We start from the raw sequence: 142809 nt of genomic DNA, 5'->3' as shown, positions 1-142809 counted from the left end.
ACAAATATGTTTTTGAGACCCTGCTTCTAATTCTTTTAGGTGTATACCCAGAAGTGGAGTTGCTGTAGTTTTAACTTTAATTCTTTGAGGAACACACCATACCATTTTCCATAGTGGCTGAACTATTTTACATTCTCACCTAAGGTGTATGAGACTTCCAATTTCTCACATCCTTGCCAATAGTTGTTATTTTCTGGGTTTATTTTTATTTTTTATTTTTTTTTAAGATTTTATTTATTCAGAGAGACACACAGAGAGAGAGGCAGAGACACAGGCAGAGGGAGAAGCAGACTCCATGCAGGAGCCTGACGTGGGACTCGATCCAGGGTCTCCAGGATCACACCCTGGGCTGCAGGCGGCGCTAAACCGCTGCACCACCAGGGCTGCCCCTGGGTTTATTTTTAAATAGTAGTCATCCTGATAGGTGTGAGGTAGCATTGTATCTCACGGTAGTTTTGATTTGCATTTTCCTAATGAGTGGTGACATTGAGCATCTTTTCATGTGTTTATTGACCATTTATACATCTTTGGAGAAATGCCTGTTCAAGTCCTTTGCATATGTTTGAATTGGGTTGCTTGCTGAGTTTGCTGAGCATTGTTGAGTTTTAGGAATTGTATATATTCTGAGTGTCAATCTCTTATCAAATATATGATGTGCAAAAACTCTGTCTCATTTTGTGGGTTGTCTTTTTATTCTGTGGACAGGGCCTCTCAAGGCACACAATTTAAAATTTTCACAAAGTCCAACTTATCATTTTTGCTTTTATTGCCTGTACCTTTGGTATTCTATCCAAGAAATCATTGCCAAATCCAAGGTCATGAGGCTTTGTCCTATGTTTTCTTCCAAGAATTTTAGGTCTTACAGTTAGATCTGTGATCATTTGTGAGTTAATTTTTATATATGGTGTTAGGTAAGCCTCCACTTTCATTCTTTGGCATGTAGATCTCCAGTTCTCCCAGCACCATTTGTTGAAAAGACTGTCTTTTCCTCATTGAATGGTCTTTTATTTTTTTTTAAGATTTTATTTATTTATTCATGAGAGACACACAGAGAGAGAGGCAGGGACATAGACAGAGGGAGAAGCAGGCTCCATGTAGGAAACCCACTCATTGAATAGTCTTGGGACCCTTGTCAAAAATCATTGGACTGCAAAGCAGGGGTTTAATTCTGGGCTCTCTGTTCTATTCCATTGGCTGATCTTTGCCAATATCACATGACTTTGATTAGTGTAGCTTTGTAATAAGATTTGAGATCAAGGAGTGTAAGTCTCCAGTTTTGTTCTTCTTTTCAAGAGTATCTTGGCTACTTGGGGATCCTTGAGATTCTGTATGAATTTTAGGATAAGTGTTTCTATATCTGCAAAAAACATTGTTGGGATTTTTATAGGAATTGCATAGAATCTATGGATCACTCTGGGTAGTACTGATATTTTAACAACATCAAATCTTCCAATTTATACATATGATGCATTTCCACTTATTTATGTCTTCTTTCATTTCTTTCAGCAATGTTTTATAGTTTTCATTGTACAAGTCTTTCACCTCCATGGTTAAATTAATTCCTAAACATTTTATTCTTCTTGGTGCTATAGTAAATGGAAATCCTTTTGCAATTTCCTTTCAGAGTGTTCAAATGTTAGTGTTTAGAAATGCAACTGATTTTTGTGTGTTGACTTGGGGTCCCCCTACTTTTCTGAATTCATTTATTAGTTCTAACAGCTTTTATTGGTGGTGAAATCTTCGGAGTTTTCTACATATAAGATCATGTGGTCTACAAATAGAGATAGTTTTACTTCTTTTTTTCCAATTTGAGTACCATGTGAGTGGTTACTATTTTTACAATTTTTGGAAAGGTCACCATAGTGCAAGTGTTGTCCTGAGTTTCTCATGCGTTTTAACTGCTACTACATTCGCATTAATTGCTATAGCCTTAGAGCAATTTTACTGCTTTCTTTTGTTGATTGCTTTGTTTCTGTGTCAGGGTATATTTGTTATGGTCTTTGTGGTCACCAAGTTCTTCTTGCACTGGAAAGCAGGAACAAGCTAGGTGACTGGTAACCAAAAACCTTGCAACCGTTGGCTCAAAAGCCCACAAGTTGGGACCAGAAGAGAAGCTGTATTCTTGCCTCCTGGTCTTGAGTTCTGTCTACCAAGGCATCCAGTAGAGGAAAAGAATGACTTGGGTTTGTTTTCATCAGCCATGGCCTGATAGACAGAGTTGATAGCATGGAGAAGAAAGTCAGGTTCTTGAACAGCAGGATTGGGACATGTGGTTCTGTGCAGGGCAGGATGGGCGAGACGTTAAGGAAAAGAATGATGCGAAAGGAGGGCGGAGGGAGTCCTAGAAAGCAGAGGTGACAGTGAAGCCAGAAGATACCTCTCCTGCCTGAGCCTGGGAACCATGGACACCCAACAGACAGCTTGATTTCCCTCTCATCAGCTTCACACCAAAGCCCGTGGACTCCTCAGAAGGTTTCACACATCTGCCATTCCTCCCCCTCTCCCCCACCACTTTGGTCCAAGCTGGAGGCCTCTCTTGCCAGGACCACTCTGCAGCCTCTTTGCTGGTCTGGGGGAACTTTCTTGAGCTACGCTCAGGGCCCATCAAGACTTTGCTAACAGCCATCTCTTGCGAAGCACTGCCCTGCAGGCCCTTGCCCACCCCAACCTCATGTCACTTGTTTGAGCAGTTCAGAGTCTCACCACCCCTTCTCTCTACTCCTCAAACAGAGGAAGCATGGTGTTCCCTATGTCAGGGCCTTTATGTTCTCTCCACCTAGAGGGCTCAGTCACATGATGTCCTCTTACAGAGACCTTCTCTGACAAGATCCCCTCACCCCAGAAGCCCCTTCCTCCCCACATAATTTATTATGTCTCCCTGATCATTTCTTCTTTCTTTTTTTTCAAGGATTTTTGATTTATTTATTTGACAAAGACAGAGCACGAGCACACAAGCAGGAGGGCAGAAGGAGAGGGAGAAGCAGATTCCCCACCGAGCAGGGAGCCTCATCTAGGACTTGATTCCAGGACCCTGAGATTACAACCTGAGCTGAAGGCAGACACTTAACCAACTGAGTGACCCAGGCATCCTCCCTAATCATTTCTCATGGCACTTTCTTTAATAGAAAATTGTCCAACAAGTACTTTTTAAATGAATATTTGCCCTCTGGAGTGCCTGCCTCATTCTCTGAGCCTGGAATAATGTTGACCCAGAGAAAGTCCCCCCAGATAGTTGTCAGACAAGTAAATGAATCTCGTAAGGTAATATAGGGAGATCCTTTGAGAAGCAGGATGTCAGTCTAACTTATCAAGCATTGCTGGTCTTCGTTTCCATGGATGAGAATTAATCTGCAGTTAGCACCTGATACAGAGCACTTGGGGCCAGCGCTGCCTGCGTCCTGGGATGGGGACTGGCAGGTCTGTGGGCTGGGTCAGGAAGCACTGTGTTATGAACTATCTAAGCTCTGGTTCGTGATCTGCACTACTTATGTAATGCTGCCCAACATTCTTAATTCTCCAATCAACAACTTCATTCTCTTTATCGATGCACAGTTCACATTTCCTCTCCCTGGAGGACCAATCAGATTCCCTCAATATGCACTCATTTTGCCCTAGATGTCTGATGTGATGCCTACAGGTTCTTTGCACAGTGACCTCCTCTGTTTCGGTGCATTTGCCTTCTACCCTCTCTTCCACATAATGCATCTTGACCCCAGGTACTGGCTGTGTGGCACCCACTACCTCTCCCTCCTGCGTTCCCTAGGGCAGTTGCTTTCCAGACCTCTCATACACTTTATTTCCCCACCATCCCTCATACCGTAAGTATTTATTATCCCATGGAAAGGGCGTGGGAACTTTTCAAGGAAAGAACAATCTTAGTCATTTTCCTATCCTTAGAGTGTAAAGCAGAACTGTTTGATGAACAAGTGAGTGACTGAGTCTGTGAATGAATGAGTGAGTGATCTGTCCTTCCTGGCTGTCATGGCAAGTGCATGGTGCTTCTGACACAGGGCTTGTAGGGGATGGCTATGGACTGGGGGCAAAGTTTGTCCTTTATGGTTGACCCTGGCAGCAGCCTACTCACACCCATCCTCACCTTGCCTTTTCCTTGTTCAAGACACTGAGTTGGGGCAGGTCCTTGGCCCCCATCAGCTCCATGGTACCCTCTCAGGCCCAGTGCTTCCCAACCTTTCCTGAATCAGAAAGTGTTTGGTGTACTGGTCTCTTAGAAAATTTAAAGATTGTTTTGTGGTGAACACAATACACTCACTCTTGGAGAGATGACAAGCAGAATTATTTGTTACTTACACCTCCAACTAGAGAAGCACCTACTAATAGCAACTGATGGTACAGAGCATGGAGCTAATAGCAGTTTTTTTGCATCAGAAGCCCATGGACAACTTCTGGACAGCATATGCCACGCAGAGAGCTCAGGAGACGTAAGAGGAGGTTGCTAAACATCTATAGTGAAGGAATTTCTGAGGGCACTCACAGGAGTGTCTGTTGATTTTCATCTGGACAGTTTTTGGAGGCTTTGTTGGTGAAAGCCCCATATAAGGAGATCTGGTTGCAAGTAGCTACATCAGTGAGATTCAGTTAGAACCTGTAAATGAGGAATATGTTAGCTGAAAAACCAAAAAGAGCTAAAAGAAATTAGACTTACATGTCCTCAATGAGTATGTGAAAACAGAATTCCCGGGTGGACATCCAGGAGGATGTCGTCCATGTAATGTCACAGCCAGACCAAGGTGGACTCAGTTAAGATCTTGTTTGTGAACTGTGCTCGGCGGCAGAGCTGCTGTGATGCCCCATGAGTTGTCCAGGAAAGGTGCTCTTTGTCCTTTTGCAGTGTTTTATTTATTTATTTAAAAAAGATTTTATTTATTTATTCATGAGAGAGAGAGACAGAGACAGAGAGGCAGAGACACAGGCAGAGGGAGAAGCAGGCTCCACGCAGGTAGCCCAACGTGGGACTCGATCCTGGGTCTCCAGGATCACGTCCTGGGCCGAAGGCAGGTGCTAAGCTGCTGAGCCACTCAGGGATCCCCTCGCAGTGTTTTAAAATATAGATTTTATTATTATTCAGGTACAGCAAGGCCAACAGGTCGGTTTTCAGGTTTTCAGACTGCCATTGAAAAGACAGTTTGCTGCTCACAGTTCCCAAGAGGAGTTGCATAATTTTTAAAGTAAATTTTGGATTTACAATAGAGTCAGGTTACAGATCTTTGTTTCGACTTAGTCATATATAAATGTATAAATTAATCATATAAATATTAATATATAATATATATTATATAATACATTATATATATACTCCTCCCTTGGATCCAGGCTAGACTCAGGTTTCTTTTCATTTCCTTTTTCTTTTTTTTGGCAGAGGGCTGCAGGAAGGCTTTTAATAGTCTAATGTATGGTTTTTGGTTTTAGCCTCTGATAACTGCTCTTTTGACCTAGGAGTTTACAGGACAAGGAGGGGAGACTAGAGATCATCAAGATTTGCACTTAGGAGAGCCAGTGGCAGTCTCTCCTTGGGACAGTGCAGTTAGCCCCCATGCCCAAAATAGGAGTCCCTCTGCACACTAATAGGCAGGGGCACCTCGGGCCCAGCACACTGGCTAGCAGACTTGCATGACTTAAGCAGTCGGTAACTTCAGCAGGTGTTGGGGGTAGGGAGAGGGTGTGACCACAGTACCCCTGAAGGTCTGGGTCAGGAAGTGCGCAGGTGACAGTGAGGTGTGCAGCCTCAACAAAGACAAGTAGCCCCCAACCCTCTACCCCAAAACAAATTGTCAGTGAGACCCGGTACTCGATTTTCATTTTTCTTTCATTTTGTTAGGAGTCCAGCCAGTATCTTTCTCCATAGTGGTCGCCAGAAGCACACAGACAAACCAGGGTTCTATCCTAAATATATTTTTTAAGACTTTATTTGTATATTTGAGAGAGAGAGAGAGCATGAGAGAGCACATGAGCAAGCAGGCCAGGGTAGAGGAGAAGCAGAGGAAGAGGAAGAAGCAGACTCCCCACCGAGCAGGGAGCCCCATACAGGGCTCGATCCCAGGACCCCGAGATCATGACCTGAGCCAAAGGCAGACACTTAACTGACTGAGCCACCCAGATGCCCCTCTACCCTAAATATTAGTAAAGAAAAATGACACTGAAGAAGTGATGAGCTCCTAAAAGGGTCTCCACAACACTCTGGCTGTTCCAGAAATCACTGCAACACCCAATCCGAAAGAGCAAGCTGTGGCCCAAGTGATCTATTGCCTGAGCTGGGAGGCAGTGCCCAGAGTTGGGTCCCTCAGCGCCGTTCACTGCTATATTCCCGTGCGGAGGAAGTCCGGGTAAGGAGACAGGGGCAGCCACTGGCAGGCGCAGTGCCGCACACCAAGGCTCACACCTGAGCTGGAGTTCTGTCTCAACCCCTCGCCGTGGTCTGGATCCAGAGAATCAACTGGGAGTAGTGTCCTGACAAACCATCCGAGGGCCCGCAGTCTCGGCCACGGCCAGGCCATCCTGCTCACAGCACCAATTGTTTCCTAAGATTTAAAGGTTCTTTTGATGGTGGACACAGCACAAAGGCACTCAGAGAGATGAAAGGCCAACTCTGTTACTTACAGTTTCAAACAAGAGCCGGCTGCCAGGCAGGGCCACACTGGGGGCTTGCAGTCTGGCCCAAGGTAGCTGGCAGCTGGAGCGGTGGGGGGCAGCTTTATGTGGCCCATGCAGTGCAAGTACCTGGGTTTCTCAGGTTCCCTATGGATCGGGTAATTTGAATAATTTTTCAGGGATCTGAGAAGGACAGCCTGACAGACAGATGAGGGGCTGTGTCCAGTTGTCTGGGATGCAGCCCCAGGGATTAGGGCTGGTCTATAGGGTTCAGAGTGGGAAAGCCCCAGAAAGGAAGTGGAGGGGACTTAGCTGCTTAGGAAGGCAGCTAACCAGCCTCTAGCCAGAGCCTTAAAACTGGCTCAAGACAGCATTAAAAAAAATTAAAAACTCAAAAAACTGTATCACAACTGGTGTGAGTGGTTGGGGCCTCTTCCAGGGCTGAGGGAGGAATATCTCAGCACCCCTGGAACCTGCTCACTGAAATGTACTAGATGGGAAACTCTGGTTTGGGTCAATTATGGTAAAGCTATTCCTAGTTATTAGTTCAGGCCTGGGCATGTGCCACAATCAATTATAAAATTCATTTGTTCAGATCAATTCGTACATTTATTTTTCTAAGATCTACTGAGCCCCTACTCTTTCCCAGACACTATTTTGGGGCCAGGGAAGTCTGTACTGGACAGAACAAAACCCCCTCTTCATGGAGCTTATGCCCTAGTGGGAGAGGTCTTCTGCGGTGGAGAGAGTGTTTGAGTCCCTCTGTTCATCGTGTTGGAACTGACACCTGATCCTTGGTGGTGAGCTGGAGCTGGGTCTTCCTTGGGAGGATTGTTTGGCTAGGAGGCCTTATCTAGGGGTCAGATTGGGCAGTGAGCAGTTAAGGCCATTGATGTACCTCCTAGTTTCACTAGATGCCAGGGAGGCACATGATGTTAGGCCTCAGTTTTACCCCTTTCACCACAGCAGGATGTTTCTCTGATGTGACTTTTTTATGTTTTTGTAACTTATTATTGAAGATATGATGCTTGGAACTAAGGCAGCCTCCCTGAGATAATGAGGGAAAAGCCATGGAAACAACAGGGAGGCTGACCTAGGAACCAGCTGTGGTTGAGCTACAAAATTAAACAACCCTGAGGTGCATGGCTCCAGTCTTTTTATTATGTGAGCTATGGCGCTAAATTCCTTATGATTTAAGCCATTTTGGGTTCAGGATACTGTTCCTTGCACTCAGAAGCAGCCCAGTTCAGTGTTCATATTGCATGCATGATGCATGCAATTTTTTTTTTTTTTTTTTTTCTGGTTGGGGTCGGAGTTTATTTCTGTCAGAGCCTGGAGGCTGGGAGGATATGGGGCCTCCTCCAGCCCCCACAGGAAACTCTAACCCAAAGTTGATCACACAAGAGCAACCAGAGGGAGGGCAGAGCATTGAGGAGGGGGGAGCTGATTTCCTTATCCCGCCCCTCTGCAGGGGTCAGTCTGGTGGAGACCTGGGGCTCAGGCTGCTATCGCTCAGAAGTTCAGGGGTCAGTGGCTAAGTGGAGAGAGAGAGGAAGGGGGAGTGACAGGAGGGGGGAAAGGAATGAGAACCCTAGCTTTGGAGCGCAGGGGAGCCACAACTGAAGGATGTTGGGGAGCCCTTTGGGACCACAGCTTTGCCAACTCCACCTGGATCTCCTTCCCAGCAAGAGCCCCAGTCCTCATCTCCCTGCTTGCCCGGAGGGTTTAGGGGTTCACAGGAGGTCTTGGCGCCCACCCCCGCCCCACCGGGTTGATAAATGCTGCAGCGCTAGAGGGCGGCACCATTTCCAAAGTGCTAGAAGCTGGAGGGAGGGTTCCTGGGGCGGGTGCCAAGGGTGGCCAGGGGCCAGGGAGGGAGGGGCCACAGCTGAGGACTGGGGACGGATGGGGTCATGCATTTCAGGGGCCCTGACTCTACAACACCAAGGAACTTAGAGCAGTTATGGGTTCCCTCTTTCTCGGTGTATGTCTGTTATGCCATTTACATAAAAAATCCAACAAACCCATGTCTCACTGGAGAGTACTAGGAGGAAGAAGTCCACTGGGTGACTACCCAGCCCTGAAGATCCCAGATGTGATCCTCTAGGAAGGATGTCCCCTGTCTGAGAGGGGTTGGAGGTCAGCAGCACTAAGGTGGGTCACAGGCCATCCTGGCAGTGGGGGAGCTCAGACTTGGTAACCCACACTTAACCAGACAAGAGGAAACTGCAGAAGAAGAGTATGTCTTCTCTGTTGTCACTAATGCCCTGAAGACCCAAGAAGGTCTAAGCCCTGAACACCAATGACCTGACCCCTGGGTCACAAGGGGGCACTGTATGCAGGAAGTAGGGGAGTTTTTGAAAGGATGAGGCCCTGGCAACCTGTGCTAGGGCCAGAGAAAACTCACATGTGCAATGGTTGTTGTTTGGGGGCACTCCCTTGCAGTCTATGACTTCTAGACAGGGTGTTGGTACAAGAAGTTGGTATCTAGAGCAATCTCCCACCTCCTCTCCTGAGAATTAGAAAGTAGAAGTGGATCTTTATTGAGTACATATTAAGGATACAAGGGTTTTCTACCCATGATCACTGATCTTTACAACCATCCAATAAACAAAAGAAAGTGATATTCAGAGAAGCCAGTGACTCCCTATACCCACACACTAGGGAAGTAGGTGGAGCCTTGTTTAGGTCCATGTCTGACCCGGAATGCAGAGCCTGCTCTCCACCTCCCCTCCCCTCACCCGCTGGCCACCATCCTGGGTATCCAAAGCCTTGGGCAGTGGTCACAGTGGCCAGCATGGGACAAAGGCAGGCTGGGCTGTTACCTGGCTCCTGATCCTCAGTCTCCCCATCTGTAAAGTGGGAATATAGCTCATATGAATTGAGACGTATGTGTCTGGTGTCTGACACACAGCACCCTTGATCACTGCATGACCTGCCTCCTGATGGATTGCCTCTTTTAAAATTCCATCTAGCAGAAGAAAAAGAGAAGGCAGAGCTGATGACGCCATTATGCAGTCAGGCTCAAGGCCTTCAGGCAAATCACAGATGACTCCATCATCTCGTTTCCCCCTCTGCAAGGGCTGGGCGGAGGCCTTTGGCTTCCTGGCTCCCTGCTATGCTGAGAGCTGGAGCAACTGTGTACACATAGGGGTGGGGCTGCCCACACCCTCCAGGGTTTATGGTCTGGTCACAGATCCTGGAATGTAATCTGGGCTTCCATCACTCTACGGCTGGTGCAGAACTGGCCATCACCGGCCCACGCTGGCTTGGGCCGCTGGTCACTGGGTGCCTTTAATACTCCATCTGCACTGGATGGGTAGGCCTGGAGCCCAGGGAATCCACGGCAGGGCTGACCAACTCTGGAGAGGGCTGGGTCCCCATCCCTGCAGCTCTGCAGACTCCAGCAGCACCAGATGCAGGGCTCCTTTGAGAAGGCCCCATCTAGCTGCTGGCCTCCTGGAGTGGAGAGTGTGTACTGTGGCTGTGGGGCAGGGACTAAGGGGGTGCTAAGGAGCTGGCCCTCAGTGGACACTGTGAGGCTACTGGATGCCAGGTCACAGAGAAAGAGTTCAAGTTCACTTCTGTGGCCCGGAAGCTGTGGAAAGTCATTTCACTCTGCTAAGCCTCAGTCCCCTCACCTGTGAAGTAGGCACGCTAGCGGTACCTCTCCTTGGGGACGCTGAGGGCCTGGACAAGTCTTCGCTGCCTTGTGCACATCCCACACGAATGACTAATCAAGGAGAGCCTCAGGTACTCGCTATGATCCATGATCCGGAGAGCCTTCGCATTCCTCCCCGCTTTCTATAAGCCCCACAGCCTGCATTCCCCTGGCCTCCTCTCCACTCCCCAGCCCTGCTCCTCTTGCAAGCTCCTCCATGAAGCTTCCAGCCTGCAGGAGCCTCAGGGCACAGACTGGAGACACTCATTTGCAACGTTATTTTGCCCATGGTGGGAGCCAAATGCTGGAGTCTGGAGTCAAAGAGGACTATTTTCTGATTGAAGAAGGCCTCATTGTCTGTCTTCAGGGGCAGTGCTTCTGCTTTCTCTTCTTCCTGCCTTTGCTCTGCCAAGCTCTCACCCCTTGCCATGTACCCTCAACCCATGCTCACCCCCGGTGAAGCTTCCAGCTGCCAAGGTGCTATCGACAGATTGTGTTTTCCCCCAATTTTTTTTTTAAGATTTTATTTACTTATTCATAGACACACACAGAGAGAGGCAGAGACAGGCAGAGGGAGAAGCAGGCTCCACACAGTGAGCCCGATATGGGACTCGATCCCTGGTCTCCAGGATCACACCCCAGGCTGCAGGCAGCGCCAAACCGCTACGCCACCGGGGCTTACAAAATTTGTATGTTGAACTCCTAACCCCACTGCAGTGGCATTCAGAGTGGGGACTTTGGGAGTAGTGAGGTTTAGCTGAGGTCATGTTTTTTTTTTTTTTTTTTTTAAAGTTTACACCAGCTGCTGTGGGCTGATGAGTTACTTCCGATCCGGAAGAGAGACAGAGAGAAACCAACACACCTCGCTGATTTTAACACCTACTAGGTGGGCCCTAGAGTCCACTGGGGGCACATGCCCACTTTGGTCTTACTAGGCCGCAACCGCAGCTCTCTGAACAAATTCGTTCTGGCTATCTCACGAGAAAGGGAGTAAGGAAATTCCAATTAACTTCATTCTGTTGCTCACGCCTTTCACAATAGCTCGCTTGGCAAAGCTTGGCAAAGTCAGCCTCTTTCTTTTTTATTTATTATAGTCAGAGAGAGAGAGGCAGAGACACAGGCAGAGGGAGAAGCAGGCTCCATGCACCGGGAGCCCGACGTGGGATTCGATCCCGGATCTCCAGGATCGCGCCCTGGGTTTGGCGCAGGTGCCAAACCGCTGCGCCACCCTGCAGCCCCATGATGGGCTTTGTATCCTTCTGAGAAGAAATGAGAGACCAGAGCTCCCTCTCTCTCTCTCTTCCATGTAGCATCAGAGAAGGCAACCGTGTATAGCCAAGGATTGAAGCTGCCATCACCTTATTCTTAGACTTCCCAACCTCCAGAACTGTGAGCGATACATGCCTGCTGGTTAAGGCACCCTGACTACAATTTTTAACAGCCGGAGCAGGTAAAGATGCAAGGAGAGGACCTCTACCCTTTGACTTTGCTGTAAAGCAGCAACAACATGAAAGGGCTACCATGTGGTCCGTGCAGGAACCTCTATGCTAAAGCTTGTTGAGGGTTAGCCCTCATTAGCTCTGTCGGGGCAGCAGTGCTGGGATGCCCACTATCAGGATAAGAATCAGAGGCACAGGAGGATGACACCATAGTTAGAAAGTGGCAGACCTGGGATCTGCACCTGGTTATGTTGGGCCCCATCATCCTTGTCTCCCCCCAATCCAACTTACTTTCTTTCTTTCTAAAAGATTTTATTTATTTATTCATGAAAGGCACACAGAGACACAGGCAGAGGGAGAAGCAGGCTCCCTATGGGGAGCCTGATGCAGGACTCGATTCCAGGGACTCGATCTCAGGACCCTGGGATCATGACCTGAGCTGGAGGCAGATGCTCAACTACTGAGCCACCCAGATATCCCCAGTGTCCCTGTCTTAACCACAGAGCTATAATCTGTCACAAACCGGCAAAGTTGTCTCTGTGTCTCCATAGTGCAAATTTAAGATTATTATTTATACACTCGCGGTTTGCAAAATGTCCACAACACATAGCTTTGCTTATTGCCGGGGCTCCCTCCCAGGGCCACAGAAGGGCCTGGAAGCTGAGACCTCGCAGCTTCGTGGCAAATTCTCTCCCACTCCTACTCTAGGCCATCATACCTTACAAATAACTGAAGAGTAGGTTTATTAAATAGCAGGATACATGATGGATTTTGAAATGACAGCCTTCATGATGCAGATTAAGAGCAATGGACAAAAATTGTGACTCTGAGGGAGAAATCAGTTCTTCTCTCGATTAGACTTTCCCTGTTTTGATCATGGCTTTGGGGTCACCCTGGCTCCCTCTGACCAGCCCTCTGAGGGAAGGCTCCTTTCTGGCATCTTTTACAATCTGTAACGAAGGTTTGTGGTGCAAGGTCACTCTGCTTTACAGGTTTAATATCCAATTCATTAAACTCACAAAAACCTAGTGTTTACTTAAGCATTTAATGTTAGCCAACAAATTTTTAGATTTTACCTGTTTTATCTTTCATATTTAGCAATCATTTTAAGGGTGCCTTTACTTCCTGGTAATTTAATACTGTTAAGGCTTTACAATTGTATCTATAAATATAATAGTTTCTATTTTCCTTTTATATATTTCAATTATTTGATGTATATTAAAATCTTCCTGAATATTTAAATAAGTCTCACAAACGTAAAAAATTAAATTTAGAAATACTGTGTATTTTAAGTTCTCTGAAATACATTTTTTTAAGATTTTATTTTTAAGTGATTTCCACACCCAAAATGGGACTCGAATGTACCACCCTGAGATCCAGAGTCTCATGCTCCACTGACCGAAACAGCCAGGAGCCCCAGGTTCTCTCAAATATTTTAATATTGGTAAGTTTAGGATGTTTTGACTTAAAATCACAGACCTCAATTGATGACACATTTTAACCTTTACTAGGCCAAATTCTCTTAAACTAGACAAGACAACTAGAACATGAAATATGTACAAATTTACATAAAAAATCATTATACATTTGATTAATTCTCAAATAGTTCTGTACTTCATTCTAAACCTTCCTGGGCTGTGGTTACATAGACAGGGAGGAGCCAGGTCAGCAGAGCAGAGTGGGGGTGGAAGCAAAGGTGCTGATGGAGGTGACCAGCAGGCCTGAGTGGTCGGCAGCCTGTGGTCAGGCCCCAGGGTGTGAGAGCAGCAAAGCAGCCAGGACGTATGCCAGCCTGGGGAGGCTGCTTCTCCATCAAGGTGTCACAGAAAGAGGGCCTGGAGCCAAGCTAGAGGGGGTTTCATCACACCTGTCTTGCAGGTATTCTGGGATCTGCCACGTGGAAACCACAATGTGAACCTATAGTAACATGGAAAGATGTTCAAGGGTTGTATCCAGTATGAAGCCACTTAGCTTCACATGCATGCAGCAAATATTAACCTGGAAATGTCATTGTAGGCTCCAGAGACAGTAGATGCTGTATTTCACAGGAGAGGCTGGACCCTAGAGCACAGAACGAGGAGCCAAGTGCAGCCTATTAGAAGTTGAGAAGACGGGACGTCTGGGTGGCTCAGCAGTTGAGCATCTGCCTTTGGCTCAGGGTGTGATCCTGGGGTCCCGGGATCAAGTCCCACATCGGGCTCCTTGCAGGGAGCTTGCTTCTCCCTCTGCCTGTGTCTCTGCCTCTCTCTCTCTCTCTCTCTCTCTCTCTGTCTCTCTTGAATAAATAAATAAAATCTAAAAAAAAGAAAAGAAGTTGAGAAGCCTGGTTCTCCACATGACCATCTGAGGATGTGGAGGATGTTAGGCCACAGATGGGCAGCTGGTATCATGTTGAGGGCTTTACGGAGCCTGTTTGAAGAGTTTAAGCTGTGATCCTGAAGTATGAGGGACATACAGACTGGTCTCAGATTCAAGCTTGAAAAATCCAGAGAGTATGACTGGCAGCCTGCTTTCGTGTTGGAGCCCAAGTGGGCCATGGCAGAGGATGCCAGAAAAGTTTGCCGTGGACCAGACAGGGGCTAGGCAGCAAGGGAAGGGGCTGAAGTGGTTCTAGCTCCTGCGGGAAGAGGACCACACACAGGGACTGGGGAGAGGAGGGAGGCTGGCACTTCAGAAAGCAGCCAAAGTGGACCGAGCCACATCCTCCTCATTCAGGGTCTGCAAGCCAGAGGTGCATGGCAAAGCACCTGAAGGGCAGGGAGCGGGGCTGGTCAATCTCCACAAAAATCAGGAAAACACCTTTCAGAGAAAGAAGCAGCTTCCCACTTCTTCCAGAGCCAGATCACACCCCAGAACCCATCTCCTGAAGTCCTTCCCACTGCCCATTCCATCTGCTTTCCTCATTCACCCCAGCAGGGTCAGAAACTATAGTAGCAAGCAAGGGCATGAAGAAGAGGGGAGAAGCCCCCCCCCCCCGCACCCCCCCACCCCTCCCAGGCTGCAGCAGGTGGGAGGCAGGGGAAGCCGTGACGGTGGGATAGGGTGGGTTGGATCCAGGCTTTATCACCTAAGAAATGACCTGACAACCTGCTGGGTTTTCAACCAGGTAAGAACTAGCCCCAGAGAGTGAGTCAAAGGGACAGAGGGAAATTAAAATGTGGCTGAGGGGCACCTGGGTGGCTCAGTCTGTTAAGCATCTGCCTTTAACTCAGGTCATGATCCCGGGGTCCTTGGCTGGGTCCTGTGTCAGGCTCCCTGCTCAGTGAGGAGTCTGCTGCTCCCTCCCCTACCCCTGCTCAGGCTCGCTCTCACACACTCTCTCTCTCAAAAAAGGAAATAAAGTGTGGGGGATCCCTGGATGGCTCAGCGGTTTAGTGCAGCCTTCAGCCCAGGGAGTGATCCTGAAGACCCGGGATGGAGTCCCGAATCAGGCTCCCGGCAGGGAGCCTGCTTCTCCCTCTACCTGTGTCTCTGCCTCTCTCTCTGTGTCTTCCATGAATAAATAAATAAAATCTTAAAAAAAAAAAAAAAAAGAAAAGAAAGTGTGGCTGCTCGGGGATTGCTTTGTTCCTCTGCTGGAAGGGCTGGGCATGCTAGGGAAAGCAGAGATGTTCCCTCTTCCTCATCTGTTCCTCCATCTGACAGCCGTTGTCTCTGCCCCGGCCCCTACGCCTTTCCCGCGGCCCAGGACGAGCGAGCAGAGCAGGGCCTGGAAGACGCAGGCAGGATCCGTCCTGGGCACCTGCCGCCCCCCACCCCCCCCCGCCCGTGCGCAGTGCACATTCGTGCAGGGGGCTTCCCTGTGGCTGCCCAGCGGCGGCTCCGGTTTTGCGGGCCACCCGCACCTCGGCTGCGCTGCCGGCTGTCCACCCTCCCTGGACGCCCCCCGGGAGGTCGCCGTGCCCCTCTGGTCCTCCCTGGGCCCTTGGAGACCCCAGCCCGTGACTGCCCCAGCGCCCCTCTCTCCCTCTCCTGCCACATCTCCTGCTCTGAGATTTTCCAGGCACAGATCACCTGGCTCCCACGCCCCCCCACACTCCAGGGGACCCAGCCAAGTTCTGTGGCTGCTCTCTAGGTGTCCCCTTTGTTTGGTTTCCGAGCACCCTCCTCCCTTCCTCTCTATCATCAGAGAGCCCGGAAACCAGCAGAGCATCCCTTTCTGTGAGTCCCGTGGGCTGGACTCCCTGTCCTGGGCATTCCTGGCAGCCGCTGCTGTCGGTGGAGATGCCAAGACCCCATTGTCACCCTGTTGCATTTACAAAATACTGCCAGGAAGGGCACGTCTGCAGCAAAATATTAACGTTGGCAGCCCCTGGGGAGGAGCATTCCAGGTGATATTTGATTTCACTTTTTGTATCTTGGAATTCTCCAAAATATTTTTTAAATGCCTACAATTTATTATTTCTAAATGATAATTTTTTTCAAAGATTTGTTTATTTATTTGAGAGAGAGAGAGAGAGAGAGCAGACCATGCGAGAACATGAGTGGGGAGAGTAGAGGGCAGAGGGAGAGGCAGGTTCCTCGCTGAGCACGGAGCCCAATGCTGGACTCAATCCCAGGACCCTGGGATCATGACCTGAGCCCAAGACAGATGCTTGACCCACTGAGTCACCAGGTGCCCCTCTAACTGAGATTTTTTTTTTTTTTGGAGAAAAGCAATGACTTCTGGGAGTCAAATAGGGTAAGGATACGAATCGTCTAGAGAACATATACTTCTAGAGTGAAGTAAATGGCAGGTGTGTGTGTGTGGTATCTTTGCACACATGCATGTGTAAACAGGATGCTGTGTATTTGGAGACGAAAGCTTCTTAGACACCAACTCTCCAGCTTTTCTCTGTTCTGCTTTGCATCACCTCCCAGGCTCCCGGCTGCTTGTGTTTTGTGATGTTTGGCCAGTGGTAGGCTCTGGCAGGACACTGTTCCGTGGGTGGGTGGGAGAAGCCATTGTTCTTGCCCTCTGCTTAGGGAAGTTGTTCTGGCTGCCCCAGATAGCTGTGGGGTCCAGGGGCTTCTGATGGCTTCCCCTTGGCCGCCACCCTCTGCAGAGGGGTCAGTCGTGATGCCCTCCTAGGGGACGGGGTCACCACCTCTCCTCCTGTGCTCCCCTGGCCCTCAGGGCTGTGCCGACTTCAGGCCGTTACTAATCTGTGGGCTGCCTCTCATCTCCCTTTCTACTCCTTCAGTCCTTCAAACCATTTGTCACACGTCCCTGAATTAAATCCTCTCTCTGTGAAAAATACCTGATATGGTTTCTGTTTTCCAAACTGGACTCTGGCCATTTCAGTTAGCCAAGCATGTTGACAGCATCGGCCTGGGTTGCTATGTGGCCACAGCAGCCCTCTTGTCACTCTTTGGCTCCTGGTTGGCTCTGCCACCAGGCAGGGTTCTCTGCCTCCCACCAGGAGCTGGCATGCAGTCATCACATGAACAGCTGGCCCTAGGCTAGCTTGGCCCTGGGCCTACAGCAGCAAGTGACTCCTTGTCTCCAGCACCTCACATCCTGTGCCTTGCCAGGCCCTGAGACCACCCCTCAGACCCTGCGGGGACAGGGCATACCCCTGGAGGCCAGTCTGTTCCGTACAGCCTCTCATCTGTGCTCTCAGGCCACAGCGACACCCCACCTATGACTTGACTGTCCACCCTGAACAATGCCTTTGGGACATATAAACCTTCATTTTCCAGATAAGGAGACAAAGTGAAGTGGAATAAAGAGAAGCGTCCTGCCCAGGGTCACACAAGTGACTTGTAGGAGCCACCACAGCCAGATCCCAGGTCTCCTGCCTCCTGATCCAAAGCACTTCAAAACAAAACCAAAAACCTCTAATTTTAGATCATCGTAGATTCGCATGCAGTTGTAAGAAAAAATACGGAGAGAGTATGTGTGTCCTTTGTCCAGTTTTCCTTAGTAATAACATCTTGCAAAACCATCGTACAATATCATAACCAGGATGTTAATGTTGGTAGTCTACTGGTCTTGTTCAGATGTCCTCAGTGTTACTTGTACAAATTAGTGTGTGTGTGAGTTATGAGTGTGTGGCTGTGTCTTTAGTTCTATACAGTTTTATTACAGGTAGATCTCTCTATCCATCGTCACAGTCAAGATACAGAAGTGTCCCTGATGTGTCCTTTCGTAACCACATCCACTTCCCTCCTACCTCACCCCCTCCTTAGCCCCTAGAACCACTCATCTGTTCTATTTTTGTCATTTCAAGAGTATTATTTCAATGGAATCATGTAGTGTATAATATTTGGGGATTTTTTTTTTTAGTCCAGCATATTTCTCTGGAGATTCATCCAAGTGTTTGTATCAAGAATTCATTCTTTTTCATTACTGAGTACTACCCTATGCTATGGATGTGCCGCAGTTTGTTAACCAGTCTTCTGTTGGAGGCCATCTGGATTGTTTTCAGTTTGGGACTATTACAAATAAACCTGCTGAGAACATTTGTGTATAAGTTTTTGTGTAAATATAAGTCCTCATTTCTCTGGGATAAGTACCCAGGAATGCAGTTATAGGGTGGCTGCATGTTTAGTTTTACAGAGTGCTGTACCATCTGACTTACATTCTATCAAGAATGTATGAGAGATCCCTTTTTTTTACATCCTCACCTGCTTTTGGTGTTGTCATTATTTTACATTTTAGCCATTGTGAAGGGCATGTGAATTTAATATGCTCTTCCTGCCTGGCAAATAGAGCTTAAGAACTTTGCACATGCTTCTTGACCACTCTTACCTTTTTCATTCAGATCTTTTGTCCACTTTTTAATGGGAATTTTATTTTTCATTTTTTATTTTTTTAAAGATTTTATTTATTTATTCATGAAAAACAGAGAGAGAGAGAAAGAGAGAGAGAGAGAGGCAGAGACACAGGCAGAGGGAGAAGTAGGCTTCATGCAGGGAGCCCGATGTGGGACTCCATCCCAGGTCTCCAGGATCACACCCTGGGCTGCAGGCGGCGCTAAACCGCTGGGCCACCAGGGCTGCCCCCGGGGCTGCCCTTTAATGGGAATTTTAAAGATTGTTGAGTTGCGGGGCGCCTGGTGGCTCAGTCAGTTAAGTATCTGCCTCCAGCTCAGGTCAAGATCTCTGGGTCCTGGGATGGAGTCAGGAGCCTGCATCTCTTTCTCCCTCTGCTGCTTCCCACTGCTCATGTTCTCTCTCTGTCTCAAATAAATAAATAAAATCTTTTAAAAAAATTGTTGAGTTGTCAGAGTTCTTTATATAGTCTAGATACTTTATAAGATACCTGATTTGGACATATTTTTCTCCCAGTCTGTGAGTTGTCATTGTACTCTCTTCATAAAGTGTCCTTTGAAGCATAAATGTTAAAATTTTCATCAAGTCTAATTTCTTCTTTTTTTCCCCTTGTGCTTTTGGTGCCACATTGAAGAAACCATTGCCTAATCTAAAGTCATGAACATTAACTCCTGTGTTTTCTCATATTTAGGCTTTTGATCCACTTGGAGTTAATTTCCATATCTGGAATGAAGTAGGGCTCCATTTTTTGCATGTGGATATCTAGTTGTCCCAGCATCATTTGTCAAAAAGACCATTTTCCCCCACTGAATTGTCTTGGCACTCTTTTTTTTTTAATTAATTTTTATTGGTGTTCAATTTACCAACATACAGAAAAACACCCAGTGCTCATCCCGTCAAGTGTCCACCTCAGTGCCCATCACCCATTCCCCTCCAACACCCGCCCTCCTCCCCTTCCACCACCCTAGTTCGTTTCCCCGAATTAGGAGTCTTTATGTTCTGTCTCCCTTCCTGATATTTCCCAACATTTCTTCTCCCTTCCTTTATATTCCCTTTCACTATTATTTATATTCCCCAAATGAATGAGAACATACACTGTTTGTCCTTCTCCGATTGACTTACTTCACTCAGCATAATACCCTCCAGTTCCATCCACGTTGAAGCAAATGGTGGGTATTTGTCGTTTCTGATGGCTGAGTAATATTCCATTGTATACATAAACCACATCTTCTTTATCCATTCATCTTTCGATGGACACCGAGGCTCCTTCCACAGTTTGGCTATTGTCTTGGCACTCTTGTCAAAAATCAATTGACCATAAACATGCAGGTTTAATTCTGCATTTTCAATTCCATTCCTTTCATCTGTATGTGTAACCTTTGCCAGTACCTGACTATATTGATTACTGTGGCTTGTATTAAGTTTTGATACAGGGAAATGTGAGTCCTCCAGCTTTGTTTTTCTTTTTCAAAATTGTTTTTTTATTCTGAGTCCTTTGCATTTCCATATGAATTTTGGTGTCAGCTTGTCAATTTTTGCAAAAACTGCCACTGGAGTTTTGACATTTGGCATTATGTGGAACCTGTTGGTTAATTGGGAGAATATTGTCATCTTAAGAATATTAAATCTTCTGACCTATTAAACACGAGATGTCTTTTACTTACTCAGATTTTTAAAAATTTTGTCTCAACAATGTTTTGTCATTTTCAGTGTACAAACTTGATACTTTTTATTTTTACTTTTTTAAATATTTTTTTTAAAGATTGATTGATTGATTGATTGATTGATTGATTTAGAGAGGCAGAGACAAAGGCAGAGGGAGAGGGAGAAGCAGGCTCCTTGCAGGAAGCCCGCCGTGGGACTCTATCTGGGGTCTCCAGGATCACACCCCTGGCTGCAGGGGGCGCTAAACCGCTGTGCCACCGGGGCTGCCCTGATACTTTTTAAATGGAGTTTAATCCTAAGTATTTTATTCTTTTTGATACTATAGTATATGGAATTGTTTCCTTAATTTTATTTTTGGATTATCTGGTGCTAGGGTACAGACAGCAATCATGGGCTTTTCATTAATATCCAGCTTCAGTTGAAAACTTAGTTGAGGAAATGTAGTTAATACCTAGTTAATACCTTCTGGTATTTTAAACTATCTTCATAAGTTTAATATATGTGTTTTCCTTTTTAAGCACTTCCATGGTCTTATAAAGTCATTGTGAGCCTTTTAATTTCAAATATTGAATTTGAAATATTATTAATTTTACATTCCCTTAAATGTCCTAATGCTGTTTACAAACTTCGATTTCTGTCCAAAGCCACACATCTAAAGCAGGTATGAAGTTACACACAAGCATCTGAGAGTCCCAAATCTCTCATACATTACTTGCATAAAATTCCAGATATAAGAGTTCTTCTTGGCACCCAGATCCTAATAACTAAGTATTTCTGAACTCACATGCAGTCCTTCTGAGATAGGTATTTGGGTGCCCTCTGGGAAGGGCGGTCACCTGCAGACCTTGAAGATAATTCCGCTCACTCAGCTGAAGAATCACCTAAAAATCTTGATCAGGAATTGATGGTAGCCCACTCAAACAAACTTACATCAAAAAGTGTGTACATAAATGTAAGCATGAGTTCTTTTGAAAAGACTCTATTTTGATGTTTCATACCAATTCCACAATATCTCCTCTAACACTTTTAAATTATTTTTATTACAATTAAATGTCTATATAAAGATAATGTAATGAATGTTTTCACTAAGCCCTATGTAGTCTTCCCAGTTTGTCCCAATGTGCAATAGATTGTATTATTTTCTGTGTGTTCCACGATGGGAAAATATCGGGAAATACGATGTAAGGAGGGTGTACTATGTGCCAGGCCACTGACCCACACCACCTTACTTCATTCTCACAACAGAAGGGCCAGAAAGAGAGTGGATGGCCCAGATTGAAGCCTCTGACTGCTTGCCAACTGGTTCTCAATAAACATTTGCAAAGAAAGGAATGGCCTGTAGTAACCATTTACACTTAGTGTGAATTTAGTTTTAGAGTATCATTTCACATCTACTTGTGAAATAAAAGGCAAATGTTTCATTTAAACTGCACCAGTCAGAGATCTCAGGAGTCTGGCTGGTTTCAGCCACACAAGTGTTTGGATCCAGAGCTGTAGAATACTCTGGCCTAATTCAGCACTGAGAACACAGGTCTGTTAAGAATTGTAACTGCACTGCAGGTCTGAGGGGAGCCAGCTGCTTCCTGGTGGAAGCCCACTGCTTTACAAAGCAGCCCACCACCACCACCAGCCCTCTCACCGCTGGTGCCATCCACACCCTGCTTTATCTTTTCTGGAAAGTGTGGGAGTTATTACCAGCCAACCTGGCTGCTGTTGGCTGCTGAAGCAAGGCTGCTCTGAGCCTGGGGACTCTTCCTTACACTGTTCCCTATCCCAATCACCCTCCCCACTTGGTCGCATCCAACCAGGTGACTCTAGACCAGGGAAGGGTCTAGAGTGTTGTTGATCACTGGTCATTCTGGTAACTTCCTGGAGGTCCCATTTTCTACGAGACCCTTTATAAATTCCTCCCTTCTATTTCCAGTTGGAGCACTGTCCTGTCACTGTAGGACATGAGCCCTCTGGCCCCTGCCACACCCACTCCTAAGTTCTTAAGAGCAGGAGAGCTTGGTCCAGGGCCCGGCATGCAGGAGATGTACAGCAAAAATGCACATAACAGAACTAAACCTGAATTTTTGCAGAAAGCAGACCTCATGGCTGCTCCCAGAAGACATGTGCCCTGGCAGGGCTTTGCCCTTGCCAGGAGATCCCAGCTTCTCCCACCATTGTGTCTCCTGAATTTATACCAAACGAGCCTGGCTTGGCGGGATCCCCGGGTTTGACTTAGGCCACATGATCTCCCCTCTCACTACACAAAAGTGGCTTGGGGTCTCCCTCTTCAATTCTTCCTTACACCCTTCCTGTCCCCATGTCTACGACGAGATAGTGGCTCCAGACGGCCTTCGAGGGCATCTTTGCATGCCCCTCAGTACACAGAGAAGTAGACCAAGGCAGAGAGACGTTATGGGCCTGAGATTGTGGGAGTAAGTGCATGCTGGGGTGGCCCCTCCTTGGATTTAGCTGCAGAATTTCAGAGATGGGGAGGATCAGATAGCAAGGTCCAGGCCCAAACCACCTCCGCAAATGCGTCTGTCCATGAAAACTGTGAGGGGAGGCCGGGAAACTGGGTCAGGCCAGGGGTGCCACTGGCAGCTTCTGGAAACCTGGGCATATACCAAATAGACAGAAACTAATTAAAGGAACATGATGTTTTTTAACCAGTGAGGACATTGCGATTCTTCTCCTGTAACCCTATGACTGACATCGTCCCCTCTCCCCACAGCCACCCCTGGCAGCAGTCATGGGAGCTCAGCTCCAGCCCAGCATGTGTCCCTGTCTGGCGCAGGCTCACTACCAAGGGACTCAGAAAGCTCTGGGCATTCCCAAAAAGGGGTGGAAGGGGCTGGTGATGGCTAGGAGGGCATTAGACAGAAGCCCCTCCTTCCTCCTTCTGGGCAGAGTAGACCTTTTCTCACAGCTTAGGCCCAGCCATCCCCTGGCCACAGTAACCGTGGAGGGACAGAGGGGGTCTCTGCGCAATACCCATCCTCCTTCCTTCAGCTCTGATTCAACATGCAAACTGCAAAGACACAGTCTGTCCCTGGGTGTGAGGCTGGGGCAAAGCTCTGAGGCAGGGGCCCCTTGCATCACCCCCTGAACAGAAGAAGCCTTCCTTGGTGAGATCCCCAAAGATCCCACCTGGGTGGTGCCACCTGCCACCTCTGACCACCTGCTATCACCGGGACCCCTCCCAGTGGAGCCCACACGCCACCCAGTGGGGCACTTGGGTAACTGCACTTGGGAAACTCTTCAACCTGTTTCCCACCTCAACTGGGCTCCTGAGTGATTATCCCTTAAAAGGAGTCTTAATTCTGAAAAGAGAAATATTTCCATCATCTTAATGGCAGTGAGGTTGTTTTCTATCGTTGCAGAAGGAAAGGACTTGACCTCAGGGGTGTCTCCTGGGTTCCTGCCAGTTTCGATTCAACCAGTCAGTAATGATTACGCTTCATGGGCTTCTAAACCTATTGCTGACACCGCTCTCACCTGGGCCTCATGGCCGCACCTTACCCCACGTGCCCCTTGAGATGACCTGATGTAAATGCACCTTGAAAGTACCACACCTTGGTATGATCACACCTTAACCTCGTTGGCCCTGGAACTAACTTCACTGCGGCGTGACCTCACACTAATGCATCTCCGTCTTGACCTACTGAGCCTAGATATTATGGTGTGGGGACCCCTATGCATCCCAGTTTATGGAAAGAACATGTTGTGAAGCAGCAGCATTCCTTGCTTGAGTTCACAGAAAGATATGGAAGCAGCATCCTCTGGACTCTCCTCCCTGCCCTCCACCATCTCCCAATTCAGGGTCCCGGGCAGGTAACTTGGTAGAGTTGACCTTGAGACAATTGCCCACTGCATTGCCTTCTTCCTTGAGGTAAGAATGAGTGCTGGTATAAGGAAACAAAGGCACGAGGAAGGAGGCGCCCACAAAGAGTTACTGCTCCTCTGCCTCCACCTCCCCCAAACCCTGGAGCCAGCATTCTTCATGCTGAGAATAAAGGGGACCCCGCCCTGTCACACTCAAGGCCACAGCTGACCTCCTGGCCCCCAAATCCACAGTCCTGAAGGCCAAGTTTGAGTAGCTGCCTCAGAAGAGCTCCCTGATAGAGGCTCCTTTATACCTTTCCATTAGCCCTACTATGTGCTGGACTCAGAACCAGGAGTGGACTGAAGGCAAAGTGGCCAACCCAAGTAGCTCTGATAATACATGGTGCTGCCTACAGCAGGGTCCTACAGGCTTCCAGAGCTGGCCCTGCCCTGGTGGTGGTGGCTGGGCTCTTCTCACTGTGGATGAGGTTCTAGGGTTCTAGGATGGAAGCAGCTGAACTGGAAACTCATGGAAATCCGGGTGTAAAGGATGGAGCAGAGAACAGCCTTCTGCTCAGGGTGTCAGGTGTCAGATTATGGGTAGAAGTGAAGGCCGGGAGGGCTCAGAAGTTAGCTCTGCCTTGGGTCCCTGCAGACTGGCTATGGCCTTTGCACATCCTCCTTGTCCATAGTGCTGGGGCAGAGCTGAGGCTAGTGGGGGTGACCAGGGAGGGTAGGGAAGAGCAATGATGGTAAAATATCCAAGAACCAAACACCTGCCCTTGAAAATCTCCTAGTCTAGTTGGGGAGACCCCACAGCACATGGGGCAACCCAGTGGGACAGCAGCACACAGCCTGGTGCAGCCCTGCCACCCAAGGAGGCAGTGATTAACTCCAGGGGATGAGAAAGATGACCTGCAAGATTAACCAGAGTTTTTCACGTAGACAAGAAGGACGGGGCCTTCATGTTCCCAGGAGGAAGGAACAGAATGTCCCACACACACATGGAAGCAGCAGTGGGACTCAGCTGGCCACAGCAACTGCCCTGACAAGCTAGGACTGTCAGGCTCTGGCAGGGGGGCAGCTGGACACGGGATAAGGGTCACACCCGCATAGAGGGCCTGGGCAGCCACTTCCTGATGGGTTTGGACTTGATTTTGACAACAGTGAAGGATTTGGGGATAAGGAAGGACCGAGTTTGATCTGCAGCTGGAGGACTGGCCGAGTGTTCCTGGAGGCAGTGCCTGGCTCTGGGACCCCGGGTCCTGCGATACCCAGTGATGAGGGACTGGAAGGTCTCTGAGCCTGGGGAGAGCCATACACAGACAGGAGAGCTGGAGCGCTGCCCCTCAGGGCTGGAAGGTGCTGGCAGGCTGGGCAGTACAGCCACTGCTGGTGAACTTAGGGGAGCTGGGGCTCAAGGTCAAGTCCACCCAGGGTCATTGTGGGGCACCTTGCAGTGTGGCAAAACAGAAGGACAGCACTCCATCAAGAAGAGTGGGAATGAGTCAGAGGGCTGGACAAGGGGTCCAATGTGTCTATGGGGGCATCTTCTCCTCCCCAGCCCAGCTAGTGTACCCCAACCCCAGCTTTGCCTAAATTGGAGTTTGTTTTCTGGAACTTGCATTCAAACTGTCCCTCCTGAAGTGGACATGACCCAAGCCCCAAGCCCTGGAGACAAACTTGACTACCCTTGCGGCTGCCCCAGGAGCAAGGCTGGTGGGCTGGGCCCTGAAACCCTCTCCCTGGGAGGCTCCTAGTGAAAGTGCTCTCAGGATGTGTGGAATGGTGGCCAGTTCTGGCTGCTAACATCATGAAAGTGACCAACTCAATACTTTTTACCTACAAACAACTTTTATTTGGATATGGCTACTTGGTAAATATTGAACAGTAATCATCCCAGGCAATAAAATGAGGGATAAATGGTGGCTTTTCAAGATGGTTGGAAAGTGAGTGGTCAACAAAAATGAGCCAGAGTTTTCTCTTTGGTGGCTTTCTGTACCCGCCCCCTACACCCCCAGGAGCAGAAAAACATTGGTACAAAACTGTAAGCCCTAGAATTGGCTAAGACTAGTCCCTTTCACGTAATAATTTATTTCATTTCAAAACCATAGCAGACACATGCTGGGCCCTCCTTGCCCGGGGTCAGGAGACTCAGGATATAGACAAAGGCTGGGGGCTGGTGCCCCTGCACCAATGAAGAGATGCCAGAGAGCACAGCTTTCTTTTGAAAAACATTTACTTTGAAATCAAACACCTCAATTTTATGCTTCTGTGTTCAGAACGCCAGCCTTTTCTTTGAGAATGGCCCCAAATCACAAATGCCTTTGCACATCCAGATGTGTGAACCGTTCACTGCATGAGGCCCTGGGCCCCACCCAGCTGGCACCACTTAAGGGAGTGCAGGGGAAGTGGGTGCAGGTGGAAGACCACAGAACATGGGACGGGGGGCAGGGGGGTCCTTTCCAGCCTCCTGAGATGTCCCACATGTCAGGACAGAAGGCCACAGAAGAATCCTTGCATGGAACGTCCTGCCTCCTTCCTTGATGGTCATTTCTGAGCGAAAAGGTGGCTTCTGGTCCTTAGGAGGAGGGCTTCTGGAGGCCTGGCGCAGGTGTCCTGTAGCCCTGCAGTTTTCTGACAGGCCTGACTTCCAGAGAAGTGGAGAAGCAGGCCGCATCTTCCTCTCTCCCCTTCTCCCTCTCTCAGGTCTTACTGCATCACAATTTTGTAGAGTCAGTCACTTATTTTTCCCACAAATCTACCCTCAAGTTGCTTTTATGAAAATTTTCTTTGGATCCCAAAACTGGGGAGGAAAGGAAAGGGGGTGTGGGATGGGGGGGGCAGTGTGGCTGGTCCCTGTCAGCTCCCCCAGGGAGAGGGAGAGAGGGTTTGGACCACTGCTCCAAAGCAAAGGCAGAACCAGGCACCAGGAACCAGGACTGTGGGTCTCTTCAGATCTGAAGGCATTGACAGCACCATTTTGATTTTCAAAGAACAAGACTGCATGTTCCCTTCAACCTGCCGTGGGGAACCTCACGGCTGAGTGAGAATCCCCAAACTGGGCGCGACAATGGCAGATCTGGGATTCTGCCACCTTTGGGTGGCAAGGGCTTCAGATTATTAGTTTTCCAACAGAGTGAGGTTCCCTGTCGGGGAGACATTACTTTTCCAGGCAAAGACCAAACCAAACCAACAAACAAGCAAACAAGCCCCTCCCCAGCTTTAATCATATTCGCCATAATGAACGAAAATGTCCAAGCAGATAGGCCAGAGTGCGATCTCATCCCTCAGTCTGAGCAGCTGGTCTGTCCTTCCCATCCATGTCCTTGTTGATCTTCTGTTTGTCATCCAGATGGCGAATGTTGAAAGCTACTTTCGGGAGCCGATAATCCAGGTGTCGAGGGGGCACGTCTCCCTGCAGCCGGGCTCCCTGCGCGTCAATGGTAGTAGATGCTGAAGGCGTGGAGGATGTAGAGCAGCGCGGTGATGAAGGCGAAGAACTGGAGGAAGACGGGAGGCTCCTGTGTTAGCGATGGCCAGGGCCGCACGCCGCCCCCCTCCATCCCGGGGGCCCCCAGCGCTCTCAGCTTGGAAGGCCACCTGTTCTGACCCTGCCTCACCGCTGGCCCCGCCACTCCACCCTCCTTGACCATCCCCGGGGGGGCCGGAGGCTCCGACTCTCCTGGGCACACGAGTCTCCTGCATCTGCGAGCAGCAGGCTTGCTCCATCCCCGCCTGGGCCCTGTGTCTCTCACTGTCCCCTTGTCCCAGCGCTTCTGGACGCCGACCACTCCCACACGTCCATCTGGTAGCCCAGCACTCTGCGCTGAGCGCCTGCTCGGGTCAGCTCCTTGTGAATGCTTCGGAGGCCCCTCCAGCTCTCCGCGGTCCAGGCTGGACTCCTGAGCTTTCCTCCCTAGCCTCACGAGCTCAGGCGGTGCCATGACCCTCATCTCATCCCGCTACCCGACAGAAACCAGCCTGATGCCTCCCTTCCCCCACTGCCGTGTCCAAAGCCACCCCCAAACCCATCTGCGTGTACTGCCTGGCCATCTCCTGGTATGCCCACTCCTTCCTCGTCTCCATCGCTGTCATCCCTCACCCTCGCCAAATCTTCTCGTGGCCTTGACTTGCCCACTTCTGCTAATCTTCCCCTCTAATCTGTCCCAAGAAGAAGCTGTGATCTTGTTGCTCCCATCATGTAGCTGAAACTGTGTGAGGAGTCCCTGCTTATCAGGGTAGAGGCCATTGCCTTTAACAGGCCTTCCAGGCCTGGATGACCATTCCAGCCTCGCTTTGCCCCACTGTCCACTTACACCCTCTTCTTGTTCATTCATTCATTCAACGAATATCTTTCAAACACCTGCTATATTTCTAAAACAACAGGTGCTGTATCAGTGAACAAAACATTCAAAAATTCCTATTCTCACAGTGCTTACATTCTAGTGGCAGAAGTAGAAAATAAGCAAAATAAACCAGTAGAGTAGCAGGTTTGATGGGGATGAATGCCCAGGAGAAAATAAGCCAGAGAGAGTACAGGGCCTGCTCGGAAGGGGGAAGGGCAAGGTGTCCCCGAGAAGGTGGTCTGTGAGAAGGGAATAGAAGGAGGTGAGGGGTTTGCCTCCTGGAGAAACGGTGTCCCTGCCAGGAGGAGGTGAGAGCAGGTGTCGTGTGTTCAGGCAGCAGCATGGAGGTCAGCCTGGCTGGAGCATCTGAGCAGCAGGAGAGAGGCCAGAGGGTGCCAGGCCAGACCATGGGAGGGCGGTGTGTGGGTATTGCTGGAGTCAGGAGTTTAGGGGAGTTAAAATAGTTGGAGGAGGGGGGCACCTGGGTGGCTCAGTGGTTGAGCATCTGCCTTTGGCTCAGGTTGTGATCTTGGGGTCCTGGGATTGTCTCCCTCTGCCTGTGTCTCTGTCTCTCTCTTGTGTCTCTCATGAATAAATAAATAAAATCTTTTTAAAAAGTTGGAGGAGGAGGGAAAAGTAGCTGGAATACCTTGTGGCCATCCTAGTGCCTGACTGGCACCCCATTCTTACAATGGGGAATGGCACCTCACCCCGTAACCCTTCCTGCTGCCACCTGATCCTTGCAGGAACTCCCACGCTGACACAGGCCTTGACCTTTCCGGGCACAGTGACTGGTCACTGTTGGGTTTATACCCAGTCTGGGTGTTAGATCCTTTCTGAGAAGTTTACAAAGTGGGAATAAGGGAGGTTAGACCACTACAGAAGAGGAAGCTGCTGGCTGTGAGCAAGCTGCCAAGTGAGGGCGCCATTCCACTGAGGGAGAAGTGAGGGGGCGCCTAGGAAGGCAGGCAGGCTGGCTGAGTCTCTGGTCCTAGTGCACCTAAGGTCTTGGGGGTCCTGCTCTCCCTACGACTGGCTGGACCACCTGGCTCTGGATTCCGTCAGCCAACAGCCCTGTGGACTTCTGTCACTGAAATAAAAGGACACTGGAACAGTTTGGGCATGCTGAGGAATTCGGGTTCCTGTCCAAAGCAGTGGGGCCATGGAAGAATTTTCAATAGGAGAGAGAGATGCGCTCCAATTCGTGAAGGCGATATATTGGGTGTACAAGTGAGCAAGGCTGAGGCGGGAAAAGCAGGAGATGAGAGATGACACCTGGACCTGTGCTTGGTACCCTTTGAGCTTGTGCCCGGCTGTTTACACGTGCACACACGCACGCACACACAGACACATACACAGACACAGAGACATAGACACAGACATACAGACATACATAGCGACACACACACACAGACACGTAGACACACACACATACACCGCACACACACCTCCTGTCCCTCAAGGCCTCTTCAGCCTGAGGCTCAGGGTCGCCTGGCCTGCAGGAGGCAGAGCTGAGCCTCCTGCGACGCGCTCCCCAGGGGCTCGGGGTTCTGTGCAGCACTCACCGAGGCCGCAGCGTTTATGAAGTAGTTCTTCAGGTCCTGGGTCTCAGACACGATGGTGGCGTGTGCTTGTAAGACAGCGGCACTCATGTACAGGATGCCAGTGGTGCCGTGGTACAGGCTGTCCTGCAAAGGCAGAGGGGGGGCACAGCCAGTGTCAGGTGGGTACTTCAGCAGGTGACACTTGCCTCTCTGACTAGACAGCTGGGAGGAGTGAGCAAAAGAGATAAGCCTGCTCCCCAGACTCCTGCTTCTTTTTCTGCAGTGTTTCTGAGGAACTATCGATACGTTGAACAATGATGGATTAATAAACGCCAACAATGATATCAATATGAGCCAACATTTGGCTGAGTGCTTATTCCATGTTAAGCCTTTTCTCAGGTAGCTCATGTAACCTTGTCAACTGTGACAAGGCACTACTTATCATCAGTACTCTTCCATTCTATATACCCTTCAGTATCCCTCCAAAAAATATGCACACTTTCTTACATTATCATGCTTATATGAAGTTATTAACAATAATTCCTCGGTACCATCTAAGACCCAGGCCATATTCAGATTTACCCAGTTACACCTGAAATGGAAAGCTCAAATGAAAAGGAAACAGAGGCTCAAAGTTAAGGTTAGTGAATAAATAGCCGAGTCAGGATTTGAACCCAGGCCAGATTAACTCTGAGCCTATGCTCGTAACCATTAGCATTATACAGACTTCCTATGGGATGCCTGGGTGGCTCAGTGGTTGAGTGTCTGCCTTTGGCTCAGGGCATGTTCCTGGGGTCCTGGGATCAAGGTCCACATCAGGCTTCCTGCAGGAGACTGTCTCTGCCTACGTCTCCATCTGCCTGTGTCTCTGTGCCTCTCTCTGTGTCTCTCATAAATAAGTAAAATCTTTAAAAAAGTGGTAACCAATTCTGGAAGGAACGTCATCATAGGCAAATTGGCATTTTGCAACCCCTGATGAGATATGCAGTTCAGGCAAACTCATTAAGAGTTGAAAAAAAGCGTTTGGGAAAAAGTTGATGGGGGCAAGCCTGTCACACTGGAAGAGGGGCCACCAGTCACTGTGTGTGATGTGACTGGAAACACTTAACGAAACGTTGTTGCCAGAAAGGTTAACCTATCTTCAATTCAGGGACTTGGAGGAGCAAGTCACATCACACCAGGAAGAAGCCAACAGACAAACCCAAAATGTCAGATCTTCTATAGGACAGCTGACTCCTTCTTCAAGGAGATGGTCACTGGCAGGGAGAGCCATCCTATAGATTAAAGATACCCAAGAACCATAACTACCACGTGTAGCACATGGTGCCTGTGAAGATCGCTATCAAACAGGCCAACTGTAAAAAGACATTTCAGGTGTAACTGGGTAAAGCTGAATATGGCCTGGGTCTTAGATGATACCTAGGAATTATTGATAATAACTTCAGATAAGCATGATAATGTAAGAAAACGTGCATATCTTTTGGAGGCATCCTGAAGTGTGTAGGATGGAATGATATGATGTTTTGGGTTTGCTTTAAATTCCTTTAGGAAAAAAAGGCTAAGTGCAGCAAGTGTGGTGATATCTTACTAGTGCAGGAATCTGGGTTATGGTTACTTACGGGTTCACAGGATGATGTTCCTTGCTTTTGTGTATATTCCAAATTGTTTAATAACAGAAAAATTTTAAATGATTATCAAGATGATGTGACATGAAAACAATTTAATGACATAATATTAATGAAAGAATTGACATCCAAAATTAATGGTTCAGTGTGATTATATGTACATTTTTACATAAGATTTGCAAGGAATATAGGAATCACAGTGGGATTGGGGTGATTTCCTTCCACCCACTATCATTTCCTTTAATGCTGCTCCAACAGTTTAACCATAAATAAAATTTAAAGGGAAATGAGTCAGGATGTGCTTGATATAGGATATGTATGTATATTCCTAAAATGAAAGACAATGGAAGGGAATATGATGAAAACTTTACTGTGGCAGAGGAATGTTTTCATTCTGGCTTAATAGTAAACACATTAAAGTAAAAAGTCTTGGTTCCAGAGTGGCCCAGTCCTGAAAACGCCTCTGGTGCCTGGTCTCTGGTTCTCCCTCCCAGCCCAGAAGGCCCAGGAGGAACATCAGGAGGAGCCCAGGGGCCTGGGTCACTCCCTCTGGTTCTTACCAGGACTCTCCAGGACTGGTATCTTTTGTAAAATCCAAACAAGTAAGACAACAGGAACATCAGGGAGATGAGAAATGAGGTGAGTGAGACATACAGCACCCATCCTTGCAGTAATGGGTTCGCTACGTGGGTGGCAGCTACCAGGATCCAGACCCAGCACCCAAATATCTGTAAGAAAAAAACAAAAGAAGAGCCGTCATTTGCTTGTGGAGGGTATACTTTCCTTTGCAGGGCATCTCTTCTCCTCTGTCTAGTTAAAAGCTCTTCTTGTGAAGTTAGGTGTGAACCAAGAGGGAAATAGAGAAGGAAGACTGGCCCTGGGGAAGAGTGGATTTTTTTTTTTTTTTAGAAAATTCATGTGGTTAACACAGAGGTCGCTGATAGAAGGACTTGGGTAATTTGGCCTATGGATTATGTCTTCTTGGCACAAATCATGTTGGCATACAAAATTTTTAAAAACATTTCTGAATAAGTTGCCAATATTTAAAATAGGATATTTCATGTGAAAAATTCAGATTGCAGATGTTTATTAAGAAATCCATAGTACTAGTGAGCACACTCCCAGGCCAGAGTAGGTTGAAATGAGATGTGACCATTTCTTTAAAAAGGACCTAGAGTTCTCAGTGGACCACCTCTTCTTTACCCCCACACCATTTTGTGGCATGTTTTCTGTTGCTCACTCTCAATATGGAATAGTATCCTCGGCTCCCTTTACCCACTCACAGTGCCCACCTGGCCCTGTGGGCATTTGGTTTGGGTGATAGTATCTGACACTCTTGTGGTCAGATACCATTTGGGCAATACATTCCAGTTTAATCACTTCTTTGCTCTGTATAGCCTTTTATTATCCCCTTGGTGGAGAAACCAAAATTTTTCCCAGTTCTCTCTGGGCTCTGCCTTTGTTTGCTTTTATGCTGGATTTATACCCATGTTGGTCAGCCCAGGGAAAGAACTAAATGTTCACCAGATAGCATGATCAGTTAGAGGCCTGAGGGAGAGGGTCAATATGAGAGCACCAAGTGGTTTTGCTGTTGATTTGTCTCAGACATCCTCTACTCCTCTACTTTCTGGGGTCTCCTTAGGATGTCCTCGTGAGCTTCCTTGGTTTTCTCTCTCCTCACTCCTGTTAAATCTATTCTTCTTCTTCTTCTTCTTCTTCTTCTTCTTCTTCTTCTTCTTCTTCTTCTTCTTCTTCTTCTTCTCTTCCCCTTCTTCTTCTTCTTTTTCTTTTTAATCTATGCTTCTAAGTGCCATATAGCCTGACCTTCAGTCCCATATATACAGTTGCTCACTGTATGTCTCTATTCAGATGTTCCATTGCAGGGGCCAACCTTGTGCTTGTAGAACCCTGAGAGTGAGTGCCTTATTAAATCTTGCACCTCGAGCACCTCATTTGCCCCACCCCAGTCCTGGATTTGCTCCCTCAAGCTCCTCAAATCCAACAGATACAAAATTAGAACTCATTGCTACTCCTCAATACCCTCAGAAACTGTTCTCCTCAGGACTTTCTGAGAATGGCCCTTCTGAGGGAGAGAGTGATGGGACTGGGAATGAGTGTACTGAGACCTCCAAAGATAGTCATAATGTTCTGTTTCTTACATGGCATCATTGGTAATTTTTTCTTTTATAAAGCAATAAAATAATTTTGAATAAAAAAAAAAAAAGAGAATGTGTTGGATTAATACACCACCACTGGAGATTTGTAGTGATGGAGAGAGAGAGCCAAGGATGGCTCCCAGGTTTGTGGTGTGGAGGAATCACACCACCAGATTTTATTTATTTGTTTATTTATTTATTTATTAAAAGATTTTATTTATTTATTCATGAGAGAGAGAGAGAGAGAGGCAGAGACACAGGCAGAGGAAGAAGCAGGCTCTACTCAGGGAGCCCGACATGGGACTCAATCCCAGGTCTCCAGGATCAGGCCCTGGGCTGAAGGTGGCACTAAACCGCTGAGCTACCCAGGCTGCCCACACTACCAGATTTTAAAACTTTCTGTAAATCTACAGTAATCAAAAGAGTTGTCAATGCAGATGGCTCACATTTCTGCCCATTCTCAGGAGATAGCTCATCCTCTTCCCTAATTCTGTTGCCTTCCACACAGATTTTAGCTGCAGACTGTCAATATGTAGAATATCTATCTGTTGGGATTTTGTGTTAGATCTATAGATCAGTTTGGGGGAGAACTGACATCTTTCTGAGTTTTCCAATCCATGAACATGGTATGCTTTTCCAATTATTGAAAAGTTCTTTGACTTCTTTTACCAATATTTTGTTATTTTTAGCATACAGATACTACACACACATCCTATATTTATGCCTAACTATTTTATTTTGGGAGCTATTGTAAATAGTATTGGTTTTTACAAATTTCATTTCCCAATTGTTCAATGCCAGTAGATAGAAACATGATCTGTTGTTTTGTGTGTTAACATGGTATCCTGCACTTGGTAAACTCATTAGTGCAAGAAGTTTTTTTTTCTTTTGTCCTTTGGTATATTCCTTGGGAATTTCTATATATCTAATTAGATTTTAATTTTTTATGATTATAGATAACAATGAGCTTACTTTCACATATTTCATCCTCTGTAAAATTAAAAAAATTTTTATTGGTTACAAATTTCTTGTGGGTTTGCCTTTTTCTTTTTGATTCAGAGTAATTCTAATAGTGTGGATCTCATTGAATATTATAACATTGCAAATATATTTCCCCAGTATGTTTCTCACACATTTTATGATGCCTTTTGATGAAATGAGTTCTTAATTTCAATGTAACTGAATATATTTATCTCTTCCTTTACAGACTGTGATTTTTGATCAAGTTTAAGAAACCTTTCCCTACTTTGAGTCATGAAGATATTCTTGTATTTCAGATACTTCTTCTGGGATCACTTTCTTCCTTCCTGCAGTACAATCATTACTAGTTTCTTTAGGAAAGAGCAGTTGGTAGTAGCCAGTTTGATTTGTCAGAAAATGTTATTTTTCCCCTGATAATTATTTCCTTTCAGCACTTCTATTTTCCCCACTGTGTTCTACATCTTCCTATATTATTCCGTTATATTCCAGCTGCCATTGTTGCTGCTGAGAGGAGAGCTGTCTGTTGCACTGGTGGGCTTCTGTAGAATCTGTCTTTGGTATCTGATTGCTTTGGGAGTCTTATTTCTGCCTTTGGTGGCTTTGCAGTTTGTGCAATAGTTATACAATGTGTTGAAGTATAGGTGTCTTTGTATTAAATTTGCATGGTATTAATTTCATATTCAATATCTGATAATTCCATTTTCTCAGTCTTGGTGCTTGATTGTGCAGCTTGTGGATTCTGTTAACTTTCATTCCTGCTCACTTTTTTTCTTCCTATGTTTGGTAAATTTTGGTTGTCAATGACTGTGAGAGTTGGTCAGTTCTGAATGATACAATTAGAGAACTTCCAGACTAAACAACTTCATGTAACGTCTGTCTAGTTTAGCTGAAAGATATGCAACTGTCAGTTCTGATTTTCATAACATATCCCTGCCTTTATGAGACTGGCAGTTCTCATCTTACAAATAAACAATACATAGACATAAATATGTCAACCATCCTTTATGAGGCTTCCACTGCTATTATTCTGGAGAAGAAGAGTACTTTTGAAATTATAGAGATTTCATGGGCTCTTAAGAAAAGGAACAGGAGGTGAGAAGCCAAAGTAGACTAAGAGGGTGACCATAAAGCTCTTGCTGGACTGGACAACACCTCCAGACACCTCTTGAAGCTTGGTCTTCACTTAAAGCACCAGCTTTGGGAATACATTTCCTCAGACTTCTTTTGTTTTTTTTTTTTTTGAGAGAGAGAGAGCATGAGCTGGGGCCAGGTGGCAGGGGCAGAGGGAGAGTGAGAGAGAGAGAGAACCTTAAGTAGACTCCGTGCTCAGTGTGGAGCTCAACACGGGGCTCAATCTCATAACCCTGAGATCATGACCTGAGCTGAAATTAAAGTTGGATGCTTAACAAACTGAGGCACTCAGGTGTCCTCACATTTCCCCAGATCTTAATAATCACTGTCCCCATGAATTTTGGAAATCTTGGGTTGGGTCTGGGGCTGCCTGTGAGTGAATTGGCTAGCTTATCCCAAAGAGGGGTTGTTGAGGGACAGAAGCCATTGTCCCCCCTGAACTGGGCTCTTGCATGTTAATCTCAGTGATAGGGGCTGCTGGTGCTTTTGGGCACCTGCCAAGCATCCTCCCCATCAATACTTGGGACATGCATAGAAATGCTTGCACACTGTCAACACCCAAACAATGCTAGCTAGTAGTGGGAATGATATTTGGGATTCAGTGATTGCACCAGAACTTGTAAAATCCTAGACTCAGACCTCTGAGGGCAGAGAATGCTCTGTGCTGTTCTCTGCTATATTCATGGTGCCTAGCATAGGGCCTAAAACAAAATGGGTGGGGATGGAATCAAAGAACATTCTTTAGAGTGAATCAATGATGACATCTACCACCTCAGTTTATGAAATGTATCCGCTCAGATGGCCTCATTTAGTCTCTGTGGCAATTCTAACTCCCTTGAGCTTTCTGAGACCAGAGAGCTGACATTTGATTCCTGCCACTGATTATTGCCAGTTCACCTCTGCTAGACCTGGGGGTGTGTCAGGGTGCCTCAGCATCACTGTGCCTGTCAGTGCCTGCAGAGAGGTCTGCCCCTGCCTCCCTTCCTGCCATCAGAGACTGCCCCTGGGCAGACATTGCCAAATGCACATTATTTATGTGTCAGCACTAAATTCTCACCACACTGTGACGTGGTGCCATATTGGAGAGGCCTGAGCCTGAGATCACATGGAACGTGGAGTAGGACAGCTCTGGATCTCTTCTCACAACAGCGTTCACCTCTGAGGGCAGGGGCCTCTGAGCATTTGGGTAGCTACTCAAATTGCTTAGAATCTTCTGAAATGGCTTTAGTGTTGCATAATCAATGTGACGCAGAGGAATGCTATTTTTTATTTCCACACCCTCTACCTTCTGGACAGAAGAAGGGACCAGGGCCAAGGACAAACTCCAGGTGAATTTAAACTTAGTATTTGTTAGCTCATTTCTGCCCCAAACAGTCTAGGTTGGATTCTTTATAGGTTAGGCAGTTTCAAGTAGTTGTCTTTACTTTTTTTTTTTTTTTAACTTATATTTAGCTTTCCATATTTTCTTGGCAGGTTAAACTGCTCTCTTATTTTAACCTTCAGTTTGTATTTCCCAAGAGCAGGAGATATTTTTAGATGTTTGGGGCTGGCCCTCAAAGTGGAAGAATATGTTATTATAGTAATATATTGTGATCAAGTGTATTCCAAGTACAACTTTGTTCAGAATCTGTTTCTCATGAACAAACACAGATTAGTCATCTATACATTCTCCAAAGGCTGAGCCAAAATTTGAAGAGATCTCTCAAGGTAGGTTGGAGCTTAACAGTAAGTTTGGCCACTTATTCTTCTCTAGAACATGGAGAATAGGTCCCTCACATGTAGAGAGCTGGTTAAAGCACTAGAATATAATAAGAGAGTAGCAGCACCGAGATTGCACCCTGGGAGAAATGTTGATTCCAGGGCTGGGGAGGAGAAGTAAGGCCTGAGCATCTTGTCAAACCAGGAGTGAGAAAACTTTCAACGGCATCTGGGGTTAGGTCAGGAGGTTTCAGAAAGCTCTTGCTGACCAAAGATGGGACAATTTGAGCTTCAAATAAGGATAACACCTGTGGGCTGAAATCTATCAACTAGGTTGAAGTCCATGAGTTAAAAATGATACTTTAAACCCTTTTTGGGGTCACTTTTGGGTAAGGATGTTTATTATTTTGGAAGGCAGCCATGCTCATTATATCACCAATGCTTATTATTTTGAAAACTGCTTAAGAAGGAAAAGAATCAACAAAAAATATGGTGTAGGGGTGAGGAGATTTCTAAAATACATGGATATCTGTGCTCTGAGTCCTGTTACTCCTGGGTTCTTTGAGAAATCCCCAACATCTGGATCCTCCCCCAGAGGTTTTGACCAAGCCAGTGAGAGAGGCTGCATTGTTACACATTCCCCAGATGGTGCAGTTAGAACTGAGAACCCCTGGAACCTGTCTCTCTGTTTCCCATCTTACCCACCCATTTATGTGGCTGGGGATGCAGCATTGTTCCTCCTGGGTTACAATTCCAGCTTTGCCTGCTGGGCAGGTTATTTGACTCATCTGTACCTCCATGCCCCTGTCCATCAAACAGAGGAGGTAGGGATTGCCTCTTTCATCTAGTTCTGGTGAGAACTAGCTAAGCCTTCCTGGCACCCAGTGAGTCTGGGGTAACCATGTTAGCCATGTTAGCCATAACCATTCAGAGTGGCACAGAAGACAAGAGAGAAGTTCCCCCAGAAAGACCCAGAGGAAGGAGTGTCCCAGGCCTGTCTTCCTGAGGGAGGAGAAGTTCACTTCTGGGAGAGCTGGTAGACCAATCAACCAGGTAAGTGAGAGAACATTTAGGGGGCACAGATCCCTCTTAGGAGTTGATGAAAGTTTTGGTCACCCTAGAAAGATGTACCTATGTACACGCACGATTTTTATCTACAGACCTGGGGACTCACAGACCTTCAAAGCCCACCTACAGCTCCAGGGTGAAATCCAGTGCAATCTCCAGTTTAAAAGTGCCATAGATTGCTGTATTATTTTGACAATATCAGTCATAGCATTAAATGCACATATTGTTTTTTTTTAATTTTTTATATTACTTATTTACGATAGTCAGAGAGAGAGAGAGAGAGAGAGAGAGAGAGAGAGAGGCAGAGACACAGGCAGAGGGAGAAGCAGGCTCCATGCACTGGGAGCCCGACGTGGGATTAGATCCCGGGTCTCCGGGATCGCGCCCTGAGCCAAAGGCAGGCGCCAAACTGCTGCGCCACCCAGGGATCCCTGCACATATTGTTTGATCCAACAATTTCACTTTTTTGGACCCTGTCCTAAAAATAATGCACAGGAACAAAATGATGGATGTACAAGGCTGTTTAGTGGAGCCTTGTTGTTTCCAGAAAAGATAAGATACATCCTAAAAGTTCGTTCAGAAAGGACCAAAGAAATTATGTCTGCACAGTGGAACACTCAGCAGCCTTCAAAAAGAATGAACAAATTGTTGTATACCAAAGGGAATAAGCTCTAGGGCCAATACAAGGCACAGACTTGCATGCCCAGTGCACTGTGATTTATTTTTTCTTTAAAGATTTTATTTATTTATTCATGAGAGACACACACACACACACACACACACACACAGAGGCAGAGACACAGGCAGTGGGAGAAGCAGGCTCCACGCAGGGAGCCTGATGTGGGACTCGATCCAGGGTCTCCAGGATCAGGCCCTGGGCTGAAGGCGATACTAAACTGCTAAGCCACCGGGGCCGCCCCTGCACTGTGATTTATGTAGAAAAAGGAAAAAATGTATGTGCATGAGTATGTGCATTTGTTTACAGATGCACAGAAAATTTCTGGAATGAGACCCAATAAACCAATCATGCCACGGATTCACAGGAGAACCGCTTGACAGGGTTCTGAATGTTTAAACCAGTTAGAAAAAAAACCATTATTTACATTTACAAAGAAAGAAAGAACATGCTATCCTGGATGATGGAGGCAGACTTCAAAGGTCAGGATTTTGAGTGGGAGAGACAGGAAAATCACCTGTTCTCTTGGGAACATGAGTCTGTTCACCTGGATAGTGCAGCTGGGAGCTAAGGCCTCAGGTGTGTAGGGCAGGTGAGTGTCATGCACTTAGAGGTTCTGAAGAAAGGCACTGCCCTAGGGATAACCCCATATGAAAGGTTAGAGAGTCAAATGGATGCTCAGTCTCAGATCCACATGGCTCAGTCTCTGGGCTGTGGCAAGAAGGTGTGGGCTAGGGAGGGGCAGTCAGGGGCTGAGAGCAAGGGAGGAGCACTAGGGCGATACCCCGGTGGCAGGTTTTTCTGCATAGCTGGGTAGTATCTCAGCATGGTGGGGCTCACCACCAGCACTGCCGCCTTCTCCTTCCCACCTGTCTTCATTTTTATGAAGTGTTGCCTTCCCTTTCCTGGAACTTGGGGGAATGCAGGCTCTACACAAAGCCTCAGAAACTTCAGGCTGGAAGGGAGAGGCCCAAATCAAGACAGTGAGACCCAGGAGGTCAGCGATGCCAAGCGATGTTCTGGCGGGAATCAAGTCTCCCTGAAGACTCCCTGAAGATGAAGTACTCCATAGTTCTTCACATTCAGACACCCTTGGGCCTATGAGGTTAAGTCCAGGGTCTCTAAGTCATCGTATACCTCTCTTTTATTTTAATTAATTAATTAACTAATTAATTAATTAATTTTAAAAAAGATTTTATCCATTTATTCATGAGAGACACACACACAGAGAGAGAGAGAGACAGGCAGAGACACAGACAGAGGGAGAAGCAGGCTCCATGCAGGGAGCCCGATGTGGGACTCGATCCCAGGACTCCAGGATCATGCCCTGAGCTGAAGGCAGATGCTCAACTGCTGAGCCACCCAGGTGTCCCTCATGTTTTAGAAAATTGTATAAAACACACAGAACAAAACTTACCACCTTAATCATTTTTAAGTGTACAGCTCAGTGGCATTAAGCATTGCAGCCATCACCACCGTTCAGTTTTCATCTTGCAAAACTGAAAACTCTGTACCCATTGCACACTAATTCGCCATGTCTCCCCTTCCCCTAGTCCCTGTCTGTTTGTTTGTTTGTTTGTTTATTTATTTATTTATTTATTTATTATTATTTATTTATATTTTTAAAAGTAGGCTCCATACCCAGTGTGGAGCCCAAAGCAGAGCTTGATCTTACAACCCTGAGATCAAGACCTGAGCTGATATCAAGAGTCAGATGCTTAACTGACAGCCTCTTAGGTGCCCCACTGTCCCAATATTTTGTCTCTATGAATTTGATTATTCTAAGTACATTATGTGAGTGGAACCATATAAGATTTGTCTTTTTTGAGGCTGGCTCATTTCACCGAACATAATATCCAAGGTTCATCTATGTTGTGACCTGTGTCAGACTTTCCTTTCTTTTTAAAAACTGAATAATATTCCATTATGTAAATATACTGTATATATTTTGCTTATCCATTCATCCCTTGATAGACACTTGGGCTGCTGCTTACACTTTTTGGCTATTATGAATAGTGCTACCATGAACATGAATGTACAACTATCTGTTTGATGCTTATCTTTTAAGAGGGAAAAATAAGACAAAACCCATCCTAGGACTGTGCTTTGGACTCCATAATTCTGGTGCAAAATCCTCCTTCAAACAGATACATTCCATATTTGTGCCACTGACTGGAGCAGGTGTCCTTTGAGAGTTTGATGTTGTTAATTTAAAACACCTCAACTCCATAGTGATTTTAATAACTCAAACTAAAATCGCACAGCAGGAAGTAGAGCTGTTACTGTTTTTCAACTCGAAGATTCTAAGTTAATTAACAAAATAATCATAATAGTAAAGGAATTTTTTTGTTATATTACCTTCCCTCCCAAGCTTGGTACTTATGCATATATATTTTCCATAAAATTGTAGATCATGATGCACATACATTTTGTATTCTTACTTTTTATATTTTATATTTTGCTACACAACTTCACAATAAAATTGATTCTTGTTACTCAAGACAGTTCTATGAAGTTGGCCTGAACACTGAATCAGTGCACACTGAACCATTGCTCCCAGGGGAAATAGGAGTTAGGTTCCTGCAAACCTCTGGTCACCATATTTTCATCAACTGATCAACACATACCTTTATTTTAGATGCATTTCTGTTTAAAGACATCTTATGCAATATATACTGTTGATCCAGTAATGCTTAACTCCTGGCCAATAGCACTATAAACTTATTGAACAGGTATTGTCTATGAAAAGCAAATCACGGACTTCTTGCGCTTAAACACTAGACGGTACTTTAGCACTAATTTAGGGGTGATTTTAAACAGCAAAATGAGCAACAAAAAGCACAAAAATATGAAAGACATGGCACCAAACAGACTTTGAAAAGGACACTTGTTTACAGTGTGAGAGCTGAAACAAGAAGGGAGATTATCATCTTGTTTAGCTTCAGGTGGGAACATGCACGTCGACAGCTCAAACTTTTTGCTGTTCTGCACATGCTAATGAATGACCATGAAAGCGCTGTATTGATTTGCAGGTTGCAAATAAATTTTAGTGAATAGGTAAATTTGCAAATAGAGAATCTGTGAGTAATGAGGATTGACTGTACTTTTTAATTTTTTTAGACAGATAGAGAGCACAAATAGGAGGGCAGAAGGAGAGGGAGAGAGAATCTCAAGCAGACTTCCTGCTGAGTGCAGAGCCTGACCAGGGGTTTGATCCCAGCAGCTCAAGATCATAACCTGAGCTGAAGTCAAGAGTTGGCACTTAGCCAAACTAAGCTACCCAGGTGCTCCAAAGATTGATTTTTACCTTCTTTCATTTTTTAAAAAGATTTTATTTATTTATTTGAGAGAAGGAGAGAGAGAACAAGCAGAGTTAGGAACAGAGGGAGAAGGAGAGGGAGAAGCAGCCTTCTCACTGAGCAGGGAGCCCGACACAGGGCTTGATTCCAGAACCCCAAGATCACGACCTGAAACCAAGAGTCAGATGCTTAACCAACTGAGCCACCCAGGCACTCCAAGGATTGACTGTACTTTCAAAGCCACAATTACATTCCATCAAGTCAGTAAATGTCATTTACTCTATTAGGCCCCTGTGCAAGTTTGTTGGCTCTCTCCAGCTTTCCCTGTCATAGATAATGCCTCAATAAATAATGCTGCAGAGATGGTTGTCTCCATTCAAATTGTTTCCTTAAATTCCCCAAAAGGGGGATCCCTGGGTGGCGCAGTGGTTTGGCCCTTGCCTTTGGCCCAGGGCGCAATCCTGGAGACCCGGGATCGAATCCCACATCAGGCTCCCGGTGCATGGAGCCTGCTTCTCCCTCTGCCTGTGTCTCTGCCTCTCTCTCTCTCTCTCTGTGACTATCATAAATAAATAAAAATTAAAAAAAAAATTCCCCAAAAGGGCTTATTGGTAGGAGGTATCGGCAGGAAGGGGATGTAGTTGGTGACTTTCCGACATTCAGTAGGCTTGTTGCATGCCCTGGCTGGGACAGTTGTGTGACCGTGTCCAGCCCTTTCAGGGGGAAGCTTTTAGGGGACCGCTAGGAAGGGGTCCCTTATGCCTAAGGAGACCCAGATGAGACAGTCCCTGTTCTTGCTCTGGCCATTGCTGTGCCTGGTATTAGTCCTGGAGCTATGAAATGGAAGAGGAGAGAGATGGAGAGAAAAAGCCAAGGCCCCGGGGACACAGCAATGCTGCCAAAGAATCAACACAGAGGTACAGTTGATGGGCTGCGGACTTCCCAGCATGTGGCCATAGTCTACTTTCTTTCCTTTCAAGCCAGTCTGAGCCCACGACAGCCCTTGTCACAGCACTGCTGAGGACCACCTGGGGTGCCTGGGACCTGGGACCTCATTCCCTCTTAGAATACCCTGCCAGTTTCCAGTGCCCCTCAGACCACACTCAGGCCACAGCCTGCCTCGCCCTCTCCACTCTGGGCCAGTCTCCCTGAGCCTCCGTCAGTGCCCCTAGCCCTGGGGCTTCCCAGTGTGGGTTGAGATTCATTCGTGGGTGGTGAAATCTATTTAGTTTGTCACCAACAGTATTAAAAGATTAAGTAGACTAGATAGCAAACAGGAGTACATTGCCCATGGGAAACAGAAACAGTGTCCTGAATCTGTTGTTTCATATCTCTCTCTCTCTCTCTTTCACACACACACACACACACACACACACACACACGTGTACCAGGTTGCCATGAAAATTTCTCTTTTCTGTGGGTCACAGTTGGTGTGTGGAGACCTTTGCTCTAGAATGCCTGCCTTCCTCCAGCCAGGGGCCTCTTCCTGTGCTGGTGTGCACCCCTGTCCCTGTCCCTTCCTCCACAGAGCTGTCCCTTGGGGCAGAAACACTCCCAGTGGTAGACCACAACATGCCTGTGGGATCTGGGGGCCACACTGGGGCCTGCGTGGGCAGCGGGCAGCGTGAGCCTGGGTGAGGAAGGGCACAGAAATGCTGCAGATGGGACAGGTGGGGAGCTCCTGGAGCATCCCATACTTGCAGTGAGTGGAACTCAGTGTGGACGAGCCAGGGCCCATGCTGGGCGGTGCTGGCCTTCTCTAGGGCGCTCAGGGAGCCAGGTGCCCCACCTGTGGCCACCTTGGAGACCCACATGGGTGCTGACTCCAGCCCACAGGGCAGCTCCCATGCCTGAGTCTGGCGCCTGGCAGCCTGTGAAGCTTCTGAACAGGAATCCTTACTTACCTCCTTCTTACAGGGGAGGAAACCGGTTCTGAGAGGCCAAGCGCTTTACCCAAAGTTACCCACGGGAGCGTGCCAGGCCTGGCCTGGAAGCCCGTCCTCGCACACAACCAGCATTGTATGGAAGTCCTGCGCTCCGTAATTTAACCTAGGACACTTCCAAACACTGAGTCACCACATCCTGATTCAGGGTGAGAGTTTTCTCTGTGGCTTTAAGGTTAGCAGGAAATGGTGGCCCAGGCCCCCTGGCCTCCGGTGAGGTGAGGGCCCGTGTCTTATCCGCTCCAGGAACAATAGTGCTGGCCTGGCCGGGGCTCCCTCCACCGCCGCGCCCGGCAGAACGAGTCCTATAAGGAGCCCTTGGTGTCCATAAGTGCTCTCGGGACCGGGCTGGCCGCAGGCCAGGGAAAATCTGTGCCTACCTTGGGGCGTGTGCTGGGGAGGGGCAGGATGCCACAGCCCGGGAGGGGTGGTGAGTCAGCGGGGCCTCCCTTGCCTTCCTCGCCCCTCCTGGCTTCCTCCCCCAGGACCGCGCCCACCCATTCAGACCTGGCACCCCCACTGACCCAGCTTTTTTTTACTGACTGAGCAGTGCAGGTTTATAGAAAAGAGGATAATAAAAACAGTCTTATCCATCCAAAGTCTAAAGAGCTTTCCCTCTTGTCTCTTACTGAAAAAAACCAAACAAATAAAAAACAGACTTTTTAAGGCAGAAATTTTTCTACTTATTTTTTTATTTTATTATTATTTTTTTACTTTTTTTTTTTTTTTAAACTTGTGCCCCTGAGATAAATTAGAAAGGAGAGAAAAGATGTAAAAGCAGACAAATGCATCCCACTCTCCTGTCCCCACAGTGGCCTGGTGGACAGGCTCCCTCCTACCCTGGTCTCTTTCTCTTTGGCTTTCACTGTGGATTTTTTTTTTTTTTTAATAATTTTTTTTAAACTTTTATTCATTCATGATAGTCACACAGAGAGAGAGAGAGAGGCAGAGACACAGGCAGAGGGAGAAGCAGGCTCCATGCACCGGGAGCCCGACGTGGGATTCGATCCCGGGTCTCCAGGATCGCGCCCTGGGCCAAAGGCAGGCGCCAAACCGCTGCGCCACCCAGGGATCCCTCACTGTGGATTTTAACATCATGTCGCTTCACACGTTCCCAGAAAATCCCCAGGTGAGCCTAGGAGCCAGGCTCAGGGGAGGTTCCCCACCTCCTCTTTCTCTCAAGAATCCACAGACATTTTGTGACCAAGGGCAGGACCCAGACCAGAGTCACCTCCTCCAGGAAGCCATTCTTGACTGCCAAGTCCCCAGTGTACCACTCGGTGACCTCCTTCATAGTTTTGTCTCTCCACTGCCTCCTCCCCAGGCCCCGAGCTCCCAGATGCAGGACTCTGCTCTATGGTTTTCATGTCCCCAGTGTAGGGCACAGAGCCTGGCACAAAGCAGGTGTTCTGTATACACTGCTGACTTGGAAAGGAGGCAGGAGGCAGGTGGCTGGACCTTCCACTCCCCAGCTGCTCAGTCTCGTATGCCTGGGCCTGATTCCCATGCAGGTGGCACGAGCTGACACCTTTGGGCCTGCACACTGTGGCCCAACCACGGACTGGCATTTCCACCAGAAGTCAGGACAGAATAGGGACAAATACCCATTTGTTTCATCCCCACCCCCTTCCTGCTCCATTACCTCATAGACTCTAGAAATTCTCCAGATCAGCAGCACCTTCCCCCAGAGAGCAGAGAGGATTCCCTGGGAAGCTTTCCCACCCCAAGGCCTTCTCTGCCAGCACATAGGAAAACCTATACAAAAATGTGCTGTCAGGGACGCCTGGGTGGCTCAGCAGTTGAGCATCTGCCTTCAGCTCAGGGCATGATCCCGGGATCAAGTCCTACATCAGGCTCCCTTCAGGGAGTCTTCTTCTCCCTCTGCCTGTGTCTCTGCCTCTCTCTCTGTGTCTCATGAATAAATAAAATCCTAAAACCAAAAATGTGCTGTCAGAGAGGACAATGTTCAAATAGTCACACCACCCCTCCCACACCCATCCAGCATCACTTGGGCAGAGACAGGGTGCAGATGCGCATGGAGGTGGGGCTGGGCTGTGAGCAGAAAAGCAAAGCTCAGAGAATCCCTCCAAGGGAAGAGCCAAGGCAGGCTACTTTGACATAGGTCAGAAGATTCTGGGGTCCCAAGCCTATGATGTCTGGCCCCACTCTCTGACCCATCTGGGACATTCTAGGTATAGCTCGAGGCGGGAGGGGGGACCTATGCCTCAAGAAGCTGTGGAACCTGGGTACGGGCTGGCTCTATTGCAACAGGATCAGGTGCACAGACATCTATTCTGGCTGAGGTGGGAAAGATCTGATTAAGTGATAACATGGGGCAGGGCTGGCTAGCAGGGATGGGAGGACTCAAGGAGGGGAGGGCTGGGAGAGAAGAGAGGGGTAAAGGCCAGGGAACTCAGGTGGGGCTCCCCCACCCCTCCCTATGTGGGCTGCCTGCTTCCTGCCACTTACCAATCTGGACAACACTCCAGAAACTTCTCCTGCCTCCCATGGATCTGCCTTGCCCCAGGGGAAAGTTCTCTAGGCAAAAACTCCTGGAAGGGCGCTGGCAGCAGGTGAGGCACTTATTGGTGAGACTTCTTATCTGGGGCTCCCCACATTCCAGCAGGTCAGAATGCTGCCAGGCTCCTCCCTGCTACCTGGGGAGGACCTGGGTTATTTCCTTCAGAGCACCTGCTAGTTACATGAAATCCTCCCGGTGGGCTGACCTTCCAGCAGCAGCTTGGTGCCTGTCTTGTTGGAATTGAGAGAGGCCACTGGTTCAGAGAAAGTTGTGCATGGTTTGGTCAGATGGTCAGGGAAGGATAGGACCAGAAGTCCAGACTTGGGCAGAGGGCGAGTGTGCCAGTTAGTTCCAAGGGCCTCTCAGCTTTAGCTCACCCTTCTATGGTCCACACTGTGATATGGGCTGGAACCCTGCAAGCCACAATTCTCTTTAGACTTTGGATGGATAAGAATGTTTTTATTATCTGATTATTTGTTTCCTCCCACACCCTGACAGCACAGCACAGCTCCATTCACCCATCTCCTAGGCTGGTCTCCCTCTGCCCCATCAGGCGTCACGCTCCAGAAGGCAGGGGTGGTGTCTGCCTTCTTCGTCTTTATATCCCCATGCTTGGCACAGAGTGGGTGCTCAAGAAGTATGTGTTGAGTGAACACATGGGATTAAAGGGTGGCCATCTCCTCTCTCCTTACAGCAGGATTTTATATACTTGTTAACCTCCTGGTCATAGGAAGTGCTCGTCTGAACAAGCACACATCTAATCCCTCAGTCCAAACCCTTGAAGAATGCCAAGACCCCGCCTTGAGTGAGCTTAGCCTGACAAGTATCTAGCCCCCGGAGTCTTTGGCAATTGGGGCTGTGCACTCCGGCTTTTCACTCTTTCCTATCATGGGGTGTTCTCCATGTGTTCATGCGCCATTCCTTCAAGACAGGGCTCCTGACTTACCTTACCCTCCTTATTAAAACTTTCTCATTCTTGTACCCCCTGAGAGCAGAGCATATGGCTTGAGCTGTAGCAGCATCTCAGTGAATATCTGTTGGTTCACAGTTGGAAGTTGCTCACAGGAGACCCACACTTTCTAATAAGAGTCCAGATGACCAACAATAAAATACATGGGCTCACATTTCTAGAACAGTTGTGATGCTCTGTTGTATCCTGTGAATGTCCTTACTGAGCCCCCAGAGCTGTCTTATGAGATCTTTACTGTTACTCTCTCCACTGTTGAGGCTCAGAGTGGTTAAGTAATCTGCCCAAGCTCTCACAGTGATTTAGTAGCACAGCCAGGCTCTTGACCCTGTACCGACCGATTCTATTTTCCTGAACCACACTGGGTGCCCCTAAGAATAAAGATGGGACTGGTGCAGGGAGGCCAAAGTGGGTCCAGGCAACATAGGGAGGTTAACATGGATGACTTCCCACAATGCCTCTTCCATTGCTCTTCTGCGGCCCCACACTTCAATCTTCCTTCCCTGTCCCTTGTTCTCCCTTTGGGGGGGGTATTCTGGGGCATTATAGTGGGCATCAGTGGCCCCCCAGGCATGGAGATCATTAACTCCCTCATCCTGCAGGAGGAGAGTGGGAGGGGGCCACATGGTGGTGAGGTGGGGGGTGAAGGTAGGGACAAGCTAGGCTGTTTTTTTAGAGGGTAGGAAGGGACAGAGGGCGAGAATTCCAAGCAGACTCTCTGCTAAGCGGCGACTTGATCCTGGGACCCTGAGATCATGAGCTGAACTGAAATCAAGAGTCAGATACTTAACTGACTGAGCCACCCAGGCACCCCTCAGACAGGCTTTTACATACAAATAGAGTAGAAGAAGAAGCAGGCTGAAAATAGGTGAAACTGAGGATATAAAGGTGAGCTTCCCCAGCTAAGATTCTGGAATGAGCTTCTAGGGGCATCAGAGTATTTCCCTCTGACCACCATGCAAGCGAGGTAAGAGGCTGAAACATCAAACACCAGAGTGCCTGAATTATTTTACCTTTTACCTGGCTGACTAGAAATCTTAGCTGTTTCTTTTTAATTAAACATTGAATCAATAAAGTTAACTAGTGAAGAGATTAAAGTCAAAAGACTTCTTGGACTCTGCTTCATAGAGCACTCCCCAGATCACAGTCACCTGGGTTGGCTCTCAGCATCCCCATCGTCTTGTAAAAAAGTTGATGAGTCAACTCACACCACACAGGCAATGATCTCCCCCTACCACCCACGGCAATCACTCTCCCCACCTCCCCAGCCACCTGCACAGTGTGTGCTCTGAAGAGCTGAGCCAGTCACCTGGCCCCCAGCCCCACCAAGCTCTGGCACCAGCGGGCTCTCACACTCTAAGAATGAAAGGCAGAGGGAATACACCATGTCTGTTCTCACCTTAAAATGCACTGTTTCACACTCAGGGATTACATTTTGAAATCAGTATCATTTTCAAGTGAGAAATCTGAACTCAACAGTAAGCCTAACAAAACACGAATTTTAATGTTAAAATTTCAGAAAGTCTCCTCAGTTGCTGGTAGGAATGTACAAGCACTGTGGAAAACAGTTTGTCAGTTTCTTGATAAAAAGTGAGCACACACTTATTATACAACCCAACAATCACACTCGGGCATTTTCCCCGAAGAGTGAAAAGAACACCAGCACTAAAGCCTGTACGTGAACGTTCATTGAGCTTTATGTAGAATAGCTGAAAACTGCACATGACTAAAATATGTCTCAATGGATCAATGGTTAAATAGACTATGGTACATCCATGCCATGGACTACTATGCAGCAATCAAAGGAAGGAACTATTGATGCATACACAACTCGGGTGGACCTTCAGGGCGTTATGCAATGTGGAGGAGGCCAATCTCAAAAGGCCACATACTCTATGACTCCATTTATTCACATAACTTTTTAAAAAAAGATTTATTTATTTTAGAGAGAGAGAGCTTGTGAGCATGAGTGGGGGGAGGGCTGGAGGGTGAAGGAGAGAATTTCCAGCAGACTCTGAATTGAGAATGGAGCCCAACATAGTGCTGGATCTCCCTACCCTAAGATCATGACCCTGAGCCAAAACTCTTGAGGGGCCAAGAGTTGGATACTTAAGTGACTGAGCCACCTCAGCGCTCTTATTTGTATAACTTTCTTGAAAAGTTAACAAAATATAAGTAACAAAATTATAGAGATGTAATTGGTGGGTTCCAGGAGTTCTAGAGGGGAAGAAGGAAGACCAGGCCGGGGTCGGGTGACTGTAAAAAGGAAGCAGGAGGAAGACGTTCGCGGTGGCAGTTTTCTGACTCTGGGGGTGACATGAATCTACACGAGAAGATGACACAGAAGTATGGACATACTTTACCAATATCAGTTACTTGGTTTTGATGGGACTAGCAATACAAAATATGCAACTACCTGGGGAAGCTGGGGGAAGGCTGTGAGAGACCTCTCTGAACTATATTTGTAACTGCCTATGAAACTCTAATTACCATAAAATAAATGTTTAAAATGTGCATTTTAATGTTAAAGAGTCTGAAATAAAGCAACTTAGGTAGAGCCTGTATGAGCAGGCTCCAGGGGCAGAGCTGGGGTGGGGGGCGAATATGCTGATCCTCTCATCACCCTAGTTTGTCACTGTTGTTACAGCAAAAGAGCCTGAGACTGCTTGCTGCTAGCAGCAGGAGTGGCAGGGGGGCCTCGGGGAGCCAGAGTTAAGAGCTCAGGGCCTCATTGGAGTGCTGCTCTTCTTATAGTTTTGTCCCTCACTCCCATGGAAAGGCCCTTGGCACGGGCCCTGCTCTCCAGACCTCACAGTGGGTGCTTGGTAAATAGTGGCTGGAGGCAAGTGTGCCTGCAGACACCACCCATGTCCACCCTGGGCCACCCCCATCACCGACTGTATCTGAATCCAGGTATGGATTCCACTTGCTAACTGCCCCTTTCTGCTGCCCTGAGCTCCTGGTTTCATCCACTCTCTGGACTCATGTCCTTAGACAAACATACAGATGTCTATGATGCCTCAGGTCTCCAGACTGAGAGTCTGCTGGGCCCCCAAGGCCTGGTGCTCCGTAGTCAGCCCTCCTGGTGCTCAGTGCCCAGGTGCAGCATAGTGCAGCATGCCCAGGTGGTCGGGGGGCAGAGGGGTGTCTCTTGAGCTGATTCTCACCCTCTTCTCCAGCCCAGCATATCTTCTGCTCAATGGGATCAGAATCAACCAACCAACTTGATATTCTCTCTCCTCTCTGGTTCACCTCCCATCCCTGGTCCCTGGTCCTAGATATGAGGCAGGCACACTTGATTCTATAGTCTGTGCTAGGAACATGCTTTTAAGGAAAAGCCAGTACAAAATACACGTACAGAATATACCCATTAGATACATACATATACATATACATATACATAGATATATATGAATACATGCATATAAATGTGTTATATTTATTTCCGTATTTTCTAAGTATTCCACAATGAATAAGGATCACTTGTGAATTAAAACTAAACTTGTAGGGGCACCTGGGTGGTGCAGTTGGTTAAGTGCCCAACTCTTGATTTCAGCTCCTGTCTCGATCTCGGAGTCGTGAGATCGAGCCCCATGTCAGGCTCCCCACTCAGCTTGGAGTCTGCTTTAGATTCTCTCTCTCTTTCTCCTGCTGCCCCTCCCACTCATGTTCTCTCTCTCTCAAAACAAATATATACTATATGTTGGCAAATCGAACTTCAATAAAAACAAATTAAAGAAATTTCTTTTTTTAAAGAAACCTTTAAAAAAAAACTAAGGTTGTAAATAAGAAAACATCAGACAAGGCCAAATGAAAGGACATCTACAAAACCACATTTTCTTCAAAAATGTTAAGACACAGACTGAAGGAGACAAAGGAGATAAGACAACCAAAGGCAATGCAGAATCCTTGACTGGAACCTGGACCGGAAAAATGACGTGAGTGGACACATCAGCACAATTTGAGTGAGGTTTATTAGAACCGTTGACCAATGAAAATATCGATGCTAATTTCCTGATTTTGATAGCTGTATGAGGTAAGCTGGAGACTTTAAGGGAAGCTGAGTAGAGTATAAGGGAACTCTCTGTACTATTCACATGGCTTTGTTATAGATCTACAAGTACTTCAAAAGAAAAATAAGTGAATACAATCGAGCCAATGACATACCCTACCCCTTGAGGTACTTAATGCTCCAGAGACAGGCAGGAGCATACAGGAGCCCAGCCTCAGGCAGTGGGTGCATGAGGTGGCCCCTATCATGAGGACATCCCTCCTAGGGGGTTTCCTAGTTCTGTAAGCCCCTTCCCTTCAGCCTGCTGCCTGCTGGGCTCTCCTGGATTCCAGTGCCTTTCCTTTCCAGGCTGGCACTGGCCGCCAGTCTGGAGAGCCACCCTATCCATTGAGGTCCAGCACCAAAACTGCTGCCTCAGTGGTAGGTCTGAATCCCTCCCTGACTTGACAAGGTCAGGTCTCTCCTTGCTGATGCCACAGCCCAGGGCAGTCACCAACCACCTCAAGCAGAGTCTGACTGTGGAGAAGTCCTTGGGAGTCTCTCTCCAGCGGGCGGGGAACCTGGGAAGGCAGGGCCTGTAGCGGGGGCTTTGCACAATTGGCATAAAGCATGCACTCCGTACAAAGCAGTGGAGTGGACCACAATCCTGGCAGTTCATGTGGTTGTTCTGAGGGGAGGGACACACCCAGGGCCAGGCACAGAGCACTTGCAAGAGCACTAAGCTGTCATCCGCCTGGCTTATGCTCCCCCTGGGGTGGCAGGTCTGGCTCTTGGGTGGGGTTTCAGCTGGAGCCCCCCGAATGTTGGGTCCACCCTGCCTGGCTTCCCTTTCTTGGTGCCATCAATGGGCACACTTTAACCACTTTGCCACAGGGTCGCTGGATCAGGCCCAGCCTTCCAGCAGATGATGAGAGAGGGCTAGTCAGGTCCACCTGAAAACTGGGACCACTTTCCACCTTCCCCTCCCAGGCCCGGGGTCAGCACTGCCAAATTCAGGGCTGGTAAGAGTGTCACCCACAAGCTAGATACTTCAGGGGGTGTTCCAAAACAAAGCTAACTCCTTTGCCCTGAATTGCTCACCAGACTTCAGTGTCCCCCTGAGTAGAAAGAAGATAGTGACAGCTGGCTCAGATGGACACTGTGTGCAGAGCTCTGCAGACTGCAACCTGTGCGAGCCACCCCCCCCCCCCCCCCCCCCCGCCCCTGGCAGGGATTTCGGCCACAAATCAGCTGCAGGGTATCTCAGACTATGCGGTGACAGGTTCCAGTGCACAACCAGGGCGGCTCACACAACTGTTTTATGGCAGATGTTGTCACAAGCTACCTCTTGCACAGAGTCTACAAGTCAAAGTTCAAAGTCAGCGAATGTGACAGACAGCTAAGAAAATCTTGGAAGACCTCCTCTCAGAAGGAAAGACAGAGCCGCCCCCCACCACTGTCCTGTTTTGAACTTGAGAAAAGCAGAAATAAGCAAGTGGTTGGAGAAAAGAAACCATATCAAAGTCGATTTCCAGCATCTTCCCCAGGACCTGGCATATTTTAGCAGCATCCCCCCATCCCTCACTGACCCTCCGATCACCAGGTGGCCTGGCTGTCACCCTGGGTTTGTTTGGGAAACCCACCATACTGCTGGAATTGGGAGGAGCACAGGGAGGGATTAGGGACCGTGGGGCTGAGTCTGAGCAGTGGGGGAGCCGAGCCCAGAGCAGCTCGGCTGTGCCCCTGTCCCCAGGGAGCCCTTGTCCCCAGGGAGTGCGCTTCTCCGGGGCCCTCCCCTTCTGCAGGCAGCCCACGCGCAGCACTCACCAGCTCGGGCAAGAAGAAGGCGTAGGGGATGGTGAGGAACAGCATGACCCCCAGGGGCACTTCGGGCGGGGCATGGCTGGTGGGGGGCGGCAGGTCCGGGGAGGCCATCTCTCGCCCGCTGCCTGTTGCCCTTGGCTCCGCTGCAGCTCGACCGCGCCGGTTCCGTCAAATATCACCTCCTGCCCGACACACCCATCGGACGTCGCCTGGGAGGGAAAAAAAAAAAAAAAAAAAAACCGTTCCAGCCGAGCAGGTCCTTCCACTCCCTCGGGCCAAAAGACTCCTTGGTGAAATGCGAATGCGGATTCGGATTTGCATCAGATGGGCCTGGGCTCGCTGGGGGCACCGAGGCAAGGAGGGCGGGAGTCTCTTCCCAGACTTCTCCTCCTCAGAGATTTTGAATCCGGAGCATAGTACTCCAAGGGGTGCTCGCTACAGCCACCACCCCTCAACCTTGTGGCCGGAGTGTAGGCGGAGGCCACTTGCTATGACCAGCACTGTTTACTGAGGACCTACTATGAGCTAAGCAATCTGCAGGCAAGTCTGGGGCTCCCCACAGCCGTGCTCAGGGCTCTATCATCTCGTTCCCAAGCGGGGAGACTGAGGATCTGGTAGGTTAAGGCCACAGAGCTGGTCACTGACGATGCTGGGTCTTATGTCTGTCTGCCCCTGCTGCCTGGGTCCCCCCTTCTCCACTCATGGGGGCCACCTTCCATCCCCAACTAGCTGTCCTCACTTCTGGCTCCTGTCCCCAGGAAACTGCCATTTCCTTCTCTCCCTGCATCCGCTTTACCACCCTCCTCTCTTCTCTGTTCACACAGCAGATGGAGGCGTTCTCCCTCTCTACAAGTCCGCCCTGGCAGGCACCTGAGAAGGGTTCAGCTGGCTGGGTGCTGCCCCAAGTATGAGCCTTCCTCCTTCCTTGCCACGGCCCCCAGTGTGGCCAGGAGGCGGGCTTGGGGCCAGGCTGTTCCTTCCTGCCTCCCGCCCACTCGCCAGTGGATCAGGGGGGCTGTAACCCAGTGGCCAAGCAACTCCTCTCACTCTCAACCAGGTCCTGGAGACTTGAGTCTTTTTTTTCTCCGTCTTAGAGTTGACCATCTGCAGAAAGGCCTGGAACCTCAGGGTCTGCTCGGGATGCTTGGCGTCGGGGTCCTTTCTCCTTGCCCTCCATGGCCTCAACCTCAGCCCCTGGCAGGCCAGTCAGGGAGCTGATCCCTGGTGAGGAGGGGATGTAGGAAGGTTAGATTTGTGCGCTGGGGTGATTAGCGTCCTCCACAAGAGTGTGTCTGTTTGCAGTGTCTGTTCATTAGCTAGGGTAGTGCATTCCAGGGCCTGCTCTCCTGGGCACAGCTCAGGGGAACAGCCAGCTGGGCCTTTGCCTGGTCTGCGGATAGCCAGTGGAGGGGGGTGGTTGGGACAAATGAAGCCCAAAGCAAAGCATTGCAAGGAGATGCAAAGCATCCTGAGTAAACCTCAAGCCATCCTGATTACTCCCTTCTCCCAGGCCGGTGGAGACCAAGGGAGAAAGCAAGGCCCTAATTCTACCTGCCATCTGGCCCCACCTTGTTTGCAAGAGAACTCAAGCTAAGCAGTCATTGCCTCAGGAATCTCACCTCTTGCACCTCTCCTGAAGGTTGTAAATGAGCCCTGTGACACTCTTATGGCCTGTAGGATACTTTGACTTGACCACTGACAACATGGTATCATGGGAGCAGCTTAGGGAAAGCAAGAAGGAAAACACGGTCCTTAGGCTCACTGCTCATCTACAGGTAATAATAGGACCTGGAACCCCTTAGAGGTTAACAGGGCCTGAGCCACTTCCACCTCCTGAGGTAATTAGTGTAATTAAGAAATGAAGATGGGGGCTCCTGGGTGGCTCAATCAGTTGAGTGATGGACTCTTGATTTCTGCTCAGGTCATGATCTCAGGGTCATGAGATGAAGCTTTGAATCAGGCTCTGCGCTGAGTGTGGAGCCTGCTTGGGATTCTCTCTCTCCTTATCTCTGCTGCTTCTCCCCTCTCTTTAAAAAAGAAAACAAACAGGGACACCTGGGTGGCTCAGTGGTTGAGCATCTGCCTTCGGCTCAGGGTGTGATCCCGGAGTTCCAGAATGGAGACCCACATCAGGCTCCCTGCAAGGAACTTGCTTCTCCCTCTGCCTATGTCTCTGCCTCTCTCTCTGTGTCTCTCATGAATAAAAAATAAAATCTTTCAAAAAAAAAAAAAAAAAAGAAAGAGAAAAGAAAACAAACAAGAAATGAAGATGTAACAAAACAAAAACAAAAACTTTGGCATATTTAAACATTTTACATTTAACCAAGTGATGTATTATATGTGACAAAGTATAGCACACTCTATGTAGACATTAATAAGAAAGCTATAGGATTCATAATGCACCACAGGTAGTGAAATCCCAGAAGGAACAGAAGTTTAGAACTATAAGAACAGCTTCAATGGAGAAGAAATAGAAAAAAAAAAACACATTCCTGAAATGATCTGAGTTTTGTATTGTATTCCTGGAGGAGGTGCCACAAAACACTCCACAGCAGTCCTGCTGAAATGTGTTTCAGAAGGAGCCAGTATCCCTGATGCATCAGGTCTGGTTATATCTTAATCGAAGGCTTCAGATAATCAGATCATGTTACCAGCTAGATGCCCCCACAGCATCTGTCTTGCCATGGACGATGTGAGGAAGCTCTTGAAGATTACTCTTTGGCAGTGTCTTCTTCTCCCTGCCGTTTTTGTTTTTTTTTTTCCTTTTTTCTTTTTGGATCGGTTTTCATTCTTTTACCTTATGTCCCAAGACACTTCTTACTAATACAACTGTTAAACATTCTATATAAAAGGTTTTATTAAAAAAAAGTTGTACTATCTGAGAATGTATTAGGAAATGTCTTTACTTTTCACAGAGAATCTCAAAGAAAAATGAACGGATGCCTTTGCCATGCTTTTTGTCCTATACAACAGATTTAAATTTTGTGCAAGAAAATATTCTTTAAGTAAACAAAAAATTACAAAGTCCACTCAAGGCATTTCTGGGGCTTTGGATATAAATGCACTTGAAGAGGAGGTCAGATGTCTGGTGTAAGGCCGTGGGGAATGCCAGGCCCAGAAGAGGGACCTTTCAGACTCTTCTGCAAAGGGCCTGCTGGTTTCCAACTCCTGGATGGAGAATTGGGAGTTATTCTTAAAAATCATGCAACAATACTCAATACTGCTGATTTCTATTATCATTGTGTTCATGCTCTCCTTTGTTTATGGTGGGTGGGTTAAATGGGATAATGCATACAAAAGCATTTAGGAAAGTTCTGGCATATGGCAGATGCTTAATAAGTATTTGCTTATCTAATTCTTTTATTTTTTTATTTTTTTATCTAATTCTAATCCTGAAATCACTTCTCTTCTGGACCTCTTTCCTTTCCATAACAACAGCACCTCCCCTGTTAATATTTCCATTCTGGTTTTTAAAAGTAGTTCCAAAATTGTTTTTATTGATGCATAATATACTTCCAGAAAAAGTGCACAAAACATACAGACCATGAAACTTCCACCCCGGTCATAGAATGTTGCCAGACTCCCAGGCATTTCTCCTGTTCTCCTCCCTAATATCTGCTCTCATGATGTCCCTAGGCTGGTTTTGCCCGTTTTTGAATAGATTCCTTTGTGTCTGGTTTCTTTTACTCAACATGAGGTCTGTGAAACTCATCCATGACACTGTGTGTTGCTGTAGTTCACTCACTGCTGCATGGTGTTCCACTGTATGAATATGCTACACTTTATCAATCTATTGTTTCTGGACATTTGAATTCTTTCAATCCGGGTTATAAATAAGAACAATACTATAAACATTCTAGAACATATCTTTTTAAGCATCTATGAATCCAGCATCTACAGTCACTAGATAAATATGTATACACCTTTAAAAAAAAGATTTTATTTATTTGCAAGAAGAGAGAGAGCATGAGCGGGAGGAGCAGAAGGAGAAGCAAACCATGTAGTTCCCTTCACTCTATTGTTTTCCAATCATAGTTGTTGTGGGGATTGTATAAGCATAAACTCAAATCCCACCAGACAATGTTATGACCTTTGCTTTCAACTACCATACATATTTCAAAGAACTTAAGAGGAAAAAAAATTGAGCCTATGCAATGTTTGCAGTGTGATTATTATATTCTTTATTCCCGAAACTTGAATTCAGTTCTTTTTGTATTGTCTATTTCTCTGATGAGACTATCTTTCTGTTCAAGATTTGCCTGTATTTCTTGGAGCATAATTGTCAAAGCTGCTTTAATGCCTTAATTTTAACTCTTGTGTCATCTCAGAGTTGTCTCTTGATTGTCCTTTTGTCTTTTTCCTTGAGAGATGTGGAGATTTTCCTGGGTCTTCAAATGTCATGTAATTTTGGATTATATCTAGACATTTTGCATATTGTCATGAGTTTCTGGGTCTTGTTTAAACCCTACAAAAATGTTGATTTTTTTTTTTTTGGCTTATCAGGCAAATGCCTGGTTAGGTTCCAGCTGCAAGTTGCTGCTATCTCTGGGCTGTAACCACTGACCAATGTCAGTTCAATTTTTAAGGTTTTGCTGTGCGACTCCAATCTGCTCCGTGTGTGTGTGCTTGTCAGGGACTTGGGACCGGTCTGGGGCCCTGGTGCAGTTCTAAACCCCAACGGTATGCTGTGTAGGGTGAGCTCAGGCATTCACACACTATAATGAATCACTTTCTCTAGCTCTCTCCTCTCCATGAATTCCCCAACACTTTCCAATTCCCAGGAGATCCTGCTCTCTCCCCCTCTCACTTTGGTCTTCTGGCTGAAAAGCCAGGGTTTTAGTTTCCCTCCTCTGCTGTGCCAAAACACACACACACACACACACACACACACACACACACACCCTGAGAGACAGAGGGATTGAGACCCAGACACACAGACCAAGACGGGGGTTGGGGAAAGCATTAGAGATTCTCCTCAATGCTCTTAGGATCCCAGTTTCTGTGGTCAGAGAGAAAGGTTCCCCTCTCTCAGAGTTCTGTTACCTGTCCAGCTGCCACTGCCTTTCACCACTACCGCCAATAGATAGCTGGAGGCTGGGGCAGGAAAGACTGATGTAAACAGGGTTTTTCTACTCTCTCTGACCTGGAGGGGCTCTCCTTCCCTTTCCTTAGACCAGAAATAGGGGGCTCCTTTTGCAGATGTTTTTTCATCTGTATCCTGGGCACAGTTTTGGTTGCACCGTGTCTCTGAGCCAGGTCTGGAGATACCAGAGGAAAGAAAATGGGTGATTTATCACTAGTCTCTATTTGCTCAGAACCAGAACTATATCAGCCTGTTCTGATTCTCTGAATTGCACTTATCCTCATCTAGTATTTTTCTTGTTTATTGATTCATATTGCTTGCCTCCCCACTCTCCCCGCCTCTACCTGTTGGTTTAGTGGTAGTTCTGTTCCTATTGAACACCACTCAGAACACAGTCAGTCCTCACTAAATGTTTTCCAATGACTAAATCTACACTTTTTGTCATAATGACTTTGGAGACAACTGCTTATCTTGACTCCTCTTCCTCAACCTCTCTGCTCACCAATAAGCGGCTTCACGTATTTTTCAGTAAAGATGTATCTTGGTTGCCTGACAAATAAGAAACAGGCCAGGAGAAAGCTGGCCTCCAGGCTTGTAGTCACTGGGACTCTTCCCATTGCAAGGGTTAGGAGAACCCGTTATGACTTGAACAATGGCGGGAATATATTACTTTAGGCAAGTGAGAAGTTCAGAGGGAATGCTGCCTTCAGGTGAGGCTGGGTCCAATGACTCAATGCAATCATGGGTCTAGATCCCTTCTGCGTGTCAGTTTCACTTGTTGCTGTCACTGAAGTTGGCCTCATTCTTAACCCCACTAGTGCTACCCCCACGTACACACAGCTCTAGGCTCTCTTTTCCTGGTTGCAATGTTCCTGGAGCACACAGTGGCTTCAAGTCTCATCTGTCCCACTACACCAGGCAGGGGATGAAAGTGCTCTGGTGAGTAAATGTCCTGGGATTAATTTGTTCTTTGTTGGTCCATTCCCAGTCCCCTCACTGTGAGCCAGCTGATCTGCTTGGGCCTATCATAGCCCATCCTTGGAGCTGGAATAAAAGGGTGTGTGCATGTGTGTGTACATGCGTGCAAGTGTAAAGAGGGCTCCTCTAGAAGCAGAAGAGGAATAAAGTTACCAGGAGAGAAGTATATGGATGCTGGGCAGCAAAATTACCAGCTGGCTTAACAACTTTCCACTGCAGAAAAAGAGCACAGCTCTCCCCCTTTATGTTGCAGGGATATGCATATCCCACTAGCTCTAGCCTCTTGATTCAGACACAGCTGGACTGCAGCTACTATCTCTACAAATAAAGGTCATGTTGACTTTCAAATCAGGGAGATAGAAGCACACACGGGTAGGCCCATACTGGGGAGGAGGTTGTGGTTCCTGCCGTCTCTGAGGCAGAATAGGGTCTGGTTCCCCGTATCTGTGAGATCTGGGTGGCACAGAACAAGCCAGGGTCAAAGGGGTGGCTTCCAGGAAAGACTCAATGGAATAATGTCTGGGTCATCCAGAGATACCTACCTGGAAGAGAGCTCAGGAAGCTGGGAGTCTTTTTCTGCTATCCCCCAATATGGCCTCTTGGAAAGGACAAAGTTCTGCGAAGTTAATCTTTTGCCGGCGAAGTCAGACACAAGTGAGCAGGTTAAGGTCCAGGCTATCTCCATCCATAGCATGAGAAATAGACTAAGCAATAGACACACTATCAAAGTCCTGAATTTGAGCTGTATTCCATTAATGATTTTCACTTTATATTGCTGCCCACAGAGCTGCGTGCCCTCACCTAATGTGTCATTGGGGAGTCATAAAGCCCTAGGCCTCCGTTTCCCTGAGCCGGCACAGCCCTTCACTTGTCACTCACCTAGGCTCCACCCACCTTCCCTACTCAAATCTATGTGACTACTACGTTGAAATATCAGGAGTTCAGACAGCAAGTTGGGATGTGGAGAAGTAACTAGGTTGTCAAACCCATGTGTTCCTGAGTTTCTTTTTTTTGGGGCGAGGTTTTTAAAAATTTATTTGTTCATGAGAGACACATGGAGAGAGAGGCAGAGATAGGCAGAGGGAGAAGCAGGTTCCCCAAAGGAAGCCAGACACTTAACCACTGAGCCACCCAGGTGTCCCGTGTTCCTCAATTTCAGAGCAAATTGTGAGGGTTCAGATAGATAGTGAGGTATACGTCCAAACACTGATCAAAATCCAGTTGCTCCCCAAGGGTCAGACAGTGGAATCGGGGCAGAAAATATGAAGATCAGGAAAAATAGCTACACTGACCACATACTTGGGCCTGTGGCAGTTCTATTAACACTCCAGGCTCCAGGAGTGTCAGAATGCAGGTTGAACAGCAACAACAAAAAGACACAATGATAGGCTCTGCTACAGGCCTGTGCGCTTCCTTTGTGGTTCCTGCATGTGATTACTGTCTATCTCATGCATCGTGAGGTAGGACAGGGATCGGGTCAGGGCTGCTCCCCGCCGCATCCTCAAAGCTGAATGCTGTGCCTGGAGCATAGTAGGTGCTCAGTGAGTACCTCCTGAATGAATAAAGGAACGGACAATTGTAAACCTCCAATGCACAGTGCTTTAAGTGAGTAAGGTGCAGGCTCTGATTCTCTGCTTTGAGGAAACAGACAGAAAGCAGCTAGGTGACAGCCAGCTCTGATCACCTCCACACCCCAGAGAACCTCCCAACTTGGAATGCTTCTCTCAAGAGGAAACGGGGCCAGTTCACGGCAAAGGATATCCTATAATGCTGCAAACTGACAAAGCCCTCAGCTGGTAGAGGACACTTCCAGTTCCCTTTACTGATGGGTTTCCCAGATGCTACTGGGTTGGCAAGTTAAACCTGCTCTGTTTGTGTGTGGTGTATTTCAAATGGATCCTTGTGAGTTGTTCTGGCTTCATACCTCACACCGTAAAAACCACTCAAGACTGAGATCATACCCACTCTGTTCCAGGCTCTGTCCCCTCACCATCCAGCCCACACATGCAGACAAGGGAATCACATTTTTCACCTCCAGCAGATCTGATGGATATGACCCTCAAACATTCATAAGAGGCTGGGATGTTGGGGAAGAGAGGGCCATGTAGTTTCCAGTTTTAAAGCCCCTCCTTGCCCTGCCCCTGAACCACAGTGGTTCTGATATGGGGAGTCCCCGTGGCCTCACAGCACATATGGGTCACTGGGCAAAGGTCTGCTAATCCCCCTGTTGCTGCTCCCCCACCAAGGCTCTCACAATTAATTCAGTGTTGCCAAGTCACGCTCCCTGAAACAGACCCTAGGACTCATTTCCAGGATGTTTTTGGCTGCCTGACAACCTCTTCCTGTTTTGGAAGCTAGAAAGTGACATTTAAAAAGCCAGGGAGGTTTCAGTGTTTTTTTGTTTTGTTTTTTTTAAAAAGATTCCATTGACTGAAGAGACAATGTGGAGTCTCTCAATGGCAGAGACATGCTCACCCCTGAGGAACTGTTGCCTACACTTAGACTAAGTGCCTCAGTGCCTCACTTTTTGGCCTGATCATTTCTGAAACTGTTTTCTCTCATGTTCCCATATTTTCCTCATGTGTCAGAGACGATGAAGTTGCTCCCACTTGTTAATCATGACACATTTCAAATGACCACAGAAGACAGTCTGAAAACACATTCTAAAGAAGGCTTGCTCTCTTCATGTGCACATTGGCTGAAAAGAATTCGCCAGCAAGATTTTCTTTCATTCAAAATGCCCAACCTCTGGTTTAATACTAAGCTAAGTGATTAAATAAATAAAAAGGTAGGATAGGGAATTAAAGATTCCACAGAGGTGCGCCTGGGTGACTCAGCCGGTTAAGTGTCTGCCTTCACTGTCCTAGTGTCAGGCCCTGGGATCATGGCCTGGGATCGAGAGTCCCACATTGGGCTCCCTGCCCAGTGGGGAGCCTACTTCCCCTTCTTCCTCTGCCTCTCTCCCTGCTTGTGCTCTCCCTCGTTTTTGTGCTTACTCTCTCTCCTTCTCAAATAAATAAGATCTTAAAAAAAAAAATTCTACCAAAACATGACCTTCACAATGGCAAGTGACATGGTTTCATGGTATCTTCCGACAAGACTACAGGGACCTAAGATGAGGCAGCTTATGACAGAACGGGGAAAAGTCCTGGTTACACTCTCACCACCTCCATTTGGAAAGGCAGGAACCCCTTTCCCTTGGAGCAGGAGCTAAGGAGGGCCATGGCCCCTGAGAAAGGGAAGGCAGCACCTGTGAAAGAGATGGGGCCGCTGCCTCATCTTATGATGGCCATAAGAATGGTGTCTGGACATCCTCTGTGCTTGGCACAGAGGGGAGACAGAGATTCTCCAGAAAACAGCTCTTGGAGATACAGCAGATGTCTTTTTCAAGGCCAAGTTCCCTTGTCAGATTTGAGGCTGGAAAGCCCTGTCACACCATGTTACTTTGTGAGATGAAGGCCCAGGTAGCCTTTAGATTAAGGGCTTGGTGCAAGCTCAGATGAAGCTGAGGAGTTTCATGATATGATGGATCTCTAAAAGTAAATGCCTCTTCTAAGGCAGCATGTGGCCAGAAAAAGTACCTCAATTGGTTCTCTGGCTATTTAGATTAAACTCTAATTGATCATGTGTTTCTTCAAACAGTCCTTTCATGTTTTATTTGCGCATGCAAGTCCTCAACGTTTGTCCTGATGAGAGGAATATCTTACGTTGCAGAACATTTTATGTGGTAGCTTTACTTCCCATATTAGCTGTGCTACTTACGGGCTTTGACTTTGGACAAAGTGCTTATCCTGCTTGGCCTGTTTCTTTAGTAGCAATACAGGAACAAACCAGTATCTATTTCCCATAGTAGTTGTGGGGATTAACCTAGTTAAGAATACACACAGTAGGCACTTCATAAATGGCAGCTGTACTACTACTAACAGTGAAAGCTTGGGACAATTCGCCAGCACTCACAAGTTTATTTGAAATGCAACAAAACATTTGTTCTTTGATATAGGGGTGGGTTAACTCATTCCTCAAAGCCTGAAAGGTTTTTGGTTTATTTTAAAAGAGCATTTATATGGACTTGAGATTTATTTAATTTGAGAGAGAGAGAGGAAGAGAGCGAGTGTGTGGCATGTAAGAGCAGGGGAAGGGCTGAGGGAGAGAATCTTCAAGCAGATTCCCTGTTAAGCATGGAGCCTGACATGGGGCTTGATCCCACAACCCATGAGATCAGGACCGAAGCCCAAACCAAGAATCAGATGCTCAACCAACTGAGCCACCCAGGCGCCCCCTGAACACATATGGACTTGAAAAAGCAAAACCAGATCCTACTTTTATATCTAATTAAGATAAAGTACATTCAAATACTAGATTGAATCAAATGATTAATAGGACAATTTTCTCCGATTTCTCCTTCCTTTCACAACACAAATTTTATTAGCAATGATCATTTATATATGCTAGATACTAGGCTATTTTTTTAAATAAATTTTTTATTGGTGTTCAATTTGCCAACATATAGAATAACACCCAGTGCTCATCCTGTCAGTGTCCACCTCAGTGCCCGTCACCCAGTCACCCCCACCCCCCCCACCTCCCCTTCCACCACCCCTAGTTCATTTCCCAGAGTTAGGAGTCTTTCATGTTCTGTTTCCCTTTCTGATATTTCCCACTTATTTTTTCTCCTTTTCCCTTTATTCCCTTTCACTATTTTTTATATTCCCCAAATGAATGAGACCATATAATGTTTGTCCTTCTCTGATTGACTTATTTCTCTCAGCATAATACCCTCAGTTCCATCCATGTCGAAACAAATGGTGGGTATTTGTCATTTCTAATTTCTAATGTCAATTTCTAATGTCATTCTAATGGGTGAGTAATATTCCATTGTAGATACTAGGCTCTTAATAGACATAGTTTGCAATTATTTTCTCCCATTCTGTGCATTGTATTTTCACTTTCTTTTTCTTAATCATTTTATTTTTTTCATCATGATAAGTGCACTCTTTAATTTCCATTCCCTATTTCCCCTATCCCTAACCTTAACCTTATTTTCTCCCTGGGAACCATTACTTTCTTCTTTAGTCTAGAGTCTGTTTCTTGGTTTGTCTTTTTCCCTTTGCTCATTTGCCTTCTTAAATTCCACACATGAGTGGGATCACATAGTATTTGTCTTTCTCAATTTCCCTCAGCATGATACTCTCTAGTACCACCCATGTTGTTGCAAATGGCAAGATTTCATTTTTTCAATGGCTGAAAAATATTCCATTGTATATATACCACATCTTCTTTATCCACTCATCTATTGATGGACACTTGGGCTGCTTCCATAGTTTAGCTATTGTGAATAATGTTGCTATAAACAGAGGTATAAATATCCCTTTGGATTAGTTTTTGTATTTTGGGGTTAAATACCCAGTAGTGAAATTACTGAATTATAGGGTAGTTCTATTTTTAATTTTTTGAGGAAACTCCATACTGTTTTCCACAGTGGCTATACCAGTTTGCACTCCTACCAATAGTTCACAAGGGTTCCCCTTTATCCACATCCTCACCAACACTTGTTTCTTGTGTTTTTGATTTTAGCCATTCTGATGGATATAAGGTGATATCTCATTGCATTTTGATTTGCCTTTCCATGATGATGAGTGATGCTGAGCATCTTTTCATGTGTCTGTTGGCCATCTGTATATCTTCTTTGGAGAAATGTCTATTTATGTCTTCTGCTCACTTTTGAACTGGATTATTTGTTTTTTGGGTATTGAGTTATATCAATTCTTTATATGTTTTGGATATTAACCCTTTATCAGATATGTCATTTGCAAATATTGTCTCCCATTCAATAGGCTGCCTTTTAGTTTGTTTCCTCCAATGTGTAGAAGCTTTTTATTTTGATGTCATCCCAATAGTTTATTTGTATTTTCACTTGCCTGAATAATTGCAAATTTAGCTTTGATAAAATCTTGCTTTTATATGAATCTATGGATACAGTCAACTTAAATATGTTAGTTGGTTTTGAAAAAAAATTTCCCTAAATTTCAATAACACTATTCCTTATCAAATGTATTTTATTGTATTAACACATATTCAAATTATCAAGTAGGTATTTCTTATAGAATGTAGTCTGTACAAAAAAGAATAAAGCCTAAATGATAATGTGACAGTTACTTTGGTTCTGTCATTTTATTCAGGTCATCAAGGAGGGTCCATCAGATTCAGTGGGAAGCTTGAGGGTCAAAGACCACCACTTCAGGCTACATTCTTTCTTATTTCACCCAGCAAGTCATAGGTCTGCTCTGAAATGTCAAAAGGTTCATGGACTCCATCTGGTGACAGCAGAGCTTGGAGGGCACCCCCATTTTCTTGGTTTTTCTTAAGGAAGTCAGCAATTACTTTCCACCGGGCAGCCTCTGTCTCTTCTTCTGCCCACCTGAATGGGGGCAGGAGTGTGGAATGCAGAAGAGGGACTACACAGTCATGGTAAACCAGGAGAAACATGGCCTTCAGGAACTCTTTGTCTCTCTGGGAAAACACCACCAACACAAATGAATGTGAAATAAATGACATCATTAGCTTTTAAGTGTTAAATTCTATTAACTCTGTAAACTAAAGTTTATCTAAGGGTAGGGATGGAGGGTGTCATTAATATCTGGCAAGTAACTAACTCTGAACCAGCTACTCAGTCAGGAAACAGAATTCTCTGAAGTGGATGCAAGCAAGAGTCACCTTGGAGGAGAGATGAGCTGTTGTCCTCTTTGAGAGTCTGGGAGAGACTCAAGACTAGCATGTCTCCTGAGCTTCCCTGAGGGCATCTCACACATTCCATCAAGGACATTGGGGTGCTGAAATCTAATTCTGGTGACAAGGGTGTGGTTCCAGGTAAACATAACTAAAACACAATATGAAGTCAGCTGTATCCACTTAATTAGATTACAGCCTATCAGAGACAATGTCAAGTTGTTATAGGAGAAGGGTGGCATGAAATCCAGAGAAGGAGATCCTAGGAGTAAAAGTGTGCAGACCCTCTCCAGATAACAAGGGTACTGCAGTATGGACACAACCAGTCAAACCCTGACACTGACAGGCTGGGGAGCACATCAGTCTGAAGGTAGAGATATTTATACACAGCAGATCTACACATAGATACCACCCTTCCAAGCAACCATGTGTGTGTGTGTGGGGCAATTTCTACAGGCCTGAGACCCAGCACGTTGTTCACTGCTGTCCTAGAAAAGCAGTACACCTGCCAGTTTTAGCAAAGGTCAAGTGTAAACAGTACTGGTCAAATGGAAGCTCAAATAAGGTTACAACACACTTTTACAACATATAGTGTCTGTGTCTGTGTGTATGTATATACACATATATTATGTATAATACAGTTTATGTTTCTTAAAATTTTTAGGAGTTTTGGTTTGTTCTCCTATGTTCCTTGTAGTTAATTAACACTTTAGACTTGAAATCCAAAAACCATGGACCATGAGTCAAATGTGGCCTACTACCTATTTTTATAAGTAAAGTTTTACAAAAATTCAGTCATGCTCAGAGTTTACAGAAGTCTGCAGCTGCTTTTGGACTACACTGGCAGAGTGGAGTATTGTACTAGAGACCTTACTGCCTACAAATCCAAAAAAATTTTCTATGTGGCTCTTCACACGAGAAGTTTGTCAACCCTGGATTAGAGCAGTGAAGCCATTACTCACTGATTAATACAAGCTGTTTGGTAATCACCAAGCGTCCATGGTAATGTAAGCATGAGCCATGCATTTTTTCAATGTATTAGACTGGTTAGGCCAATTTTCTTTTTCCTTCTCCTTAAATGATATGGACTTTGAGAGCTAGAGGAACCTTTCTTTAAGAGAAATTTGATAGCCAACTGGAGACTTTGTTTAGAAACTTCTCCTCAAATAACATTCAGTGATCTGAAACGATTGTTTTGATCAATTATTTCTTTTCACATTGGAAATCACTCAACCATACCCTTCTTGGAACATGTTTTTGCAACCACGATGACACAGTTTAACTGGTTAAGAGAGACTAGGACTATGGCTACTTTGGCTAAGACAGAGGCATTATTAGCATGTGTAAGCAAGCCGTGAGCTCTGCAAACATTCAGTTCAGTGTGGAAAACCGCATTACCTTCTCTGATCTTTTTAATGTGCTTTCTTTCTCAGCCCAGGAACTCTAAAAAGCAAATCAATATGTTATATTAATCCTAGTATTCACAAGCCTTTGCCACACTTCTGTGACTTCATGGTAATTTAACGTATGGATAGGGCTAAAAAACCTGTACGGGCCCTACATGTATAAGTGAATCTATAGGTACCAAGTGCTAACAACCCAGAACCAGACCAAATGGGCTGTGAAAGTTGCCTTAGAAGCATCATGATTCTTAGAAGTTGAAACTAATTTAAGAACAGAATCAGTGAAACACTAACACATTCTTGCAAAATGCATAAACATTGCACCTGAACAGTAAAGTACCATTAAGGTTTTAAAGTCAGATGATAATGAACATAGAGAACTCTACCAAATACCATATTTCTTTGCAATTCTGTCTGCCATGATGATGACAGGGGTCAGAGGGAGATAAAAGGAAGTATAGCTTTGCAAGTAAATATCCCCATCTGTCCACAAAGCTTCACACAAGCTTCTTTAAAGAAATAAAAAAAAACCTCCCAAAGTTCAATTAATCCCACAGAAATACGAACTGAAGATTTTTTCAGCATCAGTTCTGAGCAAACTATGAGCAAGGAGGGATGTGCCCATTCTCCCAGTTGCTTCCTCTAGGCCTCCATTTGGTGCCCAGTTGTGGGTATTCTCCTGTTGTGCCTGATTTCATGGATTCCATGAAAGCATCAGCTCTTGTCTCAGTTGGGAGGCCTGGGGGTGAATATGACATATGGCACCAAGAACAAGATTCTCCATGAAATGAAGGAGAAGTTTCCTATCGAGAGACTACAGACTGTTCCTCTAATGAGCCATGTCTTGGACGGTCATATTTACCGTAATCTATTACGATGAATGGTCAGTTATTACCATGAAAGAACTACCTGATGAGACTGTGGTCCACTATCCTATTGACTGCTGTACCTGTGGGTCCCGGAGAGTTTGAAGAGGACCCTAGAGAGGCAGGGTGCTTTACTAAACAGGTCAGGTGCTATTATTAAAACACCACCAACAAACTAAACTTAGCTAAGTTGACGCTAGAAGGCTCACACACTTCATGATATAAACTTTAAAAGGTACCTGGCTTCACATAACTATCAGTTAGTAACGTTAGACTTAACATTGAGTAAAATTTGTCCATTGTTTCTTAGTTGTGTCAAGGTCCCACTTCATTTTTCACTGAGCTACCAGCAAGCAGTAAGGTGTCTCACAGTAACTCAGTGGTGAATAGTATGTGTGTGTGTGTGTGTGTGTGTGTGTGTGTGTGTGTGTGTGTCGGGGGGGGGGGTTACTACTATACACTAAGATCTGTTTCTTTCTTCCTTCTGGAGCAAACAGAAGACTCCATCTCCTAGCTCCCTTGAAGTTAAGTGGGGCCATGTGACTGGTTCTGGTCATTGAAACGTGAGTAGAAATGGCTTATGCCACTTTAGGGCAAAGGCAGTGGAAAGCCCAAGGACAATCCTCTATTCTCTCTTTTCCTGCAGATGCAACTGGCAATAGAGGAAGCCACTTGTTCCAGATGATGCTGTAAGAAAGTGGAACCTCCACCAGCCTGCATCCTTGGGTGACTATGGAGCAGAGTCTTACATTGATCCATGCTGGGTAGGCGCCATGAGTGAGAAATCAACCTGTATTAGCTACCACTGCCCAGGCTGGCTTAACCTAAGTAACACGGTATGCCATGAAAGAAGGCTCAAGAGTACAAATAAAGCACTCTTTTTTATTTTTATTGTTTATTGTACAAATAATTAATTTTGGAAAAGTTAAGAGAATACAGGTAAACAAAATAACTCATGATCCAGAGGTAATCCTATGTATTATCTTTCTAGAGTATATTCTTCCAGTTATTTTTACAGGCAGATATATAAATGTAAATATATATATTTAAATACACTTAACTACAACTCAAATTTTTTTCACTTTAATAATGTATATGATCAACTTTATCTACACGCCTTTTCTTGAGCCTGTGGCATATCTAGACATACCCAGAGCAGACCTGTAGTGCACTTCTCTGGGCTATCTGCTCATCAGGAAATGTGGAATTTAAACTAGGTTAGCCCTAAGGTTCTGTCCTAACTCCAATGCCCAGACTCTATGAATGCTACACACCTAGAGAAATATGCCAGTGCCCTACACAGTGCCTTAGCCACAGTGAGGTCTCGTAAACTATTTGTCGAATGAATCAATGGACCTGTGTTCTGTATAATGAATAAACATGATACTAGTGACTTTATAAGGGAAAAAAGAAAAATTCTGCATTATCTAATGTGAGTGCCATATGAACTTGTCTGAAATTATGGCTAATCATATGCCATTAAGTCTTTTTTGCAGAAAACTTCATTGTTACTGTTGACACCCCAGACCTAGCCAAACCATTACATGAAATCAGCTTTCAAGTCTAATAAAAATCTTTGTAGGTGATTACTTCCTCCTTCCATTTCTGTCAGGCCCACTGGACCTCTATTCTTATAGATAGGAATCACCTCCTAGCATAGCTCACCTCCCTTCTGCACATGTACTTTTCTACCTGTGTGTCAGGAGCTTTCCTAAAGCAGAACCCTGTACAGATTACCCACCACCTACCATATACTCTTCACTGGCAATGTGAGAATCAGATCAACTCTGCCCAACTGCATATGACGTTCTACATGCCAAAGTGGATCCTTTGCTCTTCTATTACTCGCTATTCCTTCCTGCTTCAAAACATCGGTTCATGGTGATCCTTCTACCTGTAATGTCCTCCCTTTCATCTCAGCACATCAAAATTTGATTTGGCCCCAACTTTTTATTAAGTCTTTCTCACCAAGAACCTCTTGTGAAAAACACTTATCCTCATTTGCTGCCCTCTTTAAATATTCAAGGTCCTGGATTATACATCCCCAGTGGCACTTACCATGTTATCAGAGTACTGCCTTGAAGCCATAATGGACTCGTAATATTTGTTGACTGATATATTAAGCTAAACTTTATGAAACTGACATTTTTGAAAGTCACAAAATGGCTAAAAATTAGAGATTTTATAGGGTTCAAACTAATACCCAGTTGCAATTTCATATAAGCAGATAGTATATGTTGAATTAAAACAAAACTGATAGGGACACCTGGGTGGCTCAGTGGTTTAGCGCCTGCCTTCGGCCCAGGGCATGATCCTGGAGTCACAGGATTGAGTCCTGCATCGGGATCCCTGCATGGAGCCTGCTTCTCCCTCTGCCTGTGTCTCTGCCTCTCTCTCTCTCTCTCTTTCTCTCACTCTTTCTCTGTGTCTCTCATGAATAAATAAATAAAATCTTCAAAAAAATGATATATGTACCCTGATTCTCCTCTGAAAGCTCAGTCTATTTATCTAACAAACCATTTTGGATTTTTGCTTAGGATACAATCAGTGGCCATCTTAAGTCAAGGAATAAAGAATAGGAAAGAGATTGCAATAGCGTACATAGCAGATACTCCATCTGCTTATTGGGTCAGGGGAAGCAGCCCTGGGAAATAGTATTCATACTAAGGAAGAAAGGATGAGACCAAGTTAACTAGACAATGTACAGGGGTTGGGAGACACTGTCCAAATTGGAAAAACAATCAAACCAACGCTAGAGCAGGTGTCAGAACTCACTAACATGGTATGTTCAATTGTTTTCAGAACCCATCAGGTTTCTATCATGATGTGTGCTACCCACCCTGAGTGCATCCATCATGTCAGGCTGCTCCAAGAGCTTGGGGAAGGTGGCCAACACTGGGTTACTAATTAAATCTGAAATACAAAAGAACAAAAAGGATTTTATATAAACTTCATCCAATGTATTTGACTGCAACAGAAGTAAAAACATTCATTCAGACAAAAATTATTATGCTACATGATTTGTTGATAACACATTCTATACATTTTAACTTCTAGGAGGGCTCAAAACTGTCTGCTCAATCTCCATCCACCCCTAAATTCATACTCCAGGGAGTTATGAAATGAGTCTTGTACCAAGTAGACAGAGCTTTTAGGGTGAAAGTAAAGTGGCTCTGAACAGAATAAAACTAGAAAATTTTGTTCTGCTTTCTTTGCTGTTTTCCAACCTCTCTTTCCTCCTTATGACATAACTGAAGTATGGTAAAAGTAACTAGAGAAGTACAACTCAACACCAAAAAACCAAATACTCCAATTAAAAAATGGGCAAAAGACATAAGCAAACATTTCTCCAAAGAAGACATACAGATGGTCAACAGACACATGAAAAGATGCTCAATATAACTAATCATCAGGGACATACAAATCAAAACTACAATGACAGGAGCACCTGAGTGGCTCAGTTGGTTAAGTATCCAACTCTTGATTTCAGCCTAGATCATGATCTCAGGATCATGAGATTGAGCCCTGCATTGGGCTCCGAGCTGAGTGTGAAGTCTGCTTAAGATTCTCTCTCCTTCTCCCTCTGCCCCTCCCTGCCCCTGCAATCTCTCTCTCTCTAATAAAAAAGAAACACAAACCACAATGAGATAACACCTCATACCTGTCACAATGGCTAAAATAAAAAGCACAAGGAACAAGTACTGGCAAGGATGTGGAGAAAATGGAACCCCCATGCACTGTTGGTGGGAATTCAAATTGACACAGACACTGTGGAAAACAGCATGGAGGTTCTTCAAAAAATTAAAAATGGAATTATCATATGATCCAGCAATTCCCCTACTGGGTATGTACCCAAAGAATCTGAAAAGATGTATGTGCCTCCATATTTATTGCAGCATCATTCACAGTAGCCAAATTATGGAAGCAGCCCAGTATCCACAGACTGATGAATAGATAAAGAAGAGATACACACACACACATACACAGAGGACTATTATTCAGCCATAAAAAGAAGGAAATCTTGTCATCTGCAATAACATGGATGGATCTAGAAGGTAAAATGCTAAGCAAAATAATTCAGAGAAAGACAAATCACATATGATTTCAATCATATGTAGAATTTAAGAAACAAAACAAACAGACAAAGAAAAAGAGACAAAATGAGAAACAGACTCTTAACCATAGAGAACAAATTGATAGTTATCAGAGAGGAGGTGCGTGGGGGATGGGTGAAATAGATGAAGGGGATGAAAAGTACACTTATCGTGAAGAGGACTGAGTAATGTATAAAATTGTTGAATCACTATATGTACACCTGAAACTAATATAACACTGAATATCAAATATACTAGAATTCCTGCTGAGCTGGAACCAGTAAGTGCCGGGGGACAGGAGACACGGTGCAAGCTGCTCAGGAACTGACTCCAGTCCTGGAGTCAGAAAGGACCCCGGAACTGGTGTTTGGGGTCAATGGATGGTGGTGGATGAAAATGAAAGGAATCAGGAGTTGAGATTTCTAGCGATAGTCCTAAATACTGTGTAGGAGAATACTGATATTTCACAATAAATAATGGCACATGAGACACCTTTGCAAAGAAGCACACCAGAAAGGACACTCTTAAAATGACATGGGCAATATATTTTGCCACCTTGCATCCTCAGTAGAGAAAAATCCTTCCTCTAGGTCTTATCAGGGTTATTCTGATGGTCAGATTCAAATGATGAAATTGGTTCTGAGTAACCTCCTTCCCAACAGGAAAGCTAATAACCCTCTAAGCAGTCTTATCAGTCATGAAGTTTCTTTCGAGTTACTGAAATAAATTCAAAGGCAAGCGATGATGAAAAAGTTCAAAGTGTCCTTCCCTTGGAGTTATAATTGTTCCTTGAGAAATGGTGGTACCTCCCTGTTGTAGAGTTCCATTTCTCTCTCTTAAGTCCTGGGAAAGGACTCCTGTCTAACCATGAATTCTACTTGTCCACAATTGCTAAACCATCATAGGGCTCTTGGTCCTACTCACTCTGTTTCAGCCACACTGGCCTGCTTTCAACTGTAATCCCTCCAACATACTTGGGTTGTTTTGCCTTGGGTCTTCAGATACACTGGCCGCTCTGCTCAGATAGGCTCCTTTCTCAGGTCTTATCTTAAATATTACTTGCCTAGAGACTTCCCTCAGGTCTTCCTAGTGTATGTTCATGTTGGCTTTCTTCCTTTAAAATACTTATTTTATAAGGTTGAAAAGGATTATTTATATAATCTTGTGTTTGAAGTCTGTCACGCCACCAGGGTGAGGATGTATCTGTTACAACTGTCACTGGGCCTACTACATGCTTGGCATATAGGAAGCACTCTATACATATCTGCTTTCTAATTTACTGAATTCAAAGACTATTCATTAGAATTAAACTATTTTTAGAGGTAATTTTTTTTTTAAGGTTTTAGTTATTTATTACAGAGGGTAGGGGAGAAGGGAAAAGCAGAGGGAGAAGGACAAGCAGACTCCATGCTGAGCACAGAGCCCAACATGGGCTCAATCTTAGGACCCTGAGATCATGACCTGACCTGAATGCAAGAGTTGGATGCTTAACCTATTGAGCTACCCAGGCACCCCTAAAGGCAATTCTTATAACATATGTATATCTCTTTGCAAGTTTAATCATGTGTGATAACTCATTGATTTTTTAAAATTATTTTTTAACAATTTACTTGGAAAAAGTTTCAAGCTTACAAAGAAGTTACAAGAATAAAAATAGAACACTGGAGTACCTTTTATCTGTATTTAATTTTAACTAATCTGTTGACATTTAACTTCACACATTAAGAATCAGTTATTTTGGGTGATTTTGGTCTCTTCCCAAAAAGATGATGTACATACCAAACATGTGGTATAAACATATTATTCAAGACACCGAGGGGAAATATGATTATGTCTGAGTTTTAGGATCTCGAATCTCCATAATTTGTAATGTAAAAATATGCATATTGTAAAGAACTGAATATATATTGAGCTCACACAGGATATATATATATATATATACAGGTGTACAATGGGGTACAATACTGTGCAACGAGGTAGTTTATTTATTTACTTTAAAATATTTTATTTATTTATTCATGAGAGACATAGAGAAAGAGGCAGAGTCATAGGCAGAGGGAGAAGCAGGCTCATGTGGGACTCAATCCTGGGACTCCAGAACCACAACCTGAGTCAAAGGCAGACACTCAACTGCTGAGCCACCCAGGCGTCCCTCGAGGTAATTTATTGACACTGATGCTATTCTAAATATTTTATTCCAAAAAATAAATATTTTATTCCAAATGTTACCTTCAGAAGCAGAAGATAAAGGCTGGCGTAGGTTACATTTACTCAAACATGATGCATTACTATATATAAGGAAATTGCAAAGACTCTTACCAGCACTTTGCATGCTCATCCTGTCTTTCAGGAGTACATCTCCAAGAATTTGGCGATAAAATATCAACAAATGAATAGTACACATACTTCCAATTAATGTTTCTGGCAGTAAACTGTTAAAGAAGAAAAATATGTATTCATTAAACAATTCCCTACAATCTCACCTACAGTGTTTTTTTAAATATATACTTACTACTTTAATGAACAGTTTCAAGTTTTGCTTCATTATTGGAAAAAAGTTTAAACAGTTTTAAAGAAAATTCCCACTATAAGTTGCCTACAGTAAGCCTCAGAAAACTACTATTTCTATGTGTACACTTTCAAATCTGAACTCTGTTTTGCCATTCTTGTGTTTCCATTTTAGGGCATTCACCCATGTTATATGTTAAGTAGAGAAGAAAAGTCACCAATTACATGTTTGGGGAAGAAGGGGATTAGTCAGCTACCAGTTTTGACAAAGCCTTGTAGCCACTCCTCCTGATATGATGAATGAAAAAGGACACAGAGGAGTTCAGACTGTTCCGTGGTGCCTGGTGGAATGTGGGAGGGGTGTGGCAGATCTGGACTGAATTCTGACTTTTCTTCTTCCTAGCTATGTGGCTTAGGGTTAATTATTGTCCTTTTGTTTTGGTTTCCTCATTTTAGAATACAGAGAGTAATACCTCTGTTTCAGAAGCTTACTAAAAGGATTAAATTGAGGTAAGTGTGAAGTACTTAATGTAATGTCGGGTCCATAGTAAGGGCTCAAAAAAACAAAAAAAGAAAAATTCAATATTGATGGTAAGTTTGTATCAGTTTAAAATGGATTCCTATAACTTTAAGATGTTATATGGAATCCCCATGATAACCACAAAGAAAAAAATCTATAGAATATACACAAAGGAAATGAAAAAGGAATCAAAATGTGCCACTACAAAAAAATTAGTCAAACAAAAAAAAAATAAAAATAAATAAAAATAAAGGAAGGCATTAAGGGAGGAAATGAGGCATAGAAAAGTCCCCCAGAAGATGTACAGAAAACAAATCATAAAATGGCAGTACTAAACATTCCCTATCAGTGATTACTTTAAAAATAAAAGGATTAAACTCCCCAGTCAAAAGATACAGAATGAGAGAAAAAATAGGATCTAACTATATTCTATATACAAGAGACTCACTTTAGATTTATGGACACTCATGGGTTGAAAATGAAAGGACAGACAAAGATACTCCATGCAAATAGTAAACAAAAGAGAGCAGGGGTGGCTATCTTAATAGCAGACAAAACAGACTTTAAAAAAAAAGTGTTAAAAAGACAAAGAAAGATATTATATAATGATAAAAGGGTCAATGCACCAAGAAGATATAAAGATTATAACATACACAACAAATATTAGAGATACTAAGTATATGAAGCAAACATCAACAAAACTGAAGAGAGAAATACACAGATCTACAATCATAGTAGGAGAATCTAATACACCACTTTTAATAAAGAACAACCAGACAAAAAATAAATAAGGTAATAGAAGACTGTAGACCAACTGTAACTAAAGAAATATACAGAACACTTCACTCAGTTAATAGCAGAATACACATTTTTCTCAAGTGTGCGTGGGATATTTTCCAGGATAGATCATATATGAGGCTACAACACCAGTCTTAATAATTTAAAAGACTAAACTCATACAAAGTATATTTTTTGATCACAAGTGAATGAAATTAGAAATCAACAGAAGAAAAAATAGAAAATTCACAAATATGTAGAGATTAAACATCACACTCTTAAGCAATCAATGGCTCAAAGAGGAACTCATAAGGAAAATTAGAAAATATCTGGAGACAAGTAAAATGAAAGCATAACATACCAAAACTCATGGAATACAGTGAAAGCACTGCTAAGGAATAGTTTATAGCTATAAATGCTTACATTAATAAAGAAGAAAGATCTCAAATCAACCACCTAACTTTGAATCTTAAGGAACTAGGAAAGAAAAAAAACAAATGAACCTAAATATAGCAAAAGGAAAGAAATAATAAAGAGTAGAGCAGGGATGAGCAAAATAACAGAAAACAACATACAAAATCAATGAAAGCAAGAGTTGGTTCTTTGCAAAGATCAACAAAATCAATACTGTTAGCTAGAGGACTAAGAGAAAAGATTCAAGTTATAAAATCAGAAATGAAGAGAGATGCTACTACTCATTTTACAAAAATACAAAAAGGATTGCAGACAGAACTATGAATAATTGTATATCCACAGGTTGGATAATCTAGATGAAATGGACAAATTCCTAGAAACACACAACCTACCAAGGCTGAATCAGGAATAAATAGAAAATCTGAATAGACATAACTAGTAAGGAGATTGAATCAATAATCAAAGACTTTCCAATGAATAAAACGCCAGGACCAGATGGCTTCACTGGTAAATTCTATCAAATATCTAAAAAATTAATATATATCCTTTTCAAACTCTTCCATAAAATTGAAAAGGAAGGATTACTTCCACAATCATTCTCTAAGACCAGCATTATCCTGTTATTGAAGCCAAAGACACACAAAACTACAGATCAATATCCCTGATGAATATAGATGCAAAAATCCTCAACAGAAACTATCAAACAGAATTCCACAGCACATTAAAAGGTTTATACACTATGAACAAGTGGGATTTATTCCTAGAATGCAAGGATGGTTCAACATTAGAAAAATCCATGTGATATACCACATTAACAGAATGAAGGAAAAAAACCCCATAGGATCTTCTCAACTGATGCTGAAAAAGAATTTGAGGGATTCCTGCATTGCTCAGCAGGTTGAGTGTCTGCCTTTGGCTCAGGGTGTGATCCCAGAGTCCCGGAATCAAGTCCCACATTGGGCTCCCTGCATGGAGCCTGCTTCTCCCTCTGCCTATGTTTCTACTTCTCTCCCTGTCTCTCATGAATAAATAAATAAAATCTTAAAAAAAAAAGAATTTGACAAAATTCAATACCTTTTCATAATAAAAACACTCAACAATCCTAGGAATAGAAGAAAACTACTTCCACATGATAAAGACCATATATGAAAATCCCACAGCTAACATCATATTCAATGGTGAAAGACCACAACCTTTTTCTCTAAGATCAGAAACAAGACAAGGATGCCTGTTTTCACCATTTGTGTTCAACATAGTACTAGAAGTCCTAGCCAGAGCCCTAAGCAAGAAAAAGGAGCAAAAGGCATCCAAATTGGAAAAGACAAGAAAAATTATCTCTGTTCACAGACAACATGGTCTTATATGTAGAAAACCCGAAAGCTTCCACAAAAAAACAGTTTAAATAGACAAATTCAACAAAGTTGTAGGATATAAAATCAGCATACAAAAATTAGTCACAGAGACACCTGGGTGGCTCAGCGGTTGAGCGCCTGCCTTTGGCCCAGAGCTTGCTCCTGGAGTCCCGGGATCGAGTCCCATATTGGGCTCCTTGTGGGGAGCCTGCTTTTCCCTCTGCCTGTATCTCTGCCCCACTCTCTCTCTGTGTCTCTCATGAATAAATAAAATCTTTTAAAAAAATTAGTCATGTTTCTATACATTAACAATGAACAGTTTGAAAAGAAATTAAAACCAATTTCATATACAATAGCATCAAAGAGAAAATATTTATAAAAATAGAAATAAAATTTCAATATTATTTCAAAAATAATAATCTGAAACATGACAAGTGGGTGCTTTAAAATCCTCACATGACACACACTAAGTGCCTACTGCCTACTGGGATATATTGAGCATAAGAGCTAAGTTAAAAGATACTCAAGGAAATGTCTTGAATCATTTTATTTTTTATTTTTATTTTTATTTTTATTTTTTTCCAGTAGTTAATTTTATTTGTTCAAGGCTCATATTGCAAGCATTAAACCAAGCATGGGCTTTGATTCTGTGAGCCCAGATTCACATATTTAGGAGGATAAAAACAAACTGTGATCCATGTATATGGATGAAAAACTAAAGGCTCACAGTTAATCACATCATGGTTTTAAATTTCTACAGCCTAGAAGCCAGAAGTCACAGATCTTTTAGGTCTTTCTGGATATCCCACAAGGTATCTGCACTTTTCTTGAGCTGGGCAACCTCATCATCCTTCAGCTTCTGATTGATCACACTGGTTAAGCCCCGAGTGTTCAGAATACACGGAAGACTCAGGAAGACTTCGTTCTCAATACCATACATGCCCTTCACCATTGTTGACACTGGATGAATCCTGGAGAGATTTTTCAACGGGGATTCAATGAGATCAGCCACACTTAATCCAATAGCCCAGTTGGTATATCCTTTTAGCTTGATGACTTTCAACCACCATCTTATGTACTTCCTTCTAATTTTCACTGTCGTTGTCTGTTCCCATTTTCTGGATTCAGTTCCTGAAGAGAAACACCTGCCACATTCACTCCACTCCACACAGCCACACTTGAGTCGCCATGTTCTCCCAAAATCTATCCATGGCAGCTGCTGGGATGAATGCCAAGTTTTTTAGCCATAAGATAGCAAAATCTAGCAGAATCCAGATTACACCCACTTCCAATGACACGGTGCTTGGGTAGTCTACTTAGTTTCCAGGTAACATATGTAAGATATCCACTGGGTTGGAAACCACAATTATGATACAATCAGGACTGTACTTGACTATCTGAGGAATAATGAATTTGAAGACATTAACATTCCTTTGCACCAGATTGAGGTGGCTCTCTCCCTCCTGCTGGAGGACTCCTGCAGTCACCACCACAATCTTAGAATTGGCAGTCACAGAGTAATCTTTATCTGCCACAATTTTAGGTGTCTGTAGAAATAAGCTCCCATGCTGTAGATCCATCATTTCTCCTTTGAGTTTATCTTCTAAAACATCCACAAGGGCAAGTTCATTAGCCAGAGACTTTCCCAGAATGCTGATGGCACATGCCATACCAACTTGTCCAACACCCACTACAGTGATCTTATTGTTTGGGATTGCAGCCTCTTCTTCTGCAACTGGTGCAATCAGTTTTTCCTTAAGAGTTGCCTTTGTGCCCCGAGACCAGCAGCTGTAAGGGTCGCGCGAAGGAGACCAGGTTAACTGCGCACATCTCCTCCAGCGCAGGATCCGCAAGGAGAGAGCTCTTGAATCATTTTAAATATACATTTTCTAAACATAAGAAATCTTGAAAACCTTGCAAACAATGTCCTTTATCAAGGAGGCAAATGTCTTTGGGCTAAGAAAAACCACCAAAAGTTTAAAAAGAGACTTTTTTTTTTAAGATTTTATTTACTTATTCATGAGAGACACAGAGAGAGACAGAGAGAGGCAGAGACACAGGGAGAGGGAGAAGCAGGCTCCATGCAGGGAGCCCGATGAGGGACTCGATCCCGATCCCGGGTCTCCAGGATCATACCCTGGACTGAAGGCAGCGCTAAACCACTGAGCCACCCAGGGGGCCCGAGAGACTTTAACTTTTGTAAATTAATCCTTTACTTTAATTTCTAGAATAAGTATTTTAGAAGGGAACATTAGTCACAGAGGTAGAGTTCAGGTTTCCAGCCTGTTGGAAGTAAATAGAATGAATGTAATGTCAATGGTGGTGGAGGAGCAATGGATATCCCAGGGGTAGGTTCATGGAATTTAGTAAGTATCCTTGACCACTTCCTAATCAACTCTTGCATTTCTAGAAATATCCAAAAATGCATGACAGGTTCTCTTCCATTCATATATGGCATTTGGTACACAAAGTTAGAAATCATTGTTTTCTAATCCGGCTACAATGCTAGTCTTGTGTCTGATCTGGATTTCAAAGACTGGTTGCAGAGGACCATATAAGCTGCCTTGATGCTGCCACATGCCTTCTTGGTGTTCAGCTGCAATTCTTAAGGCTTGTTCCACATCCTGTCCTCTGGTCTATGGCTCATTTGGGCAGTGTTTCAGCTGCATGCCCAAACCATGTCTCATGCTGAAGAACAGCCATTGATTTTGCTAGAGGAAGGGGTGTAACCTTCCTTTCATTTTTTCCTCACCTCTCATGGACCCGCCTGCTCTATCTGGCTGGCATCACTGCCAGCCTGTGGTAGAGGCCTTCGTTCCTCCCACAGTGTAGGCACTCCTTTCCTTCTGGCACATCCCCATAACATGAGGCAGTACAGCTGCACTTTATTAGTTTTCTTTAGGGAAATCTTCTGATTTTCCCAAACTCAAGAAGACCAGAAAGCTCTGAGCTACTGAGATAGGCTATGCTGAAGAAGTAAAAATATACATCTTTCTGAACTCACAGATACACCAGCAAACGCTGATGGCAGAAGTGCAATGAACAGAATCATGTAATCATGGGCCCCAGGCTACTAACACTATTACCTCATTTATTTTTAGAAATAATACAATGGAAGTGAAAGAGAAAAAGCAAGCTAGGATACATCAAAAAAGCAAAGACAAATAAACAAGTTTATAGCAAATTTATACACATACACATAGCCTACTTCTACAGACCAGTATTTCTTGGTATCTGTGCTGAACTAATACACTGAGAGTCGTCAAAATTCAGAGGCTTTCAGGGGTTTAAGAGCATACCTTTGGCCAAATCATATCAAGATATAAAAAAAAAAAAAACATTGAAAAATAGCTCCAAAATTAGAAAGGCAAGTCTCGGTGAAACAAGGATTCTATGTGTTCCCTTATTTGCCTCATGCCAAGAGGGTCACCATGATTACAACTGTCTCCACAAAAGAAGTCCCATGGGCAGGATTCTGGTGCTGTTTCTTTAGTAAAGGAGACAAACTGGGGCACCTGGGTGGCTCAGTCAGTTAAGCACCTGCCTTGGGCTCAGGTCATGGTCCCAAGATCCAGCCCCTCATTGGGTTCCTTGCTCACCAGGTAATTTGCTTCTCCTTCTCCCTCTACCCCTCCCCTCCAACTCATTTTCTTTCTCTGTCTCAAATAAATAAATCTTAAAAAAAAAATAAAGGAGACAAGTCTACATGGATTAATTTGCATTTTTGCAGGTCTTCAGACATCCAAAGGCATACACACGTGAGACTGCTGGTTGGTGAAAGGGCAGTGTGAAGCCAGCTAGCACGGGCACTGGGTAAAAATGGGTGGGAAGGCAAACTCTCAGTGGGCTTCCCATCCTTGGGTCTGTACACATTGTTGTATGTCCCTTGGCATAATGTTAAAAGCCTCTGTCCTTTCTCCTTCAAGCAGAGGATTCTGGCCAAACAAAGGTGAAGTTCTTAAGCAAGGGAGGGTGGGGAGAGAGGTGGGATGTACTTTTGAAGGAGGCAGTCAGGGGAGGAGAGGGGGCTGAGATGGATCAGTCCTGCCTCAGTCTCTACCCTCCAGGGTGTGCAGGCTCAGGGCAGAGATACCCAAAATTGTCCATGCTGGTGCCCAGCCTCTCACTGTGGACCTACAGCACAGCCCTCGCACCACAGCCCATGGGCTCTGCAGTGAGGCATGGGGCCTCTAGATTCTCTGAGCCCATGGCCTGGTCTCTGTGAGAGCCAGCCTGAACCTCAGCTGCACTGGAGGGTTGCCTCAGTCCATACTCGACACTACCAAGCATACACACTTCTGGGTCATGCAAAGTGGAGTGGCAATTCAAGACAGGTCCCCCCCTGGGCTCTGGGAGGAGAGAAGAGCACACCCCAAGACAAGGTGAGGGAACTTTAGGGACAGCAGGAGGCAGAGCAGACGTCTGAAGTACACTTTTACACTAACAGGCAGATTCCTACTTTGAAGTTCTTTAGCAAACATTTTTCCGGTGCCTCGTATATGCTGTGATCAAACAAGCACACCTCAGTTCCTGGGGTCTGGAGGGCAAGGACTCAGGACCCTTCTTTGAGAACCAGTATGCATAACACTCACTGCTTTGGAAGCATGGGCCTGCCTACCTGACCTCTGCACCACCCAGTCATACCTGATCTCTAGATTGTAAAAAGTATCTTGGAACCAGGATCTGGGGCCAAAGCAACACTATTAAGAGTTGTGCTTGAAAGACACACTTGGGAGTACTTGGGGACTCCTGGAGGCTTACCAATGAGATGAGGAGTGGGAGGCTGAAGAAGCAGAAGAATGAAGCCAAACAGGATTATGGCTTTTCTTTTACAAAGACTGCTACTGTGCTGCTGCTGCTTTTTTTTTTTTTTTAAATCTTGAAAAATAACTATTTTCCAAGGAAAGATTGGTGAAAAAGGGAATTTATAAGTGCTATAAACATCCCGGGGGGGGGGGGGAGTCAAGAGAATGAGTAATACCCATGAACACATCATTAAGGCTATTGAAAGATTTAACTGTTAATACTAGAATTATAAATCACACTTAAGTATCAGATATAAGAATGAGGAGTATTTAAACTAAGGGCATGATCCAGAACAAGAAAAGCAACATTTTAGGAGGCTATGCCAAGTTTTCATCCTATTACTCTGTTTCTTGGTAATGAGCAAGCAAGAAGCAGGTCGTGGTGGAACAGGTCAGCTTCATCAGTTTCTGTTTCTAGGCACTGCTCCTCCTTTCCACTCTCTCATCCACCATATGCTCTCTGTGCTAGGTTCCTTTTCTCTATAGCTTCCCATCTTCACATGTGTACATCTCTCCAATCCTTCAAAGACTATTTCAAATCCTCCTGATATCATTAGCTACATAGCACATCTTCACTTAAACAAATTTTATGACATAGCACCATGGACCTAGAATTATATTTGCGTTTATGTATACATATGATAATAATAGTAAATAATTATAGTTAATACTTATTGTGTTTTACTATGTGCCATATACTATAAAAATAATCTAGATGTTTTATATACTTTCTTTTCATTAAACCTCATTGTAGTTTCATGGGGTTGATACGTTCTTTGGGATCTTAAGAAAGATAGTTAAATGACTTGTCCAAGAGATTACTGAGTTAGAAGGTGATAGATCTGGGAACCCACTAGAGTAAAAGTTCCTTGAAATAGGTGAAGGGATTAAGAGTACACTCAGTGTGATGAGCACTGAGTAATGTATGAAATTGTTAAACTACTGTATTGTACACCTGAAAAAATATAACACTGTATGTTAATTATACTGGAATAAAAAAATCTAAAAGAGCTCTGTAAATCAATAAAAGAAAATTAACTGAAAAGTATAATAAATTTTAAAAAGCTTCCTGAAGAAAATGCAAATTAAAATCACCATGAGATACCATTACTCACTTATTAAAATGGCCAAAATAGAAAAAAAAAAAACAGGTAATACCAAGAACATGAGTAGCTGGAACTTTCATACATTGCTGCTGGGAGTGTAAAATGCTATAGCAATTTCAGAAAACTGTTTGGCAGTTTTTCATAAAATTAGAAAGACACCAGATTACCCAGCAATCCTGCTCCTATGTATTTATACCTCTGAGAAATAAAGCCACATAGCTACCCATAAAAAACTTATATGCAAATATTTAGAGTGGCTTTATTCATAATTGCCCAACTTAGAAACAACCCAGATGTCCATCAGTTAGTGAATGGATAAACACATTAAGATATATCCAACAGGGCAGCCCCAGTGGCGCAGTGGTTTAGCGCCGCCTGCAGCCCAGGGCGTGATCCCGGAGACCCTGGATTGAGTCCCGCGTCAGGCTCTCTGCATGGAGCCTGCTTCTCCCTCTGCCTGTGTCTCTGCTACTCTCTCTCTCTCTCTCTCTCTGCATCTCTATGAATAAATAAATAAAATCTTAAAAAAAAAAGGTATATCCAACAAATGGAATACTATCTAGAACAAAAAAGAACAAACTTCTACTACATGCAATGGCATGGATGACTCTCAAATGCAGTAGTATGCTGGGTGTAGGTAGCCAGACTCAGTAGACTACACACAAATGACTCCATTTGTAGAACATTCTGGAAAAGGCAAAGCTGCTGGGAAGTACAAATGGCCAACAGATTCAGGAAAAAAGCTGAACATCACTTGGCATCAGGGAAATACAAATCAAAACCACCTCTGGTCGGAATGGCTAAAATTAAAAAGTCAGGAAACGACAGATGTTGGCGAGGATGCAGAGAAAGGAGAACCCTTTTTATTGTTGGTGGGAATGCAAACAGTGCGGCCACTCTGGAAAACAGTACGGAGGTTCCTCAAAAAGTTAAAAATAGAACTGCCCTATGACCCAGCAATTGTACTACTGGGTATTATACAAAGGATACAAAAATGCTGATTTGAAGGGGCACCTGCACCCTAATGTTTATAGCAGCACTATCTGCCATAGTCAAACTGTGTAAAGAGTCCAGACGTCCATTGACAGATGAATGGATAAAGATGTGATACATATATACATATTCCATATACATACAGAATGCTACTTAGCCATCAAAAAAATGAAACTAGAGGGTATTATGCTAAGCAAAATAAGTCAACCAGAGAACTAGGTAAGTTTTATTACATGTAAATTATACCTCAACTAACCTAATATTAAAAAAAAAAAAGTTCTGGGACAATAGGATCATGGATGGCAAGCCTGATTTAGCCAAGTTTCCCTACTATTTCTGACCAAATGTATTACTCAAGCTAACTAGTAAACAAAAGAATAAGCTGATTTGAATTTTCCTACCATTCCATTTCCCTGCTGATCCTTGGCAGATGAATTAATGAGGAAAAACCCGACAAAAGATGACCAAGTAGGAGAAGAAGTCAAAAGCAGAGATAGTCTACAAACATTGAAGAGCCTCAAGTTAATCAGGTACCAACCTCAGCAAGTCTCTTGATCTCCTGTTCAAAGATCTCAGCTTTACTAGGAGTTGAGGCTGCCTTCTCATTGTCATCATCTGATGGAAAACACTCCCATATGCTTAAAAAAAAATCAAAAATAAATGTCAAAACTTGAAATGCTTGAGACAGTGAATATAATAAAATAAACTGCTCTCTATAATACAACAAAGATTTTGGTTAAAAATAATAATTGTATGAAAAGCAGGGGTACCTCACATACCCTAAATGAGCTGAGAAAGAAATAAAGCATGGCATTAAAGCCTACCAACCCCGCTAAGCATACCTGATTGGCCCCTCGAGCTGCTGCTAAATCAGATGCTTTGACAGCATTGCTGCCAGATTATTGATTATTAAAGGAAAAGCAGTTTAAAAAGCATGCCTAAAAAAAAAAAATAAAAAAATAAAAAAAAGCATGCCTGACTCCAGGTATAACCAATTGCTTCCCAGGTCCCAAACCCTTTCCTGTTCCAAGAAGGTGGTACTGGCATTGCTAGGGCAGCAGCATGCTATGTGTTCTACATCTGTCAGGAGCTGAGCTCATGGATCCATGTGTCAAGGAATATATCTGTCTTACTCTCCATTTCCCCATTATCTATCTAGCACAGTGCCTGGTCAGTGAATATATTAAAACATGCTCAATATTTGTGAAGGAACTCAGAGTGTATTTCACAATTTGAAATGTCTAGCAATAGCCAACCTGGGAATTAGACTATTTCATTATTTCTGTGGCGGTCACAAGTATCAGTTCAGTGTTCAAGAAGGCATTAATGAACAGACCCCATGCTTTCTGATTTCCTACATTAGAGTCTCATGTGTGCTGCCAAGAAAATAAGCACTTAGTAAAAATGATTAGGATTTTACTATCAAATGACTTATTTTTAAAAATGTGAATTCAAGTGAAGAATGTTATGCTTATTAGTATATAGCTCTCTTTGCTGGTGCTTATTCTGTTTACTTTTTAAGGAAAGGAGAGAAAGCAATGCCTAAGAGCCATACCTCTTCTGGATACCGAAGGGTCCACTTCAACACCTTTTTCATAAGGGGTGCCACCATTCAAGAATAGTTCATATGTTCTACAAAAGAATAGGAAAAACCATGTGTTTCCATTTTGAAACATTGAACTCAGGAGTGAAATATTTTTTAGCACAGATACATTCCCAGACATTTTATTTGTCTCATTGCTAAATGAGAATGAAAGTTGTTGATTCTTCTGTGAGGTGTTATCTCAGTAAATAAAGTTTCCTTCTTAACTTTGAACTGTAGAAAATACATTGTTCCCCATTAAAATGGAAAAATTAATTGATACCATCAAAGTGTTTTGATTTAATGACTTACATTAATGAACGCATTAATGATGTATTTTTAAATGTATTTTTCAAATGTTTATACAGCGTAGAAATGATAAGTAAAAAACGAAACAGGGAGCCTGGGTGGCTCAGTTAAGTATCTGCCTTCAGCTTGGGTCATGATCTTGGGGTCCCAGGACTAGGCTCTGAGTTGAGTCAGGCTCCTGGCTCAGGGGGAAGAGTCTGCTTCTCCATTTCCCTCTGCCTCTCCCCTTTGCCCCCTCGCATGCACGAGCTCTCTCTCTCTCTCTCTCTCTCTCTCTCTCTCTCTCAAATAAAATCTTAAAAAAAACAAAAAACCAAAACAAAACATCCCTCCCCATCCCATCCCCTCTAGTCTGGAAAAGCCCTACCTTCTTCTTTGCAAATGCAAACAAATATATATACATAGTAAATCTCAAAACTGACACATTTTCTTTTAAAGTTGCAAATTGCCTAAATGTAGAAAGTAGAAGATAAAAGCCCTCTTTAATCCCGCTGCATTAACTCCCTAGTTCTGCTCCTCAGAGGCAACCTCTGGGAACATTTTACATGAACCTGCCCATATATGCACACAAATACAAATTTTATGAACAAAAGTGGAGCCACGGTACACATACTATCCTGCGGCTTGCTTTTTTCCATATAATAATATACATTGGAAATGTTTCTATATCAATACATAGGCTTCTACCTCATTTAGAAAAATAGCTATGACTTCACTTTTGGAAAGATGGAGAAGATCCCCTTTTCTCTCCCACTAGGGACAGCTGAAAACCCTAGACATTCTTAAAAACAAAACAAAACAAATTTAAATCACAAGAAGCCTGGACTATTACATTCTCAGAGGGTGTGCCCCTTCCCCTATCACTGGGCTGATGTTAGAGGAGGACAAGTGGAGTCTGGACTTTGACCTCTGCCCTGTGGTAGAGAAGCCATACCCATCCCTGGAGTGTAAGCAGAAGTCACAGATGGCAGGGAGCATTATCTGAATTAATCCTCAGAATAACCCTTTGGGGGTAGGAACTGTTATACTCTCCCATTTTAAGATAGAGGAAATTGGGGCTTGTACAGGCAAAGAACCTGGAACTTGGCTTAATTACACAGACAGAGCCAGGACCAGAGCCCTGAATTGTAGAATTCCAAACCCTGGATCATAATCACCATCCTGATGCCTGCCCAACAGTATCTCTTCAGTTAATTTCTTGTTTATATCTTAGACTTAGATTTTTGTGTGTGCACCCATTTAAAAATCTGAATTGTCTTTTTCTCATTTCTGAAAGCCCATTTTATATCAGGGATAATAATCTGACTATGATGTTTATATTGCAAGTATTTGGTACCCATCTGCTTTTTGGTCTTCAGTTTTAAATTCATTTACAGTAACTGCCATTAGGATTTTGGCGTGTCCCCTATAGGAGAAAAGTAGAGTCACAGAGGACCTGGGGATCTTGGACTTAGCTTTCCCACTCTTTGGAGAGAATCAGGTTCCGTTTTAGCACTGTGGAATGTGCTAATACCATAGAAAGTTACTGAAAAATATTCTCAGCAGAGGTAAACTCTTTCTTTCTTTCTTTCTTTCTTTCTTTCTTTCTTTCTTTCTTTCTTTCTTTCTTTCTTTCTTTCTTTCTTTCTTTCTTTCTTTCTTTCTTTCTTTCTTTCTTTCTTTCTTTCCTTTCCTTTCCTTTCCTTTCCTTTCCTTTCCTTTCTTTGAGAGAAAGAGACAGAGAGAGAGAGAGAGAGAGAGAGAGAGAGAGAAAACAGGAGTGGGAAAAGAGCAGAAGGAGAGGGAGAGAGAGAATCCCACTGAGCACAGAGCCCAAGGCAGGCCTCCATCTAAGCCGGAACCAAGAATTGGATGCTCAACTAACCTGAGCCATCCAGGCGCCCCTGAGGAAACATTTTTAAAAATAACTGTTCTATATGTGGCATTTCTTCCTCTCTAAGATGACCCTGTACATGCTGTTTTCATATACCACCTCAAAGAACATTAAAATCAACATTGGAAGCCCTCTTCCCCCAAGTTTTTGAAATGCTAACAGAATACACACTCTGCAAACCTGAGATATCCAGATTCTAAATAATGAATTTCTACAAAATTATTCATTTGGAAGGAATATATACACAACTTACTTTGCTGGAATAGGAATTCCACTGGCATCAAAAAGTTTAAGAAACACCCAGCCACAACTTAATTCTCCTCTTTCACCAGTTGACTAGGAAATAAATGGGCATATAAAACTTAATGTCTGAATCAGCCAAATTTAAAAGCACATAACTGGTCCTTTAAAGGAAACAAAATTAGCATTCGCTTTTAGAACTAAAAAATTCTTCACAAGAAAATAAAGTGAAACACAGTCGGTCCCATTTTCCTGGCATGCCAGATGGCTAAGGAAGTATGTAAAGTGAAAATCCTTTCTTGTTAAATTACTTTTGAAAATTTCTTAAATCTAATGATGTCACAACTGTTGCTATTGTTTCAATGATATAAATATTTTGTGAAATGATCTAAACCACATAAGTACTACATGCGATTTATGCAGCTTTGTCTCAGTGAGAGATGCAATGCACGAATTAAATAATTTTTAATTTTTTAATCATGGGTCAGACTTTACCTCTACCCATCAACTGCTAAAGGCCCTGGGGACTTGCTTGGGGCCCTGCTCCCTTCTCCTGTCCCACAACACAAATGGATGCATCTGACTTGAAGAAATGAAAGTGGCAGCCCAGGTGGCTCAGCGATTTAGCGCTGCCTCCCGTCCAGGTTGTGATCCTGGAGACCCGGGATCAAGTCCCACGTCAGACTCCCTGCATGGAGCCTGCTTCTCCCTCTGCCTGTGTCTCTGCCTTTCTCTCTCTCACTCTGTGTCTCTCATGAATAAATAAATAAAATCTTTAAAAAAAAAAAAAAAGAAAGGATGATGTAATACTATTAACAGCAGTTGGTTCTCTGAGTCACCTTGAGGCCAAGTATATATACTACACTACCAAGATATTATTAGATTGTAGGGACATTTAAATTACTATCATGTCAAATAGGTAAAGATGACTAAGAGCACATTTATCATGACGAGCACTCAGCAATGTACAGCACTGCTGAATCACTATATTGTACACCTTAAACTAATATAACACTGTATGTTAATTATACTGGAATTGAAAGAAAAGACTGAATAAAATAAAAATAAATAAATTACTATCACAGACCCACACCCACTGGTTTAATTGTTTATATGACATGAGTTAATCCAAGTTTCTGGAGCTCCCTTTATAAAATATTATCACTCAACAAGTCACTTAATTAGAACCATCAGCCACAAGCTTAAGTATACCCTGACTCTGTAGGACAGAGCTAAAACACTGCTGGAATGCAACTGAACATCTTTTATCACTTTCTACAAACTCTCATCCTTTTCAAATCTTCATTCTTTAAATGCATTGGAGTTCATTCAAGCTATAAATATAAACAAATATGCTTTTATTATAAATGCTATTGACAAAGCAGCACTATATATAAATTGGAACCATTCCCATTCCTCAAGAGATTAAAATTCTATTATATATGAAAACCTCAATTATTTTACTTGTAAATAATTTTTAATAACTTTTTTTAAACTTCTCTTTAACTGATACGTTAGAAGGTTTTCTCTTTCAACTGACATACATTTCGAATATAAGAAATTCCAAGTTCAAATAATATTCCAAGATCTGGGGATGAAGAATTGGATCTGATAAAACAATCACCATCAAGCAAGCAGGGCAAGATGCCAGTAACCTGAAATAAATAAACAATAAAGAAAACTAAGTTACTAATACAAATGGGAGGGAGGTTTCAACTCTACTCATCTGTACATAGTTTATACTTTTCCATTGTAATAATAATCTTTTAAAGGAAACAGAAAGCAGATGGATTGGACCCATCTACACCAATGATTTCAAGTTAAAAAATTTAAGTTTTGTTTTGAGGGAAATACCTTTGCCTCCACTTATTCTTCCATTAGAGTAATGTGAAAATAGTAGTGTACCTAGGTCCTCAGAGGTTTTATAAAAATAGTTTTCGTATAAAACAAGGTATTTATATTAACCATTGTTTTTTTGTAAATAGAGCTAAAATTAAAGACTTCATACACACATTTGCTCAACTTTCCTGAGGCGTGCCTTGTAAATTTTCCTTTCTCTTTTGCTCATTTCTTTTCCTTTCTCTGGATAACCACACCCCTCTGCCTTGCCTATAAAATCCTCCCCAACCCTCCAAGTCTAGTTTCTCTTCTACAAAACCGTCCCTGAGCTTAAGGGCCATAATTGATTTCACCTTCCTCTGTGCTTCCACAGTACTTGGGAGTTCCTCAACCATTACATTCTGCCCTGGTGGTGGATATCAACAGGACCCCCACACCAACAGGGCTATTCTAAGGACTAAATTAGATAATGCCCAGGAGAAGACCTACCACCATGCCTGGCACATGGACAGAGCTTCATAAACACAGGCTATTGTTATTATACCTGTCTATGTTTCTTCTCTACCAACATGTAAGTTCCCACAGTGCCTAGGAAGAATTTCACTCCTAGCAGATGCTTAATTTCAGTCAACAAAGGAATAATTTATTTATTCTTCCAGTTTGTCTTCATATCCAGAAAAATTAGAAAGTTCGACCCTAAATGCTTCATGTACATAGAAATGCAACATCAGAACTGTGAAATGTTGTGCCAAAATACAAGCAGTAGGGCATTTAAAAGATCAAACTAGACTTTCAGATGTGCTAAAGCCAAGCATGGGTACATGCAGCACACAAGCCAGGTGGCTGGGTCTCCTCAATGCCCTGTGTCCTCTTCTCAAACCCCTATTGCTTGAAGATCTTCAGATGCAGTAAGAGAAAGGTTAATGGAGGATTTTTAGGGGGCAGTGCCCCAAAGGAATTAGTTATGAGAAGTGAATACTAGAATAACGAAATTTATGAGGCAGGAAGAAAGTAAAGTAAAATAAATATAGACAATATTATAACAAGAACATCAAGATATAAAATCTTCATGTTCACTAACATCTATGTCATAGGGACTCAGTGGTTTGAACCCACCTAACCTCATTCCAGTCTTTTCTTGTTCCAGGCTTGACAGTGCCTGGGTGTAAAGTACCAGCCCCGGGCGTCACCCTTGATTTCATCTGAAGAAAGCACAGCTCTCATTAGCACAGTTGATTTCATTTGTGAAAAACACTTCCTAAATTTATCTTTTTGTTTTCATTTTCATCAGAGGGCATTTCCTAGAATTGAACCCCAAAATCCACTGAATAAGATGATTCATAAGAATTGTAACTCTGATGAGTCAGAAACAAAAGTAATTTTTATCAAAGTCCTCAAAGAACATTAAATCATGTAAAGATCCAAATCTGGCCCCATATATCTTGTGCTTAACATAAATATGTTATTTGAGAGATATACATAGACAGTTTTGCTTCAGAAATTAAACTGCATAACACTTAACAGGTAAAAGATGTTCATGTTTTATTCCATTCACCTTAGCAGATTCCTTACCTGGGGAGAAAAGGTCCATGTTTTGGGCTTTTTAGATTGCCATGTGGCTCTGACTGTATGAATGTTGCTCAGAACCTGAAATGAGATTTTCTTATATGAGATCATACTGTAGAGAGCTCTCTAAAAACATCACCACTTCTAGGGGTGCCTAGGTGGCTCAGTCGCCTAAGCATCTGACTCTTGATTTGGGCTCAGGTCATGATCTCAGGGTCCTGGAATCAAGGCCTGGGCTTCATGTTTAGTGTGTGTGTGTATGTGTGTGTGTGGTGGTGGTAGTCTGCTTGGGGATTTCTCTCCATCTCTCTCTGCCCCTCCCCCTGCTCCTTCTCTCTAAAATAAATAAAAATTTAAAAATTTTTTTATTTTTTAAAGATTTTATCTATTTATTCATGAGAGACACACACACACACACAGAGACAGAGACAGAGATACAGGCAGAGGGAGAAGCAGGCTCCTCACAGGGAGCCCGATGTGGGACTTGATCCCGGATACTGGGATCAGGCCCTGAGCCGAAGGCAGATGCTCAACTGCTGAGCCACCCAGGTGGCTGTGTTAAGGAGGAAGACAAATACAGGATAATTTTAGATTTATGAGAACAAGTTATAGCTAAATAGGTATGTTAAAAATTGAAAAGTAACCACTTAAATAACGGAAATATAATCTATAGATTTCAAACCAAAAGTAGAAAAAAACAGAACACAGACAACAATATTTCAACAGATGACAGAAACAGAAAAAAGCAAAAAGATGATAAACAGAAAAGACACCAACACCAATAAAAGAAGTAAGTCCAAATATACGGGTATTATAATAAATGAGGCTCATCTAATATTATTTACTCAATCCAGATATGGACAACACAAAGAAAGTTATAAGCCTATTTTATTTATGAATAGTAATGCAAAAATCCCAAATAAATATTAGTGAACCTAATTCAGCAATGGTTTTCTTTTTAAATAAAATAAAAAGTTTATAATCAAGAAGAGTTTATCCCAGGATGTCTCAATATCAGAAAATCCATTATTGTGGTACACTACATTAACAAATTAAAGGAAAAAAAATCAAATGATCATCTCAATAGATGCAGGAAATGATTTGCTAAAATTCAACATTCACTTGTAAATATGAAAACCTGGAGCAGAAGAGAATTAACCTAAGAAAGGGTACCTATCAACAACTTGTAACAAATATCCTATTGGTGAATTTTCAGATGTATTTACATGTAAATCAAGAAGACTACAAGGCAGTCCTTCTGGTAGTCCCTGGCCAAAACAGTAAGATAGCAAAAGGATATGAAATAAAAATGGGAGAGACAAAACTGTCTTTATTTGCAGGCAATACAAATGTACACATAAAAAGTCTGAGACTCTATAAAAAGTAACACTATATTTTAAAGGTACTAGATATGATAAGCAATTTCAGTAAATTTTAGGGATACATGATCAACTTCCAGACGACAAAAGCTTTCTATGCATCAATCATAACCAATTAGAAAATATAAGAGGAAAAATATTCCAATTCATTATAGCTACCCAAACTAGCTAATTTTCAGGAAATAATAAGGCAGAAGGAAGATAAATGGAGAAACAAGTTAATGATAATATAAAGAAGTGAACAGAGAAATCTTCCAGAACTGTACCATCCAATACAGTAACCACTAGACACATGTAACTATTTAAATTTAACTTTAAATCACTTAAATTAAATTAAAAATTTGGGGGTACTTGAGTGGCTCAGTCAGTTAAGTGTCTGCCTTCAGCTCAGGTCATGACTGGGGGGTCCTGGGATCAAGCCACCAGGTCAAGCCCCATGTTGGGCTTGCAGCATTTATTTTTAAATTAATTAGACTCTTTATTATTTTTATTTTTTAAAAGATTTTATTTATTTGAGACAGAGAAAGCAACAGTGAGAGAGAGAGAGAATGTGCACGAGCAGGGGGGTAGGGGTAGAGAGAGAGGGAGAAGCAAGCTCCCCACTGAGCAGGGACATAAGCAGAGACCTAGGCAGAGGGAGAAGCAGATTCCTTGTGGGGAGCCCAATGTGGGACTCAATCCCAGGACCCTGGGATCATGACCCAAGCAGAAAGCAGATACTTAACCAACTGAGCCACACCCAGGCCCCCAATAGACTATTTTTAAAGAGAAGTCTTGGGGCACCTGGGTGGCTCAGTGGTTGAGTGTCTGCCTTGAGCTCAGGTCATGATCTCAGGGTCCTGGGATCAAGTCCTGCATCGGGCTCCTCCCAGGGAGCCTGCTTCTCCCTCTGCCTGTGTCTCTGCCTCTCTCTGTGTGTCTCTCATGAATAAATAAATATTTAAAAAGAGAGAAAGAGAAGTCTTAAGGTTACAAAAAATTTGAGCGCAAAGCAATTATTTTTTATCTTAAAAGTCAAAGTACCTATCACAAACTGGGGAGCTTCAATAGAACTAGGTGATAAGGCCATGGGTGTCTGTTATGTCATGCTTTGCACATTGCTTTGTACTTGAAATAGTTCATATTTTAATATTGCTAATTCCAATAAAAAGAAGATGGGAGTATAAAACAGATGTAAAAGGAAACAAGTAAACAAATTGAAAAATTATAATGGTCTAATTATATAAGAAAGATTTGAAATGTGAGATTTAGGCTTGCCCTCTATTTTCTCTTATTATTGGCAAAACAGATGGGTAATTAGTTGGTGTATTATTTCTTAATGAGTACTTAAGGGTTTTTGATGTATTTTTTAAAAGGGTGAAATATATAATGGTGGTAGTTCTGAAATCTGTCAAACATATCAGACAAGTTAAAAGAAACATACAGTGAACTCCCATATACACATCAACTAGATTCTACCATTAACATTTTACTATACTTGCTTTATCACATATATAATCTATCATCTATCTATCCATCCCTTGATTCATCTTATTTTTTATTTTACTTTTTTTTAAGTAGGCTGGGGCCCAATGTAGGTGGCACCTACCTTCCATTGACAGGATGGTGTCAGAGGCCTGCTAAAATGGAAGTTAAAATAAGATCCAGAAATTCTTAACACCCAAAATGTTTAAGATACAATATTGTCTAAGATACAATAAAAAACCACTCATCATACTATGAATCAGGAAAATCTCAAAGTGAATGAGAAGACAATCAACAGACACTAACACTGAGATGACACAAATGTTGGAATTACCTGACAAGCATTTTATTTATTTTTATTTTTATTTTTTAATTTTTTTTAATGGTACCTGACAAGCATTTTAAAGTGGACTTCTAAAAATACTTTAGTAAGCCAACTACAGACATGTCTGAAACAAATTTAAAATACAGAAAGAAATACAAAGTCTCAAGAAAGAAATAAGGAAATCTCAACAAAGAAATAGAAGATAAAAATGAAGAACCTAGTGGAAATCATAGAATTGAAAAATACAATAATCATAATAAAAAACACACATGTGCACAAACACAACTCATTGGACAGACTCAAATGCTGAATAAGAAAGACAGAAAAGAATCAGTGAGCCTGAAGATAGGAAAATAGAAATTATGCACTCTGAACAACTAAGATAAAATCGATGGAAAAAAATAATCAGGGCTTCAGGAACTGGTGGGATTACAACAAAAGATCTCAAGTTCATGTCATCAGAGTCCCAGAAAAGAGTCTGGAGCTAGAAAAGTATTCAAGAGAATAATGCCTAAAATATCCCCAAATTTGGCAAAGGACACAAATCTACAGTTTAATAAGCTCAGCAAATCTTAAACAGGATAAACCCAAGGATTCCATGCCCAAGTACAAAAATTAAACACATATATTTTGAAAGCAGTGAAGAAATAACACCTAGATTAATCAATAAGAGGCCACTAATTGTAGTGACAGTGGATTTCTCATCAGAAACCACAGAAGGAAGTGAAACAATATTTCTCAAATGCTAAAAACAAAAAAACAAAAACAAAGTGCCAAACCAAAATTCCATACCTATTGAAAATATTCTTCAGGAGTGAAGGGGAAACAGACATCCTTGGATAAAGAAAAATTAAGAGAATTTGTAGCCAACAGGAAGAATGGTTAAAGGGAATTCTTTAAACAGAAAGGATATGTTAAGAAAGAATCTTTGAACACCAGGAAGGAAGAACAATGAAAAGAGTAAAAGTAAGAGTAAATACAACAGATTTTCTCTTGAGGTTTATAAATTATGCTTGATTGTTTTTTTTTTTTAAATTATGCTTGATTGTTGAAGTAAATATAAGACTGTGTTTTGATGTGGTTCTCAGTAATATAGAGTTTTAACAATAAAGCTTTTTATTTGTAATTAGGGAAGCACTATTAGGTAAATAGCAATGAGTATTTGTGTACCTATTAAGTATCTTCTAAAACTTGTCAGCTGGAAATCCAACATAAGTTAGTTACATAAGTTCACTTCTATTATTTTTTTTTAATTTTATTTATTTATTCATGAGAGACACAGAGAGAGGCAGAGACATAGGCAGAGGGAGGAGAAGCAGGCTCCATGGAGGAGCCTGATGTGGGACTCGATCCTGGAACTCTAGGATCACAACCTGAGTCAAAGGCAGACACTCAACCACTTGAGCTACCCAGGTGTCCCCACTTCTATTATTTTTAAATGAATCACTTCTATTATTCCGATATGTTATTTTTTTTTTTAATTTTTATTTATTTATGTTAGTCACAGAGAGAGAGAGAGAGGCAGAGACACAGGCGGAGGAAGAAGCAGGCTCCATGCACCGGGAGCCTGATGTGGGATTCGATCCTGGGTCTCCAGGATCGTGCCCTGGGCCAAAGGCAGGCGCCAAACCGCTGCGCCACCCAGGGATCCCTCAATATGTTATTTAAATAAAATCCAATCTTTAGGTTCTCATATATGAGAATAGGGAGAGGTAAAGTATCAAATCAGATCTGAGCAAAGAAGGCAATTCATCTTTTCTTGGTCACCGATGACACCTACTGGCTTATTAATAGTGGTGGCTTTGTGCAGGGTATGTAGAAATGAGGGAGGATTACAGAAACAAAGTACAGAAAGGAAGAAAGGCATTGGGAGCTACAAGTATACCCAGCACGAGCTAAGCTAAACCCACAAATTCCTCCAAATCTGATCAGCTCTCAAAGCTCCCTATCTCATTGAATGTCACTGCCATCCATCCAGATAGATGTCATGTTTGACACCCCACTCTTCCTCACCCACCATTTCCAAGGCATTACTAAATTGTGGTTTTTACAATCTAAATATCCCTTTGGCCATAGTTCTCATATCCATCTCCACTTCCCTAGTTTAAGTTCTTAGCCTCATATCTCATCTAGCCACACTTAACATGTTTTACTATGTTCTAAGTGTTTTACTGATTATATTAACTCATTTCATCCTCACACAGACCCTAAGAGATGTGTGCCAGATAAGAAAGGGGAAAGAGAGCAAGGCCAAGTAATTTGGTCAGTGTCTTACATCAAGCTGGTGTAACTAGGGTTAATCTGGGACAAATGGCTCCAGATTTTGTTTTTTTGGAGGTGATGCTTGCTGCCCTTTGACTACCACACTGTCACAGCCTCTAAATGGTCGACTCATGTCCCTTCTGGTCGGTCCCCTTCTAATTCATCTCCAAAGAAGAGTCAGAGATATTCCTAAAGCAGAAATCTAAACTATTATCACTTCCTCCAAAGACTTGCCCTGTTTTTAGGATGAAGACAAAACTCCCTTACATCATGGTGTATCTAGTGTTTTACACTATACTCCTTCCTGACGTCTCCTATTTCATTCCATCCTACACTCCCTCTTGTTCTCTCACTTGGCCACACTGGCCTTCCCCAAGTCCTTTCCCTCTAAGCCCCTTGCCTGTTTTGCTCCTTTGGCCAGGTTTACACTTCCCGTTTCCCTTCACCCTCTTAAGGCCTATTCATCCATAGATCTCAACCCAAGCATCACCTTCTCAGGAGGGAGCTTAGACTGTCAATCTGAAAGTTCTTTTCTAATGTACGTAGTGCTGTAAATTTCCCTCTCAGTCATCCTTTATTAACAACCTACAAATTATATGACACATTTTCATTTTTTGTTTAGTTCTAATTATTTTCTAATTTCCCTTGAAACTGTCTTTTAATCCATTAATTTCTAAGTATTTAAGGATTTTTTCAGTTATCTTTCTGTGACTGATTTCTAATTCAATTCTACATAATCAAAGACCATTCATTGTATCACTTCAATTCTTTTAATTTGTTCAGGGTAATCTCTCTTGATAAATGTTCCATATGCACTTGAAAGAATGAGTATTTTATTATTTTTAGGTGAACTGTTGCACAAATTTCTATTAGATCCAGTTTGTAGATGGTGTTAATTCCCTTATATACTTACTAATTTTCTGTCTGCTTGTCCCACAGATCACTGAGAGAGAAGTTAAGGTTTTCAACTATAACTATGGCTTTGCCTGTTTCTCCTTTCATCTCTCTTTTTTAAAAAAGATTTTATTTATTCACAAGAGACAGAGACAGAGACAGAGACAGAGAGAGAAAGGCAGAGACATAGGCAAAGGAAGAAGCAGGCCCCATGCAGGAAGCCCAGTGTGGGACTCAATCCCAGGACTCAGGGATTATGCCCTGAGCCAAAGTCAGATGCTCAACCTCTGAGCCACCCAGGTATACCAATTCTTGGTAATCTTCCTTGTTCTGAATATTACTATATTTTGAATGGTCTACCTTTTTCATCCTTCTACTTTTAACCTGCCTATATTTATTATACTTACGGAGGGTTTCTTATACATAACATATGGTTGGATCCCTCTCACTGTGGTTTTAACTTGTATTTCCCTGAGGACTTCTTATATGTTATATATATCTTTTTGTGTCTCTTAGTTTTTCGTATATTTAAGTGTCTGTTCAAGTCATGTCAATTTAAAAAATTGAGTTATCTTTTTATTTCTTGGACATCCTTGATTTGTGACTGATTTTAGGGGGAAAGCATTCAAAATTTCACCACAAGGTGTGATGATGTCAGCTTTAGTTTTCTCTTGTTGCCTTTTACCAATTTGAGGACATTCCCTTCTGTTCCTAGTTTGTTAAGAATTTTTTAAAAATCATGAATGGGTGTTGAAATTTGACAAATGCCTTTTCTATATCTCGAGATGATTACATGACTTTTCTACTTTAGTTCTGTTAATACGGCAAATTACGATGATCTATTTTCAAGAGTTAATTCAATGTTGGTTACACAGGTGTATACAATTGAATTCTTGGAACAAACTCCAATTAGGAGGTTTTTTTTTAATATATTGCAAGATTCAATTTGCTAATATTTTGTTTATAATTTTAGTGTCAATATTCATGAAGGAAACTGGTCTTAAAATTTTTCTTTCTTGTGATGTCTAGTCATATTTTGGTATCATGTTTTTCCTGGTCTTATAAAATGAGTTGGGAAGCATTTTCTTTTTATCTGTTCTTTGGAAGAGTTTATGTACTATTGTTGTTATTTCTTGCTTAAATGTTTGGAGAAATCCACCAGTGAAACCATCTGGGCCTAGAGTTTTCTTTGTTGGAAGATATTTAATTACATTTTCAATTTTTTAAACAGAGGTTATAACTTTTCTATTTCTTCTTATGTCAGTTTCGGTAAATGACAGTTTCAAGGAATTTATCTATCTATGTTAAATTTATTGGCATAAGGATATTTATGATATCTCTTTATCATCCTTTTAATGTCTGTAGATCTGTGGTGAGGTCTCCATTTTCACATCAGATATTGATTGTTCATTATCTTTTTCTTTCTTTTTAAAATTTCTTTATCAGTGTTATGAGGCATTTTTCAATTTTACTAACCTTCCCAAAGAATAAACTTTTGCCTTTTAAAAATTTCTCTCTTGTTCATCTGTTTTATATATCTTTAAATTCTACTCTTTTTTGGCATTTTTAATTTGGTTTGTTTTATTTAAGTTTTTTTTTTTCATTAAATTTCACTCTTATCTCTAATATTTCCACCATTCTACTTCCTTCTGGTTTAAGTTGTTATTCCTTTTCCAGTCTCTTGAGTTGGTAGCTTAGAGTTGGTAGCTCACTGATTTTAAATCTTTTTTCTTGTCTAGTTTATGCAGTTAAAACTACAAATTTCTAGCTAAGCACTGTATTTAAGCTGTATCTCACAAGCAAATCAGTTAATTTTTTAAGCGTCATTTAGATTCTTTGCTTGGTATTGGGTAAAAAATATCCTCTTAGGAGTCAGGGAATAGTAAAATGGAAAAGGACCAAAAAAAAAAAAACTTTGTAAGGTGATGGTAATGCTCTATATCTTGATTTGGGTATATGTTATATAGGTATGCAATACTCTGTACACTCAAAACCTTAACTATATATAATACTAGAAGATAGGCATCAGTACCTTTTTTGTAAGTGAGAAATCTAAGGCTTCAGAGTAGTTAATTGGGATACATTTACCAGTATCATGCACTTAGCAACTGAAAGAGCCAGGAATTAAGCCTATGTCATCAGAACCCTTATGGTTTGCATTCTACCACATATTATTTTATAAGTATACACATACATACAAAGAGAGAGAGAAATTGAGAGAGAGTGAGAGAGAGAGAAACAGACATACCCCATGCAGTACATGTTTACTATGTGGCTTTAACAAAACATTTCTCCAGACTGATGTGAACTGATTTACTCCTCAGTAAGCTCACCTTGTTACCATCAAACAGACACAGGCGTACATGTCTACTGAGAACCTGGATGCTCGTTCCTGGAAGAGGAATCATTTTACAGCTCCAGAGAGTCAGAATGAATGAAACACGACTTGGTCTTGATCTAATCTAAGAGAGAAATTAGTTAGAAAAAAGGTTTATTTTATGGCTTATAAGACAAATTTACTTTCAAAGCATCTTTTATAAATACTTAAAATGTATGCAGAATAAAAAAGGATGAAAATTATATAGTAATGTACACAAAAAAGTTTCAATAGTCTGCACACTTAAATAAAAACCTTACATAAATTTTTCAGAAATCTTTATATTTGAAATATTTGCATTTTGGGGGTAAATACATAAAAATCATAAAGAAAAAAGTCAGTATAGTCAGGTAAAACGGATGACTCAACTATGGAAACACTGCGTTCCAGGTTCATTCTTACAGCTCATTCTTATACAATGTGGGTAAGTGTAGAAGGTCACCACAGCATAATAACCAATGACACCTGGCATTACTATTATCCAGCTGGACCCTCTTTGTTTTAATTCTAAGCATTTACCTAAACTGCTCCTTGGCTTCTTACACAGATGTATACACTTTTAAGACTTTATTCATTCATGAGAGACAGAGAGAGAGGTAGAGACACAAGCAGAGGGAGAAGCAGTCTCCATGCAGGGAGCCTGATGTGGGACTTCATCCCGGGTCCCCGGGATCACCCCAAGCCGAAAGCAGACACTCAACTGCTGATCCACCCAGGCATCCCTCTCACAGATACTTTGATAGAGAATGCATTGACCATTGGATAGGGTTTTTCAGTTCTAATTCACAAGTATAGTTTCTGAACTATATAAAGTACAATAAAGTGGCACTCAGGTTTCTTATCGAAAAATATCTTCAACTTTTTTTTTAAAGATTTTATTAATTTACTCATGAGAGACACAGACAGAGGAGAAGCAGGCTCAATGCAGGAAGCCTGATGTGGGACTCAAACCCAGGACTCCAGGATCATGCCCTGGGCCGAAGGCAGGCATCCCTGAAAAATATCTTCAACTCTTAACATTATGCTTTATGGTCATGAGCCTTTTCATTTAAAGACTTTATATCACTGAAAAAATAAGACAATATCTAACAGCTTGTCACATTTTTAATTTAAGAAATGAGAGCTAGGGGCACCTGGGTGGCTCAGTGGTTGAACATCTGCCTTTAGCTCAGGTCATGATCTCAGGGTCTTGGGATCGAGTCCACATTAGGATCTTCGCAGGGAGCCTGTTTCTCCCTCTGCCTATGTCTCTGCCACTTTCTCTATGTCTCTCAAATAAATAAAATCTTAAAAAAAAAAAAAAAAGAAATGAGAGCTAAATATTTAGTTCTCTGGGTACAAATTCATAAAATTGAATGCCATTTATTCAAGTACTAGTACACTAAGCAGGCCAAATACAACATTTTTACTGACTTGTAATAAAAGATACTTCACAGTAAGAAGGTCCCAGGGAATGTTCAGGTTGAGAGGGGAAAATTTTATACCACCTCTCCCCACAATACCTGACCACACTGGTCCTCTTATTCTTCCCTTGAGACTCTGACAGAAAAAGGGAGAAAAGGCAGGAGGTAAACAGGAAGGGAAGTGATGTGCTCTAATGTGGTTCATATCTGCTTAAAAGGAGGAGAGTAGAATTAAATATCAAGAGTATTTCCTACTTCAAGTACTCGGGATACCAGGAATCTTTTACTCTAAGCTCCTTTGAAAAAAACTATAATCATAAAAGACTTCCAAATTCCTCATTCCTACCTAATAAAAAAAAGTTACTACTACTACTATTGATATCAGCTAACATTTACTGAGTTATTATGTGCCAGACACTGTTCTAAGCCCTCCACACACGATGTAATTTGTCACAATAACTGTATGTTAGTATTATTATCATTTCCTTTTTTATAGATGCAAAGAATGAGTATGAGAGATACCTAGTATTACTTCCTTTGTAACAATGGGAGAAGAAAGCAACAGTTTCATTGTCTTAGCATTTCATTGTCTTAGCAATGAAACTATCACTGAGTATTTAAAAATTAAAATACAGAAATAATTTTTTAATTTTCTAGAATACATTAATCAATTTACAAGTTATTTGTATCCTTACAACCATAACAAAATCTGGAAAGGTATAATTTTACTGATAACAACCATACTCACAGTGCCGGTTTTAGCATCCCACATTAGATCTCTGAAGGCTAGTTGTGAAGGAGTGAGCTCTGGTTGTAAGAAGTAACTTGTTCGAAACTGATTCCCTGAAAAAATAATTTTTCTTTTATTTTCTTACAAAGAAAGGAATGAAATCCAAAGCCAAAATGTATGATGTTATGCGACAAATTTAGGAAACAGGCATCCAAAATGTCAAGTTCCTTACCAAGAACTTGCATTCTAAGACAGATATGCCAATGGAGATTTACTTACCCATAAGAACAACAGTAGAAAAAGGAAAGATAGAAGCACATAGAGCTGATCTTAAAGCAGCTTTAAGAAAGATCTTAAAGACTTTAAGCCAATAATGTGCCCTGTGATGAAGATGATCCATTCAAATATTATTATGAAATGCAGAAAATGTGTAAACACTTTTTAGAAAAATACATAATTATTAATTTCACTTCTTGACACAAAACCATTGTTACACTGTTTCCCAATACTTTAGTTATGAAGAATGCTGATCATAAAATCACTTATTCATTTGAGAAATCTTTTCTGAGTTCCCACTATGTGCAAGGTACTCTGCTAGGACCTGCAAATACACAGGTGAATCAGAGAAATACAGCCCCTGCCCTCATTAGTTTACAGTTGAGTAGGGGAAATAATTTCAAAAAATAAGTAGATGAGAGAATAAAATAATTATAAACTAACTTATATCCATAGAGGGTGCTGAAATGGAAGGGTGTATGGGGAAACTACATTACTCAAAGAAGGCATCTCTGGGTAGATGGAAACTTCTGGGATGCAAAGGATGAGAAGGAGCTGGGCATTCAGGGAAGGCTGGGAAGGCTCTTCTAAGCCTTCCCAGCAAAGGAACCTCAAAGCAGCCCTTACAACAGACGATTCAACAACTCAGGATATACAGGAGATCCTCCTCTAACATCATTTCTCTGTAACAAGCTCATGACAAATGTTGTTAAGTACGGAGAAATCAAGAATGAATAAGAAAACAGAATGCAAATGGATAATAATTTTTCAGAAGTCTTTCTGTGAAGAAAAGGAGAGAAAGGGAGGCTTTGGAAGTGGGGGCGGGCTGAAGATACACAAAAAGGCTCATAATTTAAAAAGTCATATTTTTGAAATAAAGCAGAGGGTCCAGTGGCGCCTGGGTGACTTAGTTCAATAAACGTCTGCCTTCAGCTCAGGTCATGATCCCAGAGTCCTGGGATCAAGACTGGCATCAAGTGCCCTGCGAGTGAGGCGGGGAGCCTGCTTCTCCCTCTCCCTCTGCTTGCCACTCCACCTGCTTGTGCTCTCTCTCTGTCAAATAAATAAATAAATCTTAAAAAAAAAAAAAGGTAAAGGGGCTAGAAGCCAGAGCACAGGTAAACAGACTGGCATCTAACAGGATCAGGGTCCTTCCTCCACTGTCATAGAAGGATGAAGAAATAGGGATCCCTGGGTGGTGCAGTGGTTTGGCGCCTGCCTTTGGCCCAGGGCACGATCCTGGAGACCCGGGATCGAATCCCACATTGGGCTCCTGGTGCATGGAGCCTGCTTCTCCCTCTGCCTGTGTCTCTGCCTCTCTCTCTCTCTCTCTCTCTGTGTGACTATCATAAATAAATAAAAATTAAAAAAAAAAGAAGGATGAAGAAATAGATGAGTACCAAAGAGATGTGATATTCAACATCTTTTTATTTTTTATTTTTTATTTTTTTTTTTTTTTAATTTTATTTATTTATGATAGGCACACAGTGAGAGAGAGAGAAGCAGAGACATAGGCAGAGGGAGAAGCAGGCTCCATGCACCGGGAGCCCGACATGGGATTCGATCCCGGGTCTCCAGGATCGCGCCCCGGGCCAAAGGCAGGCGCCAAACCGCTGCGCCACCCAGGGATCCCTCAACATCTTTTTAAACAACTTGTTTTGGCTAAAACAATAAAAGTAGACATAAAACCTGACTGCTTAACTACAAGTATGTGGTGGCTCACAGAAACTATTACCTTCCTCCAGAAGCTGGAAGAGTGTGGAAGGCCTGAATCCTGCAGGAATAGCTCCCATTGTGGTTAACACATCAACAGTGTTTATCTGCTGAAGATAGTAAAGGACAAAACGGAGTTGTTTGTTTTCATTCATGCTATCTCCATAATATTTTCTCTTATTGCTATAGCAACTACAAGCCAAAAAAGGGAAACACGAACATCAGACTTCAGTGGGCAAATACATAATTTAACCCCAAATTCCCAAGGATGCCATCCATCACTGAATTCTAGGCTCTTCCAAGGACACAGCCCCCTGCAGAGCCCAGTGGGCAGAGCTCTGTGTTCCAGACCAGGAGCTTCCTGAACATCTTTCATTAAAATGTCCCTATTCCTGTCCCACTCTACATGCACTGCCATGTAACCATTAAGTTAACATCATAAACTGATACACACTGAAGAACTCATGACTTTTTTGTATGTGTGTACATACACACACACACACGAGCATGTCCATGTTAGCAGTAAGTAGGGTAAAAGGTCAGAAAGGGTATTTACTAAACAATTAGCGGTGATTATTTTTGGGAGGGAAGGAGTAGATTTTCATATTGTTATATAACTTTTTTATATGATAGGAATATGGATAATTTCTTACTTTTTTGAGCTTTTTGGAATTTTTCATATTAACCGAAATTTAACATCAGTCTTTACCCAAATGGTAGAAAATTCAGGCAGAATCAATAAGAGATAGTTGTAAGCCCTACAAATCTACTCTTTATATAGAAAAGGCCTAAGGTGGGCAGCCCGGATGGCTCAGCGTTTTAGAGCCGCCTTCAGCCCAGGGTGTGATCCTGGAGACCCGGGATCGAGTCCCACGTCGGGCTCCCTTCATGGAGTCTGCTTCTCCCTCTGCCTGTGTCTCTGCCTCCCTCCCTCTCTCTCTGTGTCTCTCATGAATAAATAAAAATAAAATCTTAAAAAAAAAGGCCTAAGGAGAAATATTACTTGGAGCATAGGCTTATTAAACCAGAACCATATATATTATGCTCTGTACCTCCCATGCCCTGTACCCTGTTTAAGATCCGAAGCTATCTTCCAAAGTCTGTTTGGAATCTGAACTCTATCAGAACTATTAGGTAACAAAACATGACATCTTTAACAGAACAGGTGATACCAACCTCTGAGATAGCTTTTTGGACAGCGCTCCAGTGAGAATCAGTTCTGGGGGGCAAAACAGCAAGGTGAGTGCACAGATAGCTCATGCCTATTTACTCATTTTGGGAGTGTCCTTAATAAAAGAACAGAGTACTTAATTGTTAATAAGTTATAAAAACTTAGAAGTCTCTAAATGAAACCAAGATAGAATAAGATCATGCACTAAAAATAATCATGAAATTAAAGTAGTACTGATCTTTAAGCAAACAGTAACATGAAAAGCACTGTTCTCAAATTGCCAAGTTGCCTCTGTTTCAAGAAATTCTGGAATTATTTACAATAGGAAAAATAAAGAGTTTTCTTAAACTCACTGTGCTATCCTCTCACACCTTTTACCTTTGTTTAACTTCTTCCCCTCCTGCTGTTTGGTCTCCCACTTCTACATCTTCTTCACTGTCTTCTTCTTCACTTGTGTCTTGACCTTCTTCTTTATTATAGGGCTGAAAATTATTGAAATATGAAATGCTTTTTACCTAATGCAAAAATCAACCAATAAAAATACTTTCAGGAAGGCTCAACTATAGATGGGAATGTATACAATGGGTATATCAAAAATCAGTGGGAAAAAGATTCCAACACATTGTTGATAACTTCACTATTTGCAAAGATTACAATGATAGAGGTAGAGAGTAAGTTTAATCAAAATAAATTCCAAATGGAATTTATTGGAATGAATAAAAAAGAAGATAGAAATAAAAGAACTGTGTTAGAAGAAAATAATGTTGAGATGGGGAAGTCCTTTCCAATTGTAATATCCAAACCAAAAATCATAAATGGAAACACTGACAGACTTAGCAACATAAAAAAATAACCATGTCTAAAAGTCAACAAAGAAGATATCTGTCACAGATTTTTTTTTAATTTTTTTTTTCTGTCACAGATTTTTAAGAGTTAATACCTTTATTCTGAAAATCTTATAATACTCTTATAAATCAATACATTTTAAAAAATCTCTTTAAAAATGGTCAAAAAACTGAAAAAAAGCAATTTACAAAGATGTGGAAATGGTCATAAAGTGTATGAAATGATGTTTAATCTTATTAGCAGTACAATGAATATAAATCAAAACAAAAATGAGCCTCTTTTGGCCTACCACACTGGCAAAAAGATTGGTGGCAGCCATCTCTGGCACATAGTATGGGGAAACAAGTATTCTCACACGCTGGGGGTGGGAGTACAAATAAATATAACTTCTCTGAAAGGCAAAATAGCAAACTAAATCAAAATATAAAGGTATAAATCTTTTGAACCAGCAACGAGCACCTAGGAGTTTATCTGAGGGGAATAAATCAGACAAATCTACAAAGATGTCTGTGTGGAATGATCACAACACAGGTTGCTGATTGTCTACCACTTAACCTCGACCACTTCTTTTCTAACAGAATTTCTGATTTTAGCAATAAGCCAGCTAAAAGTCTACATTTTCCAAACCCTCCTTACAGCTGCGTGTTACCAGGAGACTCAATTCTGATCAAGGTGATACCACCAGAAGTTCTTTGTGTAAATTCCAGAAAACCATCTTAAAAAGGTAGCAGCTCATGCCTTTAGACATCTTATTCCCCTTCTTTTGCTTCTTGAAATCATTAGAAGATCTAGCAACCAACGTACACTAAAGAGATAGCCCTTGGGGGGAAAAAAAAAAGAGAGAGAGAGAGATAGCCCTTGGAAGATCTGACTCCCACTTTAGTATAGAGTAAAATATTAGATGGGGCCTTCACCACTGCCTCCCCCTACACTTACTCCATGCACAAGAGAAATATGCATCTACCTTATTTAAGCCACTATTTGGGGGGACCTTTTGTATCTCTTAGTAGAAGCTAACTATAGCTCCATGCAACATAATTTATAGTTCTTATAGGTTGGAAACAACATGTCCATCTACATGAAATTGGAATACTACTATGCTACCATTGAAAAGGATGATTTAAACCTGAACTGTGCAATATGGCAGCCATTTGCCATGTGTGGCTTATTGCTACTTGAAGTGTGATTAGTTCAAACTGAGATGTGCTATTTAGGTGTAGAGTACACACTAGAATTTGAAGAATTGGTTAAAAAAAAAGAAAAATTTAAAAAATATTAATAGATTGAAATGATAGTATTTTGATATAAGTAATATAGATTATTAAAAATAATGTCACCTGTTTTTATCCTTTTTTAAAAATGCATGTGGTATAATAAAAAAAATATATATTTATTTATATTTATATATATTATCTTTATTCCCAGTTCTTGGCAAGAGTTCCTAAGACTTTTGGAATTTACTGAGTGATAGGAGTGTCTTTTTTTTTTTTTTTTTAGTATTTTATTTATTTATTCATGAGAGACACAGAGAGAGAGAATCAGAGACATAGGCAGAGGGAGAAGCAGGTTCCATACAAGGAGCCTGATGTGGGCCTTGACCCAGGATCTGGGGATCATGCTCTGAGCTGAAGGCAGACGCTCACTGCTGAGCCACCCAGGCGTCCCAGGAGTGTCTTATATATTATTCATAATAAGCCCCTTTCAACCAGACTTGAGTTTATGCTAATGAGGTAATGGAGTGGGGGGAGGTAATGGAGTGCAAAGGAACCAATGATGTGATTAGAGGGTTAGAACTTTCAGGGCACCACCACTACCACCCTTCTCACCTTCAGTGAGCATAAAAGAGCAAGAAACTGAATTCAATCACCAATGGCCAATCACTTAATCCATCACACCTAATACCTCCATAAAAATCTCTAAAAGACAGGGGATAGGGAGCCTTCCAGCTTGGTGACCACATATAAGTGCTGTGCTCAGTGTTGGGAGGGGGGTGCCCAGAGGGGGCATGGAAGGAGTCTTCCATCTTCCAATACCTTGCCCTAGCCACATCTCCCATTTGGCTGTTCCTGAGCTGTAGCCTTTCTAATAAACTGGTAAACACAAGCAAGGCGTTCTCCTGAGTTCTGTGAGTCCCTCTAGCAAATTACCAAAACTGAAGAGGCATATGGGAACTGAGTTCACAGGGGGTCACTCAGAAGTACAAGTGGCCCCTGGGACTTGTGACTGGCATCTGAATTAGGGCAGCTAGTGGGGTGAGCCTTTAGCTTGAGGGGTCTATGCTAACTCCAGGAGTTAGTGTCAGAATTGAGTTGAACTGCTGGACACCTGATTGGTTTTAGAGAACTGGTGCAGAAAAATGACACATATTTGGTGTTAGAGAAAAATCATACAATTAACGTTAGAAGTGGTATCAGAAAAAGAAGACATCTCAGTGGTTATGGGAAAATTGTAAATACATTTGTAGTTTGCACTCTTTTTCTATTGGATAGCGCTGATCCAGACAGATATCAATATATATTGGCAAATACAATGACCATGCTATATAATGAAATATTAAAAAATAGGCTTCAAACACACTTATATAGTATGTGTACATTCTAGTAAGGGATCATATTTTAGTGGAAGTTAACACAAAGTTAACTGTGGCTTTGTTTGACAACAAATAATAAACTTATTGATTTTTATTTATTTATTTATTTTAATTTTTTTTTATTTATTTATGATAGTCACAGAGAGAGAGAGAGAGAGAGAGAGGCAGAGACACAGGCAGAGGGAGAAGCAGGCTCCATGCACCGGGAGCCTGATGTGGGATTCGATCCCGGGTCTCCAGGATCGCGCCCTGGGCCAAAGGCAGGTGCCAAACCGCTGCGCCACCCAGGGATCCCTTTATTTTATTTTATTTTTTTTTTAATTTTTTTAAACTTATTGATTTTTATGAACAGTATCAATCCACAAAGCACTTTGTGTCAAACATTCTAGGTCTCACCTACAAATATCCCAGCACTTCATAGGTCTCCAGGACTGTTAACACACAAGATTTTTCCCATGCTCTGTCCATCTAAAATTTTAGTAAATTCTGTATCTCAAGTCATTCACTAGCCAAATGATCAAAGAATACAACTTAATATTTTATTAAAAATGAAGACAAGTTTTGAAAAAAATTTTAATGGAAAAAAGTTTTGAGAAGAGAAAAAAGGGAAAGAATAAACAATAAAGACTAACCTCCACGTAGGTTCTGGGAATGAGACCTTTGTTTCCTTTAGCATTCTTAGCTATCCACCAACCATCAGGTTTTTTTTCAATTATAAGGAGAATTTCCCTTTTCTTAAATCAAAACAAAGTAAAAAATTTTAAATTAAAATTTACCCCCAAATTAGGAATAATCACCACTGAAACTATTTTCAAAAACAGAATAGCATTTCACCATCTTCCTACCAGGTAACTTTGATAACATAATTTCACATGACTAGTACCTGTAAATCATAATTTTTACTTATTTTGTTAAAACAGACTGAGTCTTTAAAAACAATACCAAGCATGTGCAATACAGGTAAATAGGCAGGGTTTTCTTATTTTGTCAGGCATGCAAACTCATCCTTAGGTCAGGTTTTAGTTTTGTTTCTACCTTAAATGTAAGATCCCCAGCTTGCTGAGCAGTAAAATCTCCAACGGCAATGTATTCTTTACTTGTTGCCGGGTGGTGGGATTCATTTTCCTGTTTCTCTTCCTCTTCCTCTTCTGTTTCTTCTTCCTCCCCACCACCTTCTTCACTCTCTTCTTCCTCCTCCTCCTCATCTTCTTCTTCAGCTTCTTCCTCTTCGTCAGCAGATTTGTTATCATCCTCTCTTTCAGTAAGTGCCCTGATTCTGTGAAAAGTAGTTCTATGATAAGGATCACTTGAAATAACATATAAGAATCAAGTATAACTTCTACACAGAGAAGACCCTGCCCATATTTGGAACTGGGCAAATAAGGGAAATAAGGAGAAAGCACAACTCATGGTTTCTACCATTTAGCTAACAATATGTGACTTGAGGAACTGAGCAGTGAAGGAGTTAATATGACAGACAGAGCATGCATGGGACTTGAGGCTGAGGGACCTGAGACTATGGGACCTGTATTCAAATCTTGGATTCATTTACTCAGCAAATGCTGCTTGAGCACTTTAACACAGAGGTTAGAGCACAGGCTCTGAATTTCCATTCTGGCTCTGTCTTCCCCTCGCTGAGTAGCTTCTTTTAAGTTTTCCATTTCTCATTGGTAAAGTGAAGGTAATAATAGAATCTGTCTCACAGGACTGTCATGAAGATTACATGAGTTACAAATTTGCAGGGGGTTTAGAACGGTGCCTGCTAGTCGCAAGTTTTTTAATAGAAGTCAGCTATGACGGTGATAATGATGTATGTCAGGTCCATGTCAAACACAGTGGATACAAAGGTAAACCAGGTAAACAATTCCCTGTCCCCAAGGAGCTTACAGTGAGACGATCTAGAAAGTGGATAATTACAATATGGTTTGGTAGGTACATTAGAGGTATACACAGGATACTAAGAAAACACACAGAGGATCACTTGACCTATACTGCATGGGGTGGGGATCAGGAAAGGCTTCAAATTAGGTCTGGAGAGGGGTGCCTGGGTGGCTCAGTCAGTTAAGCAATTGCCTTCAGCTCAGGTCATGGTCCCAGGGTCTTGGGATCCAGCCATTGTGGAGCCCAGCACTGAGCCTCGCTCACTGGGTAGCCTGTTTCTCTCTCTCCCTCTGCCTACCCCCTGCTGCTCCCGCTCTCTTGCTCAAATAAACAAAAATTTTATTTAAAAAAATAGTTGTAGGACACACTCATATCACAATGACCTAAACATAAACAGTAGCTCCACAAAATTTTTACACTATAAGAATAAAAATTCATAAAATATGTCATATTGATTTTCAATGTACCCTTTTCCTCTTTTAGGAGATCTTTTGCACATATTTTATATCTTAAATGTAATAGAAAAATGTAACAGAAATGAGTCAACTATTCTAAAATGTTGCCAAGGATAATGGGAACTTGACATGATTATTCATGATTCTTCTCATTCTGCTAAAAGAGTGAATTTCACTTATTAATTTTTGAACGTTAAAGTAACCTTGCATTCTGGATTAAATTCCACTTAGTCATGCTGTATTGTCATTTTGATATGACACTGGATTCTATTTGCTAATATTTTATATCGGGTTTGTTCATGTGTTCATAAGGGCCTCTTTTTTTTTCTTATATAATATTCTTGTCAGGTTTTGATATCAAAGGTATCAAAAGCTCTTAAAGTGATTTGGGAAATATCCTATATAAAAATTTTGTAATACTAGTATTATTTCTTTTTTAAATGTTTGCAGTAATTCTATCAGTTTTATTCTGTGGGAAGGTTTTTAATTATACACTCAACTTCTTTAGAGGACATTTTAGCAGGACTGTTTTCTGTTCACCTTGTATCAGGTACCTTTTATTTCTCAAGGAAATTATCTAGTTTTTCAAATGTATTGGTATAAAGTTGTTCATAATATCGTCACAGCATCCTTTTAATTTCTGTAGGACCACTAGTGATTAGTTTTTTTTTTTTAAGATTTTTTAAAATTTATTCATTCATGAGAGACACACACACACACAGAGGGGGGTGGGGGTGGAGCAGAGACACAGGCTCCATGCAGGGAACCTGAAGTGGGACTTGATCCGGGGTCTCCAGGATCAGGCCCTGGGCTGAAGGCGGCGCTAAACTGCTGAGCCACGGGGGCTGCCCTAGTGATTAGTTTTTATTCCTGTTTTCCTTTCTCTTTTCTTGATCAGTCTTGCTAGGAAGTTATCCATTTAATAAATTCTTCCAAAGAGCCAACTTTTGGTTTTGTTGATATTATCTACTGTAAGTCTTTTTATTATTTACTGTTTTCTGCTCTTATTTCTGTTATTTCCTCCTATCTACTTACCTTGGGTTTAATCTCTTGTTCTTTTGTTTTCTTAAGTTGGAAACTTCAATAACTGATTCTCAATTTTTCTTCTTTTCTAAGGTATGCATTTAAAGCTATAAATTTTGTTAGCTGCCACCTTTCTGCTTGATTCCTCCTTATCCATCCAAGCTATCCATCTTTTACAACAAATTCTTTAAGAAATTGAAAACAATTGTTTTCAAATTGTTCTTGTTTCCTAATTTTCACATTTGGGTCATCTGAGCTTCTACTGATTATTTTTTTTCTTTATTACAAGACATTTTCCACCTCTTTGAATCAATATTGAATCAGATTGAGGAATTTCTCAGTCATTATCTCATCAGATATTTTACAGTTATAGAATGTTCAATGTTAGATGTTTCTTAAAATATTCCACTTTTTTCCATTTCATCCCTCTTTTCTTTTCTTAAGCTTTGTTTTTTTTATTTTTTTCATTTGTTTTTATTTAAGTTTGATTTGCCAACATATAGTATAACACCCAATGCTCATCCCATCAAATGCCCTCCTCAGTTATCACCCAGTTATCCCAACCCCCCACCGACCTCCCCTTCCACAACCCTTTGTTCATTTCTGAGTTAGGAGTCTCTCGTGGTTTGTTTCCCTCTCTAATTTTTCCCACTCAGTTCCCCTCCTTTCCTTTCACTATTTCTTATATTTCCCATATGAGTGAAACCATATGATGATTGTCCTTCTCCGACTGACTTATTCACTCAGCATAATAGCCTCCAGTTCCATCTACATCAAAGCAAATGGTGGGTATTTGTCCTTTCTGATGGTTGAGTAATATCCCATTGTATATTTATACCACATCTTCTTTATTCACTCATTTGTCGAAGGACATTGTGGCTTCTTCCATAGTTTGGCTATTGTGGACATGGCTGCTAGAACATTGGGGTGCTGGTGTCCTGCCATTTCACTACATCTGTATCTTTAGGGTAAATACCTAGTAGTGCAATTGCCGGGTCATAGAATAGCTCTATTTTTAACTCTTTGAGGAACCTTCACACAGTTTTCCAGAGTGGCTGTGCCAGTTTGCATTTCCACCAACAGTGCAAGGGGGTTCCCCCTTCTCTACATCTTCTCCAACATTTGTTGTTTCCTGTCTTGTTATTTTCACCATTCTCATTGGTGTGAGGTGGTATCTCATTGTGGTTTTGATTTGTATTTTCCTGATGGCAAGTGATGCAGAACATTTTCTCATGTGCTTGTTGACCATGTGTATGTCTTCTTTGGTGAAATTTCTGTTCATGTCTTCTGCCCATTTCATGATTGGCTTGTTTGTTTCTTGGGTGTTGAGTTTAGTAAGTTCTTTATTGATCTTGGATACTAGCCCTTTATCTGATATGTCATTTGCAAGTATCTTCTCCCATTCTGTACGTTTGTCTTTTAGTTTTGTTGACTGTTTTTTTTTGTTTGTTTGTTTGTTTTTGCTGCGCAGAAGCTTTTTATCCTGATTAAGTCCCAACAGTTCATTTTTGCTTTTGTTTCCCTTGCCTTCATAGATGTATCCTGCAAGAAGTTGTGGCCAAGTTCAAAAAGGTTGTTGCCTGTGTTCTCCTCTAGGATTTTGATGGATTCCTGTCTCACATTTAGTTCTTTCAGCCATTTTGAATTTATCTTTGTGTATGGGGTAATTTTCCATCTTTTCTTCTACTTTAACAAATTAATCATTATTTAGAAGTTCCTGTCAGCTACTTTTTTTTCTAGTTCAAATCTAAGTCTGCTTTTATTTACTGCCTTCTTACTTAATTACTGATTGTTCTTTTGTACTTCTAGTAGTTCTTTTATTAGTGGATACTGTGGATGAGACATTTAGAGACTTTGGATTATGTCATCTTCCTTTACAGAGTGTTGAATCTTATTCTGTTACACCATTAAATCATCATGTTTCTGTTAAGGTTTGGTTATAGGCTTGGACAAGATCTACTTCAGTCTTTAAGACCACAGTTCTTAATATTATGGTATTTTTATTACTCCTAATACAGCAATGACAATGACAGCATGACTAAGGCCTTCTGTGATCTCCACTAAATGCCTGAAGCATTCACCAAGGTCTCATTACTCTAACTAGGTACAAATTTCAGTATTTCTCCAGGATTGCTTGACTTCCAGAATCTTTTAAGCTCTCAGTCTCTTAGCAGGTACTTCCTGCCAGTGCTTCTGGAATCATGCTCTGTGTAGCCCAGCAATCTATTTAGATTTTCCTAGTTGTCTCTAGCAACACCCTTCTTTCTCTCCACAAGTTCCAATGGCCTTAGGAACCCCCAAAATTTGATTTCTGCCTCCTGAACTCAGTGACACTGCTGCTTCCTGTTTAGGATCCACCTTCCTGTACCACAGCCTGTAAATTTTCCCCAGAGATAGGGTCTGGGTGAATGTAGACCTTAGTCCCTGTGTTTTCCTGTATTAAGGACATCAGCCCTGATTGGCTGATGTTCAATGACTTCGACCAGCTGTTTTGTATATTTTATCTGGATTTTATAGTTTTTGTTTTGTTTTTGATTTTATAGTTTTTATGGTAGGATGGTTAAGTCCAAAACCAGCTACTTTGTACTAGATATCAGTGGGAACTCTAGAATCCTTGGATCTACATCCTTTAGCATTTCCCCTAAGCTATAGTGTGAAAGTATGGCAACAGTACTTGAAGAATCTAAGGAGTTAATTTTTTCCTTTTTGCTTTCCAGAAATTGAGTTTATTTATACCATCAAGTTTTCTTTCCACTTTGCAAAGGCTATTAATAACATATACCACAACAGAAAAACAATGCATATTTTTGCCTCCAGTTTTTAAAGAATATTTAGGGAAAAAGGAAGCAAATAGACCATCCAAATAATTTCTTTTTATGTATCAATACTAACATTAAAGGCATCCTTATTTTGTAACACTTGTTGAGTTTTTTAGACCTCTCTTTTGTTTCTCCAACTAGATAATAAATTGCCTAAGACAGAGGTAATGACTTCTATATCTTTACATTTTTTATACAGTCTAAGACTTTGTACTATATGCTATAAAATGTCAGCTGATTATACTTGCTATCACCATTTCTTTGTATCTATACTCTTACTATGTCTTTATTTTGAGTCAAACATTCAACGTGTGGGTGACATAATATCTGAGAGAAAGAAAGGAAGGAAAGAAGCATACTCAGTTATATTTTCTCTACTTATGGACACAGCAAGTTCTTGCAGTTGGTGGGTAAGCTTATCCAAAAGACTGTGCTCCTCCTCTTTTTTCTGATTATAGTTCCCGATGGGTGCAGTTTCATCAGCCTATGAGAGAATATAAGTTTATTTCACTGAAAAATTTAATTTCAGTTTCCTATTATATTTATTTTAGAAGGGAAATAACACTCCGGTAAGTTCTAGAAGACAAAGTAAATGTCAACATGAGACTAGGCCTACCTTAGAGACATAAAATGAAAAGAAATGTAGATTATATTGAAATGTAACCCAAAGTTAAAAATAAAGTTATATTAGTTGGTTTTTTGTTTAGTTTCTTTGCTAGCTATTTCAGACCCTCTACAGTGAGTAAGAGATAGGTTCTAGACAGAAGATAGGCTTTGGAGTTAAAAAGATGGGCGTCAATCCCAAGTTCTGCCACTTATTGGCAGTGAGACATTAAGAAAGCTGCTTCACCTTTGGGAGACTCAAGTTTCCTCACCCGAGAAACAGGATAATTAGATTTCAAATTTAGGGTCAGCCTGCCTTCTAAATTCAAGAGTTTTGTATCACTGAAATACAGACACTCACATGCAGGTAGGGAGATGACTTTTAGATGCCTTCCACTTTAAAATGTTCTGTGAGTTTCTGGACCAGGACACCTAGTTGAAGCTCAGGCTCATACTAAAAGGGAAGATCCTGAAGGGATTTCCAAGAGTTAATCCTAGTTTCTCCTATTTCTGCAGAGTCACTGTTATTAGAGCTGCCATGTGATGTATCAGAAGCTTCTCTACACCTTACCCTTATGACCAGATTATGTACTCTCCCCAGAGAGTAATTAAAATTAAAACAACTCCAAACTATAAAACATAAAACTTATACAATACAAAAATAAAAATAGCTTCTTCTTGGATTTTCTGGGTCCTCTATGCTGGGTAAATTCACCAAAGCTGAACTTTTCTCAGCATTCAGAGCCCCAGCTTTTCTGCTCTAAAGCACATATTCAGTAAGCCAGTTGGGCAAACTGGCACTGATCACAGTTAGACTTCACCACCACTTGCTTGAAGTATAAAGCAAATCCAGGGACTTACCCACTCTAATGAATTCCCACTTGATGAGAACAACTGTATAAAAACCAGGGTTTTTTTTTGTAATATCATTAACTGTAATACTTACTTTGTTTAATTTTTGAAGAGCATTTTTATTTTCATCTATTGCCTGTTTTAACTGGATACATCTAAATTTTCAAAAAGAAAGAAAAAAGTATTAATTGTTCTATTGTCAGACTAGAAAGTTACCTTATAAAATCATACATAAGTCTTTAAGCTGTCAAGGCAATTAGCTATTGTATGAATGATGTTAAACAATTCACCTGTAACTGCTTTTCCACCCACCAGCTTGGGTGATCCTCACATGCTCTAAAGTACTCAGGTAGGACAGTGAAGACTCAGAAAGCTGGTGTGCCTCTGAGCTTCAGTTTCCTATCTCTAAAATAAGGAAAACATTGGATTTCAAAATGCTTCTCCAGCTCTAAAATTCCATAAACCTAGGACCTGGTCTAGAAGACATCCCTAAGGATGATAACGACCAAGTGCATTGTGCATCATGCATAATTCTAGGCACTGCGCAAGCACCACCTCATTTGAGCCTCATACCAACTCTTGCTGCAGTAGAAGGATGTGAGATTCAAAGGAGAGAACACAACTGGTCAATGGTGCAACATGCGAAGACAGAGTTTAGGACTCCGCATCTGGTCTTTTCCCACCACAGCACATTCCCCTTTTAAACTCGCTCGGCCTATCTAGATGGGTATAATATTTTAATTATTCCATAGATGGCCCATAAAATGTAGCTTAAGGCTTAGACCCAAATAAGAAGTATAAAAATGACTGGAAATGGGCTATATTTAATAATGACAGTTATCAAAATTCACATGTTTTCTCAAAAAATAACCTGAGTCAATATTTTTTTATGCTGTTTGCTAATTTTTTTTCTTAGAGAAACTAATGAAATAAGTAGCAAAAAAGGAGACAAAAGTCCTTTGTGAAAGAGACTGAAAAGAAGTGAAAATATCAAACTATAGCTGACCCTGCCAGTTATTTACCCAAAAGCCCTTCCACAATCTGCATCTATGCTGACAGGCTCAGCCCCTCATTGACACTGACACTTAAGTGCTCAGAATCTACTGCAGGTAGGGTGGGTGTACAGCCCACCACTGGCCAACAAAACATGAAAGAAATATGTTGGGCACTGCCTCCCATTTTATCCTCCCTGGTGGAGCACTTAAAGAATCCTTCGCCCTTTCTGCTTTTAGATACAGATACCTGAGGACTTTGTAAAGGTGAGGGAAGCCATCACTGGCTAAATGAGGATGACAGAGCATGATGAGAGCAAAGGCTGGTCGTTGAGGACATCACGAGCCACTTATCCACCCTGAGAGAGCCTACTTCCAGACTTTTTGTGGAATGAGACTGTAGAGCCACTAATTTTAATAGGTACCCTGTTACGCAGACCAAAAGAATCCTAACTAAAACTTAGACTCGAAAATTTCACTTAAGAGCCAGAGAAGAAAACTATAAAACAAACAGTTTATTAAAATGATCTCCTTTGTATCTAGAACATTACTAAAATCCTCAAACTGTTCAGATATTTTAAGATTTCTGGGTCAGGATAAAAACTCAAGTACGTGCTCATCTTCACCACCTCCTGAGACCCCACAAAAAATGATTAAAACATCTTAAAAGGTAATAAACCCTGAATGTAGGAGAGTGAAAGAGGGACCACCTGTCAGAAAGACATTTCAAAATATTTCTGTCGAATGGAAAAAAGGTAGAAATGTGTTCTTCTAAAAAGAAAGTAAGAAGTCTCTAAAAGGGACAAGATCCACCAGGCAGTGAACACCATGATTTGGGTCAGCAGGTGGGAAGGACTGAGGAGGGAGGGGTAATTAAAATGTGTCTAAGGGAATGAATGTATTATGAAGTTCTACAGGTGAAGACATCCACAATGGCTGGGATTTGCTTTACATATTATGTTACATTACATTATATTAATTAAATGATATCCATAATATCTAAACTATAAAAGCAATCAATCTTAAGGCAACCTAAGAGCTTTATAGACAGTATCTAGGGAGAGAGTAAAGATACTGATTAAGTTTAGATTTAATTAACGCCCTTTTATAAGAAGTCTGCCTTTTAAAAAAGTCTGTTCACAGAAAATCTGAGCCAGCTAGCATCCCCTTTCTCTTATCTTACCTCCCTCTGTTCTCCCACCTTACCAGAGGATTGTCTCTAAAAAGTACAATTAATGAATGACCTGGGGAGAATTATAGTTGCCAAATAAGTTCCCCATACACCAGGATTAAGGCCCGCTCTATTTTGGCATGGGGCACTCCTCGGCCCAACAGCTAGTTCCTAGCCCCCCCCGAAAAACCCTGCCCATGTACAAAGAACTTCATTCTCACTCAAGGGGTAATAATGTAGGAAAAAGACCTATACCTACAACAGCATAAGAATCCTGGACTGCTGTCTGGAATAATCAAACTACTCCCTCATTCTTAAATAAAAATGGATAACCCAAAGACCACCAGATATAATAAAGAAAACCAGCAACATGAAGTTCAATTTAAGACTAACTAAAATTAAATAAATAAATCATTGGCATCCAGAGGAATGGAAGACAAGAGAACCTTCCACGTGTGAACAAAAAGACAGAGAAACAAAAACTTTTAATGGGGAGATAGGAGACTACAAAGAAGAGTCCAGGATGTTCAATACCTGATGCAAAGGTGTTTCAGGAAGAAATAGACAAACAGAAGTAAAAAAATAAATAAATAAAAAGATCTTTTGGTAAAAGAAATTTCCCAGAAGCTCATGAGGGACAAGAATTTCTAGTTGGAAAGACCCACTGAGCATTTAGCAGGATGAAATTTCAAAACAGCAAGACTGAAGAGACAAGCCCCAAACAGGTCAATTATAAAGGAACAATCATCAAACTTATTCACACTACTGAGTACAAAGAAACCTGACAATGTCTTCAAAGGTTTAAGATAAATAATTTTTACTGTATAACAAGCCAATTAATGAAACATAGGGGTTGATGTTTTCAAACATACAAGTGTCTATGAGAATTTTTAAATGACTATGATGGCAATCTTTTTATACACGAAGAAGACTATTTATGGTTATGTGGGTTTAAAAATAATTATCATTTATTAAAATAAAATTTTAAAACCTAGTTTTTCCTGGGACTTCAAATTTAGCCTATAAATCTTATTCTATTTGAAAATCTAGTAAAGCAAGTATAACCACTTTCACTTTTTCTTTATTATTTGATTATCTCAATGTGAACTGAATTTCTTAATCAATCCTAATAAATGCAGCTAATTAAGTTCCCTTCAACATTTTAAAATTCAGTTAAATTTTATTTTGCTTTTTAGCACTTTGAATGCCTAAAGTAAGTAAATTTTTTTCAAATGGTTCAAGTGAATCATTTAAACTAATAAAATGAATTGCATGTTCCTTTGAATGTTATGTACTGTTTTAAATACCCAAAGCATACAGATTATCTTAATGATGTCCTAAATTGAATATGAAAGTATGAATAGACTAATTCGATTTAGTTCATCATGTCCATGTAATTTTAAACTTGATTTAAATTTGATCTCTCCTAGGGATTAAAGAAGTCAAAACAGAACAAAACATACCCTCTGAAAGAATAGTTTTCCTATGTCAAGGGAGTTAAGGTCACCATCCCAAGTAAGGCAAAACTGCTAATAAGAGTTTTCTGACCAGATCCCAGGATCTGAGGCTACAGTAGGACAAAGATCTACCATAATTCTGCCTCAGCCACTATGTTGGCACTGAACAGTTTTTATAGTTGCTGTCACAAAAGCCAAGTCCATAACCTTCAAGTTTAGTTTAATTTTTTTTTTAGATCCAAGTTATATCATGATGTAATTTTTTCATTTGATTCAAATGGATCAATGCCTCCAATTCCAATGAGACTGCAGTGAAATTCTCTTTTCCTTGACTGAATTTCACATTTCTCAGCAGTCTTCAAATATGCTTATTGCCGGCCCACTTTAATGTCCTCTAGCAAAGTCATGGTAGACATGACTAACCATGTTAACATGGTAGACATGTTAACAAACCACTGTGGGAACCTTAATTTTCTCAACTATGTTAAAAAGTATCTCATGGTGTTATTGTGAAAATTAATCAGGAAAGAGGTTTTAAGAGTGTGGACCACACTGATTGGAACATGCAGAGTAGAGAATAAATGTAAATTGCTGCTTTTTAACTTTTGTAATTCTCTATTTAATCATTCCACTATTTAGACCTGGGAAATACAGATAATTGCAAGAAATATTTTAAAATAAATTTTGGAAAATTTCATTCATTGTTATCTTAGTATTAATTTCCATTATTATTCTGTCTTTTTAGGAATTGTCCATAAAAAAGGAAAGAAATAACATCTCAGACAATTTCTATGCTATAAATACTGCCCACTGAAATGTAAGTATTGTATCTGGATAGCTTATATAATTAAGTATGTAATTTACCTTTGGTAAATATTTCTCCGTTTACTGGCATCTAGAGCTCCTTTCAATTGACTCTCAGAAAGCAAGCTACCAACCTACAATAAATAGAGACTGTTAGAATATATTGTTAAGTACCATATAACCTCAGGAAATAAAATTTTAATTCTCTTTTTCCAATATCTCACAACGAACACTTTTAAACATACAACGAAGTATGTAAAGAATTAAATTTCACAGTGAGCTTCCATATAACCACTACCTAGATTCTACCATTAACATTTTACTTACACCTTTTTGATCCATTCATTCATCCATTTGTCTTATTTTTTATGTATTTTGAAGTAAACTGTAATCCTCATAATTGATGCACCACAGATATCACTAATGAAAGTTTAATGTTAGTGTAAAATTTACATACAATGAAATGCACATATCTTAAATATACATTTGCTAAATTTTGGCAAATGCATATACTCATATAACTCTAACCCCTATATACATACAGAAAATTACCAATACCCCAGAAAGGATGAACTCTTTTGTGTCATCCTTTCACATAGCACGTTCTTGAGATACTGCCATATACAATCATTAGTTTATTCCTTCATACTGCTCAGTAGTATTCTATGATTATGTCACAAGTTTATCTTCATTCTTGTATCTTACGCCTTGACTTAGCATTTTCCAAACACTACCTGTAACTTTGCCAATGTACCCCAAAATAAATATGTAAATACACATTTACATATGTAATAACAACATACTCATATGTTCTTTTCTAAAGATGATGTGAAAAAGAAGTGGATGAAAGAAGAGAAACTAAAATTCACTAGCTTCTTCTCTTTCTATTTTGCATCTGAGTGTTAGTTACAAATTGACAGCTGGAGACAGAGTCAGTTATAACAGGTATGACCCAAATGGGTTCTTGATTACTTGTCCATGGACACCAAGTTAGAAATCTGTTCTTTTTTTTTTGCTTCAAGTGTCACACTATCAAAGAGTCCCTCCCAGATACTTAGGCTATCAGAAGACTCCTGGGCCAAGTCTTCTTCAGATCAACTAATCTTTTTTATTGTTTTGTTTCATTTTTATTTTAGTAAGTTTTTTGTAGTTTACTTCTGAAACTTTCCTGGTTCTCCTAATATCCCACTAAATTTAAAATCGGAATCAGAACCTTATTAAGCACCTAGACAAAGTTCACTGAAGTCAAAACCTCACGAAGTTTTATTTCTGACAAAAGAGTATTTTCTTTTTATTGCACCACCGTAAAATCTAAACATCACTTATGAAATATTTATCCATCAAATTGTTGTAGTTTTTAAATGAGAGTCCAAAACAGGAACAAATATAAGCATTCAATAAATTTCTTGTCTATTGAAGACTAGAAAATAATTTTATTTAGTAATGGATCAAACAAAAAAGTACAATTAGCAAAGCGAAATAAGAATTTTGGAAAATAAATTAACAAACCATTAATTACGACTTACTTTTTCTCCTCTTTCAAGTCATATACATTTGGTGTTCAAAATCATGAAAACATCAAAATGTATTAAGAGAAACATAATAATCATCAGCATTCTAGCATACACAGTTACCATCCTGGGATGTTTCCTTCAATCTTTTTTTCTATGTATATTAAGTACAAAATAATTTTACTGAAATATTGTCTATTTAATTTTATGTTTTATATTCCTTTTCTAACTTGACATTTTATCAAAAATATCTTCCCTATACATGAAAATTTCTTTTCACAAAATTTTAATACTATTATATCCCAACATAAGTTATTTATCCATTCCCTTATTATTGATCATTTAAGTGATATCCAGCCTTTTCCAAGTAACAGTGATGAACACTTTTACACATTAAATTCTGTTCCAATAATTTTTTTTTTTACTATTATGTATGGCAAATCCCTAGAAATGTAATTACCCAGCCTAGGAGCATGACTAATTCGCTGCATCTTGTCAAACTGCTTTCCAGAAATGCTGTACATTATACTCTGGAGCAGTGTATATAAGTGTTTCATCACACTCTCCCCAGGACTGAGTATTATGATTTTTTTTAAATGTTTGTGATATTTTATTTCCTGGGCAGTTACTTGATTATTTTTTAAGTTAACTTTTCTCATGTTTATGACTTCTTTGTACTTCTTCTTTGGTTCATGTCCTTGGCTAATTTATCGGATCCTAATATTTTTCTTACGTATTAGGACTATTCTTTGATACCTTTTTCGTTTGAGTTCATGTGAAGCAAAAATAGCCTCCACTGGAAGACGGCTCAAAGGTTAGGAGGCATGGAGAAAGCAAAAGGCGCAGAGATGGTTGGAAAGGTTATTGTGTTAGATTTGGGAGGTGAGGTGGGTTAAAGGAGTTGCTAGGATGGAGATTGAGAAGCGAGGGAGCAGGCGCTTAGTCTATGCTCACGATTTTCCGGAGGCTCAGTTTCCCCAGGGATGGGCTTAGGAGCCGGAAGGGTTAGAATCAGGGTTAGTGCCGGGATGACTATAACTCGGGAAGGTACGTGGGTGGGTTGGGGTAGGCTCCCAGGATTAGGGTGCACCCCAGATCTCGCCCGCCGCCAGAACCCAGGCCACCTAGTGCTGCCCAGGCCCCCGGCTGGGCAGTCAGACGATACCTGTAGCTTCAATTCCTGACTGCGGCGCTGCAGGGCCTGCAGACGATTGCTCTGTCGCCCAGCCAGCATCTCCCTCGCCTCGGCGCTCAGCGCTCACCCGTCGCCAGGGAAACCAGGGGCGGCGTGGGAAGGTGACGCAATCATGGCGCGCCCGCCTCGCAGCCCGGCGGCGGGGGCGTGGGGGACGGGTGGAAGAGGACCGTGGAGGTCGTCGTCTGTCGCAGTAGCCACCCCGCAGGTCCTGGGCTCTCAGATCAGTCCTCCCTTACTGGCCAACCCGCAGGATTGGGGTGAAGGTGGCAGAGAATGCTCAACGGCGTGGAAACTACATGTCCCACAGTACTTCGGGAGTCCCACGCCACCACCGCCGGGGTTCTCGGTATTATGGCATTTATTTTCTGATGCCAGCTTTGCTGAACTCATCTTAAGGTACAATTTAAGCTTCTTAAGTTCTTAAGTTAACTGCAAGGATAGCTTTCCTATGTGACCGCATATTCTCACTTGAAAGGACTGGTGTGTGTGTTTTTAAAGATTTTATTTATTTATTCATGAGAGACACAGAGAGAGAGAGAGAGAGACAGGCATAGGGAGAAGCAGGCTCCATGCAGGGACCCTGATGCGGGACTGGATCCCAGGATCCCGGGATCACGACCTGAGCCAGAGGCAGATGCTCAACCGCTGAGCCACCCAGGTGCCCCTGAAAGGACAGTTTTTAATTCTTTGCCATTTGGGGTACCGCTGGTTCCATTTCACTTTAGTTTTGCACATTGTCACGTTGTCCATCCTGAGTTCTGTGGATGGTGATTTTGTTCAACAAGTATGTGAACAAATAATTATGATCTCCATTTTATATCTCCTCTCCCGGAGATTATAATAACATTTTCCCAGATGGTACTGAATCCTTTAAGTCCCAATTCCCAAACTTTGCACTACACCGAATAAAAATGATCATGATGGGAGTTCGCTTTTCAAATGACGAACTACACTAATATAAATGAATGCACGTCAGTAAACAAACAGGTTGATTCTATAGGCCCAACTACTATGCTACTTAATTTTGTATACTGTTTTTTCCAAATATACATAGAGAAACATGACAAACAAGTGTCCACCTAACTGAATGTTCGCATTGAATACACCATGTCACATCACCCAGATTGGGATACAGAACATTACCAGCACCCTAAATAATCTTCCCCTCCTAATCCCTACCCACCCCTTAGGCCAAAAGTAAACACTATCCTAACTTCTAACAACAATTTGTTTTGCTTCTTTTAAAACTGTACAATGAAATCATGCAGTATGTACTGGCTTGTTGGGCTTTTTTCACTCAACATGTTTGTGAGACATACCTCTATCATTGGTGTAGTTCTAATTTGTTCAGTTGTCATTGCTCTCTGGTATTTCAGGGTGTGATACTCATTCATTCCGCTGTTGCTGGACATGTGGATAGTTTCCAGTATAGGGCTGTTATAAACAGTACTGTTACATCTATACCTAGTACAAACATGTACACATTGCTAGGCTACAGGGCATGTTTTATGTTCAGCTTTAGTAGATATTGCCTATTTCCCCAAAGTTGTACTAATTTACTCTGCCTATATGGGTTTTTGTTCTTCATATCCTTGACAACACTTGGTATTATCTGTTTTGTAGTTCATGTCTTTATTTTGAATTAACTTGTCCATTATGACTCATGATACTTAAAAATTCACTTAACTAACCAGATGGTATTTTCATTAAAAAAAAATTTGTAACAGAGGCGCCTGGGTAGCTCAAGTCATGATCCCAGAGTCCTAAGATACAGCCCAGAGTCATGTCTGGGTCTCTGCTCAGCAGGGAGTCTGTTTCTCCCTCTCCCTCTGTCTCTCTCCTCCACTTGTGTGTGCACACGCGTGCGCTTTCTCTAATAACATTTTTTTTAAAAGATTTGTAACAGGGCTCAGTTGTGCAGCACATATGCTAACATATGCTAAAATTGGAATGATACAAAGATTAGCATGTTCCCTGCACAAGGGGGACATGCAAATTCATGAAGTATTCAATATTTTTTTAAAAAACGTTTGTAACAACAAATGAGAAAGGACTGCTGTATCTTTAAATGGATTAATAAATCAGTACTTGTTATTATAAGAGGCAAGCAAAATCTATTTTATGAAATCTTTATTTTAAATATACATCTATAAATATACATCTATAAATTAGACAAAATATTCTATATCTGACTTATAAGGATTTCCATATTCTATATGAAAAATTGCAGGGTCATGAATATAGTATAATTTTATGTTGGTAAAAATAAAACCCCTACGTGTGTGTATATATATATGAACAATGAGGAAGGATGCAAAAAAGCTTACTACTCTTCTTCACCTTAAGTGGAAAGATAATTTTAATTTTATACATTTTCCATATTCTGGTTATAACCATTTATTCCTTTTGAGTCTTAGATCAGCATCATCAACATCACCTAGGAGCTTGTTAGAAATCCATATCCTCAGACCCACCACAGAACTACAGAATCGGAACCTGTATTTTAATATTACCCCAGTGTTTCATGTGCACATTTAAGGCTAAGAAATACTATTGAAGTATTCAGTGTGCTATAAGGCATGAGATTATCCTCAGCTAACTGCCTTTTTTTATTAATTTACATTTCTTTTGATTTGTAATGCTCAGCATAGTCATCTTAACAGTAGTCAGTTACTTCTTGTTAACCTTTGATGTCATTTTGAGAATCAAAGTGATGGGGCAAAGGCAAAAAAGAAAACTAAATTTCCTTACTACCTACAGCCCATTGTCCTTCAAACAGGCAGTGACCTTCCTCTAGAAACTCAGCTACCTGGATGTATTATTAATACTTTGCTGAGGGCAAAAAGCAATCATAGCCTGACCCCCAGGATCCTTTGAGTCTACTCTAACATAGAAAAATTTCTTTGGAAACTTCCGTTATCTCTACTTGTATCTCCAAGATACAAGTTGACAATCATCCTGTAAGCATTATCACTCATCTGAAGGGTCTCATGACTGAGTTTTTACTAAACAATAATAAATGATGTTTTCCTAACAAGAGCTAACCCCCTCAAGGTTGTGGAAACCTTGTTTCCAAAATTCCTTAGAGACTTAGGCTATCCCTGCCAACTTGAAATTATATAACCACTGCTTCTCACAACCCAAGTGCAGCTCTTCTGGCCCACAGGTCCTCCTCTCCCGATGCTTTAATAAAACCACTTTTTGCACTGAAGAAATCTCAAGATTTGGCTGGGTAATCAAAAGGCAAGGACAGAGCAGAGGACCAAAGATTGAAGTTTAAGAAACTTGGAAAAGGAAGCAGTGATAAAAGTCTGGAAACACAGGAAAGTTTTAAATTATTAGGGAAGTGTGGGAAGAATTTCAAAGGAGAAACTGGCATCAAATACTCTGGAGGTGAAAATTAAGTATTCAGAAAAGGCCATTAGATAACAATGGCGGGGGGGGGGGGGGGAGTGCAGAGAGCAGACTGCAGCAGGTTAATGGGCATAACAGAAGGAAGTAATAGTGGACCACTTTTCCTAATTAGCAAATGATGGTTTTAGTCAAGATCTGTGCATATTTGTAGAGGGAAAGCAGGGAGAGACTGTAGATGCTAGACAGAAATGGTGTAGTAGAGAATAGGCAAGGTCCTTGTGGGGAGGGGATATGGTAGGGGTAAGATGCAGAATTAAACTGAGGCCACAGAGGAGTCAGCCTTGGAAGAGACATGTGCATCTTCTCTTCTGAGAAAGGAAAGCTAATGAGATAAAGCCTCAAAACCAGTGAACCTCTGCTGGGCATACAGTCACCTGCAGAGCTTTAAAAATCCCAGTGCCCAGGCACATCCAAAACTACATAAAATCTGTGAGCAGAGCAGCCCCGGTGGCTCAGTGGTTTAGCGCCGCCTTCAGTCCAGGGCATGATCCTGGAGACCCGGGGACTCGATCCCAGGATCCCATGTCAGGCTCCCTGCGTGGAGCCTGCTCCTCCCTCTGCCTGTGTCTCTGCCTCTCTCTCTCTCTCTCTCTCTCTGTGTCTCATGAATAAATAAAATCCTTAAAAAAAAAATCTGTGAGCAGTGGCATGCAGAGATCAGTATTTTTAAAACTCTCTCGGTGATTATATATTGTGCAGCCTTGTTGAAAATCACTTCCCTCAACAAAGCTATTAAGAGGAAGAACAATGAGGGAGTTCCCACCTAATGGCCTTTATCTTCTCATATAGTTGGTAAGCAAACTGCAGTCCAGATGGGATGAGCTCTAAGAACTAGCACTTTAGTTCCTGCATTTACAGAATGAAAACAGGAGTTAGAAGTAATGAAGCATAATGGCCCCACTGAAAAGGAAAAAATACTTAAAAACTTTGTGTGGAAACAACTTTCCTGAATTTTCTTATGTTAATATGGAACTGCTGCTAAATGTGCTGAGACACAAAATTAGTAAGAATGAGCAAGGACAGTGTTACAGAGAACATCTCTTGCAAATAAAAAATAACCAAGGACTTAGCCACGTACTCTTGATTTTTAGATAATAGTTGGAATTTATCACTAAGTTCTAGTCAAGTGGGTTTTTCCCTTAATACATATTCTACAATGACATAAATGAAATTTTTGCCAGTAATAACTGGAGTATGTTGTCACTCTATGCTTGGGGCATATACAGCTTTGTATATTAACTAAGTTTACCTTAACCCAGTTATTTTTACACAGCGCCCTGCTTTCCTTAACAGGTTCACTAACAGCCAGAAGGATTCATAATGATCCCTAGGCCATCTGCTTTGCGGTTGTACCAAGGAACTGGCATAGAAAGAAGATACCTGCTCAAAAACACTAATAGATCAGTCTTGAGAATCCAGATCTTTTGATGTGGTAAACTTATTGGTAGGCAAGATACTCCTTTCCTTTTAATAGAAGATTCAAAGATGTTTAAAAATTTTTTTTATTTTGAAAATAAAATTGATTCATAAAGTGCAAAAGAAGTTAGATGTGTCCAGTGCTCTATGTCCATCTTCGACAAACTGTTGGAAACAGAAAAGAGAAAACAATCAAATACATAATCGTTAACTTCAAATTATTCTATTGCGGAGTTAAGCTATGAACCATAAGCTATTATCCATAGTTACACTAAGAACAGATAATTAAATTTGCACAGCTGTGATGATAAAAGCTATCACTAGGTGCAAGGTCCCTAACTTCCAGGCCACTGGAACCAGGCTGCCAGCAACGAAAGAATTCAGACTGGAGATCACAAAACATGAATGCGAAGATGTACACTGTCTACCAGGGATATCATCAAAAAGAATGATAAGGGGGTAGAGGGTGGCAGGAATACCTCACCTTTCTTCCTTTCCTTCTTTCCAGTATTTTCCTTTTTGAAGTTTAAGGTCAAGGTGCAACAATGCTGCACGTGGTAAGACATTCCCGCTAAAGGCACGCACTGAACTAAACTAGGATACCAGTGCAAGTCCTGGGGAAAACAAAACCTCCTCTTTGGGTGTCTGGGGGGGGAAGTTAACTCCTATGCGGCATCCACAGGCGCTGCCGCCCCCAACGTCTCCCTTTAGTCCCCGCACCGTAAGTACCGCTCACCGACTCTCCCAAACGAGCAAGGCGCTGCAGGCGGCGAGCGTGAGGCTCGCCCGGCTCCCGCCCGAGCCCCGCCGGAGCCCCAGCGTGGACGAGGCGAGGCGGGCGCGCGGGGGCCGACAGCGCGGGGTCTCAGGCCAGGTCCAGCTTCTTCTGAGTCGTCGCCAGCTTGTCCTGCAGCCTCCGCTTCCTCCAGTCCAGGTAGCGCCTCCGCAGCCGGTTCGCCTGCCAGCCCACGAGCACCCCGGACGCGAAGGCCACCAGCACAGACAGCTGCAGCGTCCTCTCGGACACGTCCGCCATGGCAGCCGGCGGCGTGCAGCGCGACCTACGGCGCGGCGGCGGGGTCAAAAGGTGCCCCGCGTTCCCGGGCGGGGCGGAGCGGAGCGCGGCTCGGCGCGGCGCGGCGCGCATGCGCGCAGCTCGTCCCGCGGCGCGCGGGCTCCAAGCCCTGGGCTCCGTGCGGCTCACCTGCTCCCCGAGGCTGGCCGCGCTGGGCGGGAGCCGCGGGCGTGAGGCTCGTTCGGCGTTGGTCCCGCCCTGTTGGCAGCTCTGATGGTGTGCCCTTCCGAGCTGCGTGCGAGCTCCGCGCCTCCTCGTGCTTTCTCAGCGGGAGAATGCGAGCCGCTTGTGTGACTCTCCATTTACTGGTGACCCAGTTAAAAATAAACAACAGCAAAAGTATTTTTCATGATATATCTTGTTCAGCCCAGTAGATACAGGATGTGTCATTTCAACACGTAATCAATATAAAAATGAGATTTTTAAAAAATTCTCTTTTTTAAAAATACCGAGTCTTTGAAATCTGGTGATTTTTATAACGACAGCATATCGCCGTGCGAACACTAATTTTCCGTGGAGATACTAGATTGGTAACTAGATTTCATAAAAGTCCGTTGAAGAATTAGATTCATATACCCAGGTTGTTCCAAAGACACATAAAGATTTCTCCAATAACTGAGTCGAGTTTCAGTTTTAAATTTGAATTCATTCAATTTTATTTTTTATTTTTTATTTTTCAGGGTTTTATTGCAAACCAAAGTTGGTTTATAAATTCATTAAAGTTTTAAAAGAAGTTCAAAATTCACTTCTTCATCACACTGGTTACATGTGGGGCCTGTGAATACAGTGGTGGACAGCGAAGTCCAGAGGGCAGACCTAACACTGGGTCAGAATGGTTGCGTTGGTGAAAAATTCTAGTGATGGAAGTCATTATGGTGGACAGACCCTGACGTGGCCCCTATGATTTCCACTTCCCAATGTTGATGATTTTGTGTTAATTTCTCCTACTCAAGTGTGGGCTTAACCTGTCACCCGCTTCTACCTAATAAAGGTGCTGGGATGTCACTCCTGGAATTCCTTTATGGTTGTTTTTTTTTTTTTTTTTAAAGTTTTTAGTTTTATTTATTTGACAGAGAAAGAAAGAAAGCAAGCACAAGCAAGAGGAGGGGCAGAGGGAAAGGGAGAAGCAGGCTCTCTGTTGAGCTGGAATGCGGGGCTTGATCCAGGACTCTGGGAGCAGGCCCTGAGTTGAGGCAGATGCTTAACCGCCTGAGCCACTCAGGCGCCCCTCCTTTATGCTATATAACTTCTTTTCAACAGACTGATGACTCTCCTTGTGGGCTTGATGAAGTGAATGGACATGTTGAAGGAGCTCATGTAGCTAAGGACTGCAGCTGGCCTCTAGAAACAGCAGGATGCCTCCAGCCAATAGCTAGCAAAAAGCTGGAGCCTTCAGATCTACAGCCCAAGGAAATTAACTGTCTGCAACCTGAATAAACTTGGAAACAAGAATCTTCCCCAGTTCACCCTCCAAGATCACACACAACCTGGCTGATGCCTTGATTGTAGCCTTGTAAGAACCTAACAGAAGACCATGTGCCTGGACTCCTAACCCATAGAAAGTTGATATTATACATGTGCATTGTTTTAAGTCACTACATTTGTGGTAATTTGTTAACACAGCAATAGAAAACTGCTACAGTCAGGAAAGGAAAACCATCATATGGAGCCTGAACTCTTTTATTTGGGGCCTGACTGACCTCACCTTTCTATTGATATAAGCAAATGGATTTTCATACTTGAGGCAGAACATATCTTGGCAAAGAGATGATAAAGACAGTCTTGGGTCCAGTGTGAATTCACATCTGCTATGCTTTATGTTCATTTATTTGGCAAATATTTATTAAATGCTGCAGTAGGCATTGGGAATGTAAAAGTGAATATATATCTGCCCTCAGCTTGGTGCAGAGTGAAAGACGGAAAAACAATTATGACACATTCTGATGAATTGGAGTATTGAGTCTGTAGCTTAAACTTAAAAAAAGAAGAAAAGCCTCAGAAACACTCTTTTTTTATAGTCCATCCAATTTATCAACCAAATCTTTTGGTTGTATTTTCAAAATATGACCAGAATTAAAGCACTTCTCACCTCTACTCACTTGACTGCTACCACTGGTTCCAAGCTGCCATCATCTCCTACCTAAGTCACTGCAAACCCTTCAGGTTTCTGGGCTTCTGTGGATCATCTCACTCTTCTGCTCAAACCATGCAGTGGCTATGGCCCCAGCAGTGGTCTGCAGAGCTCTGCATGACGTGTTCCTCTCTATTCCTTACCTCTCTCAGCCATGTGCTCATTGTTTCTTATGCTTACCAGGCCTGTTGCTACCTGAGAACATTTGCATGTGCTGGGGTGCATGGGTGGCTCAGGAGGTTGGATGTCTGGCTCTTGATTTCAACTCAAGTCATGATCTCAGGGTCCTGGAATCAAGCCTCACATCGGGCTCCCTGCTCAGCTTGGAGTCTACTTAAGGATACTCTCTGTCTCAGATAAATAAATAAATCTTAAAAAAAAAATTTGCATGTGGGGTCCTCCTGCCTGGCATACTCTTCTCCCAGGTGCCCATATAACTAACTTCCTCACCCCTTTTAGGTTCTTGTTAACTGCCACCTTCTCAACAAGGCCTACATGACTATTTAAAAATCACAAATGAACTAACCCCCACTCTCTGGCACTCCTGATCTTTTCCCTGCTCTATTCCCCTCCACAGTATTTATAGCCTTCCACCTACTGTAAGATTTATAGTATTTATTACACTTATTGTTTATTGCTTGTCCCCTGCTACAATGTAAGCTACTCAAGGGCAGGGATTTTTGTCTCAATTGTATACTGGTGGATCCCAAGTGCCTGTAATTGAGACTGGCTCATAACACACAGTCAGTAAAATTTGTGGTTGATGACAGCAAGGAGTGGTCAGGGAAGTCTTATGGGTATGTGGCTGAACTCAATCTTGAAAGCTAAGTAGGATGATCAGAAGAAATGAAATTTCCCTGGATCTCAGTTTTCTCATTTGTAAAATAAAGTATGATTCAGTAGCTCTAAGACATTTTTATTATGTTTTATTTTATTCATTACTATTTTTTAAGTAGGCTCCACACCCAGCATGCAGCCCGATCTGGAACTCGTTTCCAGACTCTGAGATATTGACCTGAGTTGATATCAGGAGTCAGACACTTAACTGACTGAGTTACCCAGGTGCCCCGACAAGATATTTCACATCTAGTTCTGGCAGCCGGAACTTGTCCATTAGGGTCATTGGTATTGCAAATTTGATACTCGCTTGGAATTCTTACCTCATCCTTAGAGGCCTCTGGGCTAAAAATAAACCAGTGCACATGTACACTCTATCAAGCCTTGAATATGGGAAAAGCTTCGGTGAATAGAGCTTGCAGAGACCATAGAAATGCCCCCCCCCCTTTTTTTTTAGCAGGAGGAAACTCTGGCCAGGGGGAAGAGTATTGCTTCTAGGAAGGGGACAGAGGTATAATCTTTTTAAAATATTTTATTTATTTATTTATTATTTGACAGAGAGAGAGAGAGAGAGAGAGAGAGCACAAGCAGGCAGAGCAGCAGGCAGAGGGAGAAGGAGAGAAGCAGGCTCCCCACTGAGCAGAGAGTCAGATGCTCCATCCAGGACCTTGGCTCCATCCAGGACCTTGGGATCATGACCTGAGCCAAAGGCAGACACTTACCAACTGAGCCACCCAGGTGCCCCAGGGGTGTAAGATTTTAAATCCCTCTTAAAGTCAGTGTGTCCCTGGCTTGAGACTGTACTTTTGCATACAGTGCATTATCTTAATGGGACATTTAGTAATTGTAGTTGATAAGGGTCAACCAGCTTTGAGGTGATGATTAAATTTGGATTATCAGGCTGAATAGTCAAGTGTAATGAGTTAATTGATTATGAGCGTCTTCTGAATGATACATTAACTGCCATTGTTGTGTTTGCCATTTGAAGGACTTGCTGAGAAGATTTTGCCATTTACAGTATTAGACCTTATTGCTTATGAATTCATTTAAAGTCTATAAATGGAACTCTCCTCTGCAACTGCAGGACCTGAAGCAATAAAGCAGTCATTTTATACTCTAAAGCCTTCATAAAAGGTAAAGCTTTGCCGTCATTAACGTGGAGCATTCATTCCCTTAGGTCCTTGAATTCTGGCCCAGAACTCTGGCTGGGTCTGTTCCCCTCAGCCACAAGCTCACAGCCCTGTGTCCCAGGAGTTTTTAACTGCCAGACCCTTTGTTTTCCATTCTCTTCCCCTGAGTTTTTGGAAGTGGGAAGAAAAATTCTTGTGTGGTTGTGCTGAACTTACTCACCTGCCTCCACCAGCACACACTCTAAGAGGCAAGCAAAGTAAATGTGCCTGGTTGTGTGACTTCCAAGTAAGATCATTTCCTCCCTGGTACATAGGCAAGAATGGAAGTGATACCATGGGGAAAGGTGAGCCTTGACCCTTCTCTTTGGTAGAAGCTGTAATGTACTTCTGCAAGTCTGCCTCTCCAGTCTGTAGTTCTGGAGACATGCACAGAAGAATGGCCTCCCAAAATTCTTTCAGAAAAAAATGGGAAAATCCTAATAACACACCAACCTGTCTCCTCCTAATTCTGAGGTAAGTGGTTATCTATAATTCACTCATTGTTCCAATAAGTATTTTCTGAGTGAATATTATGTTTGGGATGTTTAGAGCTACATATTCCATGCTGAGCCAATCTCAAAGATCTCCTGTCTAGGAGAGAGAATGACAATCAAAACCTCACACAAATAAATATAGTATTACAAACACTGATGAGTGTTTAGATGAAAAAGTACAGTGTACCATGTTTGAGGGAATACAGTGGAGCCTAACTATGGTTGAGAGGATGGGAGTTATCAAGAAAGGCCTCCTATGGACCTTGCGTTTAGGACCTAAAGTGAGACACAGAAGCAGGAATGGAAGGGAGAGGCCTTCTCTTGTATTTCTGAAGGTTGTGAGACTGCAAAAAACTGGCTCCATGAGAACCTCAGTGGCAGGAGTGGAGGAGAGGGAGGAAAAGTAGATAGGCCTTGCAAACCATCTCAAGGGCTTTGGATTTTATTTAGAGTAAAGTAGGTAGCCATTTTTGTAAGCAGGGGAATTACGTGGTTCTCTTTACATATTAATAAAAATTAATCTGACTTTTTGGAGAATGGACTGGAAGGTGCTGTGGGAGGAATCAGGGAAACAGGTCAGGAAACTACTCCACCAGCTTAGAGGAGAGACAGTGGCAGTAGAGTCTGTGGTAGTGAATGTTTGGCAGATTTGAGATTGACCATTTTTTCTTGTAGTACTATGAATGTTTCATTGTTGGTACTATAATAGCACTATATGGGGTCCACTGGTGGCTACATTGTGGGGAACACAGGATAACAATCACTATGGAATCACTATGTTGTATACCTAACACTAATGTATCACTATGGAATCACTATGTTGTATACCTAAAACTAATGTATCATTTTGTGTCAACTTCAGTTAAAAAAAAAAGGAAGAAAAAAAAAGTTCTGTTGTCTTCTGGTCTGCTTAATTTTAGAAAAGAAGTCTTTATGTAATGAATCTTTTCTTCCTCTGGCTGCTTTTGAGACTATCAGGAGGTTTTAGCCATTCAGTTATGATGTTTTGTATAGTTTTAACAAGTTCATTCTTTTTGGAATGTATTGAGTCTCTTGAAACTGTAGGCTTAATAGTTTTCACCAAATTTAGAAGACGTTTGGTTATTTTTTTCTTCAAATCTTTTTATGCTCCCTCTTTTTTTTCTAGGAGTCCAGTTACATGTATATGACTGTTTGATATTACTCCATAGGTCATGGAGGCACTTTTTTTCTCTTTGTGCAGCAACCTCATTTCTTTACCCTTCAGATTCTAGCCATGTCTTCTTCCCAGAACTCCAGTCTCCATTGCCTCAATTCAGCAAAACTCTGAGCCAAGTTCTGTTTGCTTTTGCCCTCCCGTAACTGTGCCCTCAAAAACCCTCAAAATTCTCTCCAGGTGATCTATAGAGCAAGAATAGGACTGATCTCATGTTCCCTTCCTTTCAGGGTTCTCAGTCCTGTTCTTTCTGTTGTACCATGTCAGAAATTGGTTGTTTGATGTCTTTTATCCACTTTTTAATTGTTTACAGCAGGAAGGCAGTTCCTATAGCTGTTAATCTTTCACGGGTGGTGTGAATATTGTTCTATGTTTTGTGTATTTGGGTATGTTTATTTGGTAAATGTCTGGCTTTCTATAGTAGACTGTTGGTGGGGACAATTTTTGTTTCTGTTTACCCTTGTTTCTTCATAATATGTGCACAATCTACACTTGTTGAATGAAATAATTATTTTTAGATAAAAATAAACACTTATTTATAATAAAAATTGCAAGTCATAACTTAAATTGACAGATATCATCAACAACACGAAATCCAGACAAATAAAAAGTTACAATTATAATTAAGAAAGAGGGCACTTGTTACTTTCTAAAACAAAGATATTTGGATTTATTGCTTTGTAAGCAAGTCAGGACTATACTTGTAAAGCATAATCTCTAACAGCAGTGCAGAATGTTGTTGGCCTTACAGGGTCTTGGGACACACAAGAGTTCAAGGGATTGGTGGATTTTCAAAAGTGGGAATGTTTAAGGATTTTTAAAAAAACTTTTAACTGTGAAAGCAAGTGATTTGTTAAGGTTTGGCTAACTTACAGAAGTTTTCCCATTGAAAGGAGGCTCTTGCTAATTGGCTAGTTTTAAGAAGCATGATTACTAGGCAGCCTGGGTAGCTCAGTGGTTTGGTGCCACCTTCAGGCCAGGGCGTGATCCTGGAGACCCGGGATAGGAAAAGTAGATAGGCCTTGCAAGTTGGGCTCCCTGCATGGAGCCTGCTTCTCCCTCTGCCTTATCTCTGCCTCTGTGTGTGTGTGTGTGTCTCATGAATAAATAAATAAAATCTTTAAAAAAAGAAGTGTGATTACTGATATGAAGTTGTCATGGATTAGTCAGGATGCATTTAAAACCAATTATAGTAGTTATTCATTGTTTTAGTCAGATCATTTTTTGTAGAGGGATAGAAATTTTTTTTCCTCAGTCCCTCTTTTTAATCTTCCATTCATTAGAATTTCAGGAAATACTCTAGGAACCAGGCAGAGTTCTCTCACTGTTACTGATCCTTCTTGAAGATGAAGTTTCATTTCCAGAAGTCTGATTAACAATTGAGTATCAATCAACATGTTTTCATTTTGTTTTGTCTTTGATTGATGTACATTTGTGACTCCGGGCTACAGATGTTAAATGACTATGAGACAAACAAGAATAAATAAGAATATTATAAGATGGGACTGGAAGGCACATAGAAACCATGACCCAGTATATCCCAGGTTTGAAGACAAATCCCACTAACTTCCTGAGTCTACGTTGAGTAGCCAGGTTGCATCTCCCCTTAAGTTTGGATATGGATTGTTCTATCTTGCCTGTGGAACAAAATCTAGGTAGATATGGAGCATTAGCAGTAGTGCAAACTCCAAGGTTATTCTTCTATCTACAACTAACTACCGTTGAGCTCCAAGGGCTGGACTCATTTATTATGTTGGTCAAAGTGAGGTTCCAGTTGTTGATGATCACCCAAAGTAGGGCAAATTTTATAGGCAGAATCATAATCATCAGGAGGCTATTTACAAAATATTATTTATACCTCCAGAAAAAAAGTTGCTACTTTCAGAGTATTACAACAAAGAACAGTATATGAGAAGGCAAAAGTGACAGTATTTCATAATTAGTTAAGTAGCAGAAAAATGATAGATGATCTCAGTTAGAAGTAAGAACTGGATCCCTGGGTGGCGCAGCGGTTTGGCGCCTGCCTTTGGCCCAGGGCACGATCCTGGAGACCCAGGATCGAATCCCACATCGGGCTCCCGGTGCATGGAGCCTGCTTCTCCCTCTGCCTATGTCTCTGCCTCTCTCTCTCTCTGTGACTATCATAAATAAATAAAAAATTAAAAAAAAAAGAAGTAAGAACTGTGCTGTATATGGTACCATCAGATTTAAAAGTTCCCGTACAAGATCTGAAGATGTGTCTACTAATTTAGCTAAAGCTGCATTTGCTCTAAGACAATTGGATATACCTTAAATACTATGTCAAAAGATGGGTTAATCATAGGCCATAGATCTCTGATACGTAGTGTGTGATAAGAGCTTTAGATCGTGACCTAACCTTTTCTTTCATGTACATACAAAAGGAAGCTTTATGACAGTCTGGGAGATATAGTTTAGGAGATTGTAGACAGATCTTGTTAGACCATAGGAAGCCTTTTCCATTGCTACTTTTTCCATTTCATGAAAGAGGTTCTAAAAGGTTTGGCTTAGTCAAATGGTGTCAAGTCCTTGCTATTTCAGAAAAATTTGGTACCCATTGTGCGTAATATCCAGTTAATCTCAGAATTCTTTTTTACTGTCTTCTAGTGGTTGGTTTTGGGTAATTTTGATTAATTTGTAATCTCTCCTTAGATACTGTCTTTCCTTCAGCTGACTGTCTTTCCTTCAGCTGACATGTCTTTGTAATCTCTTAGATACTGTCTTTTCTTTAGCTGACATGTCTTCCTGTAGTGAGCAAATACTTATAGCAACTCTTAGAATCATCTACCTCAGGAGAACCTCAGAGGAAGTCATTTATATATACGATCAGAGTGGTCACCTATAGGAATAGCATATCCTTAGAGTCTTGGGTTGTTTTTTTTGTGTGTGTGTGTGTTTTTTAAGATTTTATTTATTGACTTGAGAGCGAGAGCATGAGTGAGTGAGTGGGAGGGTAGGGTGAGAAGGGGCAGAGCCAAGCAGGGAGCCTGACACTGACACGGGGCTGGATCTTAGGACCCAGGGATCATGACCTAAGCTGAAGGCAGATGCTTAACCACCTGAGCCACCCAGATGGCCCCCTTAGAGTCTTGGTTTAACCATGATGAGGCTTTAGTGAATTACCGGGTCCAAGTGAACCATTAATTTTCCCAGGTGAAAGCAAGTAATGTTGACTATTTTTATCTACTGGGACACTGAACAAAAGCAATGTATTACAGTGAGGAGAGGATGGTGTTTAGGTTAGGCATTACTAGGAGGTGAAGTATAACTATTTTTCTAATTACACACAGACCTCAAACAAATCTATTCTTGACCATAGGTATTTTAACAGTGAAACAGATGTATTACATGAAGTGGTACAAGGCAGAATTAGTTGGTTACTGTTATGCTCACCAGCAGCTGGTCTTAGGTTTAACTAGGCAATCATATTCAATGACTGTAATAGTCCATGCTTGGCATTGGGTTCACCAAGAATAGACATTGGGATATGGTGTTCTGACCTGGCAGTCAGGTATGTTTCTTAAGCAGTAGTCTCATAGATGGCACAGAGTAGTCCACAGGGGTGCTTAAATGTGAGAGAATGAGATCATAGAGGTGGGAGTGAGAGCCAAGCTCATGTCCCAACTAGGTATTGTGACATCCTGCACATAGTTCTGCACATAGTCCTGCAGACAGAGCTTCCAGGGCCACAAATCCCAGTTACAAGTCCCCATACCCAGGAAGGCCCAGAGCCATGGCTTCCTACCAGGCATTAATACACCATTCATGGGTCCTTATACTGCAGAGGCATTTTACCAATCAGGGCTCATTTTTAACATAAAGTGTAAACATTCCAGTTCTGTGAAGTTTCTAGGGGAAAGGGGCTAGATAGTTAATCCAATGTCAATTTTGCCTGTACAGAGGATTTCTGTTAACCTTTTCCTCATATGTACTATTGGCATAAGATCTTTCTCTGCTTCAACTTTTAGAAGATACTAACATAGAGCAGGATAAATTCCAGAAATAGATCCACCTAAATATGGTGAGTCAATTTTTAAAAAAGATTTTATTTATTTATTCACGAGAGACACACAGAGAGAGGCAGAGACATAGGCAGAGAGAGAAGCAAGCTCCCTTCAGGGAGCCTGATGCAGAACTCGATCCCAGGATCCCAAGATCATGACCTGAGCCTAAGGCAGACACTCAACCACTGAGCCACCCGGGTGCCCCGAATTGATTTTTTTAAAACATTTTATTTATTTATTTATTTGAGAGAGACAAAGAGAGAGCACAGCAGTGATGGAGGGTGGGGAGAACTAGACTCCCTACTGAGCAGGGAGCCCAATGTGGGGCTCCATCCCAGGACCCAGAGATCGTGACTTGAGCTGAAGGCAGATGCTTAACTGACTGAGCCACCCAGGTACCCCTGGTGAATTGATTTTTGACAAGGATGACAGTTCAGCAGGCATAGATTAGTCTTCAACATATGGTGTGAGATCATTGGACATCCATAAATAAAATATGAGTCTCGAACCTCACCTCATACTGTATATAAAGTTAATTCAAAATGTATCATAGGTCTAAATATAAAACATAAAGTTGTAGACTTTTAGAAGAAAACATAACAGAGAACCTTCATGAACTTGGGTTAGGCAAAGAATTCTTATTATGATATCGAAAGCACAATTATTGATTGAACTTGATCAAGATTACATAACTTTTCTCTGCCAAAGATACTATTAAAAAAATAAAAGGCAAGCCAAAGGCTGGGGAAAATATTTTAAAATCACATACCTAACAAAAACTATATGCAGAATATGTAATGAACTCTCAAAGCTCAACACTAGAAAACAAACAGCCATATAAAATTGGGAAATATTTAAACAGACACTTTACCAGAGAAGATATACAGAAGATAGGCACATGAAATAATGTGCAATGTTATTAGTCATTAGGGACATGCAAATTAAAACCATGATGAGGGATCCCTGGGTGGCTCAGCAGTTCAGTGTCTGCCTTCAGCCCAGGGCATGATCCTGGAGACCCAGAATCGAGTCCCATGTCAGGCTCCCTGGGTGGAGCCTGCTTCTCTCTTTGCCTGTGTCTCTGCCTCTCTGTTTCTCTCTGTGTCTCTCATGAATAAATAAATAAACAAATCTTTAAAAAAATAAAAATAAAACTGACGAGTAGCACTACACACCTATTAAAACAGCTAAAACATTTTTCAGATGACAGTTCCAAGCATGTTGATAGGCGTTCTGAGAAACTAAAACTCTTATACATTGCTAGTGGGAATGCACAATGGTATAGTGTCTGAGAACAGTTTACCAATCTTTTGTAATAGTTAAACATGCCTTGACCAGTTGACCAGTAATTCCATTCTTAGGCATTTATCCTAGAGAAATGAAAATTTATATTGACCCCAAATCTGTACATTAATCTTTTGAGCACCTTTATTCATAGTAGCCAGAAATTGGAAAGACCACATGTTCTGTCATAGGTGAGTGGGTGAATAAATTATGGAACATCCATACAATGTACCAACACCCAGCAGTAAAAAGGAATTACTCTTGATGCACCCAGCAACAAGGATGAATCTTTAAAAAGTTTGTAATTTTGTAAGTTTTAACACATATATAGATTTGAGTACAGAAAATTCCATGACCCTAAAAAACTCATTTGTGCTACTCCTTTGTGGTCAAGTCCTTCTCATTCCCAAACCCTCAGCTACCACGGATTTGTTCTCCAATCTATAGTTTTGCTTTTTCTAAAATGTCTTATACATAGAATCATATGATTTTGAGTCTGGTTTCTTTCACATAGCAAAATGCTTTAAAGATTAAAAGTTAATTTTATGTTAACTTAAAAATTAAAAATAAAAGATAAACCCATTGATTTGAAACTATGTCCACATGAAATCTGCACACGAGTGTTTATAGCAGCTTTATTCATTACTGCCAAAATTTGAAAGCAACCGAGATGTTCTTTAATACATGAAAGGTTAAACAAGCTGTGCTCCATCCATACAATGGAATATCATTTAGCAATAAGAAGAAATGAGCTATCAGGCAACGAGAAGAGATGGATTAACCTTAAACTCATATTACTAAGTGCAAGATGCTGCTCTATACGGCTGGC

General features: G+C 42.3%; 3 protein-coding genes, 1 non-coding gene and 1 pseudogene across 7 annotated transcripts; 1 reads left to right on the top strand and 4 right to left on the bottom strand.

The window, feature by feature from the left end:
- Window positions 1–25775: 25775 nt before the first annotated feature.
- Window positions 25776–54914, bottom strand: MALL (mal, T cell differentiation protein like). 2 transcript variants are annotated; one of them, XM_041757452.1, is made up of 5 exons: window positions 54761–54914; window positions 53717–53922; window positions 32019–32186; window positions 29855–29977; window positions 25776–27443 (listed from the first exon to the last, which is right to left on the bottom strand). In XM_041757452.1, exons 2-5 carry the CDS (start codon window positions 53822–53824, stop codon window positions 27381–27383), a joined length of 462 nt encoding a protein of 153 aa, XP_041613386.1. In that variant the 5' UTR covers window positions 53825–53922; window positions 54761–54914; the 3' UTR covers window positions 25776–27380. The 2 variants fall into 2 exon arrangements, with proteins under 2 accessions (XP_041613386.1, XP_041613387.1); XM_041757453.1 differs by lacking the exon at window positions 54761–54914 and adding an exon at window positions 54584–54690.
- Window positions 54915–65801: 10887 nt separating this feature from the next.
- NPHP1 (nephrocystin 1) lies at window positions 65802–125044 on the bottom strand. Of its 3 annotated transcripts, none has more exons than XM_041757283.1 (20): window positions 124911–125044; window positions 122295–122368; window positions 117905–117965; window positions 116715–116839; window positions 111213–111453; window positions 110810–110911; window positions 107120–107223; window positions 106747–106789; window positions 105593–105677; window positions 103600–103694; window positions 101405–101533; window positions 92754–92828; window positions 90887–90997; window positions 89356–89438; window positions 86894–86970; window positions 85877–85976; window positions 75183–75295; window positions 71609–71682; window positions 67899–67943; window positions 65802–66284 (listed from the first exon to the last, which is right to left on the bottom strand). In XM_041757283.1, the coding sequence occupies exons 1-20, from the start codon at window positions 124977–124979 to the stop codon at window positions 66012–66014; spliced, it is 2079 nt and encodes a 692-aa protein (XP_041613217.1). In that variant the 5' UTR covers window positions 124980–125044; the 3' UTR covers window positions 65802–66011. The 3 variants fall into 3 exon arrangements, with proteins under 3 accessions (XP_041613217.1, XP_041613218.1, XP_041613216.1); XM_041757282.1 differs by having other exon boundaries at window positions 65803–66284; window positions 105593–105680; XM_041757284.1 differs by lacking the exon at window positions 110810–110911 and having other exon boundaries at window positions 105593–105680.
- Window positions 79505–82643, bottom strand: LOC121490937 (annotated as a pseudogene).
- Window positions 125045–126855: 1811 nt separating the features above from the next.
- Window positions 126856–126962, top strand: LOC121492244. The gene has a single exon (XR_005988154.1). It is a non-coding gene; the product is annotated as a U6 spliceosomal RNA (small nuclear RNA).
- Window positions 126963–129841: 2879 nt separating this feature from the next.
- Window positions 129842–130847, bottom strand: MTLN (mitoregulin). The gene is made up of 2 exons (XM_041757286.1): window positions 130510–130847; window positions 129842–129938 (listed from the first exon to the last, which is right to left on the bottom strand). The coding sequence occupies exon 1, from the start codon at window positions 130807–130809 to the stop codon at window positions 130639–130641; it is 171 nt and encodes a 56-aa protein (XP_041613220.1). The 5' UTR covers window positions 130810–130847; the 3' UTR covers window positions 129842–129938; window positions 130510–130638.
- Between the last annotated feature and the right edge of the window lie 11962 nt (window positions 130848–142809).

The sequence above is a fragment of the Vulpes lagopus genome, chromosome 5 (assembly GCF_018345385.1).
Source record: "Vulpes lagopus strain Blue_001 chromosome 5, ASM1834538v1, whole genome shotgun sequence".
NCBI lineage: Eukaryota > Metazoa > Chordata > Mammalia > Carnivora > Canidae > Vulpes > Vulpes lagopus.
Note: the sequence above shows the minus strand (reverse complement) of the source record. Positions and strands in the feature narration are given on the sequence as shown.

Bases quoted from the DNA above. Each gene is read 5' to 3' on its own strand.
- MALL (XM_041757452.1), bottom strand. From the start codon at position 53,824: ATGGCCTCCCCGGACCTGCCGCCCCCCACCAGCCATGCCCCGCCCGAA. The intron at 32,187-53,716 runs GTGAGTGCTGCG...TTTTTCTTACAG, and splicing joins CCTTCTTCTTGCCCGAGCTG to ATATTTGGGTGCTGGGTCTG. The intron at 27,444-29,854 runs GTGAGTGCTGCA...GTCTTCCTCCAG, and splicing joins TCATAAACGCTGCGGCCTCG to TTCTTCGCCTTCATCACCGC.
- NPHP1 (XM_041757282.1), bottom strand. From the start codon at position 124,979: ATGCTGGCTGGGCGACAGAGCAATCGTCTGCAGGCCCTGCAGCGCCGC. The intron at 103,695-105,592 runs GTAATAGTTTCT...TTATTTTTTCAG, and splicing joins CTTCCAGCTTCTGGAGGAAG to GGAATCAGTTTCGAACAAGT. The intron at 66,285-67,898 runs GTAATGCGGTTT...GTGTTTTCCCAG, and splicing joins CATTAAAAAGATCAGAGAAG to AGAGACAAAGAGTTCCTGAA.
- MTLN (XM_041757286.1), bottom strand. From the start codon at position 130,809: ATGGCGGACGTGTCCGAGAGGACGCTGCAGCTGTCTGTGCTGGTGGCC.